The sequence below is a fragment of the Larus michahellis genome, chromosome 11 (assembly GCF_964199755.1).
Source record: "Larus michahellis chromosome 11, bLarMic1.1, whole genome shotgun sequence".
NCBI lineage: Eukaryota > Metazoa > Chordata > Aves > Charadriiformes > Laridae > Larus > Larus michahellis.
Window position 1 is genome coordinate 18,706,133 of NC_133906.1, and position 143,191 is coordinate 18,849,323.

General features: G+C 45.5%; 1 protein-coding gene and 1 long non-coding RNA gene across 3 annotated transcripts; one reads left to right on the top strand and one right to left on the bottom strand.

The window, feature by feature from the left end:
- Positions 1-11,166: 11,166 nt before the first annotated feature.
- Positions 11,167-23,632, bottom strand: GLRA1 (glycine receptor alpha 1). Of its 2 annotated transcripts, XM_074604564.1 has the most exons (7): positions 23,514-23,632; positions 22,105-22,328; positions 19,052-19,134; positions 18,255-18,392; positions 17,494-17,708; positions 16,672-16,818; positions 11,167-12,188 (listed from the first exon to the last, which is right to left on the bottom strand). In XM_074604564.1, exons 2-7 carry the CDS (start codon positions 22,230-22,232, stop codon positions 11,898-11,900), a joined length of 1,002 nt encoding a protein of 333 aa, XP_074460665.1. In that variant the 5' UTR covers positions 22,233-22,328; positions 23,514-23,632; the 3' UTR covers positions 11,167-11,897. The 2 variants fall into 2 exon arrangements, with proteins under 2 accessions (XP_074460665.1, XP_074460664.1); XM_074604563.1 differs by lacking the exon at positions 23,514-23,632 and having other exon boundaries at positions 22,105-22,461.
- A 1,674-nt stretch (positions 23,633-25,306) lies between these two features.
- LOC141750066 (uncharacterized) lies at positions 25,307-109,072 on the top strand. Its single transcript, XR_012589552.1, has 3 exons — positions 25,307-26,500; positions 91,338-91,486; positions 108,618-109,072. It is a non-coding gene; the product is annotated as an uncharacterized LOC141750066 (long non-coding RNA).
- The last annotated feature ends 34,119 nt before the right edge of the window (positions 109,073-143,191 follow it).

The window sequence follows — 143,191 nt, forward strand, 5'->3', positions numbered from 1 at the left end:
AGGCTGATACTGCTGCTGTTGCAGGAATTCCTTTGTGGGGTGGAGATGGGAGAGATTATTCTTCCGAATAAAAGGCTTAACAGTAAAACTGGTCTCTTGCCTTATTTTCATGAAATGTCACCTTAGCTGCAGCATGGAACTTCTGACGCTAAAAATCCATGGAGAGAATTTCAGAAAAATCTTTATTTTTTTTTTATTGGAATCAGCATGAATGTATGATTCAATAAATATATTTTATATACATAGAACAGCAGAAACTTTACATGCCCTCTTCAAACTGCTGAAATAGAACTTCTCTTTTAAAACTTTTTACAAGCCAGAAAAATAATCTGCCACTCTTTCCGGTGTGGTCATGCAAATTGTTGAAGTTACAGGTTTATTTCACCATGATGTAAAAATGCTGCTTTTAAGGAAGCAGTTGCTTTGCGCTCTGATCAATGTAGCAAAATATCCTTAAATGGAGTGTAAGGCCATACCAATTTTGTGTATGTATATATTTATGTATATAGTATATATAATGAATTCATATAGAAAAGACAGGGTTATCCATTTTAAGGTGGGTGGGGAGAAGATCTAAGCGCCTCATGATTAAGCTAGTTTGTTCTTGAAGAATTTTACGTCCGAAGTTTTAAGTATGGGTACCACATTTTTATATTCTGTATTTCTCTAGTCCCCCCTTTGTTCTTGAGGGGAGAGTAGCATAAAAATAAACAAGCATGGACTCTTCCCATTATATTCTTTCAGACTGTGCTGTTAACGAACCAGTAGAGGTACTCAGAGAGCACTTTGCTCTTCCTTCTTCCTTTAACTCCAGTGATTAATTCTTACCCTGGGAATACTTTTCCATTTGTCTCCTGTGAGGTCCTGATATTTTAGCACCCACCTTGCAAGGAAGAAAACTAAACCAGCTGAGTATGAACTATTTCGATGCCTGTTTTAAAGGAGCTTATTTGAAGTTAAAGGGGGATGTGTTTTTCCTTTTAACAGCGGCTGCCTGTCCTTTCCTATGCTTAAAAGAGTTCGTGGGGGAGTTTTAAAGCCACCGCTTCATTCTGAGGTCTCAATAACGATTGAAAAACGAAAAGAAAATGCTCTGGCTTTGTTGCTAGTCCTCTCCTGATTAAGAACAAGCTTGAGAAAATGTGTCCCCTGATTTTTTATTTTTTTTTTTTAACAAGGATAAGAAAAAAAAACTTGCAAAAGTAGTTCAAATCTGGATTTAGTATTTATGAAAGAGCATTGATAAACGGGCTGTGATGGATGGGTATGTCAAGAGGGTAAAATGCTGAGGGGTCTGTCCTGCCCCTTTGCGGGAGGGTCTTGGTCTGTGTTGACAAACCCCGTGGTTTCACCCCGAGCTCCCCTGGGGAGCGGAGGGTGACTGGTGTTGCCCTCTCTGGGGGGACAGTGGCTGCTGGCAGGGGGATGGGGCAGCCGGCAACATCGCTCCTCAGAGCCCTTGGGATGAACGGTATCAAGGCGCTGTTGTGTTTGGGAACAAATGAGCTTTAGTAAGTCGAGCTCTGGAAACAAAGATTTTCTTGATACAACGGGCTTACAGATGGGAGAGATACAGAAAAATAGGACAAAACAATGCCATGACTTCGTAAGCTTTTTTTTCAGAAAGTTTTTTTGGGGGTATTCTTCCTAGACACCCGATTACTTGGGGTTTGACCAGTGAGGTGGGGTAGTTCTGGGAAACTGAGACAATGTTTGTCAGGGACACAAGGAGAACATTCTCTCTAGGTGCTGAGCTGTTCCTGCTTCCATTTTTGTATGTTTTCAATTAGAAAGTCTTCCTGCTCTGTGTGTGTGTGTGTTCATATCTCCCCTCCAAAGTAAAACCAAATGTGCAATGGTTGTCCTGAAGAGAAATATCTTAAGTATTTTTATTGTTCTTCTAAAGATAAATTCATTTACAAAACAATGTAAATGGGTGTGCGTTGTTTTTTTTGTTTTGTTTTTTTTTTTTTTTTTTAGTTGCAAGGGAGAAATTCCTGGCTTCTCCCCTCTTTTCTATATCACTTAAGTGTAAGTTTTTCATTACTCCTCATCTCGGTTTTAGTAACAATAAGCATGAGATGCTGCACACTGTGGTGGAATGTGAGGAGACAACACAGTCCGTAAAACGTCACTGTCCACGACGATGTTGTGCCTGCTTATGGCTGTCGTTCGCTCTCGGGTGGGTGGTGACGAGCAGCTGCTTGGGACAGGCTTGTGCATCTTCAGGACTCAAAGGCTGCTTCCAGAATGGCGTTCACCGATGCTGCAGGGGTGGTAAACTGCGATGGAATGCGCTGTGACCTTTGCATGTCAGGCCATTTTCGGGTGAAGTCCTTAGTGCGTTGCTTCCTCTTTACACCTCTAGACATCTCCTGACTCGCAGAAGTTTTCCGGTGTCTCGAACGCAGGCGTGAATGGCTTTTAAGCACAGTTGCCTTCTGTTTCAGTTCTTTGGAAACACTCGCCTCTCTCCTGCAGCTCGGTAAGTCCATGAAAGAAGAGGTGAGCTCTGGCCATGATTCGTGCTGTCAGTATGTCGTGGCCAGGCTCGGGAACCACACAAACTTATCTTTTTTGCGTATGAATTCCATTTCACAGGAGGCTTGAGATGCTCCAGGTGGTGCATTTTTCAGGATAATTAATTCCACATGCGTGAGTTAAGTCACTTGGCCTCTGTGCCGTAATGTCTGCGTCTGTCACCCGGCGTGTCTCTGGATTTGGGCTGTCTCTCCTGACCGGCTGCACCAGTCGCAGGGAGAGCAGCGCTGGTCGCCCAGTGAGACGCTCTGATGTTGCAGGGAGCAGCAGGACGGAGCTCAAAGGCAGAGTTCAAGCACAACAGATCGCCCTTCCCAGCCAGGGGAAGGTGGACGACATACCTGCCCCTCTAATTCTCGCATAGAATCACTGTTTGGACCTTAATGTTTACTTCCCAAAAATTCCGATTTTAAGTACTCCCAAAGCTGACAGATCCCTAAATCAACCTGCTGGTTTGACCCGATTTAAGGAGTGATGTATCAGTCATGGTTTTGAAAGGCTTGTGTCTTCCAAGTGCGCTGCTGAGTTCAGTAACCCTGCTCAGCGCTGGAGGGCTGTGAACGGGGCATCAGCCTGGGGGTGGGGGGGCTCTTTTCACAGTTCTCTGCTTGGAGTAGGTTGACTTGGGGATTTGTCAGCTTGGTCCGTGCCGCTTCTGAGCTTATTTTCCCTGCTTGCTTCTCACCTAACCCTGGAATTGGAAGAATGCAAGTGTTTTGGACAGAAACATAAGCAGTTTTGGGAAGAGGGGAACAGAAAGGAAACGGTACAAGTTCAGCGTAGGCGAAGGCAGAGGAACCGAACAAGGGCTTTGAAACACTCTGGTGTTTCCCCAGCCTAGGCAAGCGCAAGGTAAAGGAACTTGTGCTCCCTTCTGCTAAGGTTTTATTGGGCCAGCTTTTAGCTGAGCATTTCTTGTAGAGCTGAGCTCTACTGCTGTGACCAGTAGCACTGGCCATGGTCACTTGAATGAAGTGATAAGGAGAGGATATGACAACAGCCCAATTCATTAGTGTGTTTTTGTTTGGTGTGGGCTTTCCTATTTTTCCTGATTAAGAAGTGGGATTGATGGCAAGTGGAGGCATCATCTGATCAAGGGCTTGCCAGGATTGATCGTTACACTCCTGCCTGTGAAGGATGTACCGGCGTCCCTCACCTCAGTGTGCAGTTGTTCAGCGAGATGCGTTTCCAGCGCTGCTCTTACATTAGAGGCTGCCCCTTCTCCTCCACTTCCTTTCTTTATTTGCTGGTTTCTTGAGCTTTATTTTCAAAGCTGACACTGCCCGTGCTGTACCATACCTTTTCCTCCATGGGACGAGTCAAACCTCATGAATTCTCTTCCCCACCCCTCAAAGCACAAGCAGCAGTTACTTAAAGGCTCAACGCTCAGGAGGACCACGTGGACTTAGTACACCGAGGAGTAAGTACTATAAGCTCCTGTGTCTTACACGAGCCCTGATCTGATCTTCCTCTCTCATCTCTGACCCCTGCCCTCGCTCTGCTCTTGGGTAAGGAGCTGAACTTAGGACTCCTCTACTTCTAACGCTGCAGCCTCAGAGGAGCAGAGCTGACTTAGAAGCTGTGGTCACAACACAGTTGTGTCCATCCGTGGTACATCACAAGCTCCGGAGCTGGCCCTGCTCCTTGAGGGCTCAAATGTTTGTTCTTTAGCCCATCACGAGCAACTGAGGAAGATACTTTTTAAAAATCTCTAAGTGCAAATCCAGGAGAGGTGGCTAAGGCACCGCCCTTGGCACAACCTGTTTAATATTGCATAGCTTTAGTTCAATAAATGCCATTGTTTGGGGAACAGGTATCAAGCGAGAAACACTGAAGCCCAAGCCCCAATTCTGCTACTGTTGGAAGTCGTGGCGTGTTGTTCTCAGCAGGGCTATCACAGGGTGATGCTGAATTAAGCAACACCGCTATCAGGCCTCCCATGTAATTGTGACTGTGAGGGTGTCTTTGCTGCAAGGTTGGTTCAAGCTCATACCCGGAGCTGTAATTTAATGCCCAGATTCTGTGGTGTGCTCAAGCCCGGCCAGCTGGCTCAGCTGGATTCATGTCTTTGTCAGACAAGTAACCCAACACTGTCCCGGTATCACCAAGTACCTAAATAAGGTGGACGTGTCCTCCCGCAGACCCCCTGGGGAAGGTGGCCTCAGCCTGCTACAGTGCTAGTGACCCTGGGACCAGCTCCCCCAAAGCTACGCGTGAGCTCTGTGTCCCTCAGACCCGGCGGCTCCAGGCCAGCGCTGCCTGTCCCTGCTTGTGCCAAGCTTGACTCACCTGCCATGGCAATGACGCACCTGCAGCTCTGAGGCAGAGCACGTAGTTAATGACGGCACCTTGTGCCCCAGCCAGGCTCAGCCAAGTTCCCCGGGTAGGTGAAGAGGGCGTCCTTGTTTGGCTTAAGCTACTTAGTAATAGATTTGCCACTTTGATTGTATAAAAGCTAATTTCAAGCCAGGCTGCCTTGTTCATCCCATGCCCAGGAAAAGATGGATGATCTTATACTGGAAGTGCCAACATACTTGAACCTCAGGCTAGGAACAGGTAGTAGGGTTTTGTATCCTCTCTCCTTGCTGAGAACTACAGCTTTTGGGAAGCTGCTGAGGTCCCTCTCCCTTGTGCTTTCTGTGGCGGCTTCTTGCTGTTGGTAGGAGTAGTGGCAGCACTAACCGCAGCCTGCAAGCCCCAGCAGTGATGCTTTGAGTGCTGATGGGATGGTTAAGCCAACATGAAGCCATCCCTGCCTTCCCCCAAAGTGGCAACATCCTCTTGTGCTGAATCTGTTCCCAATACACGTGTGCACTGGGAATAGATGGCCCTGGATGGGCTTAGGTGCTCTGTCTACTGTAGACCCAGGAGCAGGAATATCACAAAGTTGAGACTTCATTACAATTTCTATTCGGAAGCCTGGCAGTAAAGTGCGTGAGGACTGCAACTCAGGTTTGCTAGACACGATGGTCACGATTGCTTAATATAATCTTGTAATTCCTGCTGCCAGCTTTGACCCTTGCATCACGCCTGTTAGCACCGTCTGCCTTGAATGCCAGGAGAAGACACTGATGTGGCATGCAACCAAACCTCTCCTATTGCCTTTTTTTTCCCTTCCCCTTCTCTTTCAGTCTATACCAGGATCCTTATTTGATAATTTAACCAGTAATTGCCTCTGCTAGGTGCTGAAATCATCCCTCTCTTTATAGATTCCCGTATGGTTTGTGTCCTCTACCACGTTACAGTACCAGGGCCTCTGATCCTTTGCTGGCAGCGTAACGCTGGGACAGCCACGATGGGGTGAGCGAGGGCAGAGATGAACCAGAGGAACGAAAGGGTCAGCCTTCGCGTGCATGGGATGGCTGCTGCGAGGGAGATCACAGGCTGGGATTCCTCACCTGGTTTAGCCTGTGTTTCCCATCACCCAGCTGACCCCGGTATCTCCAGCGCTTCGGTGTTCCCTCAGGGTGGGATCACCTGAGAGCATCACCCAAGGGTTGCAAGTCCCAGATTTCTCAGAGCAATGACTCACCCAGCGCAAGCACCAGTGTCTCCCCGTGGGCCGCAGGCAGAGCCTGGGGTCGGTCCCAGCAGATGCCCCGTGCAAAACGTGCAACAGCTCCTTACACGTCGCCTGGTTCACAACAGCTTATTTCTTCCAGGGCCCTCTGCTGCACGCCACAGTAGGAGACTGGGAATATAAGAACCTGATTTCCAATAAACAGCCCCTATATAGCTGGGTCACTGAAAAACATGGAGCCTACAGAGATAACAGCCAAAAGGCCTGCCCGCTCTCTTTTGTGCTGCTTTGCTTTCACACAGAGCACGGTCAAAAAAGACCTCGTTGGCCACCCCCGTGTTCCCCAGGAGTCCCCTTCATGCCTGCTTTGCCATGGGGGCGCTTCCCCACTAACTGCTACCCAGCCCACTGAGGAGGCAGGGGTTTTTATTCACATATTTTGTCCTGCATTTTCCGAGGTACCTATCCGTGCCAGGCTCTTCAAAGGTTGCAGAGCTGAGGAACTTAACTTATCCCCACGGAAATGAAAGTTCAGGTGGAGAAAGAAGGGAGATGAACACAGAAAAACGCAATATACTCGAACGAGGTAACAGGCTCATGCTGTGGATTCATTTGAGCAAGAGAGATGTGCAACTGCCCTTAAGAAATAATTGTTAAAGAGAAGACGATGAGGGGATGGGAAGACTTAAAGGACCTGAAGTAATTTTGAAGATGCGAAAATTAATGAGTATTAACTTCTGCTTTGGTGCTCACCCTAGCACCCTGAAGAACAATCAAGTATCTCAATTTTCTACTTAAATGGCATACTGTCTGCATACAAATGATACAAATCCATTGAAGCAGGAGCAGCACAAGATACCCCTTACGTGTCCCTTGGAGGAGAAGACAGGAGAGCGTCAGGTGCTTTCTAGAAGGGGAGGGATGGGGTACTTCTTTCACTGAACTGAGCTCTGTGGGACGCTCCGGCAGGGCAGGACCTGCTGCTCGCAGCTCCCCAGACAGGAGACGCGTGGTGGCCAGCTGGCAGGCGGTGGCCCCGGACCTGCACCCGCCCTGGGAGGACTGGGCTTTGAGGGAGAACGGGTCCTTATTGCGCTATCTGCTCCTGCTGGTGGCAAGGTTTTGGAGTAAGGAACGGGGGTATCGAAAGAGATTGTCTGTCTTCGGCACAGGGATAAGAGCTACGTTTTATTAAGGAATGGTAGTACAGTACAAAAATATGATTGTATAAAATCTGCGGAAAAAATATGGCACCACTTAAAATAGCCTTTTTTGCCTTTGGTATGTTCCTTTCTTTTTTAAAAAAATACATATTGTAAATACTTCTCATCTTTTTTTCCACCAACATTAGGAAACTAAGCGAGGTCTTCAAATTACAGTTGAGAGAAAGGACAACCAGTAGTGGAATTTAAATTGTCTTGGATTTGCCTTAAAATTAAAGATCTTCAGAAGAGGCAGAAGGAAAAAAAAAAAAAAAAAAACACAACAAACCCAAACCTTCCAGAAAAGTCTGGGGAAAACAAAAAAAAAAAAAAAAAAGTTTCCGCCCAGTGGAAGTGAGAATATTCAGCATTTGAAACTGTTTGATGCTTTTAGGGAGGATCTCCCTCAGCCCCGACCAGCGAAGGCTTCCAGCACAGGAGGCAGGAGGCCACCACCAGACCCCCGAGGGGAATGGCCCTGCCCCTGTGTTTAAAGGACGAGCTGCTGTTTGCCCGGGCCGAGGCTGAGCCTTCCAGTCCGTGGCACCGCACGTGCTCGCTGCTCTGTCCTGGACCCTCTTCAGCACCTCGCCGTTTCCCGTGGTACTGCTATCCCAGATGGGAAGCTGCTTTAATCAGGATTCAAAGTGGGGAAAAACTCATCTACCTGACCAAGAAGTAGTAAGTTCACCTTATTTTTTTTTTTTTCTTTTCCACAGTTATATTTATACTTAAGGAAAGATAATTCTTGCTCATGAAGCGATACGTTTCCAGCAACATCTGGAAATAATATTGTTTGGGATAAAGCTATGATTTTTCCAAAGAGTCCAAGTGAATTAGGACCCTGTTGTCTCTCTTTGCTGCTAGGCTGGCTGCTCTCTATTTTATTCAGAGCTTTGGCTTCTGAGCCTTGTTCTGAACAAGAGCTAACAATTACTGAGTTAAATTCCATCAATACGCCCGGAAGCTACCCTGCAATATCAAATCCTGTACATTCTTATAAATGTAATTGCTGGCGCTATTAAAGCAGCCTACGTTGAAGATGTGGTAGGTTATCAAAGCAAGTTCTGTTGCAATACAGAGGCTAAACACAGCCTAGTACAGATGGAGAAAAATGTTTGATTTTGAAAGGGCACAGGCTTGCCAGGGGCATTTGGGACATTCTAAGGTCTTGTCTACGTGGTGAAACTGTCTGGCAGGACGTCTGTGGGACAGGTATCTCAGCACCCTCAGACCTTTGCCAAGCCCCCAGCACGTTTCACGTCGGGGTGTGAGCGCTGCTCGCCGTCATGGTGCAGGCAGCCCTGGGGCTGGAAAGCAGCCCAAATGGAAACTGGCTGCTCAATGGAGAGAAAATAACACTGCTTATGGTGAGCATCCAACGCGCCTAACGGTTGGCAGAGTCAAACTGGATGCAAAGGCGGGCTGGTAAGCGTGTAATTCTTATTTCGCTCCCTAAACTCCCGTGGGCTCCACTAGCAGCTGAAGTGCTTCTGTAGGAGCAGGAATCACAAGCATCTTTCTGATGATTTCCAGTCCCTAATTTGCCTTCCTCGGTGCCAAGAAGTGGCACTGGAGCTCTAGTGAAGCAGTAACTGCGAGTTTATCTGTGTCTCCAAGCAGCAGGTCTAGGATGATCGTGGGATTCCTCTTTGGTCTCGAGGTCCTTCTCTAAGCTGGAGCAGAATGAAGCCAGGTGGGAACGTATTCCTTCTCCTTGCTCTGGTCTTGTCCTTGGGGTGCAGGATCAAAACTCACTTGGGTGGGAGGATGGTGTGTGGGGTTTGTTAACAACCAACAGGCAACTCCTTAGAGCAGCTCCAGTTAGGAAGGAAACCCGCAGCCCTGCAGCTGGCCATGCCCTGGTGAGCCATCCCAGGTAGCCCGGGGGGACCAAGAAGTTGTGTGAACCACGACCAAATTGCCCGACCCCTAAGTGCAAGGTCTGGGCATCCAGGCGGGAGACCTTTTTTTGCCCAAATAACAGCGATTTGTGGTTGTTCCCCTGGGCGAGCAAGGAGCCGCGGTGCGTGGGCTGCCAAGCCTCTGCCTTGCTGCCGGGCAGGGAGGGGAATTCCCTGGATTTGCTCTTTCATCTCAGACAAGGACGCGCCGTTTAAAGCAATCGCACAACCCGCAGTTGGCACGGCCGGCCGGCGCGCACGCAGGGAGAGTTCAATAATTCAGCAAGCAAAACCAGAGCCAGCAGCGGATTTGGGCTCCAGCCAAGGCTCGGAAAGTTGTCCCCGCATCAAATAACGGCTCTGCTCGACAGCTTGAGCTCTCCCTCCTCGGGAAAGCGCTGTCTGCCAGGGGAAGGAGAAATCCTCAGCTCAAGTTTGCTGCTGCTGCTCTAACAGGGGGAAGGGGCCGATGTACTCGTTCATGTGGTATCGGGTGACCTTTCCCTGTCTCAGCAGTGCAAAGGGAGTCAGAAAGCTAGGTGGCTTTGCCAAAACATTAGGAAATATTGCCATTTGCCCTAGTCCACACAGTGACCATCATGCTTTTTAATTTTTTCTCCTTTCTTTTTCCTTGTTGTTCGTATCCTTTGTTTCTTTTCTTTTCTTTTCTTTTCCTTTTTTCTTTTTTTCTTTTTTTTTTTTCTTTTTTTTTTTTGAATAAAGTGTATTTAGTGCTGGTGAAAGGTGCTGAATTGGCAGCCTTGGAAAGGGGTGTCTCTCTGCCCAGCCCAGGAGAGCTCTGGTGCTTTCTCTGGGCTTCCTCCTCGTGGCACCGACCCTGTGCTAGGACGGCTGGCGGGTCCCTGTGCCCCCCCTGCCCTCTCCCGTAGCTGCCCCTGGCTGCACTGGTTGGGACACCCGTGGCTGAGCACAGGTTCCCACCTCCCATCCCAGGCTTGGATGCTGCTGTCCTGGGCTGGACCTGGCAGGGCTGGAGGGTGCTTTGCTGCGAGCTGCTCCGGCTGCCGTGGGGGATGCAGCTTCTGCGAGCGGGAAGCTGTCTGTTCCCATCCTGTGGTCCAGCCCGGAGCAGGAGACGGGGGTGAGGGAGAGTGGAAGCACCCCTTGGGTGCCACCTGTCCCTCTGCTTTCGTTTAGTGCCTAATCCAGACCTGACGCCAAGTGCTTCAGTGCAGACTGATTGTCTCTTCCTTCACGCTCTCCTTTACCCGCCTCGCTAAAGTGCAAACGAACGCCACTGAATGGCCCCGGGTCCCAGCGAGGCAAGTGGGGCATCAAGCCCTCCCCTCGCCCGTGCCGGCCCCGAGCTGGGGGCTTTCAAAGGACACCCTGGAGGCGCTTGGTGTGTGTCCCCAACCGCCAACCTGTGCTACCACTTGGCCAAAGGGAGACCCCTTTGCTCACCCATTCCCACCTCCCTCCCCCCCTCCCCGCTTCCCTATCCCCACCAAACTCTGCCAGCCTCCCCGCCCCTGCCCGGGGCGAAGCAGCCTGCTCCGTCTTCCCATCCATGTTAAAGCTAAATGCAGCACCAAAATAGATACAAAAATAGAGTTTTGGGACCATCGGCCCAGATTAGCTATTAATATTACTGCTATGAAATGTCTGAAAATAAAAGCCGCTCTCTCTGTACACACCGTCCCCCCCCGCCCGCCCCTTACTGACAATAATGCAGCTCGCCCCGTCCTGCCACAACAAGGCGTGAATATGCCTGTTTTCTCTATATTTTAAATATAATTTCTGCTTTAACTCATCCAACGCTTCCTTCCCCCCCGGCATTGTAAACAAACATGGCAGAAAGGGGTTTGGAAAAACAAAAAAATAAATATAAATCCTTCATCATTTCTAGTGATCTGAATTATTGTATATATAGTATTTCTGACTCCTGGGACTTGAATCCCGCCAGGTCATTTAAAGGGACATAAGGTACCTGCAATTTCTGCTGGAGGCCCTGATGTCCTTCTCGGGTTTCCCATTGGATGCTCTCTGATGGGGATGCAAGAGATAATGTATTTGCTTTCCTCTATCCGAAAGTCACAAAGTGTTTGATTGGCAAACCCGTGACTAAAAAAAGTAAATATATAAAATAAACAACTACCCGCAGCCTCTTTCTTAAGTTTCCCTGTCTATCCAGTTTTCAAAGTGCAAACCTAGAGAAGCATAGAATGATTTTCTTGGTTTGTTTTTTTTTTTTTTTTTCTCCTTTTGTTAGGGCGTTTTTTCTCCACGTGCTTGACTGGTATGGCCTTTCTATAGCAAAAGTCAGATAAAGCGTAATTGCAGTCGTTTCTGCACATGGAATTATGAATCATTCCAGTGACTTGAGAATCTAAGCTGTTAATAGGCTAAAAAAAGGATTTTTTTTTTTTGTTTATCTTTTTTTTTTTTGATTGTTTTCTTTTTGCATTATAATTAAGCATGAATATATATTAATATATTACACTGCTTGGATTGCAGCTGGAGCAATCCAAACCTTCCTACGCTGTAAAACTAACCCCCACCCTGCACTCCCCAGGTCAAGAGCTTTTTTTTTCTCCTCCCTCTGCCGGTTATCCTGAATTCACATGATTAAAAGTCCCTCCCAGCCCCCCTCCCCCTTTTTTTTTTTTTTTTAGTAGATATTGCCACATTCTTAAATTCATGCATTGCTGCATTGCTATTGCACATATATAAAGGATTGCTCGCCCCCTCCCAGCTGCTCCCCTTCCCTCACTGGTTGTGCACGTCCTCTCTGCGGACGATCTTGTAGATGATCCAGTAGAAAATGTTGAAGATGAGGAAGGCCATAGGGAAGCCGATGCGGGAGATCTTGTCGATCTTCTTGGCTCGCTGAATGAAGAGCTTTCGCATCTCCTCGGGGGAGCGGGACGGCGGGGGGACCGGGTTGGCTGTGTTGTTGTTGTTGGCGCCCTTGACGGAGATGCCGTCCTTGGCTTGTAGGCAAGCTGGTCCCATCCCGTAGGCAGTGAAGTTGAACCTGCCTTCACCAGCTTCGTCCTCCTGAAACAGATTCAGCATGGGACTCTACTTAAAATGAGATATAGACAGTGCACCCTCGCTATAAGGCTCTCCACTGACGGCTTCCTGCTCTGCAAGGGAAAGACACCTCCGTCATGCCCCGACCCCAGCGCCCTTGGGCAAACCCCCTGCTCTTGGGAGATCAGCCTTATAGAGGGGTGCCAGCTGCATGACGCACAGAGGCAAATCAGGGGATCCAGGCACCCCATGGAGAACAGGACGGACTTCCACCCCACCGGCTTCTTTGACATACTTGAACGGTTTGTGGTACTGCCTTCGTTTTTCCAATTGCATCCCCTGTTTTGCTTCTGTCTCTCCCCCCCGCCCCCCAGTTCCTATCAGCACCTTCTTTGCTTTGCCTGTGCTGTATCAGCTTGCCCAGAAGGAGTGGGCTCCATGTAACTCAAGTAGTCGAAGCCAAGGCTTCCTACAGAGTTACATGGACGCGCAGGCGCCGAGACCCGTCCAGGAAAAGACCTCTGCAGGCAGCGTGCAACCAGCCCTTGGAGCCCCACAGCCCCTCCCCACAAGACATCTTTTAGGTAAGGAACAGAAGTGCCCTTCTGCGGGTCAATGGTAAGTCATGGCTGCTTGTGCTAATTCCAATTATTGAGCAAGAAAAATAATTTGCTTTCCAGTCTAAAGGCAAATGCTAATGCTGCTTTTTGGTGGAGGCCTTGCAGGCTTTTCAGAGTGATTTAGCCCTATTTTGTTGAACGTGGGGACGTAATCACAGGGAAAGCCAGGTTTGGCCAAAGTAACACAACCAGCGCGTCGCAGAGGCAGGGTCAGAACCCCAAGTCTCTTGACTACAGGTCACCGAGGCTAATTGTTAGACCTATGGCGCTAATTATCTGTGATGGGGGCCGATCCACGCCGTGTCCCCCAGCGCTGACCTGTGTCCCCCATCGCTGATCTACCTACTGGCCCCCTCCCTCGCAGCCCGCCTGCCCCATGTGCCCTGCTGCCCCTTCCTCTCTTCTTTGCAGAGTGTCTTTCCTGGATGGCCCCTGTGTCGAGCGGGTGGCTGCGTGGGATGGAGGCACCGTGCCAGGGGGCTGGGGTGGAGGAGGAGGACGAAGAGCACGCTGGCATATCTGAGCAAAGCAAAACAACCCAAATAAAATCAAGCCTTCTTTGGTTTTGGGGGGTTTTTTTTGTTTTTTTTTTTTTCTGGGAGGGCGGCAAGCTGCTGAGTTGTGTGACCTACCAGCAGGTTATTTGTTTCAAAGCTGGCTGAGATGAATTTGCAGGCCTTTGGATAACTATTCCCTGCTCTGGTTGTGTCCCCTTGGTGTATCTCTGGTCCCTGGCACCTGAGACTTGAAGAGCCTTAAACCTCTTTGCCTCCCAACAGTGCCTCTGTGAAGAGGCAGTGCTCTGGTCAGGTAAACCGAGGCACCAAAAATTAGGACCCAGCTGTTCTTAGGGCTCGGTGAGCCCAGGTGCCGAACATCTAGTAAGAGATGCTTTGTGAGCGGGGAGTCCACGTTCACAGGGACTCTTCCCTTGGCTCTCTTGGAGAGAATTCTTCAGTCAAAAGGCTGATTTTCTGATGACAGGCGATGCAGGCGTTCTGCTTTTCAGGCGGCCAGAACCTGCCCTGCAGGTGAGGCACTGGCAGTGAGGGTGGATGGGGACCCGGAGGGCTACAGGCAGCGGGGGCCACTTCTGACCTTCCTGCTCCGCCTCGGGGGCGGCGAGCACTGGCACCCCTCAGCTCTGGGGTGTCAGGGAGAGTTTTGCAAAGGTGCCTCTCCTCCCTAACTTGTCCCCCTTTCTTTAACTGGAGTCCTTCGTGCAGATAATCACGCGTGCCTGGGCTGCCAAGGCCTGGCTTTCTGAGTTGCTCCAAGCTTATAGACCTTCTCATCACATCTGTGTCATGGGGCTTCAGGTAAAACTGCCTCTGCTCTTCTCTGGTTGCACAAACACACATCCACTGACACATCTGGTTTAGCCTGAATCATTTAATTCCCTAATTTACTGAATTTCTTTTCTCCCCTCGTTGCAGAAGGGCCACCGTCTGTTTTCTGTGGCTGATTTGTGTTGTGTGACTGCCGTACCCAGGACAGAGAAGCTAACGGTGCCTTTTTCAAGGTGTCATATCAAAGGAGAAGGGAAAAGGCATCACCAGCCACAAGCCATGGGCTGGCCTCCTTGGGCTGGGTCTCCAAATACACTCCAGGTGGGTCTGATGATGATGTCTTATTAACCAGACTGGTCCATGCCTCGAAGGGGACAGTGACTGTCTCTGGCCATCCCAGTCCCTACACCTTGCAATGCTTGGACCTGTCTGCCTCAGTAAATACAGAGTGATGGGTCTGGAGAGAGCTGTCTGGTCAATCTTTCTAGTCTAGTCCTCCCCCTTCTTCCAGAGGGAAGGAGGTGAGAGGTGGCTCAGAAATGGAAAGGCCCAATTGAAACATGGCAACAGATTTTTATTGATTTAATTTGCATTTTTTAGAGAGGAAGAAAAGACTCTTAATGATGACAATAGGCTAGCACCTTGCATCTAACTCTCAGGAAAGTAAGAAACAGATTTGTCTGGATTCACTTGTATTCATGCCAGAGCGTGGCACATTGTCTGGCGCGTTGAGCTGTGAAGAATGGCTAGTAGGTTTTGATTTGCGCAGACCTAATAAATGTGGGCATGGGCTGGTCCTCTCCCCAGCTGCCTCCACCAGCACAGACCACTGCAACATCTCACTTGTCTTTAGGCTGGCATGTCATACCCAAACCGGGCAGAGCTACCCGGACGAGTCAGGACATTGGGACAGAGCAACTAGGTTGGTTGGCAGCTGCACGAATCCATTTGCATATTTGCAGTCAGCTCCTAGTTTTCTGATGAGCCTGCAAACCTTGTTCATTTTGCTTTTGCAAGTGTTTTTGTTTATGCTTAGTTCCAATTAAATTGCTGTGAGATTGGGCAGGGATTGTAATAGCAGCCTTGTGTTCAATGGAACATCTCTGGCAAATATCTTTTAAACTCATCTGTGTATTAGTGGCTTTTTTCCTCCTTATTGTTTTCTCCACGGAGCAATCTGCATACAACAGCACGGATCCAGAGACAGGATGCCTGAATCTAGATGAAGAGATAAATGCACTACGAGGCACCCACGTTGGGTGGCTTTAGCTTTGGCTCTATTAAGCAGGCTGTATCTTCTGAACCAAAACTGCCCCAGTTGATTTTGGGATGATAGGGTCTTGCTCTGGCCAGACAAAATCAGTGGGTGCTGATGGTCTGATCTGTTGTATCTTTTCCCTTGCATTTTTCCAACACTTTTCATCCCTGGTCCTGATTGGGTTGGGGACAAGTGAACATCTCCTGTTTTGCAGATAGGACAACTGAAACAGAAAGGCAAATCTACGAAGAGACAGGGATTCCTGCTTCTTAGCCCCCACTGCCTCCTGGAATGGTGGAAGTTCTCCAAGCACACACTGTGAACTGCTGTAGGATGGGTTAGACCCTGGGAAAGACTTTAAATGGCTGGGACAATGAAACAAAGGAATGGGCCATCTCTGGGTAGGGTGGATCACGGGGGGGGGCTCTTTAAGATAGAGGGTCGCCAAATACCAATGAGGAATATTTTAGACAGATCTTTGTTGTCTTCTAGGGGCTCTCTTGAGATTCCCATCAGCAAAATTGTGTTGTTTTTTTTTCTTGGTAAATTTACTGTTTTTTTAATGCCAGCTTGAGGGCAGCCTCTCACACCTGGTGCTGAAACTTTCATACCACCTACCTGATTCTACCGGTTAATTAAGGACAGTTTTAAAATACCTTTGGTCTTGTGATCACAGTCCCCTTTATCTTTCTTTCTGGTGCACCCTGTGAGGTGAAATCTTTGCTGTGGTACCTCAACCTAAAAGCTAGTGGAGTCCAGGCTGCAGGAGATGCGTGTCTATGTGACGCATGCATGCTCGGGTTGGCGTCAGTCATGGCGAGTAAGCATGGAGCGAGGCTGAGAATAACACTCTTTCCTTCTGAGAGGAATTTGCAGTCAGTCTGAGAAGCAGATGCTTTTGAACACGGAGATGACAGAGACAAAAGAGGTGTTACTTACCTCTGGGCTAATGTAGGCTGTCTTGTTGGGGGATGCTGTTCTCTGATAGACATCCCTCGCGCCTCCCTGCCTGCCTCCCCCCAGCCCTCTCTCTGTCTTCTGAAGAGGAGAACTCAGACCAGAACATTGTTGTGTGAAAACTGTTCTGTCGAGAGCAAGCCTTTCGGCTTAGACCACTTGGCTAGCTAACAAAAAACAGCCTGCTGGACACCTGGGGTCAGCAGACTGTTAGAAGAGACACAGTTCATTGAGGTAGCCCTGCTTTTTCATGTGTGACCCTCCTTAACACCTGACCATATACTGAGGACTTCCCTGAGGGCTAGTGGTTCGGTTCAGTTGACCATGTAGTGATATTCTGCTGGGACAGATTCCAGCCGTGTCCTTCACGCTTTATGTATTACCTTATGGTGCCTTCTCTTCCTTCTGAACCTGAGCAGCTCTTTGTGCTGCCGAGACACAAAGTTGACGGCAGCGTACTCCAGAAGTGCGGAGAACACAAACAGCAAGCACACAGCCATCCAAATGTCTATGGCCTTCACATAGGACACCTAGGAGTCAGAGAGAGTGACTGAGATAGGGTCAAAATGCCTTTTTGCTTCCCGTTTTACATGTAACACCCAAGGCCTTTGGAAGGAGGTGATCAAGCCATGATATGGTTGACATCCGCTCTTGGATACTAAAATCTGTCTCATTTAACATGAATGTATTATCAGGCCACTGAAACTGCTCCTGGGCTCTTAAGTAGCAATAACTCTACAGTTTTTCATTTATCCATATAAATGAAATCCATATCTTGGTTGTGATGGTTTATATGCAAGGAAAACAGTAACCCAATCTGACCACACCAGAAGGCCTTCGTAACAGGGAAATTCATTACTACTACAAAAGTATGATGGTCAGGTGGGTAAAAGGTAGACCATAGAGTGCATATCCATGTGTGGATGTTGCAGGGGTTTGTAAGGTACAGAGCTCCTGGCTGCTGGGAGCTGTGGTGGATCTTGACACGAGTACTGAATCTTAGGGGAAGTTTTGCTGCTAAACTCTGCTAAAATTTTTGCAAGGGTGGACTGGAATTTGTTCTGCTTGCCCTTAAACAGGAATAGGGCGATGGGAGCAGAATGCCTCTTGTGCTGAGCAGGAGGGTCTGTGTGGTGACTTACTTATGGTGCTGTCCCCAGAGAGTGCACATTTCCTCCCCCTGTGAAGATACGCGTGTTCCCTACCTTGGGCAGTGATGCTCTGGAACCAGAACTCTGCGTGGTCATGGTGAGCACTGTGGTGATCCCCAGGCCAACACGAGCAGGTGCAGCATCCATATTGATCCAGAAGGAGATCCAGGACAGAATGACAATAAGGAGGCTGGGGATGTACATCTGGATCAAGTAATAGCCCATCTGCCGCTCCAGGTGGAAACGAGCTTCTATACAGGTGAACTTGCCTGAGAGGAATGGGAGATACATGGAAGATCACTGGTAAGGCAAGAAGAGCCTCCTGTTTTCAGCTATTGTCTGGGGACTTTCCTTGCATTGCCTAGAACTGGAGTCTTGTTAGAGGAGGAAATTAACAGCTGCTGCCCAGTTCTGAAATATGGATGTACAACATCAACAGAGCAAAGAAAGCTCTTGGCAGTATGTCCTTTGTCGCTTAAATTTCACCTGCTCCCTTGCATCAAAGGCAAAAGAAGATGCTGGGGGAGAAGTTCCAGACCAAATACCCTTGAACTGTTGCAGGTGTTACTGGGGAGGGTTCCACAAATTTGTGTATTAGCTTTTTATTGGCTATATATCTGTATATTTACTGGCAATGCATCTACATGTATTTATATATATACTGTCCCTAGCTGTGTAGGACAAGGTTTGTATCACCAGAGTGCCGTCAGACAGAGCAAGAGACTCTGGCAAATGCTGAGTCCCCAGTTCCCCTCTGAGGAACCCAGCACTGGGTAAGTACAAGGGTACAAGTTACAAGGGTAAACAGCACTGACCTGTGTTGTAGTGCTTTGTGCAGTATCTCAAATCTTTTTCTTCTTTGAGGATAAACTGAGGCAATGTCAGCCCATCAGCAACTTGCACGGCTCCTTTTTCTTGCCACTCAAATATGAGATCATTCATCGTGTAGCCAACTGTTGAGAGGAGGGGACGGACACCGTGTGAAACATTAAATACTGATCTGGAAAGGGACAGATTTGCCGACGAGAGCTATGCTTGGAGGCAGGGACTTATCCCGGCCTTCCTTGGCAATGCTGTAATGAATGGGATTTGGGTTGAGGCAGAACTGCTCGTGCATATGGTAAAAGCTAGGCTAATGATCTGCACTGGAGCTCTGATGGTGTGCAATGATGGTCTGCAGTAACACACATTTTTTTCTTCAATTTGGCTTGTTGAGCTATTTGCCGTTTTTTCAAACTTGACCTCTTTCTCTGAATGAAGTTGTTCATCGTCTTTGCTTCCTTTGGGATAAGTGACATGTACAAGGGGCAAATGTTCATTCAGAGAGAAAAAATCCCATTTGCAGCTGAGAATGCTTTCACCTTTCTCCTCCAAAGTGAAAGGCCAATGTAAATACAAGCAAGCCAGTGCTCCTCTCATGGGATCTTTTAAGATTTGGCTTCTCTAGGAAATGTCACGTGCTGAATGAATGGAAAATCCTGAGCAAGTGGTTCTTGAGCAAGCCTCCAGAGAAGGCTGAACTGGGAAGGGGTTGCAGCTGGGGAGGGAGATGGCAGGGGAGAGGGAAAACATGTTGTCTCCTCTCCAAAATGGAGATGCACGCAGGACTCACAGCTTTCCAACTGCATGATGCACGTCTGTACGTCCATGGGGAAGTTCTTCAGGTCCATGGGGCAGGCCAGAGTCAGCGTGATCCTGAAGAGAGAAGACAACACAAGCGAATGCCAAAGTTTGTGGTACTGGTGAGGGGGTGAACCCTCTCGGACATCCAATGTTGCAAACAGGCTGGTACCTTGCCCAAGACACACTGGTGTGCTGGGGGGAATGACTGATCTTTCACCTCTTCCCTGCCTGTGCTTTCAGACGTGCTGTTGGGAAGCATCAGAAACACTGAACATTTGGGTCTGTGATGTAATTCCCAACAGAGTCGCCTGCTGCAGATGGCGTTTCATTGCGATGTTGTTTTGGACTGTGCAGAACAGAGAGTTCCCACACCAAATGGTTTTGCTGCTTCGGTCTTAATTTCTTGCCTCAGGTTAACAACAGTCTGGATTAACATCAAGCGCAAACCCATTCTCTGGACCCCCCCAGATGCATGTCTAGAGACTGGGAACTGTTTGGAAGTCTTTGAACTGACATTTCTGCGTCAAAAAACCCCATGAATTTTTGTCAAGATCACACATTGCTGGGGGGGAAAAGAGAGACTTTGGTGGGGTTTTCTGCAGGGAAGATACTCTGTGGTATGTCAATATGAACCTTTGTATGTTCCTGGATTCCTGCTGTGCCTCTTGAGACCTCTACTTTTGTCTCCCAAGCTCCATTTTCCACTAGGTGCAGGCTGCATTTTCTGTGGTATATTGCAGTGCTGCCCTATTATACCATGATCTATGCTCAAGAAGTTTGTTTGGTTCAACAAGCTGATATTAAATGATTTGATTCAGATAGCTAGACTCATGTTATTTGGTTTGATAATGCTGAAAATGCTGTTCCCCGAAGTGTTTAGATTTTTCAGCTTTTTGCCTTGATGTAGAAATAGCAGAATATCCTGGGGGACAGGAATTGAATTTTTCTATCATCAAACCTGCAAGAAACTTAGCAGGAGGGAAAGATGCTTTAACTCAAATCCTTATGTTGGAAGACATTCTCTGCTTGAGTTTAGAGGCATGTTGGGACAGATGCGACAGTAGAAAGAATCGATCTGTTCAAGTTTCGTCGTTATGAAAGCAACTGCATTCTCTGTATTTAAGCAAACACCTCACTAGAAGAGAGTCACCACTAGCCTTTGCCCACCTTGTTTTTCTCATCACATCTCTGACAGGGAACTTCATCTCTTATCAATCAGAGAGATAAGCCTTCAATGAGATCTTCCAGACAAGCCCTGTGAGAAGAATTTCCTGCAAGTATCTGCCCGATGTGAAGCAGGGGTGGCTGTGGCTGCCCGTAGGTCATGAGACGCTGAGCACATGCTGGACAGGCGTGTGCTGAGAAGGGATCAGAGAGTGAAATCCTCAGGGGTGATTTTTGGTGGATGCAGTGTTGAGCATTTTGAGTCTTGGGTCCATGGGACAAATTTCACTTTCTTGTAAATGCCTTGCCTATAGTTTGACCATCGCAAATAGTAGTAGCGAAGATCCAGTTAGAAAATGGCAGAGCACTTTAGACGGAAACCTTTTTTTTAAAAAGGAAAGGCTATTTCTCTTTTTGGAAACTCTTTGCATTTACATTGTGCTCATCCATCATGCATGCCATGAATTTTCAGTACTTAAAAAGGGGCTTATAAGAAAGATGGAGACAAACTTTTCAGCAGCACCTGTTGCAGTAGGACCAGGAGTAATGGCTTTTAAGCTAAAAGAGGGTAGATTCAGACTAGATATAAGGAAGAAATTCTTCACAGTTGGGGTGGTGAGACACTGGCACAAGTTGCCCAGAGAAGCTGTGGATGCCCCATCCCTGGAAATATTTAAGGTCAGGTTGGACGGGGCTCTGAGCAACCTGATCTACTTGAAGATGTTTCAGCTCATTGTAGGGGGGGTTCGACTAGACGACCTTTAAAGGTCCCTTCCAAGCCAAACTATTCTATGATTCTATGAAAAAGAAACCTATATTTTCATTTGGAAATGAGAGAGATATAGGAAAGTTCTTTTTTTTTAAACAGTAGAAATTTTTTGCCTTGAAAACAGTGATGAGCGCAGCCACTTTGCTCCACGTCCCCTGCTGAGTCATTGCTCTGTTTTGCAGAGCAACCCCAGGGCTAGGGTGACCCAGTATTCCCACTCTGTGCTCCTGCAAACCCATCTGGAAAAGGACTCTGTGCCGCATGCACTGCCAAGTTGCTGGTGGCAGTTTTACTACCTGCCTTTTTTTAGAAATTAAGAATTGTGAGGTTTCCACACTCAGCCAGCATGCATGGCAATTCTCTTACGATTTTGGCCATCAGAGATCCAGTCTTTGGACTGGAACAACCTTGAAGTTTGATGGAGCCTGTCTATATTGCAGCATTAAGCTGTTTGTTTCCCTTTTTACAGCTCCATGCTGCTTTTTCTTCCCCATGGCTGCCACTGGGAGCTGCAGTGTGAGATGGGGTGTGCGTACCTCAAGCAAATTTACATTATACATGAGGTGAAGAAGTCCTAAAGATAGAGTTAAACTTGCCCTCTTTAAGCTCATGAAGTTTGATCTTGATTTCATTGCTTTAAATAAAGAGTGGATGGGGTTGGAAGTGACGTGAGGGCGGGGGTTTTGACTGATTTCCTGTGGGAAATTCGGTGCAATTAGTTCAGCTTCACTGATGGATTCTCAGATCTAGCTATAAAGGGATAAATGGGAAGAGTTATGCTGAGACAAACCCATGGAGCTCTACTTAGAAGTTTCCCTAGTTTTTTGTCAGGAAATGCTGCAGCTTTCAAAAGATGGTTTTCATGGGTTTCTGCTAGTTTTCGCATCGTACAGCTAGTATAATATTTCACATAGTACAGCTAGTATAATATCTCAAGTAATTTTACATCAGGGATGTTAAGGAATCTACTCCCACATTAAAAAAGCTTCGATTTCTTTTACCCAAGGGCAAGCTCAAAGGCTTCACTTTCTCATTTTAGGCTTGAACAGTGTGAGTTTAGCTCTGCCCTCCCCTGCCTCGGTGGAGCTCTTCCCATTGAGTCACCTCACCTGATGCTGTAGAGGACATTGCCGTTTCTGGAGATCCTCAGAAGCTTGTTGTCTGTGGTGATTTCATGGAAATGGGCCCCTTTCTCATTAGCGAAGAACAAGTCAGGCTTCCAGATGGAGTCCAGCATAGAGGGGTCCAGGTCCAGAGAGTCGTCAGGGTATTCGTTGTACGCCAGCCGTGGGTCGTTCCATTGCTGTCGCAGGAAGATGTTCACCCTGTAATCCTGCACAGTGTAAGCAGGGAGCAGAGAAAGGCAGTTAGTGCTCGAAGCAGGCTGAAAGCGCTGAGAACTGGGGAGCACGTTCTAAAACCATTCTCAAAACCAAACCATGTCTAGGCCTACGTTCCCAAGCTGTGACAAGCTTTTTTGGCGTTATTTCTCAAGGAACTGTTGTTATTTTTAGCTCTGTAGCTTACAGCGATCTCATAGCACGAGCAGCTGCCTGTCCTTACGTCCCTCCGTCACAGCAATTGTCAGCTGTGTGTGAAGTGTCAAGACCACTAGTCTGAGCCCCGGGGCCGGAGGAGCGATGTTCAGTTGTGGAGGTTGTAAGGGCTGGTGTCAGCGGGACGACAGTTGCAGAGGATTAAGGGGGAAAGGACATTAAAGCCAACTTCCTTCCGGTGTTGAATCATCCCCTGTTGTGACTATCTATGGTTCCTCCAGACTTGTAAAAAAGAAAAGGCACAGTGAGACAGGCAGCCCATGGAAGGGATATTCCCTGTGCGCCCGCTAATATAAGGGTGGCTCACGTGAACTGATGGGAACAGCTGCCCTTGGTAGGAGTATGTGAACAGGGGAGGGATGTGCATGAAGTCGGCTCTCCTAATCCTAAGGGAGCGTTCAGGGTTCCCCTCGCTCATGTCAAAATGCCATCAATGCTACAGAGTTTTTAGGATGGCTGTTTTCTTTAATTGAAGCTAGTCCCCCAGCACTATGCGAAATTACGTCTGCCTCATAACCATGTGTCCTACAGCTCCCCCGAGCTCCCCAGGCCAAGGCTGGCTGCTGAGGTCGAGCTCAGACGCTCTCCTGGACGATTAAAGGCAGTTTCTGTTCTCTCTCTCTGACCGAGAGCTTTCCAGGGTGATCTGCGTGCCCCTTTTCTGCTGAATTTCACACAAGAAAGTGAGCCAACAAATTGAAACGGAGAGAGGACGTGCCAGCTATCAGGAGAGGGATAAAAGCTCCATGTCCATAAATTAATTGACATTTTCTAAGTATAGAGGCAGACTGCATCTGAAGAGCAGCACATAATAAACCAATTTCACTGCCCTGGCCCAAACGAATAGTTGCTGTCATGATTAAGGGTTTCGTCGGTGCCTTTCTAATACTAATGTCCTTTGAAGACTTTTATTAAGAGACAGTTACTGGAGGGTATCTGACGTGCTTGCTGGTATCTAATACCTGCTGCAGGCACTAGGACCTTTCTTTCAGTGAGACTGCTTGGCACCTGTGAGGGGATCTCCCTGACTCTGCCATCAGGTCTGCTCTTTCCATCTGGAGAACACAAAGCTCTAGAGTTGAAGGGTGCATGCGGAGCGGAGTCTTTCTGTTGTTGCTGCCTCCAGTGCTCGCTTGACTATGAGCCTACAGCCTCTCGCCCAGGAGAACATGACTCGAGTGGAGTTCAGTCGCACAGGAGGCTTTGGAGAGGATTGTATCTCGGGTGCTTTGTGATTTTGGATGGGGCAGTTCATAGCCAAGCCCATGGTCTAGAATCTGTTTCAAGCCACTTAGCGCCATCTGCATCCTCGGAGCACAGAAGCTGCTAATGACATTAATGATTGTGACAACAGCAAATGGACCAAGAACGTGATGCTAAAAGGAGCACGCTTCTGAGCATGAAAAAGAGTTGCAACACTCGCTCCTTCTGCCGATACTCCGAATGTCACCTTCGCAAGTCCTAGCAGGTCCCTCTGACTTAATTATTCATCTCTGTTGACCGTGTATAATGTGTCTTGAGAAGATGTGAGTAGCTGTGGACAGCTGGGACCCAGGGCCTTAGCACAGGGCCAGCCGATCACGCAAACATGAAAAAGGCCAGCAACCCTGAACCTCCGCTTCCCGTGGCATGCAGCAGCTCCCCGAACAACTTGTATACTTTCAGTTCTCCCTTTTCTGCGTGTAAAGATCTGCAGCCATTGCAGTCGGGGGAAATCAATGTCACTGACCTAATAGGTAGAAAGCAAAAGGTTGTTTTGCTTATTCAGCTAGAAATAAGCTGGATGCTAGCAGGTCAGCTCCAACAGGGGGCTTATGTCATGTACAACACAAATTAAACTCATGTTTGGAAGAAACTTTAGTGTTAGCTGCCCAGAAGTGTTCTCAGCCTGATGGAGTGTTGGAAGGGGGGTGGAAATGGAGCCAATCTCCCTGCAACAGCCCGTGTTGCCACAGATAAGCTTTGTTGCTGGAATAAAATCACCGCTTTGGCTCCAAAACTTGCCAAAAGGAAAGGAAGGGTGAGAAGGGAGATGCAGCGTGGTTTACGTCACCACCCCAGCAGGCGCAAGAACCCATAGACAGAATGACTGCCGTAGTCTTCATCACCACGATGAGGGATCTTGGAAATTAACTTCTCACGGTAGATGGTGGTGAGAGGGCCCCTCCTAACGCATCTCCAGAGACCAAGTGTCCTGTACTCATGTCCTCCGTGGGAGCAGGCCAGGGACATGCCGTGGGTGTGTGGTGTGAGACTGCGCTACCTCCCTCCAGGGGGTGTCCAGCAGCGTGGTGAGCGTGCTGTTCTTTGTGCTCCTCCTTCGGAGACGAGGGTTTGCAGTGGATATTTTTTGTTTTGGAATATAGACACACGTGCATTTATGTTGTGATGGAAGAAAGGCAAGGCCAAAACAAATATAATAAATGCACTGAATGCATTTGTCTGGCTTTGCCATTTTACGGTGTTAGGTTTTTACCTGTCTGTGTGTGTGTGTTTATGAAACTCTTCCTTCTCCGTGGGTTTATTCCACAGTCCTGGCCTGGCCACTGAGAATGGTTGTTTCCTCCCAGATGCCTTTTTCTTTGCATTGCACTGTAATATTGAAGGTGCTGAGCAGCCTTTTAGATTTCTTGTGTCCAGGCTTATTTGAACATAAATGCAAAATCAAGCACTGTGACTTCAACGTGGACAATGACACTGCCTGAGGTGCCGGCAGGAGGCACAGAGAGCAAATGGGGTATGTCTGTGGCTGTGACATAGCCCAAGATAGAGGTTACAGTATTCTATACCAGATAAAGGATCCTGGGTGTCAAAAGCTTTGTGCCTAGGCATTGGAGTCAAGCTGCGAGGCGATGAGCCGAACAACGCTTGTTCGTTTGCTACCTGGAGATATACAGTGTTTCTCCTGGATGCTGCTGTGTGAGATCTTAATTAACGTCACCAAGAAGTCCACAGTTATTCCTCAATGGTGGGCAGAATGGACCAATTTCTGATGTGAACTTTCAAGGAAAAAAAAAAAAAAATGTTTTCACTGGGGCTGCAAACTCAGCAAAAAAAAATCTCTTTCTCCATACACTTCTTATCACTTGAGCTCCTCATTTGTGTTGCCAATCACATCCAGACATTGATTACCTTGTGCAGCCTGTTCTTCTGACTGGCTTGGGAGTGGAGAGCAGCAACCCTGCCTTGTGAAGGCATTCGGGAGCTTTGCAATTTGGCACAAAGGCATTTTACTCCCAAGGGGGAACTGAAACAGGGCAGGAAGAAAATAACTGAAGTGATCAAAGTAGTTCAATTTGATAATGCTGAAATGAAATTCTGCTTAGTGGCCTCTCAAGGAGACAAGGAAAGGGAAGATCATTTCAGACTGTTCCTTCCCAAGATACCACAGTCTTGGCATCTGGTGATGAGCGAGCTGATGAAAGCAGTGGCAGGCTGGAGGTAGTGCTGGGAAGAAGGGATGGAGGCTGTCAGGAAACTCAATAGGTTTCAGCCCCTGATTCAGGGGTTCTGTCAGATCAGCCTCTGCACTGGATGGTTCGGTGAGAGACTTCACTTTGATAGGTTTACATTTCACTGATGGAAAAAAGCCAGAGCAGAGACTGAACTCCCTCAGGAGGGGATTCTGTTATCCCACCTGGACGGCAGAGCACAAGGGGCTTTATTGACACGGAGTTCATTCTCTAGAAAGGGAATTAACAAATATTTTTAAGGCTACTCGCCCTGCAAAGGAGCACTACAACTGGCTGATTGCAAAAAAAAAAAAAACCACACTGTGAGCAGACCTTGAAAGGGTTAATAAGGGGCCTTGTTATGTTGCCACAGCTGTAGCCAAGTAGCCAAATTGAAGCCTGGTGTGAAAGCCACAGCTGGGCCAAGGAGGGAAGGTGCTGTGAACAGTAGTCGTGCTGGAGGTGCTGCTGAGGAGGAAGTCTACTGCTTGAGGAAGGTAGGCGTGTGGTGAGAGCAGTATCCTGGTGCTTAATATGTCTGGGATTTTTGCTCTGGAACCCAAAGAAGAAAGTTTTTCTGGGCCCCTACAAAAGGAGGGGAAAGCCCAGCCTGGATGAGGCTTTGAGCAACTTGGTCTAGTGGGAGGTGTCCCTGCCCATGGTAGGGGGGTTGGAACTAGATGATTTTTAAGGTTCCTTCTAACCCTGACCCATTCCATGGCTCTATGAAAGCATATCCTTCTGGGCTAAGGATGGGGCTGCTGGGGTTGGGGTAGGCAGTAGCCACTATCCTGGATTTTTGGGCTTAGGAATTTAGTAGTGAGGTCTTGTTCTTCAGCTTGGATTTGTGTCCTTGTATTTGAGTTGTATAGTCCAATTTCATCCCTTTTTTTTGTTTTTAATTTATTTATTCCCTCCTCTAATCAGTGCAAAGAAAAACTGTGCCCACAGAGATGGATGAAACACTGCAGGTCTAATATTAAAACTGCAGCAGACCGTGAGGTGTTGTGAAAACCTTCTCATTTTGTGTTGTGTGACTTTGTTACATGCTTATCATCTCTGTGGGACTGATGGTTGCTTTTAAGAATGACTGACTGCAGCAAATAGAGCTCAAAACCTAGCCTTTGCTACAGGCTTTGTGCTTTGATACTGAAGTCTTTTGCTGACCTTGGGGTGAGTGGGCCCAGTATTAAATGTGACCCATACGCTTCATCAGTCATATTTGCTATCTGCTGCACGGTGGCTTGTGAGGCTGGAGTGAATTGCTCAGTCTGTTTTGCAGGATGGTTTCTTATCTCGTTGAAAAGCTCATGTACAGATGTCTCTGAATGAGTATTTAACATTTGGACATTTGCAGCCCCCGGCTTCTCCTGTCCTTAGGAGATGCTGGGAAACCGATTGTGGTGTGTTGCAGCTGGCTGGAAGGTTACGTTTGGTTTGCTCTTTTCAGATGGCATAACTATGGCATGAAATCAGCAGAATTAAATTTGCATCTATATATACTGTACCTAGGGGAGCCTGTGCTGGCTGCCTTGTGGTTTTGTTTCTTTCACACACTCTCGCTTGCTGCGTGTGGGTCTTTTTTAAAACATGGGACTAGGAGTGGTCATCTTGAGTACTGAGTCCAGCTCCAAGCAACTCTAGGTGATGATATAAAAAAATAAATATTCTCCATGTGCCTTCGCTGTATACCACATGCTCCTAACTGCCTAAGTCAGTCAGAGATCCATAAATCTGCAGTTTCCATTGGAAGAAAGATCAAGGGCATTGCTTAATTCCAAGTTTACTGTTATAGCAGGAAATCTGTTAGATGAAATGCTCGGATAATCCTACCGGTTGTCTCATGCTACAGGGAAAAGCCAAAGCTGGTGCAGTTTATTCACTTAAAAGCAAGATGCTGTTCCCTAGGTGCTTGACTTCTGTTTCATTTTGAATGAAGAATATGTAGCTTTGCTATAGATTTCCCACTCTGGTATGGCTGGGGAAAGGTGCTTATGCTTTTGAAGAGCAAAAAGGGATTTATCATCTTGTGGTTGGGAGTGGGGGTTGTCTGGTGTTTTTAATAAAAATAAGTGGATAGAGTGGATGCACTTGCGTTTGTCCTGTGGAATCCCTTGCTGTTAGATGTGCTATTGCAGTAATGCTTTGGGACAGAAGGAAGCTGCCTGCATTTGTCTGGCTGTTGTAGTTGGTAACGTCTTTCTCCTTGAAGCACTTGCTGGGTTCACAGGGACGTGTTCCCAACCGCGGGTTGCCTTGTCCTCGGAGCTGATTACAAGCGAGGCTGATGGACATAATCCGTGAGCTGCAATCTAACATAAATGTCCAATCAGTTATGTGTACTACTAGAGGCTTTTATGTTGGGTTTCCAGTTCTGTGGGATGCTTAAAGGAGTTTACTTCCCTTGCTGTAAGTCAGCTCTGCTTTGGGGAATTCAATCTGGTGGATGACTACTTCCCCCCCCTTCCCTCTATCCTTGCAACAGTTCTCAGGTCTCCACTTGCCTTGTTCATTTTGAACCTTTGTGGGGCAAATATCAGCTTTCTGCCTGCTCTGGGAAGTCTGTGCCTTCTCTTGGCCCCAACTCATTATCCTCCCTTCTGAGGTTTGTAGAGCCAAGTGGCTGCATCAAATGCCTGTTTTGTTCTATTTTCCTGTACTTCTTCCTCTTCCACTACTTTCCATGACACCTCAAGCTGTGAGTGACCATTCATGTCCAGCTTCTCTAATCCTCTGCACGGCAACCTTGTGATTTATGCTGATTGGTGAGATTCAGGCAGTGTAGGTTTAAATAAACTTAATAAACTTAAATGGTAGCAGTGGCATTTTCTGTAGGAACTAACAGCCCCTCTATGGAGATATTTTATTGCCTTCTCTAATTGCATGCGTGGTATCCATAAAAACCTGTGACTCTTCTCCTGCAGGTAGTATTGCAGTAGGAACCCGAGGTAAGACGATGTAGTGCTCCGAACCTGAACCTGGCCAGGCTTAGGGTGCCTAACGATTAAGGCTTAAACGATAATGTTTCTCTTTTCGTGCAGTGAAGCAGCTTAGGGAGCGTTACCATCATCAGTCCCAGGGGTCAATGACAGACTACTACTTTCTTTATGGTAAAATGTTGAATTGCCTTTTTCCCCACGTGGGTATTTGATCACTGGTTTGAATTCAAAGTAGTCAGGTCTGTCTCAAAATCCCTTCACGACAGGACCTTCTGCCCTTCCCAGAAACTGTGGAGGGGAGTTGACGCCGTCTATTTGACCTGCTGCGTCCTCAAAAAGTAGGGAGAGACTGGCTTCTCTGCAGAGGAAATCCCAAAGACTGCTCTAACTTGATGGGCTCTCATTTTTAGGTGTTTCAGTACCTGTGTCGCTTGTGTTCTCATCAGCGTTTACAAGCAGAACGGCTGTCCCCGAAGAAGTGCATTATATGAGGTTGTGTGCAGTGCTGCGTCAGCCTGACATCTGGGCTAGCTTGTCGGAGCTGGCTCGGGTATTTCTAGACAAAGCAATGTGCCCGGAGGGTGTTCTTGGGTTCCCATGGGAATTTTTTCTATGGAAGATAGACTATGAAATGAGTGACATCTGGAGAGGATAGCAAGTCCCTGCAGCGTGTCTTGGAGGTGAACTGCATCTCTCTCATGCTAGTCTATGCTAATTTTATGGAGCATCCTTCTGACAGGGATCCTGTGGCATCTTGGCATGACTGCTCCGATGCATCTCGTCATGTAGGACAGATATATTGAAAACCATGTCATTGTAACGCGCTCTGTACACTGCACAGGGATCCCTTGTGGGCCTGCCCTCTCCCTTGCACTCCGTGGATTGTCTCCGCTGGATTGCGTAGGAGCACAGTATTTACTGCCTGCCGTGCTAACGGAAGTATCCAGTAAAATAGTACATTAGGAGCACATGTGTATTTTGGTTCTAGTTCTTTCTCTTCTCCTTTACGTACAGATGAATCAATGAATACACACTTTCTCTATGAACTCTGACAAATTCTGCAACCCGTCTATGTGTTTCTTTGTGCTTGGACATGGTAACAATTTTTTTTTTACGCTACTAGAACTGAAGTGCCCCCGACGCCAAACATTTCCAGAAGAATGGTATAAACAGTAGTGTCAGAAGAGATTTGTAAGCCCAGGTATATGTCTGCTGATCTCCTCTGACAGTGGTGTGCGTTGCGAGTAACTTGTTAAAGTCAATGGGTGTGATCTGTATGTAAAACCTATAACATCCTGCCTGAATTTACAAAACACCCGAAGCTGGAGCCTTGCATTCTTCATTCAACATCTTTCTAGAAAAAGGATTACCAGAGAGTAATTAAATGCCACATTTCTGGATTAGCTTTAATTAGCACAGAGGTGAGGCACTGTACCTCCAGAGTTTTCCTTTGCTGTTCACTGATTATGTCACAACCGATCTTTAATAGTTTTCAGATGGAGCAATTATCTCCTCTTCTAGCAATTCTATGCTCCCAGCGTCTTGCCAATTAGATACAGCCTTTAGCCATATTCACTAATTTTGTCTGAAGTGAGCCTTAACTTGCAAATATTGGGTTTGATTTTTTTTTATTAAAAATTATTGTCTAGCAGAAATACACTTCCAAGAAAATAATCGTCTAGTGTTTCTCTAAATCTTTAGAAATCTGAATTTGAGTTCAGCTTCACTTAAAGCGTGGATTCAAACTTCTGGACTTATATCCACTTAAACACAAAGTGTCTGCAACTGTCTCTGAGCTTGGAGCCTTAGGCAAGTCTTCGGAAAAGACTACTTGTTTCTTTTTGTGACCCTTATACTTTGCCTGTACAGTATTTTCATAGAGATGCACATAGAGACTGCGTGACATTCAACTACAGGTCGTACGAGTTCTTGTATGTTGACCATTAATTTACTCAAACCTAGTTAAATCTTGGGAACACAGAGACAATGTTTTCCTCTGGTCATGCTAAAGAGGAGGGTGATGCCGCGTTTGCTGGGAGCGCAATGAGGCTGAGCCAGTAGCTGAACAGCTGTGCTGTGATTTTTACTTACCATAGTCGTTTCTGCAATCGAACCAAAGCTGTTGATGAAAATGTTGCAGCTGACATTCACTGGTGGCCCTGCATGACAAATACAGATTGGAACAGCAGTTCACCGTGTGCTTATAAGACAAAGTGTTTCCGCTCCGTAGTATTAAAACCTGTGGTGGGAACAGGGTGACTGAGGGGTGAGCGTGGGAATAAGGTCTGGTCTTGGTTCTGGTGCCAGTTTGACATCAGACAATGCTCTTGCTTTGCTTCTGTTCCCGGGTTGGGCGAGTGTTTATGTATCCCTTTTGTGAACTGTTTTGATGAAAAGGAATAGATGACGGGCAGGGCAGCTTCCTAGACATCTCGGCATTGCTATATGGGTGCCAAGCTCACCTTGAACATCATAGCAACATATCCCAGAAAAGAGCTGAGAGACTATTGACAGTCCCTCTTGTTTAGAGCTCTGTACTTTTAAAACGCTCATTTAAAGCGTCTGAATGTTTCTGAAGTGGGACCACGCGCTCCCTACAGAGCCGGTGCAGCAGATCAGGGATCAGGCCGGGTAAAGGAGCAAGTACCCCAGGTGGTAATGGTGGTGTCTGCTAAGGCTCACAGCTGGACAGGAGACTTCAGGGCTCTGCCAGGGGAAATTCTCTGACTGTCCTGTCTTGGGAGAGGGTAATCCCAGACTTTAGGCCATACCTCTCCTGGGCTTTACTTGCCTTCAGACCGAAGCTTTGCTTGTCCTTAGCCATATTAGAGAAGTTAAGGGGCCATGAAAGGAGGGGAGTGAGGATTAAGTGATGAAAAGATTGTAGTTAGAGGCTATGGGGGACAGTTTGTTCGTGTGGTACTGGTGCCCAAAGGTATCAGTATGACTGGAAGCGGACCATATTATTTCTTGGCAAATCTGGGGTGGAAATGTTGCGTTTGTGCCGAGGGAGATGCCAAGAGCTGCAGTTCAGCACAACGCAAAAATCTGGAGAATGTTTGGGAACCAGAGCCACATCTGGTGCCTGGCAAACCAGTGGCGTGCCCACATATGATGAGAGGATTTCTGCTGAGCCTTAAGGGGAGGGGACAAGCAAAAGGGGGCTCCCAAAGGACCTGCTACTGGTGCTGCCCGTGTGTGGTGGGGAAAGGCAGCCCAGGCAGAAAGCAGAGGAACCTCCCCAGGAACCGAGGTGCCCCTTTAACACTGGGGAGATTAACCTCACATCCTCCCTGTGGCAGATGCTTCTGGGGACGTGAGATCTGTGGAAGAGTGGATTTTTAGATTATTTTCCCCATCCTTCATGGAGAGGAGGACGGTGTCTGCATTTCAAACACTGCCTGATGGCTCGGCCTCGCTGAGGGAATGGTGTTTGCCCGTTAAGGCCACATCTGCAGTCTGGCAGCTGCTGCAAGACGAAATACTTGGGGGGGAGGAGGGGGAAGGAATGGCTTTAACAAGAGGCTTGTGCCTCTAATCGGTGCAAACTTCCTCCTGTGTGGAAATTAATGGAATTTCCTGATTACTAAGTAACATTTGGAGCTTGGCTTGCTCCTTTTCACTTCCCTTTCCTCCTCTCGTGCTTCAGCCTCTTCTGAAACTTTCCCTGTCCTCTGCGGGAGTAGAACTGCAGCCACGTAACAGCAATGCTCTCTATGGCTGGGATCTTCTTGGTACGAGTCCCAGACAATCCAAGCAGGCTGCTCTCTCACCAGCTCCCAGGCAGCCCTTTGCCAGCGCAGCAGCAGCTCACGTACTGTTCAGTCTGTGCAGTTCTTCCTCCAGGCCATTAAACGTAGGCAGGGGCTAAAATATCAGGTACAAAATGGGGGCTGTCTTTTTTTTTCCTCCCCCTGTTTCACCAACCCCTGTTATTGAACAGGCTTGTGAAGTTTACCCAGCAGCTGAAAGCACACATTTCATCATGCTTTAGCACTTGATTTATCCCTTCTGTAGTGCTCTTGTGGAGCTCAGGTGTAATGGTTTTCTTCTCTGGATCCATCCCATGTACCATATGGAAGGTCCACGTGCATGACACTTCCCTTCCCAAAGGGCACAGTGTAAGAAAAGATGCTGAGCTGACCTCCCAGATGACTGCAGGCGGACCGTGCCTCTGACGTGGATGGAAGGTTTTGGTCCTGCTCTTTCTGATCCTGTGCTGGTGCGCTCTAGTGAAGCTGAGTGTGGGATGAGCTGGTCCCAGCACACACGAAGACGACTCTCTCCTTGGGGCAGCCCAGCTCTTGCCGAGACACTGCGCTCTTCTCATTGTGTCCAAGGGGAGTTGTGAGCAGTTTGTAGGATTTTTATTTTTTTTTTTATTTTTCTTAAGCTTGTGTGAGGCTCTAGAAACTTCCCTGCCTGCCACTGAAAAGTGCCACCTCTGCGGTGGGATGCAACTGCGAGGGAATATCGTTTTCCAGCAGCAGGGTTAAGGGTACAGCCTGGGTGACGGGTCCCTTGTCCCACACCTGCTGGGGCCAGCTCTGTCCCTGCCTGGGTTACTGACTTCAGCCTCCTTCCTAAAGCAAAGCCCAAATGTGTCTTCCTTGTTCTCAGAATGTGAATCCCCAGTTAAGTCCAGACTTTACAGCATTTATGGAAAAGCCGCAGTCTTCTTTTTGTTAATCTTCCCCTCCCCAAAAATCAATCCGATACGGATCTTTGATATTATTTTCATTTAGATCTAAGCCATTAAAATGCCCTTATGAGTTACTGCAGTTAATTTAAATGACATGCTTTGAGAGCTACAACCCCAAGCTCTGTAAAACACCTCCTATGCCTCCCATGTAAATTGGAGCCTGATTTATGTGTGGGAGGCTAAGCCAGCAAAACTGCCCTGTGGGGAAGGTGTAGTTCATTGAAACAAAACTGAAATTAAATTATCTCAAATAAAAATGCAATACCGCTGCCTTCAGCAGGAAGATAATGTATACATTTCATTAAATATTAAAGTTTAATTTCTTTTGTGTGTGTGCATAATTTAGTGGTAGGCAGGTTTACAGGGTGGGGTTTTTTTAACTCTTTGTGATTTGGATAAAAACACATTGTGTTCTGTTGCCTAGTTGATTTCTAGGACATAAGCTTCCCATGTATCTTTGGATTTAAAAGCCCAGGATTGAGCTTATTGCTTGAAGCTGGATGGCAGGTGCTGTCACCGTGATTAATGGGTCCTGGGAGCCCCATGTTAGAGTTGCCAGAGAATCCTGGGGTGAGGAGGAATTGGTGGTAGGAAACAAAAGAAGTGAATGAAGGGAGCATTGAAGAGGGGGGGACAGCGGCTGGGAGGGGGAAGGTCCCACTTCATCTCTGGGTATGAGTCAAGGGCAAATAGCTCTGGGAAAATGAGCTCAGTTAAAAAGAAAACAAACCAAAAAAACTCCACAAAACCTACCCTTGTTAAAGCGGTGTTTCAAGGAGCGAAGAGAGAGGTTCTGTTGCCCCTTTCAGGGACTGCTTCAAGGCTGGTTGGCTGCCAGTGAGTATAGGGTGAACTGGGGAAGTCAGGTGTGAAACGCAGCTGTTGGGATGGGGCTGCGCTGGGCAGCGGTGCGAGAGCCCCCCCGTGATGGGGGACAGTGATGGGTCAGAGCTGCCCCTGGCATCTCCCTGAATTCCTCTGGAGCTGATGGGAGAGACTCCTCCTGGCTTCAGTGGGTGTAAGGGGGGAGTGTTCCCTGCTATTAGAAGGTGCTGTGGGCAATGGCTTAGGGGAAAAAGTTGAAGTTTTTCCTCCTAATCTGCGAGAGGTTCAGTTCCCTGCTGGTCACCGTTTGGTTTGGCAGGATCCCTGATCCCTATGTTGAAGTGTTTCCTGCATGTAAAGTTATGAGGTTGTTTCCATTCTGAGGGGAAATCAGATGCCTTTCCAGACATCTGCAAAGCATCCATGTGCCAAAGCTCTCATTATCATACATATTTCATATGAATATAAAGGTGGTTCGTATTCCACACGCAGTGGGGGAGGCATTCATGAGGACTGCATGCATTTTTCAGTCCCCAAATGAAACAAAGCCATAAAAGCAGGGGTTTTGCTTACCTTTAAAATTTGGCCTGATCCTGGCATCGTATCCTGAAGTTCGCCCCATCAACTTATCCAAGAAATCGGAAGGAGACATGGGTTTGGGGGCAGATCGTGCTGCTGCTTCAGCTTCTTTGGAGGCTGCCAGGCTGAGTAGAAAGAAAGAAGAGATTTTAGTGTATGTCCCATAGCAGGGAGTGCTTGGGGTCCAGAAACCAAACAGTCAGCATCTCATTCCCGCTGCGAGACAGGATGGGTACCCGTGTGAATGCCTAATGAGGCTGGTCTCTGCTAATTTGTTTGCCCAGCCCAAACATCTCTGAATACAGAATCCCAGCTGCCACCAAAGTAGAAGAGAGATGAAGAGTGGAGAAAATCCTTTTGTGAGTTTAGGTATAGCTCCTTGGCATGCCACTAAATTACAAATGTGAACTCTGGCACCGAGCTCCCCAGGAAAAATACACTCTGAGATTAGCCCTGGGCAGCAATTACTGCTTAATTACATGGCAAATAGCAAGGAGCATATTGGTACTCTGACAGCCTAATTTTCCAAAAGGCAGGTAGGATCAGAGCAATCTGGAATTTGAGGCTTAAATGAGTGTCATGTGATTGTACAGCTCCTGCAGCGCCTCCGGGACTGTAGGGGATGGATGTGTTTTTGCTTCCCGCTTGCTGGTCAGTCCAGCATTCGCTATTGGTACCTGCAATGCAGGGGTCTGAGGTCAATACAGCAACACAGACTCTGGAGCGGGAGGTGTCTGGAGTGTGATCCTGAAATGATACTTGTGTTGGGCTGAGGATGAAAGGAAATGAAATCTTTTGGGGACCTGTGTGGCCTCTGGGGCAGAAAGAGTGAAATTACCAATTTATCTGTAGAAGACAAGCATCGTAGGCTGGCAATGTTCCTTCCGACTCCATGAGAGTCTGCAAGATCTGCAGGGTGATGATTTGGGCTTAGGAAGTCTCTGTTGTTGCCATCTACACAGGAACAAGCGACCCTTGATGCTAAGCGCTCATTCTCAATTTTGCAGGAAGTTTTGATCTCCAAGACAGTAATAGATACTATTCAGTTCCTTCCCTATGGTTATACGGCTTCTCCTCAAACACAGATCTGTTCCCAGGCTGAAAGTGTGGTGTAAAATTGCCTACACTAGCAGAAAAAGAAAAAAAAACAACCACCACACACACAAAGAAAAAAACCAAACCTAAACCCCATAGGTGACATGCAATGTGCTTAGGGCAAGAACAGTCTCTGCCTGTGGGTTCAGATGCCTGATGCTGATTGAAGCCTACAGGCAGTATTGCAATGCAAATATATAATGAGCCAAAGCAAGCTGCTCGGGAGGAAGTTAGGCTCATTGCTTCACCCTTTACAAACCTCCTGAATTTTTTAAAGTACAAAGACTGTGTGGGAACTGTGGGAAGGCACTGTGGCTGAGCAGCTGAGAGGCCTGAGCATGTTTGCAACAGGCACAAGATATTTAGCTACATATGTCTTCACAAATGACACCATGGATTCATAGAATGATATAATGGTTTGGGTTGCAAGGGACCTTGAAGACACAAATGTTATCTAGACAAGGTCTTGACAAGAGCATCTTGAACCACCAAGTTCCCTGGGACTTTAGCAATAGGCAGGATTCAAAAGAGCTCGGGTGCCATAATTTCAAAATCAGGAGTTTCTAGTAACCTGTATTTGCATTGACTCTCTTCTCTAGTGTTAGCAGTGGTGACTTGCCAAGCCTTGGATTTCAATCCTGCAAACTCACAACTGCAGTCTGGCTTCTTCTGCAAGCTGCAACTGAATTCGGGTTCTCTGATTGCCAGGTTTTTAAGCGTTAAAATGGTTTAATTTCTGCAGTGAAGAGAGGAGATAAATTCCTGATCGCTTCCAGTGAGAATCTAAAACTAGGCTTTCGTTCACTCTATATATTCACAATCTACTCCCACACTGGACCTTATCTGAACTGGCTGGTGCACGCTCATGCTTGGAGGTGATCTGGCAAAGTGTGGATCTAGCTTTGACTATAGCCACGTGCCACCTCTTGTCTCGTCCCCATCTCTCCTCTGAGAAACTGTGTAAAGCCAAACCAGTGTGTTTCAGGAGTAAATGGGCTTGTGGAATGGGTGAGGGGTTTTATTTATTTATTTATTAGAAGGAAAACAACAGGGTGCAATTGATTTGCAAACTCAGAGGAAGAAAGCTGGGAGTGGGAGGACAATCAATACTGGGCTCCACTACTGCATTCCAATAGAGCGTCTGCATGGCAATGAGTCTAGAGAAAAGATTTCAATTAAGCAGCAAATGACTTGGTAACCAAAGACTCCAGCCACTTCAGCAGTAAGATGCCAGATAGTGCAATACACTGATTTCTTCTCATTAACTGGACTGGAGGAAGTATATGCAAGTGGAAAAGTGTGTGTGTGGGGGGGAGGGGGACTGGAAAGGGGAAGAGGCAATACAAATCTAATCAGCTTTAAGTCCAAAAAGATAATTAGAAACTGCAATTCCCCTGGCATTCATTTTAAAAAATGATGTGAAAAAGCACAGAAATCAGTGTTCAGCTTTCCCGTAAATTCAGTGCGAAAGCCCATGCTGAATATGTTCATTCCAATGAGTGAGTCTGCTGGTATTTCTTGGGTGCCATTTTTTTTTTTTAATCTTTCTGCTTCAAAGTTGCAAGTGAATGAATTTAACGGGCTCAGTTCCTACCTGAACTATGTATCATAGTTCATACCTGTACATACCTGAAGTATGTATCTAAGACAAATGATTCCCGCAAGTATCTGGGAGAGGATCACCCTCTTACAGTCCCACTGCTTTTTGTAACTTCATGCCCATCCCTATGAGTTTTTGTGAGCACCTTTGGGCACGTGCTGAAACTATTAAATGTGTTTTCGTGCCTCCTGGTATGTTCAAGAAGCTGTGTTAGGCTGCTGTTTGTTGTTACCCAGATGACCTGGGAATGACGAGTTCCAAGTTTCTTCCGTTTTCTATTTGTTTACTGAATGTTTTCCTAAAACTAGCTGGTAGCAACTTCCCCTCTAGACTTGACAAGAAAAGGCAAGAAAGCTGGGGATGAGGGAATAGCAAAGCCTTTCCAGCAGCGGACTCGATGGGCAGCAGGATAGGAGCCTGCTCTCTAGCTCGGAAGTAATAGTAGAAAATAGCCCTGGGAGCTACAGAGACGCCGGCCCATCCCACTGTGCTTTGGAGGGATGGACTGTATCTCACACAGCCCTGAAACGTTCACTCTGGCTGTAATAATTGGGCTTTGCCATGGCAGTTCAGCTCAGACAACATCCAAAAAAGCTATCGGCTTCTGTGCTCTTCCAGGTCTGTCTCGGCCAGTGCTGTGTGCTGCCTTGGGAGCTTTCTGGGATTTTCTCCATCCCTCAGTTCTTAGAGAAGCACCCTTGAAAGTCCCGTAGGACTCTTCATTTCCTGGCCCAGCAGAGACAAGGAGAGGGAAATTGCCAAGTGGTTTGAAAATTACTGATGATAGAGGAGAACTGGAAATTTAGGGTAGGTTGCTGTGTTATTCAGAGAGAAAATTTGTTCTCCAAATAAACAAAATAAGGGAAAATGTGTACCAAAACCACAGGAGATATACTTTGCATTGGTGCAAGAGTGTTGTCTGAGCTGAGAGCATCTTGGTGCATTTTAATAGCAGCCAGACAGTGGCTTATCTTATTTACGCTGGTGTAATCCCTAGTGGATCTGGCTGAGGAAGTGCCATCAGGCAATCATCACAGCAATAACAATAGAAAAGATTTCTTCAAAGGGTCAATGAACTAGCATAACCTTTTGTGACACTAATGCTGGCAGGTAAGCGGACACCACCAAGCCCCAAGGAGGTCCAGCTCGCCAGCAGGCATGTGAAGGTAAAAGCTGGTGGAGATGAACAGCTGAGTTGCCCAGGATATCTAAGAAACGTCTTCCCTAAAATGGGGCAGTCAGGCTTTGCAGGACAGCTATTACTGGTTTCTCCCAGCCTATGCAGGCGCTGTTTGCCCTGCCCGCATTATTTTGTTTCAGCTAAACAGAAGACATATTCTTATAAAAAGTTGTGTGGTTTAGAAAGCGGCTCTTCTGCAGTCTGGACATGTCAGCGTGCTCGATTCCTAGCTCCCCAGCCGGCTGTTTTCTCTCCTCCTCCCCACATTTGTATAGCCCTTGTGCAATATTTTCATGCTTTTTTTTTGGCTGTGACCCTAGTTGTCCATCTAATTAAGTCCAACATCACAAACTGCCCTGTTCTGGATGAATGCTGATACTGAGAAATATCAAATTTATTTCTTTGTGAAGAGGAGAGACGAAGGATTTTAATTAGCACTGGGCCTCTATTCCCCTGTCAAATAATTTAATCGTTAATCATTAATTCTGAGGGTGAAAAATAACGCCTGGCAGCAGAAGCACAAACTGTTGCAAAACAAGTGTTTACAGAAGAAATATCTCTCTGCAAAGTGTGGAAGGCTCAGGTCCCTGCGAAGGGAAACAGGTGCAACGCCAGTGGCTCAAGGGAACAGCCCTGGATTTATTCCTCTGGTTGAGCTCCGTGCAGGCTGGGGAACTAGAAGATAACTGATTATTGACCCCAGTTCAGTGCTGCTCAGCAAAGGTTTCTGAAGTGGTTTGTTTATTTTTTGAAACACAATGCAAGCCAGAAAGCTTGGCAGGGAGGTGTTGGGGGTAGCGTTCAGGTGAGCTGACTCACCCGTCTGCCCTTCAGATGTGATCTCTTCTGTAAGTAGGTATCCCGGGGAGAGGAACAGCCATGAGGCCTTTGAGGCAGGCTGAGGTGACCAGTAGAACTGTTTCTCCTGTTACCTTCAAAGCAGGGCTAGAATAGTGTGGGGTCTTGGGGACGCGGGAGAATTCATCAGCTTAGTTTTAATGATTCTGGCAGGTGTGGTCACAAAGAGAACATCAGACTACGGGGCACAGGAAGGCATCGTGTTGTCCGTGATTAACTAGTGTTACGCATGGCAACTCTCCCCCTGCTCTTCCCGAACCATCTCCCTGGTCCCTGAGCCTGTCCCTTTTGGGCACGGAGGGCCCTGAGCAGAGACTGGAGCTCAGCAGAGCCCAGCCTGTATTCGGCCTCTGCTGATGCTGGGGCTGCCCGTCTCCATCTTGTCCTTGGCAGCTGGAGGGAGGAAGGACAGAGGAGAGGTTTTTCCTGGTGAAAAGGAAAAGGGGCAGCCCGAAACTCTGTACCCAGGCTGTTATTTCTGCCTGCACGTCAACATGTTATCTTGAGGGAAACGCTGCCAGATGCGGGGCTGGGAAGGCTTGGCAGAGGCTGCAAGTGGACTTTTTTTTTTTTTAATGATTAGATTTACTATCAAAATGAATAGCGCAATCAATATTGATATGCAATTCAATTAAAAAGGATGAAACTCATTGTCTGCATGTTCTTCTCTGTCACGTTGCCTGAATTCCTGGCCTACAGCAGTCGAGGTGGACAGGATGAAAGAAGAGTGGAGCTGCGTGGGGAGAAAGGACCCCCAGTGCTACGTTTTTGGCCCGGCATTGTGCGGAGTAGAAGGAGCTCAGAGTGTTACAGATGTGCGGGTTGCAATCCATGTGGTCACGCTCAACTGCTGGCGGCTACAGTCCATGCAGAGAGGATGTGGGGTGTGCTACAGGGGTGAATTTGTAAAGCTAATTTTCGTGGACGGGGAGGAAATGTGGACGTGGTTGTTTTCTTAATTCAGGTGAGAGCTTATGCAACAGAAGCATGGAGCAGACCTGGACGTTGGGCCAGGATATGAAAATAGTCGTATACAGTGAGACTGGTGAAATATGGAATTTGAGAACCTGTGAGAAAGGAGATTTCACTCTGAGATAGAAACGGGGAATAAGCTATTATTTATCCTTATTCATGGGGAAGGAAGGGAACAGGAACGCAAACGTAGGCTTGTAAAATGTTGCCGTCTCTGCCCTGGGTGGTTGTGCTCTGTTGCTGTGAGCTGTTTAAACCAGTTCTAGCTTTCGCACCAGAAGTAACTGCATTGCAGTAGTCGCAGGATGTAATCAGTTAAAGTTTTAACCCAAAGAATCCCAAAACGCTCTCAAAGGTGCTGCACAACACGTGTTACCACTGGTACCTGTGGCTTTACGGGAGAAGAGCTGGGAGGCATTTCTCCATGGGCCTCAGGGAATTAACCCTCTGTGATCATTCCCATCCAGGGAAAGCTGCAACAACTTGACTGGAGTGAGAAAAATCTCTTCTTCAGACTGCAGCATTCCCTGTCTCTGTCCACTGCCACCTTCCTGCAGCCCGTGGCTCTTACCCCATATGGCAAAACACCCTGTCTAGATCTATAAAACATCCCAATTACACTGATTAACTCTATGGAAAGACACCAGCACTTGGAACAATTGCTGACACTGCCTGGACAGACCAATAAAAAAATAACAAATGACTAGACAATCAGCTCGGGGGCAGGGAAATCTGAGTGTTGTACATAGTTGAAATGGGAAGGGCACAGGGAGACCAATAATCTGCATGGGAATAGTGCTCAGGCGCACACAAGATCCCTGCTCTTACAAGGACTGCTGTTCAAACTCTCATATGTTGCATGGTTACTCTTGCTTACTGCATATATATAAAAAAATAATACCAACAGTGCGTGTTAAATTCAGTTTGGAGCCATAGGCATTCTCTCTAGTGATGTTCTCAACTAATCCCTCTTCCAGAAGTGTCTACAGCTCTTGCAGCACAAGTAGTGACTGTCTGGAGACGTATGATCCTCAGCCACCGCGACAGGTTTGAAAACATAACTCAAACAACTGAGAAGCACAAATCAATGCTCAGGTTTTAATCACTTGTGAAACAAACCCAGCGAACACCCTCATTGTCTCTTATATATACTGAAGGTTTTTTAAAAAAGTTAAAATCGAAATTGTCATTTTTTATTGAAAAAACAAAGGGGAAAAAAAAAATCCTTGCAAAGACAAAAGCATGTGTCTAGCTTCACACGCTGAATATTCCCTTTAAAGTCAGGGGGGCTAGTCAGATATTTAAAGTTATGCGTAAACAGCCTTCCTGAATGCAGTAAATAAAGGGGGAAAATGTCTTTACAAGACGAGGCTTCATATTCTAGGTAACAATATTCTCTTCGCTGATGTGCCCTTGATTTAGTGTTTGGACGGAGAGCTGCGGTGGGAACCTCAATTGACGTCAAGAGGTTTTCAGATCACAGAGCAGACAAGTGTCAGAGAATTACGAGAAATCGTGGATGCTCTTCTATCTATAGCTCTGCAGTCGCACAATCAGTCGTGTTTTCATCAGTTCAAATAGCTGGCTACGGCAGCTTTTTAAAAATTAGTTTTAGTTTAAGGATTTATGCTGCTCGTTAAGATTGGATAAGGATATTATAACTGCTTTTTTCTTTTTTGGCAAATCAGAGGTGGCATGAATAGAATTCTTTTTGAGAGAGATACAAGGTGCAGTGCAGAGTGGTGGTGGGTTCTATCTTCTGAAACTTTTTTGCTACAGATCCTTTGAAAAGTCCTCCTGAGCTAACACGCTTAACCTGCCTACAAAATTGTGGGTCCCATAGTAAAACCGGGGCGTTCTGATGTGTGTGTCTTGGACCGTGTAAAATGAGTTGCATGATAAGAGAGCTCATTTTGATATTTTCTGATAGAATTAGTCGTTGTCGTTGCAACGCAAACACCCTGCAGGAGACGAATGTTCCCTCCATGCTGTCTGTGATTCCTGGTGTAATTTATCAGTTTATTCATGAACTATAATGAAATATAACTTCTGGAACGAACGGCTAAGCTCTGGGTCCCCTGCCTGGGACGGCTCTTCTCCTCCCCACCTCGGCCGTCCTCTGACTTTGGTCTCTTCAGCTCCCTGACAAAAAAAAAAACCAAACCCATCTTTTCAACCCTGGCAGTGCTGCAGGGCCCGTGTTGGTGGGGGAGAGAAGGTTGTGTTTGATGGGGCTTGTACTTTGTCAGCCACACCGCTGGGAGATGATTTCTAAGCCCATAGCTCTGTGTCAGGCTGTGATGGATGGGGCGGGAAGCCGGAGGATGCTTGTGATTCTCAGGCACGTGGGGTGGCAGGAGAGGTGGAAGGCACACGCTTCGGTTTGTAAACCAGATCTTGGGAGCTCTGGTGCAGGGGAAAAGATTGTGTGTGTGTGTGTGGATATGGCAGGAACTGTTGCCCTGCTCAGCAGTGCTTCCAGAGGGTAAAAGCACCGGGAGTGATCAAAGAGACAAGATTGCAAAGATACCCCATGAAAAGTCACTTCTTTTTTTTTGTCCGCAGCCTGTCTTTGCAGTTCCTACAAGATAATAAAAGGTTGCCTCACCCAGGAATTCAGAGCGTCTCACGTCCCTAGTCCCAGCTGCAGGAATACATGTGGTGCACAGATCCTACCATAGCAGGGGACTCGACCCATCTTGCGCAGGGGCTCTTGGCACCAACAAGGGTATTTAGTTAGCTAGGGACTTTTTTAAAGGATGCTATAACAGTTGACTCTGGTATGCTTTCAGGTTTTATACTTCCTCCATAAGAGAGGGGAGGAGTGGTCTGTGCTTAGGGCTTTATATAAAGCATCTTTTTTTTCCTTATTGCGTCATCTGAAATAAACGAAGGGGAAAAAAATGCAAAGAAAATCGGTAAAGGTGAGAAGTGATGAATTTTATTGGATTTTCTGCACGCCTCTTGGCTCAGCTGCACTTTGCTGCTGAACCAGACGCGTGTGATAGTGGTCCAATCCACCATGGATCCCACTTCTGTTGCTATTTCTTGATTTATGTGTTCCAGCCCTGCTGGGGCTGGGGGACAGGATCCGTGTTGGTGGCGGGTGGTCGTAGGGACAGGCATCGCTCGCACGGCAGGCGCGTGGGGGGAGCTGCTGTCGGCAGCTTTCGTCTGAAGGCAGCGTGCGGGATGATTGATTGCACTGCAAGCCCTGCTGTTCCATGCATGCGACATTCCTTGTCTTGGCAAGCTCTTGGTAGTTTTTTCCCCTCTTCACCCACCCCGCAACAAGGCACCGATTGAAAACAAGAGAGTTCCCTGCCTGTCTGCTAAGGCATTTGGTGTTTTTTTATCTCTCTTTGTTTTTTGTCTCTCTCTCTCTTTTTTCTTTTTTTTCTTTTATTTTTTTAATTGTTTTTATTTTTCTTAATGGGCTGTAAGCCACAGCGAAAAGATGAAGAGGGAGAAATCAAAAGGAAAGCAGGTGCAAAAGTGTGTTCTTTTGTTTCCCCCTCCCTCTCAAAATCCAAATTTCATGGGGCTTGGTGAATTAAGATTTCTCCTGATTTTCTCAGCTGGCACTTAGATCCAGCAGAGATGTATTTACAGGATGCCAACTGTGCCTGTGTACTAGCCAGATGTGGTGCAGTCCCCAGATCAGCAGCTTACCACGGTGCATTATATGGATGAAATAATTGTCTGCATAATGGGGAGTGCTCAGCGCGTGTAAGAGACGGGTGCATCTGTCTCTATCTATTTCTGTTCTCTGCAGGCTCTCTCTGTGCTTTGGCCTTGCTGAGGGTACAAAAGCTATATTTCTGCATCATTTTTTTTTTTTTTCTCCAGTTTCTGTGCATCAGTTTCTTGAAGTATCTGTAGAGATTTAGGAGCAGCTTGGAGGTGTGTATCTGACCTATAGCACCAGTGGGATCAAAGCACACAGATCTCCAGGACCAGATCAGCTAGAGGATATCAGCAGTTTCCCAAGAGGTTAACAGGACTCAGTCATGGCCAAGAAATACCGATGTAAACCTTCTCCCCTCGAGGGAAATGGTCTCTGTTGTCTGGCTTTGTTAAATACAACTGTAAGTTGTTTGGGTAAGTTGGGGGAAGGGTGGGAGAAATCAAGAAGAGGTGAATTTTTCTTCTTTAAAGGGAGCTGACCTGCTGAATTAGCAATATTTTATTATACTGAGTAGAACGCAAAAGTTGCTCTTTTCTGGGCTGTGCAAGTCAGCAGCCAGACAGCCTGTGGTTGAGTCGTCTGGACATGGCTGCTAACGATCCTTCTGGTGCCTTGCACTGGAGCAGCATTCCTGCTTCTCTTCCTCCTTCCTTTTTGCTCCATTTATCCCAAGAATTTTTTTGTTGTTTGTTTTTCTGTTTGTTTGTTTTTCCAAGATGAAATTATTAAAATGGCTTGGAATAATTTTTTTATTTTTTTTTTGTCAATCAGAAAATCGAATCAAACCATGATGGGGAGAGTATGCTGGAATGACATTTTTTAGCATGTGAAAGAATATGATGAGTTATTTTTCTTGAAAGGTGAGGTGTACAAGTGTAACCATACTTCGCATGAAGAGAAATCATTGTTCTCTTGTTGATAGACAAAGGTCAACAAAGTATGCAAGGTAACTATAGCAAATCAAAAGGGTAATTTACTGGAAATAGTGAAACCCTGATTTAACATGCCACAACAGCAAGAGCCGATACAGGCAAATAAAACAGATAGAAGTCAAAATGCATTATCAGCCTATCTGTCATCTTAATACAAGTCACTATGGGCTTCTCGGAAAAGCTCCAGGTTATACAAAATGAGCAAGTGAAAGTCAGGGAACAGATTTAGATTATTTGATGTATTTAAATGTTGTTGTTTTGATTTGGACGTTGTGATTTTTAAAGCGGGATTAGTTTTTTTTAAAAGCCTTTGTCTTTCATCGGTACCTAAACTGCAATTTTGTTAATTAGGTGGTCTGTTATCTTGTTCCCAATGCTGAAATTTGGAAAGCCATTTCAACCTGTGTGCTAGAACGAAATGAGAACAGACTTCTCTGGTTTTCTATCACAGATGAGTGATCACTGGTTGGTGCTAGAATAATAAAGTAATTTAATTTTGGACATTGATTAACATCTTAATTCAGATGCTGGGATCCTTTTCTATCCAGGTCAGCTCATGAGGATTTTGTGAGATAAATTTCATAAGCCAACAAGGAAAGCGTTTGCCCAAGAACGGGGGAACTGCAGTGTGCTGTTGCTTACAAGTGCTTTCCTTTTCGACTTGAATCACTTGGTCAGTAGCAGAATGAACTGTTTAGCCTTTAGTCTGTGCTATTAAATGTGAGATACTTAAAACACAGTAAAGGGCCCTTTGCTGCTCATTTGCTTTATACGTAAGGGTCACCAACACCTCTTTCATGGGAGAAAAGGAATAAGGGGAACCAAACTCCCTAAATTCTTGTTCTCAAGGGAAGTCTCTGTAGACAATTCATATGATGTAATGCTTTTATATGTAAGGTCAGGATCCTACCATTCCCTCCACATATTGACCTCTTTCCAGAAGCAGCTCCCCTCGGGTATTTGAGCAGTAAATATGTGTTCTGCTGGTGGCCTTGCTGTGGTACAAGGCAATATTCAGTGGGAGTCAAGATGGACGGTCAGTCTGTATTCTCTAAAATCTGCACAGCACCAGTGCTTCAGAGGCGGAGGATATTTCATTAGTGCATGTGAGAAACAGCAACATTTTTGTAATGGTTTTGTTAAGCAAGGCAATAATATATGGTTTTCCTGCTCCTTGCACCGAACACAAGGGGGTGGCGGGGGGATGGTTTTTGCCAGACATTTGTGGAGCCTTTCTTTTGTTCTGATCTATCCACAGAGCAGGTCTGGAGTTGTTTAAGTCAGTTGTTTAAAGAGGAAGGTTAAGTTAAATTGTGTTAGAAAATGTTTTGTGTATTTTATATTGATTTGTCTTAATTGCCTAAAATGCAAGTGAATTGTCTTGGTTGGATGAAAGTGTGTATAAAGTCCCTGCAGAAGGCCAGGGTCCCAAACATTTTGTGCTTCTACTGGGATGACACCAAATTAATCTTTCTTTGTGAAATGATTTATAAGGGTTTCTAGGTAGGATTGTCTACCTCATCACGTTTTCAAACCTTGAATATGTAACCCTTTTAGTAGGGTCTCTAATGGGGCTATTATAGGTTGCAGACCAAAGAAGTGAGTGTCCTTTGAGGCACCTAGTCCAAGCCTTTGCTAAATCACTTTTATTTTTATGGAGGAGCTGACAGACTGAACAGAGGCACAACAGGTCATAAGGCACAACTTCCAGTAGATTTTTAGCTAGTGTGAGGGAAATACTTCTTAACTACTGAGAACATCTGCTCTGCTTCTTAGCTTGTGGCTCTGGAAGTCTATGGTTAGCGCTTCATTCTCGGGTACCTCTGTGATGCTATCTAGCACTGCAGAGCTATGACAGAAGGTTTGGAGATAACTTGCACATTACTCTCCTTTTCCTTCCCCTTCCTTTTTCTTTTGTTGTATTTTCAAGGGGCTGAAATCAGCAGCTCTCTAATCACCTACTTTACTTGTCCAGTCAGTTTTAGGAAAAAGTGTCTGTCTTTCCATGAAGGTAAGAGGCGTCATATTCACAATGGCATCTTCTTATAGTTTTAAAAACTGGAATTGAAAAGCTCTGTTACTGACAGGAATACAAAAATGCCAGTTAGAGCAATCCAATAGGGTCTGAGGCTGGCAGCAACTTTTAGCCTGTGAATCACTTGGAGCAGTAGCCTTGAATCGCTCCTGCTAGCTGACAGATTGCTGTTCAGAAGGGGCCAACTCTGGTCTTGATTCAGTGAAGGTCATGCTGCTGATTCCTGATTTACAAAAGTGCAATCAGGACAAGAATCAGGCCCAAAGAATTTCAAAGCCTCACAGGACAGTGTCCAGTTGGGTAAGGTGCCAGTTCTAGTTCTAGGCTACCCCGAGGCTTATGCGGTGGTGTTTCTGGACCGTTGTAGCTATTAAAATGCTATAGTATAACAGAAAGCCCAGGCCAGATCGTCACAGGGTAGGGGGTAGCTTCTTGTTCTGCATGAAGGAATTCGTGCCTGAACCAGGGTAGGAACATGCAGTGTACGCAGTTAGCCTTTGGGAGAATGTTTGTATATGTCTCCACCGATACAAGCAGGACATCTGGAAGTCCCGGCGTAAACATTGTCCAATCTATTTTTATTTTCAAGAAATAGCATTTTGCCTTACAGAGAGATGTGTAAAGAAAGCTTGGTCGAGCAGCCTGTCTGTCTGAAGACCCTCTTCATATCTCACGCCAACTCATTTTCCATCCCTGCCTCTACCCAGGTTCCCAGTAAATGTCTTAGTCACAGCCAAGTGACTGCAGTCTGAGAAGGCAGGTAACAAATGGGAAATGCTCTTCCATAAAAAAGGCATGTCATAATACACTGCTTATCACAAATTCCTTCTAAAACACCCCAACTGTAACAGAAACAAATATCATATTGGCAATACCATAATGTTTGCATTCACACACCAGCTGTTACTCTTTCCCACAGGGTCTTGTTTTTTAAAAGGCTGGCGAAGGACGTTTTTGTTAAGCAACAGATCTAGTCTTATTTCCTATATCGGCTGTATCTAATTTTCCTTTGGGACTTGGGATTTTTTTTTATTTTTGTGTGTATGTGCTACCATATAGTAGATTCTCTTTCCAGAATATTTCTGACAGGCTGATAATAAAGTGTGGCACAGCCTGTAATTTAAAGCAATGCATACTTCTATTACAGATTATTGTATTATCAGCTTGTGGGGTTTTTTAGACATTATGGATGACTGAGTGCTGGAGTAATTGACACACTAAATTTATGAATGACTGTTAATGAATAAACTTCGTTTACTGAAACTGAAATAGCAAAGCTATTCCTGGACCAGAAAGGATGGTAAATTTTTGGCCTGTAATAAATTGAACACATAGCACAAAGCGGGAGAAAAAAGAAAAACATTGCTTAGAGTCAGTTCTGAGCAGGAATTACTGAATTTTTTTTCTTGTTTGGAAAATGATTGCAGTATGTAAAACGATTTGCTTTCAACATCTCTCTGTAATCGAATTAGACCATTTTTAAATTTTCTTAAACATTAATTTCAGGAAAATTAGACTTCCAGAGATACCTTTTATATGCAATATGAAATAATCATATATAGCACATAGAAATTATATACATATGCATATACATACCTAACAGTATAAAAATTTATATTACAACGTGAAGGGACTGCTTTACTAAGGTTTTGAATGCCCAGGACTTTAATTGATGTGCTGAGAATCTGTAAGTGCTCACATGTGTTGTGTGATGCATAAGCATGCATCACAGAACAGGATCAACAAGACAAGTATGGATCAATTTCACTTGTTCAGGCAGTTCGGAGGAGAGCCAGACGGACCATTAATGCCATAGGAAACTCAAGCCTAGAAATGCTTTTTTAAAATTATTATTTTTTTTTTATTTTCCTTTTGCCTTCTAGCTTATTTATGGACAGCACTCCAGGACAGTAATGTGTTGTTTAATCTTGTTTGTTTTTTTTTTTATCTCTGTGCTTCAACATTGTTTAACTAGAGAGTTTATTGCACATACATATGCTTCTTTTTAGTCCACTTTATCATGCCCTACTGCTATACACTTGTGACCAAATAATATGAGAAAGGATGGCTCTGAAGTATTAAGTATTGTGAATTGCTTTTCGAATATTGGTGACTTTAGTTATTTCTAGAACTTCTTTCTTGGTTTACCAAACAGATAAACATTAGATGTTTTGTGTTCATGTTACAATCTTTCTGTCTCTGATTTTCTGTGGAATTACAGAAATAGTGGAGATATATCAATTTTTGCACCTGGAAAGAATTCAGTGTTCAAAAGGAAAGAGATTGCTAGCTAGAAAAGTCTGGCCAGTACCAGTAGGTCTGCTACTGTGATTCAGAAAATAATAAATATTACACCAGTGATGTATATGTAAATAATGTCTGTTCTTTCATGTTAAACTGTAAGATAAGACTTTGTTAAAATACAGAAATGCAGAAGTAAGAGCCATGCAACCGTGAAATGAAGTCTAAGACTGATAAGCAAGTTCAGGTCATGAAAGAAGGGGTGTGTTTGGTTTTTTTTTTTTTAATTACATGTATTTGGCATCTATCAATTGCTATAGCAGGTTGCATTATTCATGCAAACACAGAAGAGCTTCTCCCTTCCAGTATTTTAGATTTTTTTTTGCCCTCATTTAATAAAAGCACTGCAAGAAGAGATGGACTAGAAACAGTTCTTTAAGACTAAAACTGTTCATTCTCCTACCTTAGCCTTAATGAGAGACTGAACACATTTAAAACAGAGTCAAAATACAGCTAGTTGATAATGGATATTATAGCAAAGAGCTCCCCGCATCCCCTTTGGCTTTCATTTAGATTCTGCAAGGAAAGGATGTTGAAAACAAGATGAAAGAAAAAAGTTGGTAACGAGGGCGATTATTTCTTTGCTTTCAGTGACTTTAGACATAGCAAGCTGAGGAGATAGGATGAGATCTCCTTGAAAAGGAGTCCTACGATTTCTCAAGATAACATAGCTAAGCAGTGAAAGCATCCCACGGAACTCACCTTAACCTGCACTCTGAGGATGGGGAGTGGGTGAGGTGGGTATTTACCCGGGCAAATTCAAGTGCAGCATTCCCAGCCGCCACTAGTTGTCACTTTGCAACCAGCCGGGGTCGGTGTTTTCAGCACTGCGGTTACCGAGATTGCGGTGCTAATTAAACGGAGTAACTCCCAAAGCCGAGGAAAGTCCCGAGCCCGGGGCTGGGCGATAGCCGGCCTCGGGGAACCGAGAGGAGGCGAAAAAGCAGTTCGAGAAAGGCAGAACGCCGCTGTCCTAAGGCTGAGGCTGTATCTAGGGACTGTGCCCTGAGCTTGGGGTGGCACGGCGGTCCAGCCCGGCAGCGCCCAGTGCTCACACACTCCTCCCGTAAAGCCGATCCTTACCTGAAGAAAACGATCGTCTCCCACACGTAGACTCCGAGCGCGTTGACGTTGCACATTTTTCCAGCTCTCGCTGTTGGGGTTTTTTTTTTTTTTTTTTTGTACTCCGTGAGGGGTAGGCCGGTGCGGTTGGCCAATAAAGTAACCCGGCAGTTGGGGAGAATGGGTAGGGGAAGCCAGCCACCCCTCCCGAGGCAGGCTGGGCAGGGGGGAAGGCCGGTGGTGGGGCGGGGGGGCGCCCCGGTCAGCACCCTGGACGGCGTCTGGCGGGCGCCCCGGTCAGCACCCTGGACAGCGGCGGTGCGCGGCGCTCCGCGGGCGCCTGCCGAGCGGCCGGCGGCTCCGCTCCGGCGCTGCCTTGGCTCGTCCCTCCTCTCCGCCTGTGCCCCCGCCACCGCCACTGCAGTGGTGCTCGGGGCCGGAGGACCAGGCTTCCCGCACCGAAATCTCCCTTCAGCGGGATCTCGCTCCGGACATCAGGCTGGCGAGAGGGGGAGACGCAGGGGGTGTGGGTTTGCCATCAGGGTGGTGGGGGTAGGATGGGAGGGGGGGGACGACCCTCAACAACCCAGGGCTTTAATCTCCGCTGCTAGCCAGGGTGTCTTCCTAATTACATCCACAGGAATTTGTCAGTGTGGAGCCGTGCTGCAGTCCCGGTTGTGTCGCTTTCCTGCCCGCTGTTTGGCTGCTGTTGATTCCTGCTTCCTGGGCTATTTTCCTCCCGAATAAGTTATTGCTGCTGTAGGGAAGGTGTCCCATTGCTCAGGGCTAGAGCGGAGGGGAGCGAAGGGGAAGTTTCTTGGGAAGCACTCCCATTGTGCTCAGAAAGAAAGTGGCTCAGTGTCCTCCTAATGCATCTCATTTCCCCTCTGCCCTCTCTCCCCTGCTAGGACTCGGCAGATCTTGGGAGTTTCTTGCTGCATTAATTTACTAAACTAAAAAAAAAAAAAAAGGGAAAAAAAAAAAAGAAAAAAAGGAGGGGGGAGGTGGAGAAGAGGGAAGGCAGAGGGGAGGGGGTAACTCAGCCCCTCCACCATCCCAAGGCCCTCCTCTTAGCTGTGCTCATTGGTCTCAGAGCTGAAAAAACTACTCTAGGACGTGGTTGGATAAACGCATGTTGTTCAGCAGAAGCTGTTAACCTCTAAAGCGCTGATACGTTTTGGTTTATTTCAGTTTTTTTAACCCGAATCCCTGTCTTTTTAAGAAGTCTCTGAAATCGTCTCCCTTGACAGGGCAAGCGTAACGTGCCTTAAGTCTCCATCTCGTGGAAGATCTGCTTGGCTAGCAGTTGCTATGTGTTGCTGTTGGCTTTTAAGGAACATCTCAGTGTTGTTGGTTGTGTGGTTTTTTTTTTTTTCCTTTTTGTTTTCCCTTTTCTCTTTGCTTTATTTGGTTTATTTTTTTTTTTTTCCTTTTGCATTTGGTTTTGCAAAGAGATTTGGCAAACACCAGACCTATCAAGGCCAGGGCAGGTAAGGAGCATTTAGCAGTTTCTTATCGCAGCTCCAGCACCCTGGGCTCCGGCTGTGCTCACAGGGTGCTGAGTGTGGTGGTCGGGGCGGGGAAGAATGGGCTTCTTAGTCACTTTCCCAGCATGTCGTTCTGCTCGGCTTCTCATCAACTTCTGAGAACTGAAATTAAAACTTAGGTCTCCTAAATAATCTAGGATTCCTTTCTTCTCTCTTGTCCTGGTGCAATGGGATTTTTCTTCTTGAAGTTTCATTTTGTTTACTTGTCCTGTGCTTTGCAAAACTCCCCATGGCAAAGAAAGAGTCGCTTTTAACCCCTTTTTAGCTGTTTTTAATCTATTCAAAGGCTCATACCATCCCACATTGGGACAGTGGATGTGAAATGGACTGATTGCTCTACCGTTATGGTAGCCCCCCAGGTTAGGAAATAACTAAGCTTTTCTTCTCACTTTGGGTTGTATCTCAAAGAACCTTACAGCCATACTGAAATTTACCTGATGTTTTTGATCTCCTGTATTTACTTGTTTTAAAGCAACATCTTTACTTAGCTAAGCAGACAGAACTATCCTTTCTGTTGTCATTCAAAAGAAAAGGGAAGAAAGACTTGCTTGGCTTCTAGCCATTGATACAGAAGGAGTTTAATTTAATTTACTCCAGCTACTTGGTATCAATGTCTAGCTAGATTAATAATGGTCTCTGATTTCAATTCATGGAGATTCCTGGGGATGCGATTCCATGCAGCGTTTCCTGCCTGCTGCTTGCTGGCTCCTCACTGTACTTTCTCTCCTGATATTTATCCCCACATGGATGAGCCTCTGTCATTGTGCTTTTCCAGCCCCCAGCATGCTGACAGACCAGAGGAGGAGCTCCAAACTGGGAGTGTTAATAAGGTCCTCTCAGCAGGAGAGAAATGGTGTTTCTCTGCATTTTTACTGGGAAGCAGGACAAAGACCAAGAGGCAGAATCATGTTTTGGCATCTGTGGGTTAAATCTAGAGGCTAAACAGCCTTCTGCTCCCTGAGAAATGGGCTCTGTAAGAGATACAACTGTCTTGTGATTTCTCCCTTGGTTGTAAGCTTGATCTTCTTTATACCAAAGGAATCTGGGCTTGTCTCCTTTTGTCCCCACTTGCTCTCCTTGCACTACTCTGGGTTAGGGGAGCAGAGTGGCTGTGCGTAAGATCAAGAAAGCAGATGAATCTCTTTGTGTATATAACATAAAGAAGCTTCACAGTTATTCCTGTCAAAGGGTCTTAAAACTGCATTTCACAGGGAAAGAACTTATCTGCTTTGCTGTCATCTGTCCTGTTGATGATGGTGACTGAGTGATTTGTGTGGACCCAGGGATTCTTCCACTGGTATTCGAACACTTCTTAGTGGAGAGAAATTGGAGTATTATTTACTTTGGCATTTGGGGAAACAGAGGCAAACCGAGGTTGCAATAGATGTTGGGAGCAGGTCTAGGCATCAAGATGATTTAGGTCAAGGAGTAAAATCAAAGGAAATGTAAATTTAAGGGATGTGAGTTTAGTTTTTCTTGTCTTATCAGGAGGACCCCAACAGTACCTGCACGTTCTGCCTCATATTCTGGCTAAAACTTTCCTTGTTGGTATCAGTGGTTTAAGTTTTGGGGTTTTTTGTTTGTTTGGCTTCTTTTTTTCATTTGTTTCATTTGTTGTTGTGGGTTTTTTTTGTTGTTGTTGTTTGTTTGTTTTTCCCTAGGGATATCTGCCTCTGAACTGTATGTTCTTGTACCTCCCCTTGGTGCCAAGGCAGTTGTTGCTTGCTTGCCTTGGTACAGTGCATGCTGCTTGTATGTATCAGACCTCGGTCAGGGTGGCTCCAGATTCTTGGAGTTCCCATCCTCTGATTTAACCAGATGATCCAAGAAACAGCCAACCAACACCCACTGAAACCTACCTATAGGGATATCCACGGTGAAGTTACCCATATTGGTTCTATACAGTGCCTGATTTTTAGTTTCCTTTTGCTATCCAAGAAGCTAAGGGCAGATAAACTGGAAATCAGGTCTGGAGATCTAATAAGGGCTGGAAGTCAATTTTATCGTGGTTATTGTAAGTAACCCTTGTCATCAGGTACTGCTTGGCAGGACTCCTTTTCCTGTATCTGTCCTGGCTTGCTCTTGGATTGGGTTTTAGCTGTCTGCTTGGTTTTGCTGCAGTGTTTTGTGATTTTGGGAAGGGTTTACTTGCCAGATCTCTAATTTTTTCAAGCAGAGTCCAAATGGTTTTGAAAGGCATTTGTCTTTCTCTGGTGGCACTGGTACAAATGACAGAGTTGAAGATAACTGATCGTGATGTCAAATAAGGCTCTTAAAATTAGAATTACCTGCCGTGTGTTCACCTTGTTGTAGTTTTTATTAGTTTGTTTCAAAGTGGATGAGTCTCGTAAAACTCACTGTAGGTGAAGTTGTCTGTGAAGCTTCTGTGTCATCTTCTTTCTGGGCTGTGAGTGATGGATTCTATTCAACATAAGACACCACAAAGACAGTTATTGCAGAGTAACTGCTGGAATAGGATAAGATGTCCTCTCGTTTAAGAGGTCAGTATTTACATCTAAACTTTCAGGAGCAGGTGAATATTTTAAAAGTTGCACCTGACAGTGAACTGTCACCAGTGCAATAACCAACAGATGGGAGTGAATTCTGTGCAGTTTGAGGCTTATCTTGTTGGAAAGGAAGTCGCTGAGGCTGCAGAATTTGGACTGAGGACACTTGTTCTATGAAAGAGGGCTAGATCTTGACTCTGTTTTATCATAAGGATCTCATTACTGTATTCACTGCAGGTGAATTTGATTTTTATCCTTCCTTATGATGATTCAAACCCTTCCATTAGTACTGATGGCTGAGGACTCTGTAATGACTTAGTCCAGCCAGTGAAGCTGGTATTTTTCTTGTTTTTTTCCACTTGTTCTTAGTGTTTTAGATATATGGGCAACTGGTTTTCATTTTTTTTCAGGCATCACTGGCTTCTGATGTTTTCTATACAATAACTTAATCCTCGGTGATGTCGTGGTTTGCTATTCTACAAATGCTGATTACCAGAAACAGGATATGGCGGTAACCAAGAATGGGCCATTAGGTGGCTGGTGGGATGAGATGCAGCTGTGGAGGGAGATAAAGGCAGGGACATGACAAAGAATTTGAGAAATCACACTTTTGCCTTCGGGTCTCTGGGCATGAGGGCTAACAAAGTTAGAAGTGAGTTTTGCCAAGACAATGAGGGTTAAAACCTCAAAGGGTATCTGCAAGCTATGACTCTTTAAGAAGAAGGAGTTGCTGTAATACATTAGTGGGTGAACATTGTACCCCCAGCGCTGAAATGTGGAATTGCTGCAAGATCCCCTGAAAGCCAAAGACACATAGACTGAACACAGGGATGAGTTGAAGTCATGGTTAATTGTATAAGGCAATTGTACAAGGTATCATCTCCTGGCCTATCTCTTCTCTCAAAAGCTTGGTCACCATGTCTGAGGCTTTCCAAATTTTATTCTTCATAGAGTGACAGGTAATAAATAACAAAGAATAGTTTAATGATATTTATTAATTACCAGATAAAGGCTGAGTCTGACCCACAGCAGAGTTACTGAAATGCACCTATAACCATAGGTTTCTGTTTCAGTACGTCTTCTCTTGACTCCTTGTACAGCAGGAGAAGATCAAGCCTTTTGGTAGGAGGGATCAAATCAGACTTCTCAGGGGAGGCAACAGGAGCCATGGGAAACACAATGCTTAAAGCAAACAAACAAAAAAAGCATGATGCTTTTAATTGCTCTTTAGCACTCAACTAAAATTTGGGGACACCTGACGAAAAGAGTGTGCATGAGGAGATATATGATGTAATATCAGGTGTTATATCCATCAGCAGGTACAAGTCTTTTGTGGCTGAAAAAAATCTACTTTCTAACTATGCCCTTTTATTTCTTCGTTCTTTTTCTAGCTATGAGAGTCAGGGGATATCTGCTCCTCCAGTTTCCTTCATGTGGTTCTTCCCTGATTCTTTCCCTTTGAAGAATGTAAGTGAATTTCTTCTCTTCTTTGAGAAGAAAATCTTTCAATGTTCCTGGTAGTCTGTGAGTTCATTTTATTTTTGATAGTTGATAGTATCACTTAAAGACAAGGGGAGCCCAGAAGGCCTTGGAAATCGCTCTGTCCTAAGAATTAACCTAAAGCCTCATTCACAACTGCAAGTTGATTTAATTCTAGATCTGTTTTTTCATCTCTTGATTTTACAGCAGGGAGAGCTGGTTTAGTTTCTTTTGCTTGCATCTTTTAAATTAAAATTCTGATAATAAATTCGTATATGGGGGGTAAACTCCTCATGCTGAACATGCACACACACTGCCTTCCTTCTCCAAATAAATTGCAGGATTTTCAGTGAAGAAGCGGCGAGCGTAGCAGTAAAGTACACTCAGCGTATCTTGGGAATACTAAATCCATTATTGTCAGTTTGTTCTTTGGAGAATGGCTAATGAGGAAACAGTGCCCCAAGAACTTGGATTATGCTTCCTAAGACAAAGATTCAAATTGCTACAGCAGCACTACTTGCCTTTTGACACTGAACAAATGAAAAACAAATTTTAAATTAAAATTAAGTTCAGGGAATTTTACAAAGGATTCCGTAAAATAAATTGTTATTTGGTTAACTTCCGTGTCTAGTAAGCCATTTCTGTGCAAGGTAGTTCAACTAAATACAATTTTCTTAGAAACCTGAGAACCTGGGACGCTTTCTTTTTTCAATAATTGCTGGTAAATAACACCATCAAGTGTTCCTACAGTGTTTTGTAAAGTGTTTAGTCAAGATTTTTTACTGAAAAGATACACAGATGAAAGAGAATTCACTGGAACCAATGTAAAGGTTCATCTTATCCTTATTTCCAAAAATATGTTTAAAATTGAACTCTGGTGAAAAGTTTAAAAAATTCTGCTTTATAAATTCCAGGGGCCAGACAGCTGTCTGTCAACTACGTTTTTTTGTATTTTTTTTTTTTAAGCTGGAGGAAAACTTAGCTTGATACTTTGATGAGCCAGGGAAGGTTTTTACAGCCATGCACATCCACCCCCACAAAGTGTGTTGTTGCTATATACAATATTTGTGTGTATTAGTCGAGTAGAAATGTCCTGTACAGAATTGCTGAGGCCTCCATATCCTCCTCCTTCCCTACAGGCTGTGCAGGTACTAATTTGAAGTGCCCACATGGTGCACCTATGTTTACTTCCCTGTTTTCAGTGGCGCTCAGCAATAGGACAAGAGGTAATGGGAACAAACTTGAGCATAGGAAGTTCCACCTAAACCTGAGGAGGAATTTCTTTCCTTTGAGGGTGGCAGAGCCCTGGCACAGGCTGCCCAGAGAGGTGGTGGAGTCTCCGACTCTGGAGACATTCCAAACCCACCTGGACATGTTCCTGTGCCAGCTGCTCTGGGCGACCCTGCTCTGGCAGGGGGTTGGACTTGATGATCTCCAGAGGTCCCTTCCAACCCTATGATTCTATGATTCCACTAGGGCACATAAGCTTTCCCTTCATGTAAGGGCATATATACACTGTATGCTGAATGTCTTAAATGTGAAGATTCCTGCCCTACATTGTTCTCTGCACAAAGAGCAGTTATATAGATTGTCCTTGACCCTCACACTCCTGGGCAATATATTTCTTGACAAGTAGATTAGGGGTTGTATTGATTTCTCATCACTGGAAACACAGCCCCCATGAGTCTAGTGATATCCAATCTGTGATCATAGACTCTTTGGAAGTGGTGTGGAGCACCGTGCTGGGATGACTTCATGACAGACTATATGTTTGCAGAAGGTCAAGTGAAGTGCTTGCTGAGTGCAGCATTTTGGTCTTCCTGACCTGGATGTGTGTTTTTACCTCCTGTGTTAGGTGCATGAATCAGGTTAAGGCAGTAATCCCTGAAGAAGAGGAAATAAAGAAGAATGGATGGTCACTTTTTTTGCCCTGGCGGTGCTGATTTATTAATAAATTTCCGTGTCTCATATGTCGTATAATGACACTTGACTTCAGCTGTGAGTAGTCTTGCTGCATATCATAGGCTTATCACTGTTATAATTTATGTAGTGTTCTGTGGTAAGAAAGCAGCATGGACCTGGTAGCCCTAAGGAAAGTACACTGCTACGTCCGTTGGACGCTTGATTTGCAGGTCAAAAGTTAATTATTTTCTGACCTGTTCAGAACAATTACCAGGCGATCCCAGAGAACCCAGAACTACTATTTCTGTCAAAGATCTTGGCCAATAAAATTTTTTTCGTTACACTACCATAGGAACGAAAAAAATAAGCCAAATTTGCTTTTACAGCTGGTCTTGCCAGAACTTTTCAGGTGCTGAACATTACGCGTTTGTTGGAAATATTATTTTAGCTTTTGGTTTTGTGAAGCCCATTGCTCCTTCCTTAGCAGCCCTCAAGTACTGTGGGAAATAAACTTTCCTACCCCATGCTTTGCCTGTAAATTAAAGAAACCATCTATTTATTTTGAGGTAAGCCGGCCTCTTCATTCCTGTTGTTGTGGATTTAAAGAAAAAAAAAAAAAACCAACAAAACAAAACCCAAAAAAATCTCAAAACAAAACGAAAAACAACCCAACAAAAAGCTATGAGAAAGAGGGAAAGAAATACTTTTGTATTGTTGCATACTTTCATTCCTTTATTTGTCTTGTGAATTCAATGGAGTGGTGTCTCCCACACATGAGAACTGGAACCCTTTAGAGGAGAACTTTGACTGCAAGCAGCAGACTCAGAAAGCAAATCAGGAGACAACAGCCAGTGATGCTGAAGTGGCCCCTCAGTGTCCATGTGTTTTAGACACTGAAACATCCTCTTACATGCCCCAATTCACTCATAGGACCAAGTAGCAAAATTTATCTTTTGGAGTGAAAGAAACAAACTGCAGCCTTTTTTTTTTTTCCTTTTTTTTTTTTTTGGCTTTTGGCGATGGTAATATTTGCATGTCAGACATCTAAAGGATAAAAAGAAGCCCTGTAGGATCCCTCTTCTTGTAATGAATAAAAAAGGTCTGATCCTCCATCCACTTCAATGAAGCTTTTTGACTCTGAAGGGAGGTACGGAACTGCTCTTGCTAATGATCTCGGTTTCCAATGCACTAGAAAGTGCTGATAATAGGGCAGGTTTTCACATTGCATTAGCAGAAGAATGGGCTTTTCACCTGTCTGAGATGCCTTCAGGTTCGATAGCACTGCTGAGATGTAATGTATCAGTAGGGACCTCTCTCTGGTAGAACGTGTTTCTTGCTTCAGCGTCACTGTCCTTTTGAATTGTCCAAGTGAGTGGATGCATTTAGAGGTTATTTTACCCGTGAGGGGTGGCAGCTCTGGCTGCTTCACTGCATCCAAAACAGTCATTCACTAGTGAAGTAAGCAGTGATTTTGAGAGGCCATTAGGCAAAAAAACTTATTACCCAGCTGTATTTTATGTTATTGTTTGAAACTGTGGCCTTGTGGATTTGCAGAAATTTATTTAAGCATTACTGACTTGAGCTAATTGTTTGGTCTTCATAAAAACATCTTGCTTTTACGCCTCTATTTCAGGCAGAGAGCTGATGTAGGGTTGGGTTACTACGGGCACTTCTGCGCTAGGTTTACTGAAATCCTACTGGAGGTGAATGGTGCCATTTGAAAATCTCAGCTGGCTCGTGTGCAGGTTGAGATGCTTACCTCACCTAAAATCCTTGCCTCAGGTGCAGTATCTCATGCCTCAGGTGAAAAAGAGAGAAGAGGGATTTTAACATATTTGCCAAGTAGCTTGTTATTGCCTTAAGCTATGTACTTCTTTGCAGGTTGCTGTGTTAAACCCTATGACAGGTACAAGCCCTCTTTCATGCCACCTCTCAGTCTACTGTTTGCCCAGGGCTTGGGCAACGTTTCCTAAACAGAGAGGTTGTGAAGCTTGTTCAGTATGCTCTGTTTTCCACATTTTGTGTGATACTATTGATTCACCAGTTGGAGAAGGGGATCAGACAGTGTGGACTACTCGCTGGATTCAGCAAAGGGAATTTGGCAGAGTCATCTTTGCTGACCTGTCCTCTGCCGAATCTGAACGGAGGGAAAGCTCGTCTTTGATGCAAGCTTGTACATGCTCTACTTGATCATAGCACTTGATGGGGCTCCTTCTCTAAATGACTGCTGCCATTAATGAATGGAATTTCTTGACTTTCCTAAGATACTACCAATTAAAGACCTTTCTCTTGCACAGGCAAGAGAAAGGATATGTTGGAGAGGAACGCTGAATCTCCTACATCACAATTCCTTTTGCCTTGACTGCAAGATTGCTTTTTCTACCAGAATCGGAATTCTCTTCCCTCCTCAAAATATTGAAATAATGGTGGGTTCTAATGATTCTCAAGGCAGACGGCTTCTGTGTCTACAGTTCAGCTAACACAAAGGCACTAAAGTGCTCCTGGTTACAAGTTTTGCAGTATTGTTCTATTGCTGCCTTTACCTGCTGCATGCCTAGCAAAGATGAAAGTTGCAAAGCCTTTGCAAATCCCAGCTAAGCATCAGTGGCCTGTATTTATTAAAAGGAATGGAAGCATAAAAACCAGGATGTAAACAGAATGGATTTTTTTGGTAAAAATATGCTAGGTCTAATTTTTTTTTCCAAGCATCAATACAATTCCTTATTGTAAAAAAATTGGAGTGTTGTCATGCATTTCCTTTGGACAAGTCAGAGAAAAGAAATTGCAGCCCATTCAAGATGTTGCACCATGCCAGCATTTTTCTTTTATATAGCTTTCCCTCCCCATGAAAATAGTTCTCTACCAAGGGGATCGAATTGGACAAAAGTGATTTATGTAGGCTGTGCAGAGAGAAAAGGCTTTGTTAGGTTTCAGGGAAGACGTGGAACACTGAGGGTGAGAAACAGCTTGGCTGAGACATGGGGAATCACAATCCTCTCATTAAATCTCCATGCCTATGACCAGACGTGGCCTCACTTTGCATTTGCTGCTTGATTACTGAATCTATGAAGCTGTCTCCTGGAAACAAAAGGCAGTAAATCAAATCAATGGGCGTCTTTCAACGGGAACCGAAGAGGCTTGTGATGTCGTATTCTCCTTTGGTTCATTGTCTGAACGTAGCAGAGCTAAAACCTGTCCATGCACATTTCTGCATGCGCAGAGAAGCATAAAAATAACTTTTTAACTCTTTACGTAATGCGTCATGGTCTAGGAAAGACTCCTCTCTATGAAATGCAATCTCCTTCTCTTATCCCACATAACCTGTCCATGGTAAAATCGACCCCTACAACTGGTGGAGAATTTTACTTCAGCATTCTTTTTTTTTTTTTTTTTTGGTTGTTTTTTTTTTAATTGCTTACACCATCTTGGACTGTGACAGGGAGAGTAAAGCGGGGAGTAGCGCTGGCTGGAAGTGGTGTAATTCAGTGTTATGGAGAAACAACTGTGGTGACCATCATCTGACTTCTGTGTAGGCAAAAACGTTGGAGATATTTCTGGTATCACAGTCTTTATATTCATATTATTTGAAGTGGAAGAATTCTGTCAAAGGGCCAGAACTTACGTACTGAATTAAATTTTGAGAGCTTTATTGCATAGACACTAACTATTCTAATGCACTTTTCTTGGTGTTTGAGAGCTGGTTGAATTTTCTGTGAAGGAATAACCAAAATATTATTGTTTATACATATATATATGCGCACACAAATAACATAATATATATTTGCGTGTGTGTGTATGTACGTGTATATATATACGTACGCAATCACACCTGCATGGGCTTTCTGGATAGAAAACATAAACTTGAAATCGTAACATCTTTTGTCTTTCTGACACGTGTTGTGGAAACTTGGCATAACATCATAGCTTGGTAGCATGGTATGTAATCCATACATATCGTCACACTGCACGCAGTATGGTATGTAACGCAGAGAGCAATTCTGTATGTAGAAACACTTCTACAGGTTTTGTAGAAACTTCTGCCTCTAACTGCCCACCAAAAATGGGTGGACGTTTCTTCCTTTCCAGAACAGTATTTTATTGTACCTCCAAGTGATCCTCGGGAGTCTCTCACAGGGGAAGTGTTTGCAAATCTGGGCTGTGTCTTGTGTCCCATCTCCAGGATATGCATACTCGTTCCTAGAGATGTTCAAGAACTTCCCAAGCTTCTTTCTCCCACGTAAAAGCACCGTCCATCTCTTCAAAAGATCTTTATTGCTTCTGGACTTTTAAATTAGAAAACAATCCTGTTCTGAAGTCTGTGGCTGCTAGATTGCAGCTGCCCTACTTGTTGAATTTCTCTGCACAACTACTGGGATCAAGAACTGACATTCAGATCTGAACCACTTTGTGGCTTCCAGAGGTGAGCTGTGACAGTACTTACTTTATCTTTACCTCACATACAGACAGCCTTTGCATCCTGGGGATGGGCTGCTTCTCATTTAACTGACATTCCTGGCAAATCCAGGGAATCCTAGAAAAGTCTCTCGCAAGTCTCAGCATTCCAGAGAGCCCCAGAAGTCTTGACTGTGACATCTTGAAGACTGTGCAGGAATGATTACATCTGGGTGTGTCTTTACTGTCCTAAGAATTTGCCCAAGCAGTTGTCTAATTACAATTGAGTAGAAATTCGTGAGAACTTCTACGAGGCTGTGGGAAGCAAGGCTTATAACTTGGCTGAAATTGGACGGATCTCCCTGGGAAGTGCAAGAGGTGCATCCCCCAGCCCTACTGAATCCAAATCTTCATCCAGAATTGCTGCGAACAAGGTTAGTGCACATATAAATTATACAGAGGGATGCTTTTTTAGCGTTGGTGAAACTACATATTATCGCCCAAAAGTCTGCGCTGTTTTGGTGGGAAGCTAAGGAAAAATCCTGTATAGAAAACGCCATAACAGCAGAAGGTGGTCTAAGTAATAAAGAGATGAAACAGGGTGTTGCAATGGACTTCAGGCAGCCTGAAGTACAGGCTCTGCTCCTGGCACTGGGTAATATGATGTATTGTCTTGCAAATTCCGGTTAACGCTACATCAGCTACCTACAGAGGGTGTGTGTGTGCTCCTGGATAAAACCTGAGACCTCTGGGACCTTGTCTGTTAAACAGTTTGTCGGCCCGAGGAAATGGCTCATGGGGCAGAGCTGTGTATTAGAAATCAATACAGCTGCTCTTTCCTTGTCCTGGCAGAAGAAGGGAAAGCTCGTGGGACGGATTTAAGTCCTCTCTGCTGAAAAAGCTGCTGCATCCCGAAAAGTTTTGAATAAATGCCGTGTGTGTGAAGGTAGTTCTGCATTTAATTCAGATTTTATAAGAGGCTTGTTGTACACTAAATAAACGCATCTTGATTATAAATAGCTTATTAACTGTTAAACATGTATCTTATTTCATAGTTTTTAAATCTCATGATAATACTGTTTAACTAGTATGATGAGCTGTCATAGTGAATTGTCATTGGCCAGATTTTCTCGGTGGTGTTGTGAGTATCTAAATTAAGTTATCCTTTTACCACCAAAGCCCCAGAAACAGCCATTTACTTATGGCGTCTTCTAATAAACCAAATAATGTAGGTGCTCCTTTTAACTTGGCTTGACAGCCGCAAAATTGTTTTGCCTTCTGTCCAAAGCCCTCAGTGACACCAGCTGCTCAGACTCTCCCCTGGGGCTGGTGCTTTTAGGAAGGAGAATCTCAACTGTCTCCCAGTGGTCTCTGAGAAAGCGCAAGTGATTTGGGTGTGGAGTATATTTGACAGATTGCCAAACTGAAAATTTGGTGGTGAATTGGGGTTTTTAATAGGGAACAGAACTTCCTGCTCTTTTGGACTTGTGGCACCTCTGGACACTACTGTTAATGAGGACTCAGAGCAAGGACTTGGAGGAGTTTGGCTGTGGTGGTGCACAGGTTTTTGCATGGTGGTATGTGCGCTGCTGATGGTAGCATGGGTACGTTCTGCCAGCCCTTGTGATGCTGAATGCAGGTGACGTGTCTGATGAGTCAGGTCTGTCCCTAAATGCCCCTTAAGAATTCAGGGCTAGAATATCACAGAGGACATGGCTGGGAAGGGAACTAGAGCTGCCTCAGGGCCAACACGTGTGTTTCTTCCAGTTTGGTTCTTGGACCAGAAAAGGATCATGCAAATGGAATGTGCGTGCATCCCCACGCTTGCATGTCTATATGCTCTAATATGTTGTGTGTGTGTATTTCTCCCTGGGAAATAACATCCCCCAACCCCACAAAAGAAATGGAAAGAAAGAAAGTCTGTTGATTTATGCTGCCCAGTAAATTACTTAGGTGAAACTTTACGCGTGTGACTTGTGCAATTCCCAATTACCATTCCCAGCAGAAGGAAGGAGAATAGCGGAACCTGCCTTGTTGGTAAGATGGGAGTTAATAATCAGTTTAATTCACAATCTCCGGCTCTTCAAAGGAGTTGCTAGTAAGTGTTTGTCTTCTCTTTCCCTCCCACTCCTTTCCCCTAGGAGCTAGTGAGAGACACAGACAGCACTGATAACCGAAGCAAAATTGTAAAGGAAAGAAGAAATCCCCAGTGGAAACTCTTTAATCTGCCTCTGGAAAGGGCAATTTGTGTTAATAGGACAAAACTGTAACGTTTAATATTAATTATAGGGATTTGGGGAGGAGCATGTGAAGGATGGAGGCAGAGAATAGACCGGAGGGGAAGGAGGGATCTGATTGCAACAGTCTCTTGCCGCAGTAGAGCAGCCAGATGAGCCCAGTCCTTTCCGTCAGCGAGGGGAAGCTTGTCCAGACCTCCTGTCAGTTGAATTCTGGCAGCAGAGGAGCTGCATGTGTTGCAGACAGACCCGCTTTCTCTGTGCGCTCCTGAGGATGATGTCAGACACTGCTGAGTTCTGTCAGTAAATAATAGGGTGCGTAAAACATGAGGAAAAGTTTGTGGGTTGGGTTTTGTGGCATGGAAGTCCCTGTTTACTTGGGCTCGAGAGTATCTCAACACACACAGCCTTAAGCACATTGGAAGCACTGTAGTGAATCCAGCTTTAGCCTGGGCTTCTGTCTCAAATGGGTGCCAACAGTGAATGCTGAGCCAGGGGAGTATGAAGAGGGCAAGAAATTCAAGGTACTGCCTGAAATCTCCCACAAGGTTTCTGAAGAAACGTGTGTGACAAGCCAAAGGGTGTAAGGCAGAAATCCCAGCGCTCGGACGGATACCCGCTGTTATCCCTTGGCCCCTTTTGTTGTGTCGCCTCCCACTGCTTACTGCTGCTTTTCGTTTGCATCGGGGCACTTTGAATTGGGAGGCATCGATTTGCAGCTACTACTGCGTCTCTCTGTGGTCATGTTTATTCCTTGTCGGACGCCTTCCTCTGTTTGAACGCTTCCAAAAACCCTAATGGCATTTAGGCCCAACTCCCATACGAACACACCAAGGTGGATTTAACAATTAATGGCTGTTCAAACCTTTGCATTACAGTTGAAGTTCTCGGGTTTTGGTCAACAGGGGACATTCAGTCATGCCCTGGGGCAAGATGAGCACACAGAACGTCACTGACTGCTAGAAGAGAAAAGGAAAGGTGGAATGAAGGGAGTCAGCTGGTTTGTCCAGATGACCCAACACCCAGGGAACCTGACTTTGCACGCTGACTGCTGCCTCTAGGTGTTCAAAACGATATAAATGGTGGGAACAAAACTAGGTTTAACAGTGCATGTGGAGTTTAGGCTACGTCACCACATCCTTCTGAGTGGAAACAGCCTTCTTCAGCACGTTACTACCTCAGGGTTTCAATGGGCTATTTGATTATGTTTAGCCAAACACCTTGGAAGTGGTTGCCTTCCAACAGTCACATCTTTCAGTTCTGATCAGAAACTGGGGCACTGAGGGGGGAAAACGCTCTGGCCCAACATATTTAATACCCTGAAGTTTTTCCTTTGAGTTTGGATCCCTTGGTGGCATCACCTCATGCCTACCATGAAAAGCTTGTTTCTGCTGCAGTGCAAACATGCTCTTCTTTGACATAGTTTATCCCATTGTGAAAAAGATATTTTTTTTTTTTTCATTTAGTAACCTAATAAAACACAGGTGTTAGAGACCTAATATTTCATTCAAAGGCCAATCTGTGGGTGGTTTGTGGGACCAATATCGAGCCAAAGGATGGTGTGGGCAGCTGAACTGGGCTGGCAAAAAGCATCACAGGCGCAGAGCAAAGGGGGAGGAATGTGCCTGAGTGTAGCAGTAACTTGTCTCATGCTCATCTCTTGCACACTTGAATTAATGCAGCCCTATCAGTTTCAGCTCTTGCTTCCGCTCCTCATGTGAACGCTGCATTTACCTGCCATTTTTTTTTTCCCCAAAGTGTGATAAAACGATGATAGGAGATTTAATTTCCAGAAAGGGACACCCAGGCAGGCAGCAGGATGCCAGCTGTTTGGTAGATTAATGTGGGAAGGTTTCCTATCAGACGTTCAGAGTCTCTGTTACAGATAAGCAATTTTTCTTTAAAAAATAAAAATACATATAAATGCCCCTTTGCCAATGAAGCATCTTGGTGATGTTCCATGATAAGCAGGATGAACACGAGCTGGATTTCATCTGACCTTTAAATTACCTCCATTTTATCAGCTCCATTTTACCAGCAGCTCTTCAGAGAACGAGCCCCTACTTGGAATTAATAGATTCCTTCATTGCAGGAATCTGACGCAGGCCCGTGCATAGCCCAGCGGGAGTGCGTTTTTCCAGAAAAGATTGTGTCTGGAGCAGAGGAGTACCCTGGTATGTAGGAAGCGTGCTTAGTAGGGTTCGTTTTGCTCTGATTTTACCTGTATTCCTTATAGAAGAAAGTTCATCACCAGCAAATGGTGACAGAGGCACAAAATCCTTATTCTTTCTTCTCTCTGCACTGTGGACCTGTGGGGGCAGGAGATGGACTATCTCCTTAGCATCCGAGAATGAATGAAAATAACTTCCCAAATTCTGGAGGTAGAAATCAAATAACTAGGTGTGTGAAGAGGCTGGATCTGGGGATTTGTAGGGAATGATGCCGGAGGCTTCTGTTTTCTGCGGTGCCTAGTGCTGACTGACCTCTGTTACACACTGCCGCGGCTGACTTCTGCAATAAAGGTGGCTGGATGTGGGAGGAACGGCAAGCAGACTGGTGTTGCCCTTGGAGTCAAGTGGTGCACAGGGTCTCTTCCTCTCAAGCTTTCATCTGCCTCTTGTTGGCACCTTTTCTGGGATGTGAGCAGCCCCTGGGAAGCATTGAGGCTCTGCCGCTGCCCTCATACAGCAGTTCAGATCCAAGCCATGGTGGTAAATACAATTTTAATTTCACAGAGAGATTGTGTCCAGGGGATGAAATGATGCAGAGGAGCTTGCAAGGACCAATCCTGCTTGCCTGGCCACAGTGGAGCTGAGGGTACGTTCTGTGCCTGTGCTGGTATTGAATTTCAGTGGTCTCTCATCAGGAACAGCCCTTGGGATCTGTATGATACAAAAAGGACATGAGGGGCTGGCATGGGTTTCCAGCCAAAAGTTGCTTCATATTTAGTTGAATGCTTTTCCTGACTGACCTTCTGTTGTGTGATTAATCACTGGTGTATGCGTGGAGAGACGGGTTTTTTTATCTAGACTGTGATTTGTCATATCAATTCCCGGCAGCCTCATCTATGTAAAAATTAAACTTTTTAAAAATTGTACTATTAGAAAACCGCAGTGCGAGTCATGGTCATAATGCCATGTGTTTTCTTTCACAGGCATTTTTAGATTGATCTATGTATTTGTATGGCAGGATGTCACCTCTCTGGTTGTCCCTCCCGCCTTGGATCACTAAGGGCTGCTTTAAACAATGCTGCCTCTGTATTTGGTGAGGAAGATGGGGTTTTATAACGGAGAAATATCCTGTTGATAGTAGTTAATCTCCTTGTTTAAAAAAGAATAGACCCATTTCATCTTCTAATTTAATGATAAATTGCAGTGATTCATCAGGGAAGGAGGGTTTATTAATAGAGAGGATAATAAATGGCCTGCAGAGAGAGATGAGAAAATAGTTTTGTCAAATAAGGGGCTTAGGGGGAAAAAATGCAGAGCGTGAAGTCAGAACTGAAATCTTCAGAATCATTGTTATCTCTCTGTACCCCACACATCACCACACGGACCTTCCCTCCTTGTCTCAGATTTGCTATTTTAGGTTAGATGTATTCTGTAAATGATCCAAGAAGAGAAATATCTAGGGATCCCCCGTATGCTCTTCAGGTCAGCGGATGTGTCTCCAGATCCAGAACAGGCATGAAAATATTCTGAGAATATTCTAAGTGAGGGGAACCGAAACCATCTATGAATTTGGGTTGAATTTGTTTCTGACAAAGCTTCCAACTATAAGTTGAAAAAGCCAAAATACTTAATTTTTCACATGGAAAATGGAATCTGGAATTCCGGGGTCTGGCATCCGCTTTGTAGAGACAGTACAGGCTAAGTCATCCATGTAGTGATTTCCCCCCAGTGGGATTCTTCTTAGATTCAGGTTCACAGTAACTTGTCAAGTTTAACATCTGTCTCTGCAAATGCCAATTAAATTTTCTGGGGACCAAAATTGGGAGTGAGCTTTTCACAAAGTCACTGAAAAGTCCTTGTTAGGAAATTTTGCTTAGGTGTGAAGATATAGTCCTTATTTCTCCATGTACAGGGGGAAAAAAAAAGGAATCTGCATTTCCTCTTATCCTGGTTTGGGGTAAAACTGAACCAACTTTCTCTTCAGTAATTTTATTTCTTAGCTAGGCCTCTTCTAACTCTCTGAAATTAACAGCATGTTGTGTCTAAAGCGGTTTGTTCAGAGCGATAAGACCGTTTGTGCCAAGGAATGGTGCGCACAGAGGCTCTTGCTCATACTTATTGCTATAACAACCAAGGGCAGCTAATTTCGTTATTTGCCCCGTTAGAGGGTCGGAAGCAGAAAAGCGTAGAAGGGTCCCAGCCGCAGGGAGGAGAGGACGGGACAGGTGACTCAAAATTGACCAACAGGGTACTCCATCCCATCTGCCCCATGCTCAGTATAAAAGCTGAGGGACCAAAGGGTCAACGCTCTTCCTTCAATGGCTGACGTCTGAGGAGGCCCCTGTCTGTTCATCTGCCTTTGATCCCGATCCATGTGTTCCCGACTCCAACTCTGAAACGCAGTTCCCACCCATCGCTGAGTCCCGCCTGGGACTCCCCCAGTGCCTGCTGATGACGTCATCCTGGGAGCTTAATATAGTTTTGTATATACTGTACCTATTTCATTATATTCCTTTTTATTCTATTATTAATATTTCATCAAAGTAGTTTAGTTTCTTCTATACTCGTAAATCTCTTTATCTCTCCTCGTCCTCTCCATGCACGAGAGGCTGGGGGGGAGCATCTGTCACTGGCCGCTGGCCAATTTGGCCAAAACCGCGACACCTCTTTTCTGTCAGGGCTTTTATTGAGTGAGGGACAGGCAGAAGCTGTTAATCTTTGGCGAACATCTACCCCTTCAAGTCTTTCGCTTCTCTCAGGGGAGGCTGAGGTGGAACGTTTTTCCTGTAAGCCGCTTGAAAGATTTCATTTGGCAGATCAACAAGATGCTTTGAAGTTTTGTTTTGGTGAACAAAATGCTAAGTTTTGATAAGACTTGTGCTGTCTTTTTCCTGTTTGGGCCAGCAGCTAAACCAGTTCCCCAGCACTGCTCTGCTTTCCAAGCCCCAGTACTGGTTCTGAACGGAGAGGCTGGCGGTAGCCCAGTATTTCTGCCTGCCACACTTGTGAGCTGATGAGTGATCCTCCTGGTGCTAGTTAACAAACAGTTATTAATCATGCTTGCTTTTCGTATCCTTTGACAGAAGGAAAAGGTTGGGAGGCGCAGTACTCTGCCTCTCCTTCCCTCAGAGGAGGGGAGAAGATGGGTCAGGCAGAGGCATCACCTGCTGCGGCATGGGAAAGCTACCCATGTGTGTGATGCTATTTAAGGAAACATAGATTAGAAGAGGGGAGGGAGAGGGAAAATCCCTCTATTAACGAACTCATTAGTGCTGGGAAAAGTCAAACCAAATTGCTCTTCAGAAAAGCACTGTCTAGCTGGATTTATTATTCTCTGTAATTAAGGCCAAACCAGGATGGAGTGTGGTACAAGCAGGGGTTGAGGGAGAAAAAGTGGTCTATTCAAAGCCTAATTACTCAAGTTGAGAAGTGGCATTTGCACCAAAGAGGGAATAACGTCACAATGCTCTTACCTCACCTAAAGAGCCTGTGCTTTGCTTGCAGGCTGTCTGTGGATCAGAAATACTGGGAGGGAAAAGGTTTCCAGGGATTTGAGCACGACAGGTGGGAGGTAGGACGCCTGGATGTGTTTGTACGCTGACACTTAGACTGCACCTGGACCTACGCTGGGGAGGTGCGTATACATCTTCGTTGAGTCATATGGACTTAGCGGCAACACTAACTTTGGGAAGCATTTACAGGCTGGCAGAGGTCAGAGTTGGACATCCTCAGCGAAAAAAAAAGAGAGCCTTGTGTGGAAGTGATCCCAAGCCTCAGCCACAGCTACTGTTGGATATCGTATACTTTTCAAGGGAGGTTCTTCCCTGTTGGACTTCAGCTGAACGCTTAGTGCCCTGCGGTCACTGCCTTGGTACTGAGCAGCAAGGAGGGGAGCAGAACCTCCCGTAGCAGGGAACACGCATTTGGGCTTCGTTTGCCCGAGCTGAGGAGCCTGGGCTGAGCTGCCACTAAAGTCATCCTTTGCAGAAACTGATGCAGCAGGGAGAAAAAATGGGTTCCCCAAGGAAAACAGCCGTTTAGTTGAGTGCCCAGGAGAGCCTCTGAAGACTACACTAGTTGCAAAAGCTTTTGTCCCTGCTTCTTCAAACACAGCCGCTTGGAGCTTTTCTTTGAGAGAGGCTTTTTGGTGTGTTTCTTTCAAGTGGCAGGAGTTGTGTGTTTGAGCCGCAGGTGGCCTGCTTGGAGTCGGAGCAGAGCTGTGTTTGTAGAGGCCGGGCAATTCGAAACTCCCTGAGTAGAGAGGAAACATCAGAGACGTTTTAGGCTTATCTCTGCCAGGATGTGGCCCCGACTTCGAAACCACAGTGCAAATTTAAACTGCTTTCATCAAAGAAGAATAAGCCTCTCTGTGAAGAGCTGCAGCTGGCTTTAAAAATGACGTGGGTTTTGGGTTTTTTTTTAATGTAAGTTATTGATCACAGTATAATCGGCTTAGTTTAGTATAAGTATTCTGGAGTTTAGCAGTCTCTGTTTAAAATGCATTTAAAGCAAATAAGGTAATAAAACTTAAGCTGGTATCACTATTCTTCTCCTACCCTCCCATCAGTATGCAGTCGTACTCCTCATCTTGCAAATCTAACTCACACTGTCCTGTGGAAATTTCTAACCATCCCTTACACGTTCACTTCTAGCGTGTTTACTTCTCCATGGGGCCTCAGCCCAATGGCCAGCCATGGGTACCGCAGCCTGAAGGCCCTGCAAGCTCTCCTGGCCTGATTGAACATCAGCAGCTGTCCTGAGACCGGTTTGAAATCCCCTGCAGAGCTCTGGTGCTTGCTGTTCCTTGGCTGATCCTCCAGCTGTTGTTCTGAGCTAGAGAAAGGTCCAGCTACGAAATGCTGGTCTCCAGCAGTATCAGAAATGGGTGCTTGTGGGAGAGTTGGAAGAACAGGGTAAGGGTTTCTAGGACCTTGCAGCTCAGCAGCTGCTTAAACAAGATATAATATTTTTGTTTTGATGGGGCTTTTTTCCCCCTGAACTTTTGTCCAGCTGCTTTCTGAATCGTGGTAAGCATTTGGCTCCTGTGAACCTCCTGTGGCGAGCATCATAGCTTAACAAAGTGCTATGCGAAGCTTCTCCTCTGGTCTGTTTTGAACCTGCCGCTTACTAGTCCATTCGATGCCCCTTTGTGTGCTGGGAGAGGTGGTGAGCAGCTTCCCTCCGTGCATTGCCCCATATTACAGATCTCGTACTCCTGCTCAGCTGACTCTCTCCTGCTCTCAAGTGCTAGGCTGCTTGGGTATTTCTTGTGCGGAGGCTCAGGAGACCTGGTAAGATTGCAGAAAGTGGGTTGGACAACAGGGCTTGACTAAAGCCAGCATACACAATGCCAGATAGGCTGGCTGGGAGCTTTGTCCTCTCATGTTTCCTTCTCTTCTTGGGCCCCCTCACCAGGAGGCAGCTGCTGTCTGAGCTGCAGAGAGCCTGTGTGGTAGTAACTGGCCGTGATGGAGTAGTTGGAAGGAATAGGGATAACTTCTCTCCAGGTGTCACGTTGATCTGCATGGAGGGAAGGGAATGTCTCTGTTCAGCAAGATGAACGGAGTTGTCTCCCAACTCATTAAAGCTTGGTTTCCCATGAAGTGCCAGACACACGTACGCACTTGTTCAATCACTCACTTGTGTTAGACACCTAGAAAGGAGCAAAGTCCTCATGCTGCTGTCCCTGGCACTGTGACCTGATTTGGCACCGTCACTAAGGCTTGTGGGCCTTTACGGATACTGTAAGTATCCACAAGGCTACTCAATTAGCTCTGTGTCTTCCACTTGTACAGCTGCCATTGCTGTCACAGCTGAGTGCCTTCCACAGTGTCCCACAGCAGCATCTGACACAGCCCCTTACATTACTCACATCGTTCAGAGGAGCCGCAGAAGGTCCCGGAGCCTGTGGCTAAGAGAGTGGCTGGTATGACTAGAGGTGGGGCAGAAGTTATCTTTTCCACACAACATTATTCCAGCGTGGGGAATATGCTTGTGGCATAGAAGACATACTGTCTTCTACCTTGCTTCTTCAGGAGCATCAAGCCTCCCAAAGCCCAGCCTTTGACAGTTCCACATGAAGGAGGTAAAAAAAAACAGTATGGTGGCAGGTATGAACTTCAACAGAGAGGTTGATATGCAACCGGGCTCCCTCAGTGCTACTGAAATACCAGATTTCCTTAGCTGATAAATGCCAGCGTTTGTAGCAAAGTTTTGCTAAGGAGTGACAGAGCTTCAAACTGATTGACAAAAACCCCACTTAACCAAGCTATATATGTAACAGGGGAATAAAAGAGTTCATAAACCGTATTGCCCTTCCTAGTGAAGTTGGCTTCCTGGTCTCACATCCACTGAACCTGACTGTACAACACAGTACGTATGGCTCAGTGCTTCTTCTGTTGCATATTGTGCTTGAAGACACCGGCCTGCCTCCATGGAATGGAATTTGGAGGAGGTTGTTCTGTCCGTTCAACCTCAAGTGTGGATTGAAACTGCTGTAGATACGGCCTCCTGGCAGGACTGGTAAGAAGCAAGTGGTTTACAGAAATTTTTCTTGTGTACCTCATTGCAGTCTTGTCCTGAACTTACGGCTCCGAGATATTTCAGAGAGGAACAGGAGTGTGCGTATGGAAGAGAGGTTTATTGAAATTTCCCATGGTAACCTTACTCAACTCCCATGTTTGAAGGCATGCTTTTTCCACCATGATTGAGAGCACATTTGTGGCATCTGAGTACCCAAACACCTTTATAGTGGATTTGGGACACTGTCCGTTCTATGTTTTGTTCTTCATCATCCTAGATCTACAGTGTTTGATTTCACAAGCAAACAGAGCCTTAGTGAGTGAACTGAGAGAGCCCTTGTTCACTTCTGTTACCCTGTTGGATACCTGTTCTTGGTATAGCTCGGGGGGCCACAATATCCCTCATAACTTTAAAACAGGGACGTTGGGTGTTGACCTGACAGCTTTTCACTGGCATGTTCCCTTTTTGTCCACTGCAAAAGAATTTCCACCAAAGATTTGATGCTGCCTCTGACACACTGCCAGCACTGGTTGCTTTTATTGGCTTTATTTCCCTGTCTTAGTTGCGTATGTAAAAACCTGGCTTGGCCACAGATGGTTCCTTTTGCTCCTCCCTCCTCCTCTGTTTGGAGGAAAGGGGAAGTTACGTTTGAGCCAGAACCATCTTGTAGGACAAAAGGTCCCCGGAGAGGGTGCTGTTAATGTGCAGGCTGCAGATAAATCAGCGCCATGCAGTCCCATGCTTTGCCCTCTTCTCAGTTGTTTGCTGAGCGTGTGAATTCTGTGTTTGAGGCTCAGTCCTGTGCAGAAATGGGACAGCTGCTTCACCCTTCGGTGCCCTCCTAGATGGTGTCAATGCTGCACACATTTCCCTGTGGTGCTGTTTCTCCTGATATATCCGTGCGGCAGCGTAGACAGCTTTAAATTAACTTGGATCTTTGCAGCTGTCAGACATCTTGCAGCAGTTTGGCGCTGGTCTCCATGCTGCTGCTTTAGCAGGACTGCTGCGTGCCAGCTTGGGTGTTTAGGTGCCTTTCGAAGTGTCTCTGCCCTGTGGCAGATGATGGGACTGTGGCACAGATTCACTGGCTGACAGAGCACAAGATCTGGGACGGCATAACAACGCTGCACAGACATTACCTGGGTTCTTGTGGGTCTACATAGCCAGTAGAGGTAACGGTAGCAACGAAGACCTCTCAGACAGCGTGAATAGCTATATCAGGGTCCTTTCAGAATTGCTCTGCGCATGATTGAAACTGTTCCTTCACTGCCTTCAGGTGGGTTTAGCCCTCTTGTGTGTAGGACAGAAAAGGTTGTACCTGCAGCCTGGCGGTTGCCAATGATGTCACACTCAAGGGTGCTTCTGTGGAACAGTTTCCATGGTGACCAGGTGGTGCTGGGGTGGAGAAAGGGTCTCGCTGCATGTCCCTGGTACTTCCAGGCTTGAGAGGTGGGAACCCTTGCCTACGGCGTTGGTTACTCTAGTGTTAGTCCAGCACCTTAAGCTTGCAGTTCAGCCCTCCTCTTTCTCAGGCTGTTTTGTAGCTCAGTGAATGTATAAGCAAGGAAAAGCTTTCTGTCTCTACCTCTCAGCCATTTAACGTTCAGAGGGTTTGGTGAGATCTAGTTTGCACGGTGGTGGATGCATCTTTCTGTTTGGAGACGTGTCTGTGCTGCAGGGAGCTGCTGGGCAGGAGGCTTGGCAAGGCGGATTGCTGCATTGTGGAACTCGCCTGGGGCTTTGCAGAGGCACCGCTGCAGGGGCTGGGTGCAGCACTAGCACAGATGTCCCCCTGTGTGGTCCCAGGAGAACCCTGCAGTTCTGTCCCTGTCCTTCCTCATCCTTGACTTAACACAAAACTCCTAATTAATTTTGCTTTCCAAAGTCATGTCTCTCTGCAGCACTGAGCTCTTTCCAGAGGTGCTCTGAGAGTACGGTGAGGGGGAAGGGAGGCAAGTTTTTTATTGATAATAGCTATCTTTAACTCTACAAACATCCCAACCTCTGAGGATGCGCCTGAGCTGATGGAAGGATGGCTTATGTTGGTCCGGTTCCTGTGCAACGCTTGAAAACTGAGAGGAGAGTAACGGAGAAAATGTCTTTCTTCTCTAGGAAAGCAGAGCATGACTCTGTGCTTTCTTATATTTCCTTCAGGGATAACAGGATTAAGACCTGATTTATAGAAAAAAGAAGGAAAGAAGGGAAGAAAAAAAGACCAGTGCAGTGTGAACAAGGCTGAAGTTCTCAAGTTATGAGATGGTCGCACAAACTAGCGGTGCAGAGGACAAAATAAATTGGGTGCTGAACTTCTGTAGAGCTGAATGGCAATTGGGCAACTGTAATTTTTGCTCTTGCGACTACTGGGCCAAGAATCCAGAGAGGACAGTAGTCAAGGGGTTCGTTCGCCCTCTGGAAAGCACAGGTTTTGTAGCTCAAAGCATCAAGCGAGAAATGAGAGAGGGTGAACCAACACCTGGAGCTTGGCAGTGGTACAAGCCACGTGGCCATGTAGTCACCGTGGAAAGGCATCGTAAGGGACAGAGGGGGACAGTGGGAAGTTTATAGTAATGATGTGATACTGTAGAGGGGGAGAAGGCGGTTGAGTTTTGAAAGTTTTGGTTTTCTGTAGGATCAGATCACCTTCTTTGGCTGCCGGAGGCAAGACCCCGAGTTACAAACTTCTGCCAGATACTGTGTGACACTTGTTATTTTCTAGTCGAGTTCCTACTGCAGCCCATCTGAGACTAATAAACACCGATTCTCTTCAGTCTCCGTTCACACATGAGCCATTACCTTGTAATTCTGGGAATTCAACAGCTAAGTAAGTGCTTTTTGAGGGAGGGGGACACATGTGTACATAATAAAAGTAGAGATAAAACGGGTGTGTCGAGTTAAATCACGACAACCTAAAGAATGAATTTAGTTCTTAAAGTTTGCAGAGGTTAGCATTCCTTCTGTGTGGTTTTGTTGTGTTGGTTTTTTTTTTTAAACTGTACTGAATGTACAAAATTGTTACAATATGCCCTTAAATTTGACACAGATCCCCAGATTGTTTGCAAAGTGTTCCCTTTGACCAGGTGTTGTGATATCCGTTATTCTTGGTGTTTGAGGGGCCATTTAAAGTCCACAGTATCATTAGTGAATCTGGGCTGGAAGAAATCCAGACTAAATTATGTCCGGACTATTATGAAAATGGTGGAAGAAATCAGGCATTTCAGATGGCTTCATGCTAGCAACGCTTCCGAAATTATCTTTCTGTTTGCGCGTTTGTGAGCTCTTTGTTGTTTGTGACTGGGTCTGTGGGAACCTCTCCCCACACACACAGAAAAACCCTCTCAAAATATTTCTGTGCATGTGTGTGGATGCTGCTCAACAGCACAATATATTTAGACAAGTCTCTGCTCTTATTATTGTTTGTGAATGTTTCTTTTTTCCTCTTTTTTTGCTTTTTTTTCTTGAACCTTTCATTCCAAGTGTTACCTGCAACACATATGCTAAAAGCTCCTTCCCTGCTCCTTTGCAGTGGAAACAGACTCATTAATGGACTCATTAATAATCTCCGGCCGGACACAACCCAGGGAGATCTATGTGCTCTGAGTTAACATGTCTGTGGCTACCTCTGCCAAGTGGACATCTATTATTTTCTCACCTCAGCCACAGAAATGGCTCCCCTGACAGAGGCACTTTGCTATACCACAATACCCAGAGATTGCTGAATATTCATTATATCTGACTACCGAAAGTGCTTTGCCAGCATATGGTATTCGAGCCAAGATGTTTTATTACCTCTTGGCTTTTGCTTTCTTCAGAGAAAGCGGTGTGGCTTCTATCGTCAGTTCATTTAACTTTCTCATCTGAGCTCCTTCACTTGTGCTTTGCTTTGAGAAGGAGAACAGAGGGAAAAACTCAAATTTAGCCCTAGTGCTTTGGTTCCATGAAAGTAAAATTTACAGCCCTGTTAGTCTGCTGGAAGATTGATTAAAGAAGACAGGCCTTTGAACTTTGTTTCAAACAAGAGGTGGTTGTAATAACTGTAATCTTCTGCTTTATTTTTCCCCATGTGAGGGAGGGAGGAACTCCATTTCCCTTTCTGTCCCAGGGAAAATCAGGGACGTAAGTGGCCTGCATTCAAACAGCTGCAGCCACAGAATCCTCTTTGTACCTCCTAAAATTGTGTATGGCTATTTTGTGTTGCTTACTGAGACTTAAAACTAGCCCACTTTGCTTCGTGGGCTTCTAGCCCGATTAAGGGTGAGCAGCAGAAATGACCCTACAGGAATGTTGCAGGATCATCATCTATGAACTCCATCTTCCAGGGGAAGTGAATATTAATCCCCTGGTGTTTCCCACTCCATAATATTTGCTACTGATGTAAGAACATGAAAGTGGCTACAGAGAGACAGTCTGCAGGTCCGTCCATGCAGGGTGTTGTCTGTGGTCAACAGCCAACAATAAATAAATATACATGTACGAAACTGGATAGAGTGAGCTTTCTTCTGGTCTGTAGAAGCAAATGCCAAATCCTTGTGGCCAAACAGCTGCGTACTCTTACAGGTTTATGCAAATTTACAAAATTCCACTTTTGACAAAATGTTCTTTTATTCATTGTCATTGGAAGAAAACAAACAACCAAACAACTTAAATGCGTCTTTGATCATTGTGTAATTAATTGAGAATTTATCTTCACAGTTGTGGAAGATTGCTTTAAAGAGCAGTCTTTCCTTACAGTACCCCTGCCTATGGTTTGAGAGATTCAGGTTCAGTCCGTTCCTCTGGCTGAAAGTGTTCAAACCCGCTTTAAGTGCTTCACAGAAGGCTTCCCTGCCAGTGAGGTTGTAGGCAGGGGTTTTGTGTGTGTGACTGAAGGTGAGAACTCCTGCTTCAGCAGCTGTGCTTCGCGTACAATACTTAAATATTGAGCAAGGGAAAGAGCCTGTCTCTACGCCGTGTGGGGCAGTTCTGCATGTTCTGGGCAGCCCAGATACCACATCGGGTGAGCAAGAGCCCTGGGGAATTTGTGGCTTGCTTGGTGGTTTGACACGTTCTTGAGAAACGTGAATTCAAATGCCATTAGGTAGAAAAGGGAACTGAATCCCAGTCCTTTGCCTGCAGTCTAGGACACGAAAGACAATGTTGTTATCTTATTGTCAGATGTACGCGGTCTTTAATGGCTATCTAAAGCATATGGCTTGAATCACTGATAACCTGATAGGCTGTGTCCACTCTTGTGTTAGTTCTTTTCACAAATTCTTTTTGAATTCAAGGGCACTGCACCCAATGCGTTTAGGATTTGCGCTTGCTGAGATGACAAGAAGTATTTAACTCTGCAATTGTTAAGGCTCCGTTGCATTGATCAAGGCATTTTTCACTGATTGCATAATGAGGTTTGACTTTCTACTTTTTCTTGTTCTGCAATTGATATTTTCTGTCCTCGAAAGGAATTTAGATTAACAATAAGCATGGGAACGGAATGACAAATGTGTCTTATTTCTTGGATGCTCTGCAGAGATCTCTTCATGCAAGATCTTATGTGCGAGCAATATAGGCAGAAAGATGGGCACAGAAAATAGTAGTGGTGGTACTTACGTGGAGCTATTCTGCTTTATACTAGTTTAGATTGTGAGTCTCTAGTCAAACTCTCTTGACATTACTGTTGTAAGATGATAATTCAGAACAATTATGCCATATTTTACTCTCTGTAGATCCTGGAGTCAAACCTCTTCCATTGATAAAACCACCATGTCCCCTAGTTCTCAGCTCAGTAGATACGCCTTCGTAGTTGGAAATGAAATTATCTAGGTTTTTAAAGTACATTTTCCCCATGCTTAAAAACTGCCTAACAGGTTGTTTATGGAAAATCTGTTCCAGCTATAGATGCAGAACAGAATAAACTTAGCTGTGCATCTGGCTACAGGCATTAGAAAATCCAGCTAAAGAACTGGATTTTCTAGTTATTCAATGTTTGCCTTCACTACGTTTAGCCACACTTTGCAAAATAATAGGTTCATGTACTCTCTCTGCCAACAATATTAATATTTCAACATTGCATAGCTAAAATAGACTTCTTTATTTGTTTCTGTATTAATTCTTTGTATGCAGGTAAATACTGTCCTTAGCTTTGTGGCGCTCTGTGGAGTGCCTGTATTTTGCCTTGGTTCAGATTTCATCTCAGCTGAGCTGGTCAGCGGAGGGGATTTATGGTTTTGCTTTTCAATCGTAGGTACATGACAATCACAGCTTGGTTTACAAGCAAACTAGAGACTTGTTAAGTGGGCAATGTGATAGTTCTCCGAAACTCGGCTGGAGGAAGTACAACTTGAATAGACAATGACCAAGTCTGTGTGTAACTTACTCTTCAGAGCAAATTTGCATGGTGTTTATGCGCCAATGATGATGAAAAAAATGTATTAAGATTTCTTTCCTTGCCTGTAGTTCAGCTGGGCATTTTGCTGTGTTAATCCTGTGATGCGTGGATGGGCTGAGGAGTTCTTTTAATGACTTTTGGTGGCATGAAAATTTCCCAGGAGAATCCAAAGCTCTTCTTAAAACAGTTAAATGTATGTGCTAAATCCCATAGATATGCATAAAGCAAGGCTGTGAAAGGGCATGATCTGCAAGATAATAGCACTTTCCTTGACTCCTGTGAAACATCAGTTATATCATTCTACTTGCTTTACCCTTACTTACTGTGGTGCCAACCACTGAGCTTCTGCGCCTAAATTTTCTCAACTTAGTGGTTCCCCCTTTCCCTTCCAATTAAATCAGCTTGATCTGACGGTTTTGAAGCCTTTTCATGCCGGCTTTCTGTGTGTCATTCAGATATGTCAAGTCCATCCCCTACAATGCAGGCTCATGAAACTGAAGGCTCAAAGTGGTGCAGCAGCCCTGAATAGCAGCAGAGCTCAGGAAATTAAGGAGTCCTGCCTTATTCAAATGGGGGACAGAGATTAAGTTAAAGTAAGACATAGCGTTTTCAAAAGAAACTCTCCCCATCAGTAATTAGTGGTGGCACGGAACGTAGAGCTTATATAGCAGCCAGAGGCATTTGCAAACTCAGAAGGTAGTTGGTTTCACTTGTACATCAGGAGATAGATGCTGGAGATCTGCATTTATTGCCTCCTTCCACAATGGATTTGGGTTTACCTTGTCAATTTTTTTTTTCGTGAAAAAATTCTCCATTTCCTTTGATGCAAGAAGCTACCAGCGAAGAGTTCTCTCTGTTTTAAAAGGTTATTTCTAGTTCCTTGAGACTCCTGCCCATATTCAGTGCGCATCAGTAAAGGCCAGGGCGCAGATTTGACATAACGAGAGTAGAAGCAGCTGCAGCCCCACGTTTAGGCAGGCTCGGCTACCGGCATCACTGCGTGGGTCTCCCGCAGGAAGCAAGGTGCAGGAAAACAGAGCAACACTGTGGGAAGGCAGAAATGTCATCTTCATTACTGGCCCAGATTGAACCTGGAAAGGGGCACGACTGATACAAGTGGATGAGCCATGCTGTCAAAAAGAAAGACTGTCTCTGGACCGCCTGCAGTCAGGCGACGGGAAATTTAATCGTATTTCCAGTTTCCATTTTAGACACTTCCCAGCATTGGAAATTTACTGCCATTATGTGACTCTTAAATTCCAAAATAATTTAGAACTACCTTTGGGATCAAGATGTTCTTAAGACTTTTTTTGTTGTTGTTGTTCCTGGGTCAAAAATATTTAACTTTTGAAGGAGCAACGCCAGGTTTGTACCTTTTATGAGTCAGTATATTTTTAGCTAAATCACAACAGCTGTGTTATCCTTTTTTTTTTTCCTTTTTCTTTTTCTCATGCCAAATACAGGATTTTTCCTTCAAAAAGAATTTTTGAATAAAAGCCATTATCCTGTATCAGTAAGAAATTAAGCCACCGTAGGGATCCTTTGATTTCTTCAGTGTACTAAAGGTAGGGCATAGGGGATTTTTAATTTTATGGTTTGTTTGGTATTTCAGAGGCAGTGAACACTAGTGGTTAGATCAGCTGACAGTGAATCATAAATCACGACACGTTGTGTAGCTTTTGTCAAATCCTGTAAGTATTCTTTTGCCTTATTAACCCCTTCTGAAAGGATGTTATTTATACCCTACCTGAAAACAGGGATAAATCCTCACAAATGGCAAACTCACTAAAACTCAGCACAACATTATACATAATTTAAAGTACAAAAATGGAAGGGGAGGGACAGGATTTCTTCAGGGGCTGGGGCTACTAAACCATCGCTCCAACTCCACCTTGTTGAAATCCCCCCCCCAAGGATGGAGTGCTCTCTCTGGAGGTAACTGGGGACACTCAGAACGGACAAGCACCTCCTCTCATGAGGAAAAGCGTCCTCTACAAACCGGGACACACGGATAAAGGGGTGTTCTGGGACTGCGTTGTACTGGCATTTCAAATGTTGCACTTCCTTGCAGGTAGCTAGAAGAGGTCAGTTCCAGGCTGGTAATTCCCTCCCATCCTAAAAATCACCTAAAAAGCCAACAGGTTTATGATTGTTTGTTGGTTTGGCATTTTTTTTTTCCCCTTTCCCCTAAACGCCCCCTGCATGGGTAGTAGAATTGGAAAGGAAACAATTGGTGAATAAATATCAGTCATTAAAATCCCTTTCTTTCTATGCCTCTGCAGCCCCCGTTCTGGAGGCTCTTGCTGTCCGCGACTCTGAAACTCCATCCTGACCGTGGTCTAGAGAAAGCGCATTGTTAGGTGCCTTAAAACGTATAAGAAGCACTAGTCAAAAGAGGGGCAACAATTTTATGAAGAACTCTAATCTTATTCTGAATTTGCAGAACCAGATTCTGGTGGTGAAAATTTCAGCAAAACTTGGAGCAAAACAAATGTTACTTTAAAGGTTTTTATTTTCAGAAATAAGATGTGCCAAACACAATATAATAATACTAATTCAAAACCACGACTCTGAAAACGGTTTTGGCAAAAGGGTGTAGAAATCCTGATGAAAAGAAAAAACAAAAACATAAAGTAGGGGCGGTTTCCCAGAAGAAAATTGCCACCTTTTAACAGAAAATACTTTACCCATTCTGATGCATACGCTTATGTTTATAATTCAGAAATTATTTAGGCTTTTATTGCAGTCTATATTTTAATGACCAATTGACATTTAACTACCTTGTGATTACTAATGCATTTAATTGAGCTTTCAATTCCTTCCTTCCTTGAACAAAGGCATCCTGGATCCAGTAACAAAGACATTTCATCTCCTTGCAACAGGTCTGAGTCTTTCTGCTGCATATTGAAAACCGAGTTTGTTTAGTGTTCTTATGTGAAATGAAATACAGAATAAATATTTATTAGTTTTTAAAAAAGTAATTTTGAAACCGCTGCCACTTTCACCAGCACTCAGGGGGTCTGATTAGTGTCTCTTACTGACTTCATGCTGCTGACTTCAGAGGAGTTGCTCCTCTTTCTGTTTACATGTGAGGAAAATGAGGTGGTTCTTGCTTGTGCTGGAGGAGACGCCTTTAGGCCTAACCAGTCTGAAAAAAGTCACTGACGTGATAAAAGACTTCCTTCTAACCCATGGGGGCAGTGTCCTGTGCCGTGTGTCCAGGGTGCTTTGGGTGCACTTTGCTCTGGAGCGATTCAGTGCAGCTGGCTGGGGATGGACAATCACCCAGTGCTCTGAGAGCTAGTGGAGAGGTTTGGTTACCTCCTTACCAGCCTTCTTAGCGCTGGCACAATAGCAGTGATACCAATATTGGTCCCGGGCTTCAAACCAACGTGTTTCCACCAACCAAGACCTTCAAGCTTGCACATCCCCATGCATATGGAGCCTCAAACCTGGGCTCTTGCTCTGCAGAGTCTAACCTCCAGGCCATTCTAGCAGCGTGACTGACACCTAGCTAATAGAGGATTATAACTTCCAAATGAGACTATGCAGTGGGAGCAGATGAGTGTTTAAATAACAAAGAGTCTCTTTTTATGCAAATGTCCCAAGCAATAAAGAACAAAGAGAGGATCTCATCCCTCTCCTACCCTCTGAGAGTCTGGGAAGTGTAAGCAAATTGCTCCTACAGAGAAGGAAAGGTTTTTGTTCTCTTTCTTAGCAGCCGTTATGTGTTCTGCAAGAAAAGCAGAGGAGAGATGGTGAACACAAGCCTTCCCTGGGGTCTGGCTTGGAGGGAGGAGAAGCAAAGTAGGAGACAAGGCTGAGGTGTGTAATCTAGTTCCTTTCAGCCTTCTCCCCCTTCTTTTGTGAAAGCAGCACTTGATTTATTTGTTCACTTGCTGGCCTAGAGAAGGCTTGCTTGCCTCCAGCATTGGATGACTGTGTAACTGCAGCAAGAAGCTTCCAAAATCCATAGCAATAACAGAAGAACAGGAAACAGAAAAATTGGATTAAAAGGTATCTTCCACTGTATGAAAGCCCTCTCCATTAAATTGAAATAGCCACAGTGCAAAAGGAGGGTGAAAGCATAAGAGCGTTAGAACAGAGCACGAAGCTCCATCAGCGGTCATGTCTTTGACAAAGACTTCCGTGAACTCCATGACTTGTTTGTGACCACGCTCAGGGCACAGGGTTAATTACACCTGATGTAGCATCCAGGTCACCTTGAGTGGGACGGTCTGTGATGGAAGAGCAGTGAAAACTGTCTGCGGACAAATTGGTTTATAAACCTGGAGCCTTCTCATTCTAAAGGGCACTGGCTCCCTTATTTCTTTTAGGACTGGTAGGAAATAAGTCTTTGAAGTAGCTAAAGCGTGGGCTATTGCTGAAGATTTGAGCCAGGATCCATGCATATGAAAAATGAAAAAGTCTCTGTCTCGGCTGGGAATGTGCTGCGGGTTCCCTTCTCCCTCTCAGCATCCCTCCCTTCACCTATGGCAGGAGGAATTTTCTTCTAGACTGTAGCCACTGGGTTTGGGGAAGGAGGGCTGAAGGGTCAGAATAAAAACACAAGGCAACAGCAAAACTTTTTCCACCTGACCTCTGGGCATCACCAGTTCAACACTCTTATTCCTCAAGGAAGCTTTTATTCTAGCAAAGGACAGTGCTGTGAGTCACTGTCCCTCCCAAACTGCTGCTCTTCATTGGAAAACTCTCCTACCTCCACCTGATAGAAAATCTTATCTGGCTTGACAATAGCTGATTTATTTACCAGCTACAAAACCAACACCAACAATTTTGTTGATGGGGGAGGAGAAGATCCTGCACTAGGAAGGCGATAATCTTGAAAGGTGTTTTTCTGCGTAGAGAATTTTGGTTGAGATTTGATTTTTGGAAAGAAGCCGGAAGGGGTTACTTTCATAGTTGCAGAGGAAGGTCCTGTGAGCAGGCTGTTGGAATTCGTGTGACTCTTCAAGTGCTTCCAAATTGCAAATTTTCTACATAGCGGTGGTGGGGAATGGTCCCTGCTCAAAAGGTGTGTACCAGAACTGCAATAACGTGGGGTGGTTTTTTTTTTTTGGAGTGGACATTCTTATTTACTGTCTGCCTGTAAAGTCTCCAGCACAATGGGATTCTCTCCCTAGACGACACAGAGACGTTATCTCTGCAGATATTCTTGCTGTTCTGCATGCATGCACTTGAAATGTTGCTGGGGTGGGGGAGAAATCAATCACAGAGCTTCAGTAAAATCCATAGGCGGAGAGCTTCGATGCTGCCGGTTCCCTTGGGCACCCAAATCCCCCAGGCATCGTTGATAATCTCAGTTTGTAATTATTATCAGTAAACATTTTGCTGCTGGGAGCAGGTGAGTGCGGCTAGAAGGAACTGGCATATATCCAAGGAATTTATATGCCACCTTATTATCATAATAACTGTATCAGGGAATAGACGGTGTGTTTCCTTACTGCGTTTCACAACTTCAGTGACTGAGACACAGAAAAATCCATAGTCTAACCAGAAATCTCTGTCCATTCGTGAATTTGCATTGAAGTGTCCCATATTCCAGACCAGTATCCTAACCTACATCTTTCCTCTCTGTTGTCATGCATCAAGGGAGAGATGGATGATTTCAGTATGTCCTTTTCATGGGGAGAGTTGACATTTTGTTATTTTTCTCAAATTCCTATGAAAAAATGTCTTAAATTTTTCCTTGTAGAAAATTAGTCATTTTGGAGTTTCTTTTTTTTTTTTTTACAATCAAGTTTTTATTTCCAAGTGTGAATTTGTTTCATTGTAACTTTGATTTACAACAAACCAATAATTTAATCCAACTTCATGGTCATCTTCAACAAAAGTTTTATTTGTAATTGATCTCATGATACGTCCACGTGAAAATAGAAAAGTGGAAGTAATATAAATGAGTGAAATGTCAATGTTCCAAAATAAAATTAAAAAAAAAAAAAAATCCCAAAGCACAAATTCCAAAAAGATCCAGTGGTTTTTTTTTCATTGAAACTGATATATTACTGAAACCTAGAAATCAGTTTTGTGCATATGGCTTTCCCAAAGTGAATCTGTTGAGATGAAAAAGTTGCATTAACGTTTTCTGAGACGAGCTAAAACCAAATTCTCACAAAGGAGATATAAAAGAGTAGCAGTAATCTTTGTATAGCAATAACCAGAAATTCTCGTACAAAGCTGTTGGTATGCAAAAGTTTTGAAACGGAGCAAAGATGAATATAAACAAGAAAACTGTTATTAGTAGTTTTCTTTACCTTGTTCTGCCATCCTCTCGCCTTGTAAACCACTTCCGTGAAACCTCCCCCCTTCTGTCTTTGGGCAATGAACCTGGTAGGAAAACAGAATGGAAATGAATTAATGTAACGTGGGTAACTGTGTCCCACCTCGATTCCTCCGCTGTTCTCAGCGTCGCAGTATCCGAGTGCCTTCCAGGAGTGCAGCGAACAGTGTGACTCGCATCTGGCACGTGTTTGTTCTGTCATTCCCTCCTCTGGGGAAATCCTTTTCAGTCGAGCAGTCCGTTAGGAATTCTTTTTGAATATCCGCATGCGGGATGCTAAATATTTGCTAGAAAAAGGCCAGGCCAAATAAATTCCTCCTAGAATGGAAGAAAACAAAGTTTGTGAGGATTATTATGTCTCATAAGAGCTAATATCATAGTGATGAGGCAGAGCAGAGGAAAGTTGTTACCTGCATGCACGAGATGTAGAGTTGCTGACCACACGTCATTGTGTGTCATTGAACTTGAAGATAAGGACTAAGACCCAGAGCCTGACCTGTGCTGTCAGAGAGAGGAGAACTTGGATGTACTTGTGATGGCCCAGCACTACCCGCAGGAGCTGCTGCAGGGGGTTGTGATGCTTCAGTCATGATGGCAACTGAGAACAATCCACCCGGTCCTCTGCTGTCCTTGGAGCCCTTTAAGCTTCCTGCTGCCCATCTGAGCAGCCTGGTCTGGTGGGAGATGTCCCTGCCCATGGCAGGGGGGTTGGAACTAGATGATCTTTAAGGTCCCTTCCAACCCAAACCATTCTATGATTCTATCTCAAGTCCTGGTGTCCCCTGTCCTCTGCCTTGCTGCATCGTTACTTCCCAGTGGCATCGGGCCATTATATCAGATGGCTGGCAATTTTTGTGATAAATCTTTTGACCGTGCTTTGAGCTCTGCTGTTGCTTCAGGTCTTCCATGGACCATTTCCACGCTGGGCCACGGCAATGCACTGCCCGCAGATACAGGTGGCTTTTTTGTAGAGGAATCCAAATGCTGGAATGAATGAGGTGCAGACATTAGGATCTATTAATCTGATTTAAGCTCCTGTTACCTCTGTCAGCCTAGTGGTCCCTAGAACGGCATTGAATGGCCTTATTTACTATAGCTATGTTTGGCTAGTAGGAAACACTGGGCTTGAGGACCTGAGGGGAATTTAGGTTGGTTTCAGATCCCCTTAGTATGATTCGTATTGTTTAAAAAAAAAAAGCAACACCCCAAAAGCCACTCAGCTCGCCCCAGCCCTTTAATTGGAATTACAGGTGAATTGCAATTATCTTGTAATTCCTCAATATTCCTTTCAGGCATTGAACTGAGGCCTCATTCCCCTTTCACTGAATTAAATTCATATCTACACAAAGAATTTTATTCCTAATAAAAGGAGAGCCTGTTCCACTCAGAGATTTTGATGGTACAGTTTTTTTTTTTAAAAAAAAAAAAAGGTGGAAAAAAATTGAAACAGCTTATTATTATTTAAAAAAAATACACAATATATTTAAATGAAAATACTTGTGCGTTATTTGGTGTGTGTAGAGGGGCTCTGAAGTGGTGCCCTGGCTGGGAGACTGATGTCACACATGGAGTGTCACAGAGGAGTCAGGTTCCAGATAATTATATTCTCGAACCATTCCCGAGTTATCCAATATGCAAAGTAGAAACAGGACTTGTTCCTCCTGAAATGCTGTGTCTCGAGGGTGTTCCAGGGTAACGAACATGACGTGTTTATTGCCCTGTGCAGTTTTTTTTTTTGTGATACCATATGTAGAGTCTTGTCCCTGACGGCTCTTGGCAACTGTCTCCCTTTCAGGGGCCGGGAGGAGTCCTCCGCTCTGCTGCGGGACTTCTGGTTGTGCTCAGTGCATGGTCTCTCTGCCTCACTGATTCTGCACCTATCCAGAGGCACAGCCTGCCTGGGAAGAGTTTTCCTGTCTCCTTTCCATGGTCTGCTAGAGAGGAAGAAAGGGGGCACACCGACGCCAGGTGTGATGATGAGCGTTTTGCTCTTCTTCTGTGCCTAGCATCCCTAGCCGTAAAACAGTGAAAACAGCCCCACCGCTGAGGAATATCCCGCATTCCTATTGCAACTTGGTTTCCTCGTCAGCAAAATGTTTACAGGCATTTTAAACACTGATTCCTCACACTAGTGTTTTTTAAGGGTAGAAATTGAGGAAATTGCTTCTGACAAAATAAGTACTTTAATCTGTTATAAGAATTATGGGTCCGGTTGGTTAAATATTCGTATGCAGCAGAGGTTTTGTGGCTTGGGTAGTGGTGTGGTCGTTGTTTATTTAGGCTACAAAACTGATTGGGATGATAATTTTTACTGGCTTCTAAATAAACTCATATACATTTGACCCTCTTAGCAGTACAAGTTCTTCTCCAGGAATCTTGTACCTGGGCAGTGTGTCCTTCTGTAACAGGAAAAATAACTAAATTCAGCAAGTTTAGGTGTAAAAAAATAATCAAAATGAAGAAGCTGAGCTCTTTCTTACGTAGCCCTCTTGCCTTATTCCCCATCTGCTAGCCGCTGTTGTACCAAGCATCTCTCTGGCTCTTTGTACCATTCTGCCTCTGGTCCAGAGAGCTGCTCTCCATTCCCAGGAGGGCTCTAGGCTCTGAAGCACTACTTGAAACTGCTGTGCTGGTTGAGTTGTTGTTCATGGCATTGCTAAAATGAAGCCTCTGATGCCTCCTTCTAGGGGACTTAAAGGTCACAGGGGACTCTTGGGAAGGGCATGAAGGGATGGTACCGCTGCCTTTGGTGGGTGCTGTGAAACATCAGACACCCAACTTTAAAGTGATGTTGACTTCTGGGGGCTTTACCCCAAAACAGGCTCTGTTCCCATCAGATACGAAGTGGACAAGTCATGGCTGTATGTAGGATTCTGGCTGAGGCCGTTTCTTGTAAGGCCGAGTGGTTTCCAGGCACAGGAGAAAGTGCTACTCCCTTTCTTTTGCTCCGCCACTTTCATGCATTCACACGGACACCTCTGTTCTTTATCCAGCTTTCCCAGCAATTGGAAATAGGCTAGAGGGGAAACTAATATCAGGAGCTTAACCTCAAATGCCCTGTCAATATGATACTTTTTGATAAAAGCTCTTATAGATGTTATTAACAATAATCTATCTTTCTTCAGGCTGTTGACTTTCCTACAAAGAGCAATGCAGAGCAGTGTCCTTCCTTCAGAAACCTCAGAGGCAGTTTAAACACCACCCCCTGGGAGGACCTTGTTCTCATCTAAACATAAATTTAAATTTATCCTTATTCAGCTTCATTGCTGTCAGGGCCGCTACTCAAAATAGGACTTTTCCATAGGTGAAAGTCTCTAAACGCTGAACTGGCAAGCGGCAGACTTTTGCCAGATTTTTTTAAAAATTATCACTCTACTTAAACTTCCACATTAAAAATTAATATGGGTTAATGTCAAGATGATGTTTCTATATGAAGCGCCTTTTAGGGAAGGAGTTTGTTTTCTGCTTATGCTCTTCCCCCTCTCTCTGTACGATCCTGTGCAGGCAACCCTCCGAAATTCGGTGTGGCTGGATAATACGCAGTCATTAACTCTGCTCTCGGGCTCATGGACGTATTCAGTGCTGAGGTCATGGTAGCCTCTCTGTAAGGGATCTAGAAGTAATTTATGACAGTTTAATGTGATTAATTTTCTTTTGTTCAATTTTTTTTTTTTTTTAAAGGCTGCTTTTACAGTTTTCTGGTATTTTCTTTATAGGGATCTTTTCCTTTGTTTTGTCCTCTGTGAAGTCTGTGATTTGCTGTATTCGAAAACGTGACGTTTTGCAGAGAGGCTGGTTTGGTTAGATTCTAAACGTTTCTCTGCTTCTTTTGACACTGAAGCTGTCAAAAAAAGACTCAGGGGGTTAGGAGAAGAGAGGTTATCTTCCTTGCACAACAAATGTGACATCTTGACTGAATTCTGGGGTCCCCTGTGAGCCCTCCTGGAGCCCAGGGCACGGTGGCTTTCCTATTCCTGTTACTCTCCTTATGGTTTGCTACCGCTTTCCAGTTGTTGCTCAGCTTGCCTCACTGGTGACATCACGTCCCGTTGCTGACGAGCTGAGTGTAAAGCCAAGGGAAAAGAATACAACTTCAGTAAGTTGTATGATCTCGTTAAGCTGTCCCCAGACAGCAAAGCTCTCATTTTCCTCCCTGGTAAAAGGGAGGAGGATGGAAGACAGAGGAAGCAGTGATAGCTGCAAAGCTGAGTGGTTTTCCAAAGGATTCTGTGAGAGATCAGCTGCTTTGGGTAAAGAAAGCAGAGGCTGAGAACAATTTTGCCGTAAAACTGACTTAGTGCTGAGCGCTACCATGAAAAATTGTGATGTACTGTGATAAAAATTGTCATGTTTATTTGTCAGCATGCTTGGCTGGTAACGCACTGCTGTCTGTCCAGTCTGTGTTGGCTTTGGGTTTTTTGCATCATCTTTCCCTTATAAGTAAATGACCTGCAACACCCATGGAACTTTTCTGAAATGAATCGGGGATTAGCCTGGCTCAGAGAGCACCTGGATCAGTAGTGATGCACACTGTGCAGTGCAAAGGTGCTAGGAGCTGTATTTCTCATGCATTGGGTGCCCAGACAGGCGGTTGAGTCACCATCCCTGGAGGTATTTAGAAGACGTATAGACGTGGCACTTAGGGACATGGTTTAGTGGTAGACGCAGCAGTGTTAGGTTAGCGGTTGGACTCAATGATCTTAAAGGTGTTTTCCATCCTAAATGTTTTTATGATTTGTGTCCTGGGCTTGGTTTAAAACTCTGACTAAGCTTGATGAATGGGTTCACCCCCCTTTTTTTTTGCAGATTCTTGTGTGTCTAATCAGGACTGAACCTGCACTCTATCTTCTTTTCAATGCGAGTATTAATAAAGTCTTTCTTCTCCCTGGCCTCCAGTTCTAGTGGGACAAGTCAGATTTGGGTGTCTTTGAGATTCTTCTCCCCTTTTCAAATGTGGTTTAAATTATCCAGAAGAATTTAAGAGGGATTACTAATCTGCATGTGCCCAGCCACTGGCTTCACCAGGAAGCTGGGCTAAAAATACATGAAGGTGCCAGTTTACTTGCTCACCTGAGACCTTGGCTTGTACCTATGAATCTGCTGTGTGGTTATTTAAATGAAAATGTCCTCCTCTTGCTTTCTAGGCCCTCCAGCCTTCTACTCTTACTGATGCTGTTGACCTGAGTTCCTTGTGTGCTCTTCTCATCTCTACCAAGGTGCAAAATTCGACTTCTCTACTGTCACCGATCACAGCCTCCTCCCATCCATGGCATGCTCCCTCCAGTCCTCTCTGGTAAGTTCTCCTTCTTTTCAGATTCAAATCCTTCTTAAAAAGTCATAATACCTATGAAAGTATATACGTGGATCTCAGGGAAATCCGCTCTGGAAATGGTAAAACAAAATGTTTTTTGCTCGTTCAACATTATCTTCACTGAATTGAAGGGAAAAAACAAAGAAGAAAAGAATTTCTAGCTTCTTGTCTGTCGAGCTTGAAACAAGCTGAGATGCCTAACTGCAGTGCATTAAAAATGTGGACTAAAATCCAGTGACATTACTCAGTTTGCGTGAAAGATCAAAGAGAACACGTGAATTACTTGCAAATCCCCTCGTTCCTCTGATGTCCTGGCAAAGCAGCAGTGAGCACTGCCCTGGCGCGATATCTGGAGGAGTCCTGGATAGTCAGGAGTCATCCTGAAGTGACGGCTCCTTCCCTCCCTTGTGTTTTTTCATAAGGCCCACCTCAGATGAACACCCGGCAAAGAGCACATGCTGACTTGCTAAGTAAGAATGTTACGTGCTTGTCCGGGGTCATTTTTTGGTTTCCGCACATTTTCTGTATGTGTGATACTCAAAGCTGTAGACTTCTACTAATACGAACTGTCTGGGCAGATGCTATTGAGATCATATAGCTATCATAGCTTTACATAAAATTCCATCAAATATGCCAAACTGTCAGCATTAAATTACACTCTGGGCCACCTCTCAGAAGGTTCAGCAATTTCTTTTGGTTTAGAGGGTATCTGAGAGGCTGCTGGTTTTGCCCTGCTAATTTCTGAAGATGAGAGTTTTGTTTAAAAATTCTCAGCAACGCCTGGAACTCTCTTACGTTCAGATGAAGTGGGAAAGTTATTAACCTTGAACGAGCAGAGTTTGCTTTTTAAAAAATGAATCAAAAGAACATGTTTTGATACATTAAAAAATGCATGTCATAAAACTGCTGTTTCTGTGCCTGCCAAAGCCAAGAACTGTTCAGGCGTGGGAAAGAGCAAAGAGGAAAAAAAAAAAAACAAACCAACAATAAAAACTATCCAAGCCTAAAGGAAATATTAGGAAAGGAGATGAAAAACAACTACCTGGGATGCCTGTGAAACAACGGGTTTTAATCCCCTGCTGGTGCTACATGTTTCCTTAGAAAGGGAATTTATAGATAAAGGAAAGATTGCATGGATAATGTGCTTGGTCACTGTTTGTAACCCTCAGCTTGGGGCCAAAGGCTCTTCTCAGAGGCAAGAAACAGCACTTCCTTGCAGATAGCAGGAATTCCCCTGTTTTATGCATCTCCTCTGCAGATCTGCTAGTGCTTTAGCGAAGGAGTATTTGCCTCCAATTTTACAGAAAGGAGGCAGCAACGATCACGTACAAACACGCGATGGACTTGGGAACCGCTTAGTCTTTGGAAAAATGTCATAGCAGAGAGAAATTTGTAGCTGGCGGGAAAGAATAGAAAGAGTTTGGAAATGGAAGCACCGGCTTTGGAGTGCTAAGATAAAGTTTGCAATATAGCGAGTTTACGAAAATCTTCAGGATTACAGCATTTGTCCGTACACAGCAGTATGCGAGTTTGGATGCTGGCCAGGATGCCATCTGCAAGTGTCCAACAGAAGTCCCAAATGCTTTGTAGAACAGATATTGCTCTCCCCGCACTCCTCAACGACAGTTCCAGCCAAGTGGGAATGAAGGAATTTTATCAGATTAGCAGGCTATGGGCTACAAGCAGAGAGCTAACCTTGTCTGCCTTCAAAGCCAGGGGTGTAATCCCTAAATTAAATTTACATGATTTATCACATCTAGGAAGGTTGGTGAAACAACCAGAAAAACTAGAGAAGGGAGGCAAAAGGACAGCCATGGGACTGGAGGGGTTTTCTCTTATCAGTGGTGAAATGCACAACTTAAACCACTGAAATGGGATTAGTACTGGGTCCCCAAACCAAATTGTTCTGAAACACAGAGGTGTTTAATATAGTGCTATCAAAATGCAATATCTCAGGACAGCGACCCATCTGTTATCGCAGAGGAATCAGATGGAAAGTGCATTAGAAGTTGGAATTTGTCCCCACTGGGAGAACTGCACTGAGTCATGGTGATGTATGGGATCTGTGCAAAGGGAAGAGAGAAAATATTCTCCCCATGATTTATCTATTGTATAATCACCACCACTTTCCACAGCCTTTCCATTCTGTTGGCTGCACACAACAGCAAAGAGAGGTTCCTCCTGGCTCCTTTGCAGTCTGATTATACTGGGCTACAGTGTGGAGAAGCTCTGTTAGGACGGTGGAAATATGTTTGAAAAGAAAGGAGAAACTAATATGAAAGACAAAGGCCAACAGAAGCTGGCCTAGGAGAAGAAATAGCAGATTTTTGATGCATTTTATTCACTTCATGCCTATGTATCTAAAGTTGGTACATAGAGGGAGGGTTTGGTTAAGCACCTTATGTATGTTGCTTCTTCACCGCCAGCTTTGAGGGCACCTGATAAAAGGCATTGTGCAAACACAAGTCTATGGAGATCTAACAGGGAATTCGGGCTGTGCAGGACCCAGGCTGCTTTCGGAACAGCGTGGGTCTAGGACCAGGCTCAGTCCGTGGGTCACGGAGAGCTAATGCCACATTTATGTCTGTATAGCTAAGATAAGAACTAGAACCAGGACAGGTCAGTAAAACTACTTTCCAGCAACGACAAATTCGTAGGGTAAGTCAGAGCCTGAAAATACTTTACCCTTTGCTCCCGGCGTGGTGCTTTTGAGCGGCAAAGTAGAGAGAGGATTTCTTCTCGGTGACTCTGGACCATGATGGTGATATGCTTTTCCTTTCTGCAACCGCTGAGTGCTTGGTGCTCACAATAAAACTCATCCTGTCTTTCCTTCTGCAATCCCCTACACCATCGCTTTCTACTGCTGCTTAGCTCTAGAGGCAGCTTGCCTTCATCCAGCTACAGGCCTCTGATTTAATTAGCTGTTGCTTAAGTAACATCTACAGCTAAGAGAGGAATAAAGCCACATCCTCAAAACTTACCCCACACGCTTTGCAAAGGGAATGATTAAAACTTTCTTGTTATCTCTAGGAAGCCTAGGTACTTCCTAAGAAAGAGCTATGAAATGGTTTCCCCTGTTAACTGCCGGGACCTTAGGAATCCGATCATATTTCATTTTTATTATCTGTTACTAGAACTACCCAGGTGGCATATTGAAGAACACTTGTCAAAAAATGTAGCAATGTTCTTTTATCAGGAATAAATGAAATTTATCTCATAACCAGATCGCTCCGTCTGAAATTACTATAGATCCAGGCAAAGAGGAATCGAAGATAATGTATTTTCTTCATTTATTGCATTAGCATTCATAATATTTCCTTGTATTTTTCCATCTTTTTTCAATAAAACCCCCAGGTATTTAAAGGCTAAGAAGGACCATCTTGGGGTGTTGGGTTTATTTGGTTTTGCTGAGTTTTGCTGGTTAGCTGCTGTTGGCCTGTGGCCAGTCTCACACCCCCTTAGTCTCTCTTGCAGCCTGTTGGTGGGGTGCTGCTCCAAGGAGACACCTCGTTAAAGTCAGGTTGGCAAATGTATGTCACCTCCTCAAGAGCTCCACGGTGATTAAGGTTGGGATTTTCCTCACCTAACTTCAGCTTTCTGAGCACGTTCGAGCCAGTTCCTGGACCCATGCTAACAGGCGCTTTCACAGGTAGCCAGGATTACTTGCCCTCTAATGTGTCTTTCTCTCTTTCTACTGTTGAGGGAGCCTGGATGACAAACCTAGGTCACATACTTCATTTTTTGATGCTTAAAATGAGATGGATTCTACCCTCCAATTCCTTCAAAGCTATTTACTTGATTTTTCTTCCCTGGCTTCCTCTGGCAAGAGGCTATTCGAGATCAGTTCTCCCTTGCGTGAGGAGATTCTCGCTCGATTCCTCCAAGGCTTGACCTTTCCAGAGCTTTTTCATTTATGCCACCTGCTTCCCACATTTGCCACGGCCTTAAATAGTTTCGTACCATCTCATGAATTATCTTTTGAGTTACGTGACTCAGTCACCTCTGAGTCTCCTCTCTCCCAACAAATACAGGTCATGTTTGCCCAGTGCTTCTGTGTGAGGTGCCAAGCTGCTGAATCAGTCTCTTATTGTCTAAACTCCTTCCTCACAGCAGCACCTTCAGGGCCAAACTACTGCTTGTGCAGTGTCTGAGGGTGAGGGAGAGGAGGGACACAGGGAAACTCTTTTTCCTTGGCCGAGGCACGTGTACTGGGAGAGCCTTGGTGCAGCTGAATGCCTCCAGAGACACAAGGAGGTTGCTGGTCGCTGAAGGCAGTACAGTAGCTCTATGAAGGGTGTTTGTGCCAAGATTTATACATTGGGAAGTTCCGATAAAGTGGAATGGATTTCTTGTTCTCTGGGTTTATTTCCTTAGATAAATTTTTGGGAACCTCAGGCACACTGGAAAGGAGCTTGGAGGGTTGGAGAGCAGCTTTCAGGCCACATACACCTGTTTCCCTCTTATTTACTTTTCCTACTCACACTGAAATTCACTTTCCTATTGTCAAGGTTGTTTCTTTAGCTTGGAAATCAGAACCCTGTGGAGGGAGCAGCCATAAATGTTGAGCATGGCTCAACATTACCTGAATGGCACTGTGATAATATGAGCTATAGTTTGTCCGGTTTGGGGCTGGTTTTGCATAATCACTTGTCCAGCACTGTACCTTTACATAAAGTGGAGCAGCGTGATGACAATGTCGGGTGCTTAAATGCTTAAATGTAATCCAGTGGCTTTACATGCTCTCAGGAACTTTTAGCTTAGGTACACACTGAGCACTGGGACAACAGTGTAAGGAAAGCTGGTACGAAAGAAGTAAACAGATTTTTTTGAAGAAAGGAACTAATGAAGAAATTGGGGAGAGGAGAAGCTGATTAGCATCCTGGGCTTGCTCAGACGCATGGAGAGAAGGCAGTCTTTCCTCTGGTATGAGGGATGGGGTGGGCCCGTCGTGCCCCACATCAGCTTGTCCTTTCACTGTCCTAGCCAGTTCCTGATGCCACCAGGCTGAGGTCTGCAACGCAGCCACCTCATTAGCTCTGTCTCTGCTGCTCGAGGGACCATAGGATGTGTCTGCCAGAGCTAGGTGATCTTGCACCGAGAGGGGAAAAATACCCACTGTAAACCTCACCCAGATCATCACTGGTCTGGAAGAACAACTTTCAGGAAGCAGGTGAACGAATGATTTATCACAAGGCGGTTTTGACCCTTGCCAGGGTCTTATTAAACACCTTCTTTCTTTATGGCTGACTGGGCGTAGCATTGAGAGACTGGTCACAGGCACTGATATACGTTTTTCCCATCTTACTCTCCATTACCTGAGGCATAGTGGGAGAGTTTCGGTCTTTGAAAACATATTAGGGAAGCCTGAGAGGGAAGGAAGTACTCAATCAGAAAGACGGTGTGCTCTGCTGTGCAGTGTGGGCTAGGCGACTTGTGCCAGTTAATGGCAATTATTTATTTGGACTCTGTTTTATTTACTTATGGGGCTGATGCAGCTGTGGGCAGTCTGCTGGTCCCTCACCAGAAATGGATGTGTGTGTAGACAAATTCTGTTTAGTTCCCACAGACGGAGGTAAAATAGTATAGGTTTTAGTTGGAGGAGTCATTAGCTGCTGCTCCCTACAGACAGCAGAGATTCCCCACTACTTGGGAACTTCGCGTCGAAAGCCGATGTCTCAAACCCCAGGTTCAGCCCACCAGACTTTGTCCTGAAGCATCTACGTTAGCTTCCAAACAACCTCCCCTTTCAGTGTGAAAGGCGCCTGCGCAGGGTTGAGACCTCAGTGGAGTGAATCATCCTTTGGAGACACCTCTCTGCCCTAGAGACGGCCCAGGGTCACTAGTTACTATTTCTAACTTCAGCATCCCAGTTAAATGCCTCCAGCCCTGTGGGGTGAAGCTGTGTCCTGTCTCCCAGTTAAACTGCCGGTGTTTAATGAAGCATGTGGGCTTTCCAGCCTTTTACTGCCACGGGCGGGAAGAAGGAACCTTATAATTTCCACCTTGAGACAGAGATGTCCCTTGTCCTGTGTTATCAGGGTGACAGCACCCTTTGTACCCTAAGGGTTTTAACTTCATGGTGGGAAAGTAAGAAAACACTAGATTTTGTCCAAAGGAAAGCTTTGAATTTGCCAAATACTTGTGAGGCAACAAAACTTGGGATGGGCCTGATTTACACCTGCTTTGTGGGTGTAATTTTCTCTGCTTACCGGTCCTAGGCTTTGTTTGCTCTGGGAGAATACCACTGTGTGTGTTTCGGTGTGACATTTACAGTTTTCCTCATGCAAATTGGCCCAGCGGCAGCCCAGGGACAGCAGACCATGAACTCATAAGGGTTGGCAGGGAGAGTGTGCAGCGAGGTCCGGACGGGGGTGCGATTTCTCCTCCCGGCAAGGAGGGGACTGGACCAGTCGCTGTGAAAGGATGCTCTGGAGAGCTGATGCAGAATTATTTTCCTTTTGCTCCAGTTGCCCTTTTTCTCAGCAAAATCAAATTAGTATTTTAGGGCCATGCTGCCCATTTTCAAGCCTCGAGGCTTTTTTTTCACTGAATGATGCTATTTAGTTTATTATTTTTTTGTCTGGGTATATTTAAGAAAAGTTGTGAGAATACATATTGTTCCTCCCTCCTCCTTCCCCAGACCCTTTCACAAATTTGAAAATCATCTGATATAATTTTGTTTAAAAGAAGAAAGGAAGAGAAAAGTAATTTTGGAGGAAAATTTGAATGTCTACCTAAAAATAAAATATTTTTGGAAGGAGTGAAAATTAGGTTCTGTAGTTGGAATTGATTTTTAAGGTTCACCATGGAGTTTGCTTTCAAGTCCCCGTGGCAGCGGAGGGAAAGAAGATGTGAAATAGGAATGATGATACAATGATATTGGGGACTGTAGAAGCTGGTGGGTGGCTTTGGTGGCATTATAAGCAACAAACCCATGGTGCGGCTGCATGGCGCACCGTAAGGTGAGATACCGCAATTGTCTGGAGAGATGGAGACGCTACTTCTGCTAGTGTCTTGGAGTAAGGTAAACTATGCAGCAGGAGCTGGCACAGCTTTTGTATTTGGCTCGATATGGCACTGATTTATATCAGGAAGGAATTCCATGCAGCAGGGCACTGTAGGGAGACAGTTGCTCGTGATTTACTCATCATGCCAACCTCGCTTTGAGTTTGAGTTTTATTTTTAAAAATCCTGTGTAGTCTCTTTTTTCCTGCCTCCCTCCCCTGCACCGAGCGGCACTAAATGCCGTTTGCCACGGAGGACGTTTAAACTAATTTTTCAAAAGTGCTGATGAAGCAGGACACACTTTTATGGCTGCCGTAATATCTCCCAAGCTTGCTTCCTTGATTGCGTTTGTAAAACGCCGACCTTAATAAGTCCAAACCCCAAGGAACGGACGGTGCAGGCGGTAGCCCCTGAATGACAGCCCATCTGCCTGCGTGTCTTGCAGGCCAAAACGACTTCATTACAAGGCAGCATTAAGCTGAGTGCAGAGCCTGGCAGGAAAGCTCAGCTTTGCTGTAGCTACCGCTATGCTCTTGCCCCGTTTGATCCCATGGTGCGTGCCAAGGTAATTGGCACGCAAGTTCTGTTCCTCCTGCTGGGAGGCTCTTTCATTACGCAGCATGTTTCCCGCAAGCGGGGAAACGTGCGCTTTGCATGTCAGCATATTTACACGCTGGTGTAGTACAGAGCCGGACGGCCGCCTCCCGATGGAGGGTGCACAGAGATGGACAAAAATTTCAGACAGCAAGAGGAGGAGGGAGGGGGGACAGGGCATGGTGAATGCTGTAATGCAAGGAGACTGCTATTTCTGAAGCCCCTCTTTACCTGCCTAGGAAGCTTTAAAAAGACACTTCAGCCAGACGCCTTCAGTGCTTCCAAAAGCTGGAAGTTCGGTGACTCCACTCGGGATCATACGTCATAGATCTGGAAGACTCCTGATACACATAGATCAACATCCACGTGTTATCCAACAGTGAATGCACCCACATCCTGGTATCCAGCCAGGTATCCATCCGGGAACAGACAGCTGATGCCCATCCAAAGCAGTACAAATCAGAAGGACTGCCAGGTCTGTCTCTTCTGAAGAGGAGACAACTCCGTAGTCAGGCTCAAAACTATAGCGTTTGGTCTGCTGTCACAGGCAAGAGAGATCTCTCTTCCCTCAGCTGAAAAGGGCTGGAGCCGAGTTCTCGGCGTCCTTTGATGTCCTGTTCAAGTCTGTGAACGTGCCTCAGCTCCAGCCTATGGCACCTGCGGGTCTAAGCCAGTCGGCAGCTCTGTTACTGTCCTCTGGGTCTGACCTGCAGGTACGGTGCTTCTGACCTCTTTGGCTCTCCTGAAATTACACAGTCTGTCTATCCCTAAATTCCTCTTTTTCTCCCTCTTCCACCCTGGATGCCTCTTGCCCTCGCAGCCCTGCCCTTGCACCTATCTCCCAGTCAAAAACTTTCTCTGGAAGCAGGGATCCCTCTGACCAGGCTGCTGGAGTGGTTCGTCTCAGTTCTCGGCTGCAGCAGCCTCCCTGTGCACACTTACGATGGCAGCACACTCTCCGCGGCCAGAGGCCCTACTATTTCGGTCCTGGCCTTGGTCTGGGAAGACTGCGGTGGCAGATTATGTTGCGATTCTGTAATAATGCTAAAAGTTCGGGTGTGCACAGAGCTTTGTATACTTGTAGCTGACTTAACAGTAGCTAATTAATTTTCCCAGCATTGTGATTCGTTGGGGCAGCATTTTCTCCATCTGTGGCTAAAACCCTCTCCAAAGCTTCGTCCTGTCGAAGTCACCGACATGGGATGATATCAGACACACGTGTTCTCACCCCGTGCCTACTCCCTCTAATTGCTGCTTCCTGTCCCTTGGTATACTTTTTGGGTCCAAATGAATATGGAAATTACCTCTGAATGAAAATAATTGACTCTACTAACTTTTGCTGAGGTTTTCGTGTGACATATTTCCTGGCTCATGTGCTGCCTCTCCCTCTCACTGCGTCCTGGTTAGGTTGTTGTGCCTAGAAAGCATGCCTCGGTGAGAATCAGACTGGGTACTGGGTCCTGTTGGGGAACCAGTAGCTGGGGAAAGTGATTGAAGGTCTTTGGCAATTTGCTTTCAAAAGTCTTGGCAACAGGAGTAATTTAGATCTAATGAAATAGATGTAGGGGAGAGAGGAGGTCATCTCTCAGGCCAGAAAAGGCAGCTTATGTCATTTTTCTCAGCAGAAAATCCTGTGGGGTTTCTTCTCCCTTCTCTCACTTGGGAGACATGGGCTGCTAGAGGTGCTGAGGTGTATCTGAGTCTCAGGCTGAGGGGGGCTCTGCTGGGGCAAAATAAGTGAGGATAAAAAAACCCTAGTGGCACAGATCCTCTTTCTTGGCCATTTAAAAACCAGCCAGCCAGTAACACCCATGTATTTGTTTGCAGGGTCATTGTGCTTTCTGCGTGTGACTCGCTGCGTGAAGTACTCTAAGGTGCCTCTAGATGTTAAAAACCTGGTTCTTCCGCGGTGTGACTCACTTTCTCCTCTTTTCTGCTACATGCAGCAAGGTGTCAAACATCTACCCCTTGCAGCAATAGCTGTCAACGTAACACCACGTGTGTGGGCAATCCCCGGCCTTTGTCTGGAGCAGGGGGGGCGGCAGTGCATGGTCTGCCTGAACTTTCTCCATCCTCCCCAGAGCCCAGCTGGTGCACTGTTTCCAATCTTATTGGCTAAAGAAGCACAGGATCAGTGTTTTTGACTTGTCAATATTCTTGTCCACCTTCTTTTTTATCCTGCTCACTCTTACTGCTCTTTCTGTTGCGCTTGTTTTATTTTTGCCTCTCTTGATTTCCACCTCTGCTCTTTTGCGGCACAACCTTTCCACATGTTTAAGTTCATGGCCCTCGTTCTGTGTATTTGATACAGTTTTAAGTAGCTTTGTAGGTTCTTTTCCCCCCTCAGTCCCTGCAGAATTGATATCACTCAGTCAGGTCATAATTTCTTTCCTCCTACGGATTCCCTATCCTGCTGTTGTAACTGAAGTCTCTCAGCGCCAGCCTAACTCACTGCACCCCTGTCACAGCCTCTGCATGTCTTTGTAACCATCCTTTGTTAGACTGCTGTCAGCAGCTAAATGGGTTTTCAAATATTCTCCCTCTCTGCTGTTGCTGAAGCTTTGCTGGTGAATTCAACCTCATGCCCTGGACCTCTGAGCAAGGAGAAGAGGGACTTTCTCATCCCTATCTCTGACCCCAGAGAAACGGCTCGGTGAGAAACGGAGGTGGGAATCAGGCACTGATTTTTCCAGTGTCAGTGCCATGACCAAGAGAGAGACTCTGCTGCTGCGTGGGATATTGCTTTGGAAGGAGGCAAGAGCCACAGCAGGTGCTTATTTATTGTATTTTCGTTTGTGACCTTTGCCTCTTGTCCTGACTCTGGGCACCACTGAGAAGAGTTTGTCCCTATCGTCTTTACTTCCTCCATCAGGTGTTGATACACATGGATAAGGTCCCCCTGGGCGTTCCCTACTCCAGGCGAAAAAATCCCAGTTCTCTCAGCCTTTCCTTGTACATCCAACGCTCCAATCCCTTACTCATCTTTATGGGCCTTTGCCGGACTCTCTACAAATCGTCCATGTCTCCCTTGCTCTGGGGAGCCCCACACTGGACTGAGGACTCACCAGAGTGTCGCACCAGTGACGAGTAGAAGGGAGCAACCACATCTCCCCTGACCTGCTGGCATCCCTCTGCTCAGCACGGCTTACGTTACTGTGGGCTTTGCCATGGGGGCACATTGCTGCCTCACGTTCAACTTGTCCACCAGGACAAGTGCTTGATGTGCACTGCCTGCTTTAGTGTCTTTCCACTTAATTTGTGTCATTAGCGTCTCTTCCGGCTGCTGGAGTCATTTCTGTTTGTATTAGAGTGTTCCAGTTTGGACTGAGTATTATCAGATTGCAATCTGATGCGAAATGGGCAAAAGCTGATTGAAGGGCCAAGGCAATTCTCTCCCTCATCATCTTCTAGAATAAACACTGCTGTTGTAAGCTCCAAAAACACCTGTGAATGAAAGAATGTTCTTAAATTCTTGGATGACTTCCAGCATCTGTCCGTGGGGAGGATAATCTTTCTGTGAAGAAAGGATGGAAGTCTGTGTATATATAAGGGTGACATTAAACTGAGCTACCCTTCCACTCACATTTGTTAATAATCCATTGCATACCTTTCAGAGGCTTAAAGGCCCATTGTGAATTTCTTCTTGGGAAAAGGAGCCTTGTACAGTACGGTTTTCTGGGCCCTAGAGGTGAGCAAATCTTCCTCAAATATTTTGAATCATTGATGGATATTTGTTCCCAGCTTTAATCATTCCTGTCACACCGGCCTCATTTTTACCCAGGTGACTGTTTTTTGTGGCAGGAGGGTGAGACAGTGGCACATTCACATCAGACCGGAGATGTCTCGGCACAGCTGGGAGTCCCAAGGGCTTGCCTGGGAGCAACTTGGATGCTCTACACAGCGATAGGATCACAAGAGAGTCTCTTTCTAAAGTAGCAAAAAGGGCTTCCCAAGCTCCTTCAGAGCTTCTGTTTGTCCAGATGATTTCCACACTGAACGTGGCCACCGTTTCCCTGCGTAAAATTTCAGACAGTTGCAGCCACCTCAGTAATCCCTGCTCTCTCCTGTTGTCATTGATAACCGGCTGTGCGGCAGGTTGGAAAAAACCGCCCAACCTTTTTCCTCTGCCTGTGGCAAATTCCTTGGGTGCTCTCATACCCCCGTCCCCCAGCACCGCCAGGAAAAGCCTGTGTTGTTCTCAAACGAAAAAATCCCACCCAGCAACATAAAAGTTTCTTTGCTGTGGAGGGTCAGCAGTAGGTGGATTACACCCCGAAAATCCCCTGGCAGTTCTTAGAAAATAGGATTTAGATCTTTGTATAAAGGCAACTTTTATTAAGCAAACTGCTATCCAGTTGGCTCCCTGGAGTGCTGAGCTAGGTGAATTTAGGAAGCTTTTAGCCAGGAAATTGGAGGGACACGGTTATCTGTCACAGACTTAAAAACCCTGCCGGTGCCCCCAGGGATGATGCTTCGATATAGATGCAGGAAAAAATCCATATATAGTCAAAGCAGTGAGGACAGGAGAGTGGCTACCGGGTGATAATATTTCCATTTAAAATCAAAAGGAAAGTCCGCAATTTATCGTGAGTTTGTTGGGTGATCAACAAAGAGAACCTGCGGTCTTTAAACACTACCAGCTCCAGATATTCCATTAACTTTCTGTATTATGGGGTGGTTTGTTTTTGTGGTGATTGCATTCCAAAACGTTGATAGTAATGCTGTTAGGTTTAAGAACAAAAAGGGCAACAGCCTTGTTTCTGAGCGCAAAAGTGAAGAAGGCATGGCCAATGCTTTGAGAAAAACTATACGCGTGTATGCGTGTTTTAGCACAGAACAAATGCCTGTGGCTGAGTTGCACACTGCAGCTCGGGAAGACCTTGTGAACGTGGCCTTTGGGCTTAGTCTGAACTGATTGTGTTCCTCAGGGTAATGTAAAGAACCTGAAGGTTCTGGTCTTCTGCCAGCTGCCAATAGCTTCAGTGGCCTAGCTGGAGACCTGACAGCCCTGGGCAATGGCACACTTCACCCTTTTTGTGTGACCATACCCATTTGTGTGACATTTGCCTGTGTTAGCTCCATAGGTTATGGCATTAAGAGCTGCTGCATTGGCATAAATCTAATGAGACGCTCTTTTAGGGTTGTGTTTCTCTAATGGAGCTGGGAGCTGCTTGCAAAGTTGAGTAGTAGTGATCTGGCCCTGGAAAGCCTGAATGTCGTGGACAAAGTCAGCAGAGAGCTGAGACTTCTCCAGAGTTGGAGCCTGAGTTCAGCCAAAGATCACCTGAGACTGGGGAGATGAGTTCTAGTTGGAGGAATAATATGGGCCCTTGCTCCTGACTAAACTCAATTTATTTATTATTTTCCCCACCGCGTGGTATCTGGGCCTCTCTGTCCTTGTCCGGAGGGAAGGGCACTGTGGAGAGACAAGAGACCACTGATGTTCCTGCTTCCCTGCACAGCATGTGGGGCTGCTGAGGGCCAGTGGGCAACACCGAGGCCACAGCAGCCTTGCAGTCACCTCCCTTCTGTGTAATGGGAGCAGACAGGGACCAAATGGGTCATAAAGCCTTAGGTGCCCCTAAGCTGCAGGAGAGATGCACCCTGTGCTGCGCCTCGAGGGGCTTGTCCTCAGATCGCCTGGGCAGGGAGGACCTGTTGGACATCTGACATGGCGCCAGGGAATGGCTTAGGCAGACAAACTTGTTTCTGGCTGCCGAGACATGCCCTTGGGTCTCACAGCTCAGATGCGGCCAGTGACACGCCGTCTCCTCTCCTCCCGGTGGAGAGGAGGCTCGGCAGGGCCGCGCAGGGCACAGCCTGGGTCGCTTTCTCTGCTTGCCGCGCTGGCCCCTGCCCCACGGCCCCGCTGGCCATTACCGCTTGCAAACAACAATTGCACGTTAACACCCCCCTGCAGAGGTACGGCGGGGCTGGATGCTGCCCTTAGTGTACCGAGAAGATGGGTAGCAGGTGATTTTTGAGTTAATGAGACCTTCCAGAAACAAACCTCCCTTAGCAAAGATAATATACCCCCCTCCTTCCTTCCCCCTCCCTTTCCCCCAGTGCTCCCTTATTCCTATTCCAGGTGCTTCTGCTTCTGGAAAGACATTTATCATTTCTCCATCTTTGGCGGTAGATTTTTTTTTTTTCCTTCTCGTGCTCTCTCATTTTATCTTGCCCAAGGGGTCTGTGCTACCTTTTATTAGCTGACACTTCACTTCTGCAGATGGAAATGACACTAATGGAATGTGGCTGAGGCTTTATTACAGAAATGCTGTTTGCCCTGCACAAGCAAACCTCCAAATAATCCCGCAGGAAAGGAATAAACCTTGAAGGCAGGTGCAGGAGCTGCAGATGAAAAAGAAAGACAGGAGGGAGGGAGTGATGGATTAAGGAAGGAGAAAGAAATAGAGAAGAGGAAGAAACAGGCTAGGGCATATCCCTCTGTGTGCGAAAAGGGAGCAAAGATAGTTTAACTGAGAACCAGCTGCATTTTATGCCCAGGTTACTGGCAGAGGTTTCTAGGTGAGAAGATGGGGCAGTGGCAGGCCTCTGCCTGGCTGGGACCCCTGTCATTGCCCCAGCTACGCGCCTAAAACCTGTGCCATTAAAATAACTGTTAAGGACGGTGGATGCTGTTCTGGAAGCTTTAATGTTGCTCAGTCTGTGAGTGAGCGTGGGGCTTTCAAGCCAAAGGAACGTCTCGCCAAACGTGGCTGTGCTAAACCAAGCTGACAGGCGTGGCTCTTTTTGCTTTTCCTGAGCACGAAAAGCCACCCGTGTCATGCTGAGAGGTAAACATGACTGTGCCCTCGTGCTCTGGCCGCTTCTCTTCCTAACTTTAGCGAGGCCGAAGCACCCCTCTGCACTGCGAGGAGGAGATGCTAGCCCTTGCAAAGGACCCTGAGGAGCCACTCTTGAATCTCGCCCCTTGGCTGCCGTCAGCTCTAAACCCCGGGACATAATGATAACCAACTGACTGCAGAGACAGAGCGCTAGGAGAGAGCGCCAGAGAACAAGCATCTGGGAAGGGAGGAGGGCAGCTGGCTGGGAGACTCAGAGGATGCGAGGGAAGTGACATTCGCTTAACAGCAGCCTCTGTGGCTGTTTTTCTGTGTTATTGATGCTTGCTTTTCCCTCCCTCTTTTATTTTCATGGTGTGTCTGTTACGTCTATGGCTCATTAGGCAACAAGATGCTAATACTGTCTGTAAAGCTGCAGGATTGATACCCTCCCCCTCCTCTATTCTTCTCTGCGCCTTTTTTTTTTTTTTTTTTAATTTTAGCTTTGTTTTGTTTTGTTTCCTCTCTGTGTCATCATCTTCCCCTGGCTCCCTTCATTCATAGTCTAGCTCAAAGGAAAATCACTTCAAGAGTTGGAAACTTTCTTTGCTCTCTCTCCCCTGCTGTCCCCTACCTCTTAAACCAATCAACCCTTATTTTAAAAAACAGCTGGTGATGTGCCGAGCGACGTTACATTGGGGATTGATTCTAGCAGGAGTAGCCTGTGTATTGACCAGTTTGAATGGGCAGAGGCTCCAGATGAGGGACAAGAGTTAGTTAATGTAGTGAACTAAAGAGTCAAAGATGCCGTGGAAACAGAAACATTTATGCCAATCTGCAGCATGTCGACAGCGCGTTTGTAGCTGGTGCTCCCTGTTCACCTCTTGGCTCTCAGTCTCGTTGGCTTTTGGACTGACGGGAGAGAAGTTTTGTGGGAAGAAGAGTTTTTGGAAGGGAGCCACCAGATTAAACGGCCATGTCTGAGATCATCAAAGGTCCTTCTTGCTGGCTGAGAGGCCAGTTCTGTACGGGAGCACCACTCAAATGACTCCCTTGCTTTGAAAAAGAAAATGAGTGGGGAGGTATGACAGCAGTCTTCAAACACATGAACAGGAGCTGCAGAGGGGAAGGTGGTCACCATCCCTCGTTTCTACTAGGTACAGGACAATCAGAAATGGGTTCAAATGTCTGCAAGAAATGTAGTAGTAGGAAAACTGATATTGCGAGACCAGTGCTGGGAACAGAGCATCCAAGACGGCTGTGTCGCCATCCCTGCGAATCTTTAAGGTCAATGTAAAAAAGCATCTGCCACAGTATTGAGTCTTGCCTTGCAACAGTGCTGTGGGTGTTCCTTTGCCTTGAGTGGTCTTTCTGGCTCTAGTCCAGAGGATGCTATGTAGGTTTTTATGAGGGAATCCCCTAATAAGTAACTTGCTGTGGAAGTTTGCCACTGGCAAATACCCTCATCTTTACAACGACCCTGGTCGATTCCAGCGCAGCTGCCACCCAATGGGGGAATTGCCTGTAGGTACATGTGTGCAGTCACCCCCACACATCTATCATTTATGTGCCTTTGATTGTAGATGAGAATTTTATTTATAGCACAACCTTTCTTTCTTCCTTCACCAAAGCACTTAAGGATGTTGTACATCATCATAATAAAACCCATTACAATAAAATACTACTTCCAGAGTCTTTGAAAATGAAAGCCAGGCAGAGGAAGTCCAGAGAAGGTGGGAAAACAAAGGGCAGAAGGAGTGAAAGGGCAGTTTGCACATCTGAGGCACCAGAATGGTCATGTTGCAGCTAGAGTCTGGGCAGCGTATAAAGGTCTTGAGAGCTGATGCAGAAATGGGGTGAGACAGAAGCAGACAATGCTTTGACAAAATGTAGGGGATGGCAGGGATTGTCTAGCTGTGTTAATCCACCCCATATCCAGGAACAGTATGGAGGAACGGCTTGTACTCAGAGACTGTACCTCTTCCCCAACCTCCTTCGCACCTTTGTCCAGTAAATTCTTCCTTGTGGGAGGCGCTGGGGTGGGCTTGAGGAGGGAGCTCGCATCTTTTTCTTGCTCAAGAGCCCACCACGATAGAACTGGCTGCAAATCTGGGTTACGATGGTGGGACGTGGGAACAGATGGGTACTAGACCTGACCCAAACCATTTTTTTCTTTTCCCCCACTGTTCTTTTTTCCTAATTTCCCCTTCTCCATATTTCTTGAAATCTTTTGTGGATGAAAGAAATCTTATGTTTTCTGTTCTTAGAGCCATTCTTTGGTGTAGTTAAGGCTCTTTTGTGCATTTCCCTAGAGCAACGTGTCTTTGAGCTTCTTGTTTAAGCTCAAAGACACGCAGGCAGATTGGTCTCCCTTGTCCTCTTCTCCCTTTCTATCCAGATATGTTTATTCCCAAAGCCTAGCACTGCTCTCTTGTTTATTTTGGGTAGCCAAAATTTGGCTGTCCTATGAAAGGGCTGTACATCTTTGACTGGACTCTACCCACAGTAGAGGCAGTGCTTGTTCATTGTGCAGTCATGAAGAGACATCAGGGAATATGCTGACCTTGTTCTAATTAATGGATGGGGGGATAATGGTTCTGTGTGATGCATTAGATACAGAAATGGGATCCAACACTTCTACATTTAGGGTAATTGAAATTCTGAGACATTTATTATTTTGGGCACACTACAGTAACTTGGGTCTTTAAATCTTAAATTAATTATTTCAGACATTTACAGGAAGAAAACAAGAGGCTGGAGAATAAGGGAGACTCGAGCAGTCTGTTGACTGGTCATCGCAAGGAAGGGATTTATTATGTGCTATTCCCTATCTGAAGGTGAGAGAAAGACCTGGGGAGCCAGTGCTGGATCAGCGAACCATGGACCTTTCTTAAGCATTGGGATGTGCTGGCCAAAGACTCCTCAGGCAGTAAAATGCTTCACAGGACAACATCTGAGGAGAAGGTGCATCAAAAAAATACATGGACTGAGGGACCAGCCACCACTCTTTGCCAGATCCCAGAGCCACGACCCAGACAACTGCTTGAAAGTCTTTCTTGAGCATGCACAGCTAGGGGAGAGCAGACCTCACGGGACATGTAGTGGCAGAGGTGCTGGACCACAGCTGAGAGTGGTCAAACCTGATACTGTGAACTGAGGTGGGTCACTTCCCTCTCGGTTCCCCTTTGCCAGAGATGAGGGCCTCTGTGAGGACAGGACTGTCCCTCAATGACGGTGACGTTTGGGCTGTATCTGTTGCAATGCCAAGAGCAACCCCTGATGTGGCTGCTGCATCCCGCGCACAGAGCACTCAGCCCGGCTGATGCTTCTCCCCGAGCGCCTCGGAGGCCTCGCAGGGTTTACTCAGGTGAGCAGAGACAATTTTCTGTGAGAACAGCTTTGCCAGTCGAGTGCTCTGGACCGCAACAACCTGTCATTATGGACCTCACCTGTTATTTGTCTATATAGCAGCTTGCACAATTAAGGGGATAGATATGTAATAACCAGCCAGCTAAGTAAAGGGATTGGGAACCAGGCTAATAAAACCCATTTCCCTTAGCTGCTCTGTTATAGCAGTGCCCCAGCCAGAGCTTTTTCTTCACAAACAAGGAAACACATTAATTTTCACTCTATTATTTTAAAACAAGCAGACAAACAACTGCTTGCTTCAGCCTCCTCCTCCCACTTATGTGTGAGGACGGGAGGGGGTGTCACAGAGTGGTACAAAATAAAACAAATGGGCGCCGAGAAAAAAAAGACAAATCCAGAGGAAACACAGAAAAGAGCTAGAAAGCTTGAAATCCCTATGAAACTTATTTTTCAATGCTCTGCCTCATTCCCTGCCCTAGGAGCCTTCCAGTAAAAGGTATCAGCTTTCCATAGCGTATGGCTGCTGCTTGTTTTTGATGTGATGACTTTTATGTCCCCACTTGGAAGAGATCCACAGGATTGAATGGAGAGTAAGCGCTTTTGCTGTTCAATTGTGGAACCCAGTTGTAGATGATAATGAGAAACATGCTCTTTCCTGGTGCCGTTTAGGTTGGTTTGGAGGAGAAGGTGTTGGCTGAAGTTCTGGAGGCGCCCTTATGCAGTGTCACCTTATTTTGGGTCCAGCAGGTCATAGGGCTGTGCTGGTTGTGCCTCTGTTACATTCATGGAGATGGCCTGTAAGAGGTCAGGGAAATGGGGATACAGGAAAGGCGAGAAAATAAGTTAAAGAGCTATAGAAGAAAGGGTATAGTGATATTTTTCTCGTGACCTTCCCATAGTTTTCTAGGTACAATGGACTCCTGACGAGAGTAAGCACGAGTTTTCTTGGGTTGGAGGGAAGTTGACTAATTGCCAACAGGGGAGAAAAGTTAATGGTGGGAGCAGTGAGAATTCAAATATAAATATAAATAGCAGCATTGTGGTGTCCTTGACTGGCCATGCACAGGAAAGAGACTTGGCCAGAGCCATTGGCACAGTGGGGTGACAAGAACAAGGTTTGCTCCTTCAGTTCCTTCCTACTTCATTCATGTTTCATTCACAATTCCCAAAAGAGACTCTCATGCTTCCAAAAACCAAGATGTTCTGGTATTTCATGGTCAGTTTTGCCTCAAAACAAGACTGACAGTCATTTTCACTCCTCTTCTGCAATGCTAGTTTCTATTAAATCGGTGGTATCACTCCTAAGGGTCACTCTTGCTTTTTCTGCTCTGATAAAATCCTCATTAAAGTCGGTGCATGCATCTAAAATTTCCTAGGCACTTATTAAGCGATTTCTCTCAATAATATTTACAGATTTATAAAATGCAGCAAAAAGTACTATTTCCTTTTAGCCATAATCTGCCTCTCCCGAAGCAGGCGATAAGAAGTCAAGGACAAACAGACAGATAGTCTGAAGACTGGCTCAATCAGTGCATCTGTACTAAGTGTTCTCGCGCCTGCCTGGGAATGACAGCCCAATTTCATGAATCCAAAGTCTGACACCTCCCACTGGTGCCGCATCGCTTGTTGTTTCTTTCCTTTTGATTTCTCTTTGAAAATCCCAGTTCATTTCATGGTCAGATAACCCTCTCCTCAGTCCCCTCTCTTCATCAGAGCCCTTCATAACCTGGCATAGGATGAAAGGACTGTATAGATAATTTATGGGAAATCAGTAATTGAATCTTGGCTGTTCTCATAAATCATATCGCCTGGCTATCAAACAGCTGTGGGTAGTGTAACATATTCCAAAACCTGCATAATTGATGACTCCCTTGGAATAGTCCAGCACACATGACTGGTGGTTTTACTCAGGCTTTTTCCTTCCTCCCAACAATGTTTTGAAGTTTCCAGTGAGGAAAGCTCAGCTCTCTGGTACCCGAGCAGACCTGCAAACTGAACGTCCAAAGTCATTAAGGAAAAGATGCTGATAAAAGGAGAATGTAATCCAAACTGATGGGTAAAATGAATCCTTCATGCTTTTTCTTAAAGGGATTGGGAATGATAAAAGCACCTGAGGAGGGAAGCTTTATCTCTGAGACTGGTTTATGGGCTGTGTTTATGCAATAGAGAAGCGCTTATCCAAACGGGACTGTTGTAAGCAAAGCTAGTTACACGCGGGCTCCTGCCAACAGCAAACAACCACAGTGTGCATCGGTTGCCTCAAGGCTCTTGCTGAAACGGTCCCCTTAGCAAACCCTGAAAGCAGATCCTCACCAGCTGTGGGCTGAGGTCAAGTGCCAGTGAAGTGCTTTAAATTTGTTTCATCCAGGTCCTGACGGGGGTTTGAATGCTGGTGTCTGTAGAGGCAGCTCGTGTGTGTTCGCCACATGCTGTTTCCCTCTCCATCCCAGCCACCGCAGGAGCTCTGGTGAGCTAATGAGGCCAGGAAGGTTGAGAAAACCATGCCTGAAAGTTCTGTGCTGGGCAGACGTAAACTTGGGCTTTTTGATAGCGTGCCCCTGGATGTGATCCTGCTACGAAAGAAACTACTGACTTCACCTGCTTTGGGTCTTGGGGCTCACCCTGCAGCCCAGACGGCCACACACTGACAGGCAAAACAAGCTGTTGCAGCGAGAGCTTCTCTGCTGTTTGCTAGCAAGGGAGAAAAGAGGTTTTGTACCCTCGCTAACCCTGACTGTACAGCCCAGGGCTGTGTGCTTTACAGCTCAGCCTGTAACAGCGTCTGCAGCTGTCATAAAAACCTGCAGGCTGTCTTGTGCACTAGAGCTGCTGTAGAAAATGATGCTCTGTTTTGGCAGAAAAGGGGTCCTGCAAGCCAGGACCAAAGCGCATCATCAGCGATGTGTGACTTTCCCCATCCATTTAACAAAGGTGTTTGCTGAGGCCTGTTCGAAATGTATGGCAGATTTACAAGATCCACAGAGACATGGTAATACAGTGTTTGGTGTACGCTGCTGCTGCTGCTGCTAACTGGATGTTTGCTTAACTCCACAGTACTGCTGCTTAAACACAGCGAAACCTGCATAAATTACCACATTTTTCCTGAGGGGAAAAATGATGTTGCTTTTTGTTCATCCCAGTTTGGAGTCCACAGGCTTTTCGGTATAGAAGACCAAGAGACCTGAGGCCAATTTATTTTGAAAAAGTCCTCTCAGGGTGCGCCTCTGTTACTGGTTTAGCTTGGCCTAAGGGGAGTGCTTTGACGGGACCTCTTTTGATCGTCCCCTCCCGTGTGCGTTGGTTTGCACTGGGGAGTGGTGCGAGGGGAGCAATGGCGTTCCAGAAAAAGGATGAAGATTTAGTCCAGTTTATCAAGGCTCCGTCCAGCTGGTTGGACTGCAACACACCTTGGAACTGAACTGCAGCGCAGAGGTGCTCTGCTGAGCGAGATGCAAATGTTTTCAAAGATCACCTTAAAAAACAATTGGCTACTGTTTTTTACAAAGTACTAACCAAAGTAGCTCCCAACCCAGAGGCTGACCGCTGCCCCTACTTAGCCATAATTCAGCCTGAGAGATATGAGGTTCCAGCACGCCGTAGGCTTGTATCATAGAATCACAGAATCTTCATGGTTGGAAAGGACCTTTGAGATCATCGAGTCCAACCAAACACCCTACAATCTCTGCCACTAGAGCATGCCCTGAAGTGCCACATCTAGACGTTTCTTAAACACCTCTAGGGCTGGTGACTCAGCCACCTCCCTGGGCAGGCTGGTCCAGTGCCTGACCACTCTTTCAGTAAAGTAATTCTTCCTAATATCTAACCTAAACCTCCCCTGCCGCAACTTCACACCATTTCCTCTGGTCCTGTCATTATTCGCCTGGGAGAAGAGGCCAACACTGACCTCTCTCCAACCTCCTTCCAGGTAGTTGTAGAGGGCAATGAGGTCTCCCCTCAGCCTCCTCTTCTCCAAGCTAAACATGCCCAGCTCCCTCAGCCTCTCCTCACATGCCCTGGTCTCCAGATCCCTCACCAGCCTGGTAGCTCTCCTCTGGACATGCTCCAGCACTTCAATAGTGCGTATCACGACGCGGCTGGAGCATCTCTGTCCCGCACCTCTGCCATAGTCTGGGACACTTGCTCAAAAAGTGTGTCCTTTTACCTGGCACTTGCCCATTCTTCATGTGGGTGTTCTGTTCACTGGCAATTTTGTCAAAGGGAAAATCAGAAAGGCACTCTGAGGTTTGGGGCTCTGTCCCAAGATCTAGTTGGAATGATTTTGCTAAATTTGTTTGCCTATGGCTAAAATGGGACAAGTCCCCCGAAGGGAATAAGACTTTTAAATTCTACCACTTCTGAAGAATTTACATGCTCTGAATTTCAAGTTCTGGGTTTAGTTTCTTGCTTTAGTTGCAGCGGAGCCATACATAGATTTTCTGTTTCTCATGGCCATCAGAAAGCAGTGGCTTCATCGTCCCCCACAAGTACTGCCGCAGAGCTGTCTCATCATGACTCTGTATTTCCAGAGAAGTTTTCATAAATTCAGTCGTATCTTCTGTGCTTGATGTGGCTTTCTCCAGGGAGGAACCCTGTGACCTGTCCTAACCTCTCCTCTCAGCAGTGCACAAATCTCTTAAAAGAGAGATCACAAAACTTTGTTAAACAAGGTGACTCAACAGAAACAAATGAAGTGGAAAACACCAAGTGACATGCCATGGGCCACTTGCACATGTCAGTGGGAATGTCAGTAGTTTTAATATCGCCCTATAATGCCTTCCTCAGGAGAGGTGGGGAGGGTTTGAACTGCAGTTGCTAAAAATCATGAGAGGGAACACCATGTTTCCAGGGAAAGGGGAATCCAGAGGTCTTCGCACACTGCTGCTGGGTGAGGAGCAGTGCCGTGAGATGCTCCCCGTGGCCACAGCTCAGATGACCCACAAGTGAAGGCTGCAGCCTGCTCTCTGCAGAGCTCACAGGAGGCTGCGATAGAGGGAAAGCGGCAACGAGCTGGACTACCTTTCATGTCTCAGGCTTTCCCAGAAAAGTTAGCTCGAGTCTCATTCTAGCTTATCTAATTATTATAATTAGATATAAAAACATTAATAACCTGTCTTAATTACAACTGATTTTCTTCGATTGCAGTCTAATGTAAAAGTTTCCAATTAAGGTTCATTACATGGAAAATCTGTGGAGTCTGTTATTTCACTCTTAAGATCATCCAGAACAAAGAGAAGGCGCACAGATGCTAAGTTTCTTTTAAGGGCTGTATTTTAATTAATTTCAGCTTCTGAAGCAATTAATGGATTTACTTGTAGTATCTCAGGAAATTCATGCTCATCTCTGGAGAGCCAGTGCCGTGAGCTCAGGGAAGACAGGCTGCACTTCTTATGTATGACTGGGAACCAAAAATCTTCTCTTGAGTACAGTGTGGGGCTCGGCTCGAACCGAGGAATTTTGGCCTGGTGGTGTTGCCTGAAAAGACTGAAACATCCCCCAGGGTGAAGCAGGTGAATCCCTGGTACTACCACAAGCAAACATCTCTTAGAAATGCTGGGAGCTTCCCAGCCCACTGGATCCAGCAGGAGGGAAGGTGCTTGGTGTGGTGGCAGAGTGACAGGGACCGTGTGCCACCGCGTTGCCGTAGGGACAAATCCAGCACTCAAGATGGAGAAGCCATTTGCTTCCTTCAGCCTACCCCAGCCTCCAGCAGCAAAAGCATGATACTGGTTGGCTAGCCCTCCTGAAAGGACACTTCCCCTCCCCTGGAGGAGAGCCTTGGCACCTTTTCTCACCCTCTTTGTTTGTTGAGTAGCCGGTTGCTCACAGCTCGGCCACGGTGAAGTGTGCGGGGTCCCTCTCCAGCAGGGGGGCAGGGGGTTGTCTCCTGGTCCCCCCGCTGCGATGCTGAGGAGACTGGAGTTCTCTGCTGCACTGCAGGCTTCCCGTAATGCCTCGGGCAGATTCCTAAATCTCCCTTTGTGTCTTCTCCCCGTCAATGAAAACTGCTTTTTCTCTCAGCAAAATGTGGAGAGCGCTTCAGACAGGGAAGCCTTACAGGTTGCTCTCCTTGCTGAGGCTGCGATGCCAAGTGCCGTACGGATACAGGTACAAAGGGAGGAGGCAGATTCGTTTGCCTCGTATAATGAGGACAGACAGATGCTCCTATCACTTTTAAGGGAAAGCTTTTCTTTTACATTGTTTTCAGCATCGTTGACGGCAGTCTCTACTGAGAAACTGAATCTATGATATGGCAGTTTTGCCTTTTTGAAGTTGTTGAGTAAATTAAGCACAGACTAAGGCTCGAGACTGGTGGTTTCTCAACCTGCTGTTGATAATACCCTGAATAGATAACATCTGGGGGTTGAAGGATGAGGTGGAAGGGTTTCATTACTTGCTAAAAACATTTTAATATTTCATATGAGTTTTGTCATGGCTTGCTGGACACTGTGGGAATGCCTGTACTTTGCTACTTGGAAAGTAATGCTTTGCACTACTGTTCCTCCATATTTGGAGTTTTGTAAAAGCTTGGGCTCTCGTGTTTTCTGTTGTGTGCTGTGGAGCAAAATGCATTAGTACATGGCTGTTTGCTTGACATTGTGTCAAATTAGGGGAGAAGATAAAGGGTTGATGCAACTCCTCCAAAGCCTGATGTTCCCGTTTCGAGGACCAGATCAGCATTCTCAATAGAGCCCTGTACTATTTGCCTGTGTGTGGGATTGGCTATTCTGGACCCAGACTGGGTTCAGTGAACAGTCCCAGGACAAGATCTGAGGCTGGATTTAGGGCTTTAATAGGAATCTTGAAAGTGCCGCTCTGGTGTGACTCAGTTTGAAAGTCAGACGATGCTTTGTGGTAGCAATTAGGATCCGTTTACAGCCTAGGAAATCATTGTGCTCCAAAGAGCCACCCTAAAGGATGTAAATCCTGCATGACTAGAAAACCAAGTGACTGGGGAAAAACTCTAGCACCCTTACAAACAGGGTTTGCTGCATTTTCCTTAGCAGCAGCTGCCCTTGAGCTTGTATTGGGTTGTATTAACAGGGGGCTGCAGGAGAAGCAGTGCAGAGGAGGGCTGCCTGCTGGATGTGCCTTAGGAGAGTGTCCTGCGCTGTAAGAGCAGTGTGCTGAGTAACTCCACGACATTTTCTGTTCTGCTACAGTGCAGCAAGCGTGTGCCGGGGAACTGGCAGGAGAGGGAATGGTTGGGATGGAAGCCGGGCAGATTGGCCGTAGCGCTTTGCAGCACGTTGCAGGGTACAGAGCAAGCGTCCGCAGTGCAACAGCATGTCCTTTGGCAGCTGTGCTGGAGCCGGATTTTTTTTTTTTTCCTGCGAGCAAATGCGAGCACCCCGTTCCGCCTAAAGCTGGAAAGAAGCCCTGAGTGAAGCTTCAGCTGTCTGGGGAAAAATGAGCTAAGCCTTCCCCAAGCAGCAGTGCAGTCAGGTGCTGAAGTACTATAAAGCCTGACAAAGAATAGATTATTTCCCTTTTTAGCCTGCTTCTCTCTCCTCAAATTTATCCTGTGCAGTGATCCTTCCCCAAGACTGCAGGAAGCCTTATCCATTGGCAGCCGCCTGCTTGGCTCTCCTGGTATGTGGCACGGCATCTGTATGGCACGTAGCTTAACCTCCAGCCTCAACTCACCTAATTTTCCACAACACTTAAACACAGGTTTGAACTCTAGTTTTAGTCCAAACCAAGCCTGTCTGCTTTTCAGTCTGGCAGGGGCTGTCTTGCACTCAGTTTCTGCTCTACTGGTCTTGATGATTCAAGCCACTCATTTTAAGCCCAAGTACCAAAACTATAACAAATGCAGATCTCTGGTCTCTGAGCTGTTTTCTAGCCCTCTGCTCTTCTCCTCTTTTACAGCCCCATTTGCTCCTTTCCTGGCACTGTTAGGTTTCCAGCCTCTCTCTCCAGGTCTTCTACTTCTGTCTCTTGCAGGGATTCCCTATTTTGTCTTGTCATACACCCCCAAAAGTCCCCCTCTCAAAGCCCTTCCAGCTTCTGTTTCCATCCTTCTGCTCTCCCCTGCGTGTTGTTCTCAAAAACAAAAGAGAAAGAAATTAAAACCATTAAGAAAGTCTTTGGGTGTAGGCTGGCATTTTCGAAAGCAACTTCAGCAACGATACAGTTGCGTCTCACAGGTTCAATAAAAGATTTGCCCACCTAGTTCTCTCTGTTACTTGTGAAAAAGCACTACCTGTTCAGATGGGCAGTAGCTGCTCCCAAGCAGAAATGCTTCAGGCAGTGCCTGTGCGGGGAACACAACAGTGCTTGAGCAGAGTAAGCTGGCACCCAACAAAAACAAGGAGCCTGGGTATAGCCTTAATAGCATGTCAGGGTTATTTTGTCACTGGTCTTTACCCATCCCATGACAATGCAGTGCTCCATAGCTGCACCACAGTGCAAGCAGCAGCCCGTGTTCACCTCCACCTGTTTTCATTTCTCTCCTCTCCTTCTAAATGACGCAGGATTTAACCGTAATTTTGAGGGTAGATCTGCCGCGAAGACAGTTGGAGGAAATGCTGGAGAGGGTGACTATGGCTGGCATCCTCCCGACTCAGGACAATTTGTCTATGAAAGCCCTGGGGAAAGCTGCAGGTGATGGACGAGGCATGAGTTGGCAGGGGTTGAGCTCTCCCGTGTCCCTTCTCTCAGCTCTCCTAGTTCATTAATTTGCTAAATTCATCAATCTATGCCCGGGCTTGGTGGTAGAGTAAGAGCAGAGCCTTGCCTCACCATGTCCAGCCATGCCCTATGTGATGTTATCTTGATTTTCTTCCTTATAGACATCCTACCATCAGGTAAACTGGGAGCATTTCTGACTCAAATCAGAGGGCAGCATACCTCTTGGAGGTCTGTCACAAGAAGATAGTTGTGGTTCGTGGGCTCTGCTGTCCATGAAGCATTGTGACGGACTGGGAGGTGTGGTGACTCCCCAGGAGAAGGGCAGAATAATAGGAAATAGACCCTCTCTGATACGAATTTGGGAGATGGCAAATGCCGGACATGAGATCCAAGGGGAATTTTTGTGCAGTCTGGAGTCAGAGAAGAGTCCACCATTTGAGAGGTCCTAGTGTAATTGTGTGCAGACAAAGTTAGTGTTATGTCCTTAAGTTAGTTGCTGTGGTTATTATGCCCACTCTGAGTATTATGGTATCTCTTAGAGAAGACCGATGCAGATTGTCTGTTATCACTGTCTTGTATTTGCCCTGTCTTAATAGCAACTCTTTGTACCGGACTCCTGAATATGCCTGATTTTGGCCTCTTTTGTACCAGTTTCACGTTATTGCAGCCACAATGACATCAAGTAATATTCCTCCATACTTATCACAACACACTGTAAGAATGGGGCCTCAGCTTTATATCTAGTGATACATATTTATGTTCAAAAACGTCTTGCCGTAGGATACCCAATCCGAGATGAATTGTGAGTCTCTTCTTCCCTACTCAGGAAATTATCATCTACAAGGGCACCCTGTCAAAAGGAAGGAGAGAGTTTACAGTGATATGCAAGCTACATTTAAGAAGAACTGAAAGTCTCAGCCAGCATAAGGCAAACTCTAGAATAAGCTGTCAGAACAGGGCAACCTTTAATATTCATATATCTATTCAAGATGCATCGCTGCATAATGTGTATCGCAGTCATCAGATACACATGTTTAGCACCTAGAAACAGTAAAATAACTTGTTAAAGCTAAAATGGAAATTAGGGGATTGATTTACCTGTGCACTTCTAGTTGCTTTATGCCAGACTGGTGATATGAAAGAGGCACAAACCTCATATAAGTGGCTGAGTAAATTAGATTAATGTCCTGTTCTCCTTTATGGAAAGGTCTAAAGCAGACAAAATGTACCCTGAGCCTGTACAAATTCCTTTTCTTGGATGTCTATTGCAGCCTTCCTCTGCGGCAGTTTTTATGATCTTTCTCATTTTAAAAAAATAACTTTTAGTGCTAGTTTGTCCCCCTTTGCTGAAGAAGCACTGCTAGGAGTTGTCTGCCATGAGGAGCCCGCGCTCATACACGGTGCGCGCATTCCAGGCTCTGCTGGGCCCAGCTTTTACACTCTTGTGGGCAAGTCTAAACCCCCTGTGAACACAATGTTATATGGATTTCCCATTTGCTCCTGCTCTCCATCTGCTGTCGCACAGCGGCCCTAGGAGCACACGTCTCTCAGGAGCAGCAGTCTGTGCTGCTCTACCAACACCGTTCCCTCCTTCCTCCTCTGCAAAGGCAACAGAGCACGTAAAACAATTTTGGCAGCTAAATATAGCCCATGGGCTTGCAGTTGGGCAATGGTGTTACACGCTCAGGTAGGGTTTCCATGATATGTTTGTTTTATGTGGCTCTCTGCATAGAACTGTGTTTTGCTCCATGTATAAAAATACATGTATATTTTCATCTGTAAATACTCTTTCTGAGAAGGAAAAGATGGAGTTTGTGCAATTTACTGTGATTGCACTTAGCCACTCTTCATTATAGTCCATTGAATGGTTTCTTTGATTTTTCTTTTTCTAACACTACTGAAGTTCTCACTCTGGGAAAAAAAATCCTCAATTTTAAGAGACTTTGCTGAGGGAAAATTCTTCAGGTGACATCTTGGTCTCCCCAGCATGGTGTTGTCTTTATAAAGCCTCAGTGTATGTTTGATGAGTGTTACTGGTTCAGATAGACAGTTACCTGAAACTCACATTGGCAGGACCGTAGGCAGGAATTTTACCCAGTCCCTGGTGCTATACGTGCCTGTGGGCATAGGGAAGGGACTGGGACACTGAGGGCTGAAGGCGAATCTATATGAAGGAGAGTCTGCTCTGGACTGGGCTGCGTTGAATGCACATGGTAGATTGTGCTGTTGTCAGGAAAGGAAACGAAGCTGGGAGAGGAGCATGTCCAGCTGTGAGTGGTCCTGACCCTGGTTCCAGTCAGCCCAGTCCATCCCCCCATCTCCCTGATTTCCATTGTGTTCATTCCCTCATACAACCAGCAATTGCTGGTACCGAAACAGGCAGATTTTTCTTTTACCCCTGTATCTTTTGAAGCTATGGACCATGCATCCAAAATTTAGTTGAAAAAGCATCAGGCATCTGCTTTACCAGCTCTCTGAGTTGTGGTGGAAACATCTCTGGGTTGGATCCAGCTGTGCAATTAGTGAGTAGGCAGGAGTGTGAATTCCCAAGAACATTTATAGCTGATGGGCCTCTTTTCCTGGCACCAGTCGTGCCCTGAAGCATTTGTTAAATTTAGTTGGACCAGAGGATCTGAGCAAGTGCATTGTGGGAGGGAGAAAAGCAATGCCACGGGCGTGTTCCTACTCCAACGCAATACTTCTTGATGGAGATATGGGGGCTTTTTTGGCTGGCAGGTTGGGCAGAAAGGGATGAGCTGAAATTGGATGATTATATTAAGAGATGAGATGATCATGCCTTTTAGGGCTCAGTGTAAGTCTGAGATGATTCTGGCCGTCATCATTATGTCAATTCACATGGTGTTTACTGAAGTAAAGCCACTCAAGTGGCTCCTCGATGGCAGAAGATGTCAGTTGCTACCATACAAAGAAGCTGGACTGTTAGAGCTCATGATCCAGGAATGCAGCCTTTGATTGCACGCTGCAGTTACAGGGAGCATAAAGGATGTCATTTCCCGGGAGACAGAGTTGTTTGAGAAATCTGACCTTACCTCTATTCCTTCTGCAGCATCCTGAGAAAATTAACAAGGCATAACAGCCCATAACACCCTCATTTTAGCTGCAATCACAAATCTAGAATGTCCTCAACTTCATAGTATTGCTGTCTTCTTTATTATATTTGCATCAAGGTCTTATTTCTGGTCAGACGTTTACTGATCAGACCAAGAGGTTGCTGAAGGCGGTCATTTCCCACTGCTGGTTAATAGCCACGTCCCAGGAGGAGTCTGCCCTTGGCAGGGAAGCTGGCAGGAGTCATTTCAGAGGGGCTGCAGCCCCACCACTGCCCTCAAGCCGGTGTTTTAAGTAGCATAATTTAATTAAAACTTAATAATCAACCAGAACTTGTGCACAGCATTGCACTGCCATTTTTTAACAATGTAATAATATCTTTATTCTAGAATTTCCTCTTCCCAAGCAGTTTACTTCAAGGTTATACACTTTTGAGTCAAATCCTGCACATTCGTATCAGCCAGTTTGGGCCCAGGAGGGTCAGGAGGATTACTGGAGCACTCAGATGTGAGCCTGTCTGTTGCAACCAATCATTTAATCTTTTAGTGGCTTGTCCATGTTTAGATATAGAAGAAGAAAGACATGCTGACATATCTGGCTCATATTTGAAGCCAATAGGCAAAATCCTGGCCCCAATTAATTTAATTACAAAATTCCCAGCAACTGCAATAGGGCCAGGCTTTCACTGAAAAAAATTAACTTCATTTTGTGTGTCTCTCTCTACACCTTTCCATCCACTGCGCCTGAGCGAAAGCCAATATGGAAAAGCCAATATTGACAAAAAGATCCAAGCGTGTCTTTCTTAGGTCATTTCGCCTTTTGGCCTCTTCAGGCCCTGAGGCCCTGAGGATAAATGGAAGTTCACTCGTTGCTCGAAACAACATCAATGCGCTTCAGCTGGTTGTGGCTACTGGCCAGTAAGGTTGGCTTTTCAAACAACACTCTTTCACTTTCAAGTACGTGTGAATGACACGCTCGGTTGATTTGCAGCGTTCCTGCCAGCAGCTGGGTACGTTAGGTGCTCTGTCTTCACTATAAATCGAACGGAGCAGGATGCTCAGAGTGGAGTGACAGGCTTTCAGACAGAGGATCTTTAGAGAAATCAGTTGTTATTACACAAACAGCCTCAAGAAGGCACCTATTTAGGGCAGCGTCGAGGGACGGGGGCAAAGAAGCTTGAAAGGGGCAATGGAAAGAGAAAAGGTTAAGCAGAGCAGTTGTGCACAAAGTCTGTGCATTATTTATAAACATTCCAGATGTGCAGGACCTTTCTTTGGTTAACGCATTCGCAATTTCCCAAACCTTTGGCCAAAAACTCCAGCAGCTGCAGAACTGCCTGCCACTTGCCTAAACAAAATATGCCATCGAACATAAAAAGTTGGGCAGGTTTGCCCCTGTACTTGCTAGAAAGCTTTGCCGTTACTTTGCCAGAGTGATGCAAACAGATGCTAAATACCCCGTCGAGGCTCAGGGAGGGAATTCCAAGGTTTACAGTAGCTCAGTGGCCAGGAGAGTCCTGCAGAACCCGTGGGGTTTGCAGTGGATTTGGCAGAAGAGGGTCTGCCGTTTGGTGTAAAATGTTTCCAAAATTCTTCCCGATACTATGAGAATTAGTAAAGAGTGCGTGAAGCTTGTTCTGCTGTAAATTGCATGCCTAAAGTAGGCTTTGTTTTCCTCAGTTGTCTTCAACAATTTTCCCCTCTTTTTCTGTTTCTGCATCTCTTTCTTTTTTCTGGTTGTTGTCCCTCAGGGGAAATGTCCTTCTGCGCCAGAACAGAAGACTGGGTGGATTATGAATTTTTGCTATTAGGATCATAAAGGCTTTTTCTCTTATATTTTCCCTCTCTTTCCTCATAGTTTCATGTCCTTCGTTTCCCTCCGTGGGCCTTCATCGGAGAGAGCCATCAGGGTTTTACATCTTTTTCTCCTTTCATTCCATGCAAAATCCTGTTCAGAGTTACTCAGTGCCTGCCTGGAGGTGAAGGAACACGGGGTGCGTTTGAGGAAACCCTTTCATCTCCCAGTGAAAATCCTTGAATTGGATTTTTACTCATGGTTGGCATCCCAGGGGATTACAGTACAATAATGTGGTGGTAGTGATCTTGTTTGAGAAGGCAGCACTTTAGATTTGTCAGGAAGTTTTGATGTCTGAATAAGCCAAGCAAAAGCCAATATCAGAGCTGCTGGTGTATTTCCAGCTCCATCCACCAGGACCAGAATGGGACTCAAAGCAAAAATTCAGTGGAAGTCTCAGTCTCTGAGGGTTCTGCAGGGTTCTGGCACTCTGGTCCTGAAGCAGTAAAGCACACTTAAGTGGGTAGTACCCCGTGATTACTCAAAAAGGCTAAAAAAAGGGGTGTGTTGATGTGAACTGATGGATGGGGAGACAGAGAACTCTATTCCTCACAGGCTTTGGCACTTCAGTTTAAATAATACTGTGGCAGGGAACTTGCTTTGGTTGGCAGGACAAGGATGCTTGGGAGAGGAAGCAATAGTTTCCGTGATTTCAGTGAGACTTTCTCGCTAATATTTTGCCAAAGCCTAGATCTCTGTCTTCCTGTAGGTGAAAGCTTTCACTCATGATTTATCCATGAACAACCACGTTGCCTTTATGATTATTTGTGCTTGGTGTGGTTTGTAAAGTGTTTACTGTTTCTGTACCAGGGTCTGCCTCGTTGGGTAATTAGTACTGAAAATATTAGGCTGCCCTCCTGGCGGCTCAGCTCACAGAGCACGGCTGCTCTTCTCTGATTGAATGCATACGGCCCTTGAAAGAGAATTTCCGCTGCAAATGTTTCTGCTGACAAGTTCAGAAAAGCGCGGTCTGGAAGCTTGCTTTGCTCCCTGTCTGCAAGGTGTCTGGCCTAAAAGACATGCCCACTTCTAAGTTTCTTGACTTAGAGTACCTTTAAATATGACAGGACATGAAGAGGACTTTAACGAATTCATGAAAAAAAAAAGGGGGGGGGGGGGAGAAAAAAACAAAGAAAAAACATTTCCTGCCATGTTTTAGGTGGTTTTATTAACAGAAACTGCAGGCAGTTTGATGCTGCTGTTTCTCTTCACGTTATACAGATACTTTTCACCTTTATCAGTGCTGGATTTTGGCCTCCAGCATGTTCTTTCAACATTCTTAACTCACAGAAAGAAAGAAAGAAAGAAAGAAAGAGAAAAAGAAAGAAAGGAAGAAAGAAAGAAAGAAGATAAGGGGTGTCATTGTGCGTGTTCCTAATATAGACCACTTACTTGTCCTTAATGCCTAAGTGCTCAGGATTTTTTCACTGTTATTTGTGTGATTTCTGAAAGAATGCGTTTGTTACTTCACACAGCTAGGGAAAATAAAATCTGATGATTGGTGCTTTGATTCCTCCAGCAGGTTTATATTCCCTGCCTATGACAGGCAATCCTTAACTGGGTGCTTATTTTATGTTACATATATGAGTTAATCCCCCCCTGGTGCCCAAAGAAATCAAATGGTCTCCTTTTCTTTCTGTTATGTTTTTCTAATTCGGAACAATTTACTCCTGAGGATTTACAGTGGGTCACTATACCTAGGTGAGCAGTAGCTCAGTAAAGGCAAGAGAGGTCAAAGTACAAGAGCTTTATGTCTCTATTTCAAAGCTGAAGGAAGAGACAAGGCGCATGGGTTGGGCTGCACATCGCAGAGAGAAATCAGTTTGTGATGTTTCAGACTCGGTGACGAGAGGAGGGAAAGGAAGAATCTATAGGAGCCCTCTGCTTGTGTTTATCAACATTTAAAACACATCTCTAACTGTAATTTCCAGCATGCCAAATGAAACTCCTACCAATCACTCACTTTGTTGCTATTAGTGCTGTTAATAATGTAATTTATTCAGCTTGAGGGCTCCAACAGAAATATATAATAGGGTAGATATAAAAACTGTTCCCTGGAAAGATACATAGGGTAAAAATTGGCTAATTATACAGGAGCCGATTCATAAAATCGCAGACACCCAAGGGCAGCCTTCCTGAACTGTCTGCCTCAGCTGGGCCTTGCAGGATTTCTACACGCAAACTTGTCGTGCTCGCAAGCGAGATACTGGTTCAGAGACACCGTTAACTTGAATGGCTCAGACGGTCGCCTCTGAGAGGGACCCACAGCACACACTGATGGGTTGCAGCTCTCCAGTTCTCTCCTCCAGGTACCCTTCGTTGCCACCTTTCCTGCAGTTGTGTGATTTTGCCCAGTTCAGTCCCACTGGCTGAAATCGTGCGTGATCTGCAGATCGAACATCGCGGCGGCACTGATGAGTTTTGTCTGTAAAATCCTGTCTGATCCAAGAACTCAGGAAAAGACATTGGATTATTCGTACATGATAGGAAGGACCTCAGAAGGTTTAGAGCCATATGATTCTTTACACTTCTTGAGGCAAAACTAGGCATTGACTCTTCCCATGTCTTAGTTTTCAGTTGCTAAGCATAAGGCTCATTACAGTGACAGGCTCATTTTGTACTTGTGGACCCTTGAACTTTTGGCCCTCGACATATTTCCCAATTAAATATCACTGCGGCTAACAGCTGCTCTTCTACCCTTTGTGTTTATTTAAAATGCGTTCTTCGGCCACTGAAATAGCTCTGTTTGGACCTCCTATAGGGAGGCATACGAGCTGTGTTGCAGCCCATAGAGTTTATCTGAGCTCTGAAGCAGTCAGCACTGGGAGAGTTGAAGGACAGTGAAATTTTGCAGCTTTAAGGATCGCTATAGATGGACACTCGCTGGAAGAAAATCTATGTGTTCTGTCGTTCATCTATCGCTAGTAATTTATTCTACAATGCATTAACTGGCCTAAGTTTATTCCTGTTGTGTAAGAGACAATCCTTCTTTCTTGTATTCGCTTCCCTATAGTGTGTCAAGGACCTTAACTTCTTCTTATTGGATTTTTATTTTCTCTGGTTTAGAAACTGAGTGTTTAAGGGCTAGTTTTCACAGCAGCAGAGCATATGCAGCAATAAACATCTTCTCCAGTTGATTAAGCACCATAGCTGAGTCGTTCAGCTTCCACAGAAGCTGTTTATTGGAAGTATCCTCCAACTCTGAGGACATCATTTTAATTATATTGCATGAGAAGGAGCAAAAACAATAAACCAGAACATTAGAAAAAAATGAAAAGATATAATTTTCCTTCCCTGAGAGGAAGTCTTCAGTGAAGGTCAGAGTAGGTTGTAGGAGGTTGTGTAGCTGGGTAGTGTTCTTGAAAGCCCATTTCCCAGTATGTATTTCTTTCCAGAGGCTGCAGAAGACGTTAAGGATAGGATAGGCCATTTCAAGTGATTTTCTGAGGCCAGATTGTGAAGCTATTGTGAATCATGCTGGTGATTTCAGAGAAACATATTGCGCAAGCTCACTATTTGTCAGCGCAAATGACGTGTTTCCAGCTTGACCAGCGGAGACTCTAGCCTTGACAGGGTGACGGCAATGTGGGTAGCTTGTTTAGATTTACTTGCTCTCCGCTCTGAAAGATGTGAAAACATTCATTTCTATTACTGCCATTCTGAACCTTTTCACCAGCTCCAGATATCAGTCTGGATATTTGTCTTTCCTACCATTTGTTTGAGAGAGGCAGTGAATAACTGTAAAAAAAAAAAAAAGCAAGCTGTAGCAGGACAGGCATGGGAGGACAATGTCAAAGTGAGACTTCTCAAGCACATCAGCCTCTTATTTCCGACACACGCCTTGCATTGCCAAACTGCCAGGTAACCCTCCGCACTGCTAACATCTGTGGCGTTCTTGATTGAATTGTTGATGTTTGGCCCAGTATCTTCACTTGACTGGCTCTGAGGGGACCATCTGTGCCACCCGAGAGGTTAACTCTTTTCTTTTCCTGATTCTTATGATTATCTTCTCTTTTGTTAAACAGTTAGTTTAACTGCCAATTAAATACTGCCCTAAGTCAAACACCGGCAGTTAAACACTAGCTATTCTTCTAATAAACTACAGCAGGGAGGGCAATGGCAGTTTTTGCAGTGGAAGTCTGACCTAAGGGCAGGCTTGTCAGGTTATTCGTGCAAGGCTTGTTGAAAGGTTTGTGAACTTTACAACAAACCTAGTTTTGAACAAATCTGGGCCGTGTTATCCACATAAAACATTGGCTTCACACACCACTATTCCTGCCTCCCTCCCCTTCCTGCCCCGGGTGCTCTGAAACAAGTAAACCCTGACAATTTTCATGGGGGTTTCAATGGTGACGGACGCTGTGGCCCTGCAGGGGTGGCGAAAGGGCTGGTGCGCATGAGGTGAGACAACAGATCCAGTTTGGCATCACCTTCTTTTGCAGAGGGATTTTTACGCAGCTCTAGTAAGAATGACTGGGAAGACGACTAGACAGGCAGTAGGGCAGGATGTGTCAACACGGCGCAGTGTCAGCCCGCGGTGCCTGCTCCCAGGACCAGACTATGAGAACCACCTTCCTTGTCCTCCCCCCACCTCCCCCTTGCATTTTAGTTGATACCTTCCTTACCTGCTTTTATACAAAAGCACTCCCTGCAAACACACACAAGTATACACCGCTACTATCTTTTCGGTCCCCTTTAGAGATCCCCTTTATTGCAAAGGTAGTTCAGTACAAAGCTGGTGGAGACCTGTGAATTTGCTCCTACAGAGACGGAGCGTTCCTAAAGTGAGAATCCAACATTTTGAGGGGGCTGTGATCGTCTCTTCTCACGTGCTGGTATGGGCCCCACAGAGAAAAAGCCTGCTCTGTGATCATACACCAATACAAATAAAAACCAGCGTGCAGTCACGTTACTTAATGCTAGCAATTATTGCTACTTCTATAAATCTCTCTTCTTCTATCAGCAGCTAAATGACACCGATGTTAACAACTTTATTTACTCCTTGATGTTTGAAGAGTTGCTCTTTCTCTAGCCGCTGGTGCAAGCATTTTGAGAACTGAGTGCTAGCTTAAAGACAAGTAGAAAAGGAAACTTTGCCTCTCCAAGAAATGCACAGTCCAGTTGCGGCTTATTGCACAGGTTTGAAGACCCTGCAGGGTACAGCTTGCTGTTCAGATTCCCACCCCACATACTGCGGACTTGTTTGTAGGTCCTGGTGGACAACAGGATGACCATGAGCCAGCAATGTGCCCTCGTGGCCAAAAAGGCCAATGGCATCCTGGGGTGCATCAAGAAGAGTGTGGCCAGCAGGTCGAGGGAGGTCATCCTCCCCCTCTACTCTGCCTCGGTGAGGCCACACGTGGAGTGCGGTGTCCAGTTCTGGGCTTCCCGGTTCAAGAGGGACAGGGAACTGCTGGAGAGGGTGCAGCAAAGGGCTACCAAGATGATGAGGGGACTGGAACACCTCTCTTATGAAGAAAGGCTGAGGGATTTGGGTCTCTTCAGTCTGGAAAAAAGATGGCTGAGGGGGGATCTTATCAACACTTATAAATACTTGAAGGGCGGGTGTCAGGAGCATGGGGCCAGGCTCTTTTCAGTGGTGCCCGGGGACAGGACAAGAGGTAACGGGCACAAACTTGAGCATAGGAAGTTCCACCTAAACATGAGGGGGAACTTCTTTCCTTTGAGGGTGGCAGAGCCCTGGCACAGGCTGCCCAGAGAGGTGGTGGAGTCTCCATCTCTGGAGACATTCCAAACCCGCCTGGACGCGTTCCTGTGCCGCTTGCTCTGGGTGACCCTGCTCTGGCAGGGGGTTGGACTAGATGATCTCCAGAGGTCCCTTCCAACCCTATGATTCTATGAACTGCAGGAAGAACTGGAAGGACTTCTAAACTGATCGCCAAATGCATTGAATAAGATGATGTTAAACAAAACTGGCCCTAGCCCTGATGCTTGTGGATCTACTGCTCGCCATCCTCCACTAGAAGTGCCCGCCATCCCAAAGTGCTCCTTTTTACACCTTTGGCAGCTAGCCGTCCCTCTGATTTGCTAGACCTCATTCTCTGGCTTTGATATGTTTTGATATGTCTGAAGAAGATCAGGTATGCTGAGGTGTTTCTATATGTAAAATTATTATGGGAAAACACCTTGTAGTGAAAGCAAGAGAAGGTTTGTGGTCATTGAGGATTCCTCATTATTTTTTCTCCAATGCGGAGAAAAGCAGCAAAGCAGCAGCTGGTCTATGCAGAGAAATCCAAAGCAAAAAGCAATAACGAGGAGGAAACTGCAGTGCAGTGACTTTGAGACGCCGCTGTCTTCTCAGTGATGGTTTGTGGCTCAGATGACCCTAATCCATCTAGAAAACAGGAAGAGAGCAAAACCTATAATGCAGAGAGTCTGGGAATCACATATTTTAAGGCTAGAAGGTGATAATGAGACATTCAGTCTTAACTCTTTCATGTTGCCAGATTACAGAGTGCAAACTTGCACTCCATTGCATCTGCACAAGGCCTACAACCTTTGTCTGGTTTAAGGACTTGGAGTGAAAGACATCTCCACAAAGCTATAGGCAAATTGTTTTCGTGGGTAATTATTCCTGTAAAAAGGAAATCTGACGTTTGTTGTATGTACTACTTTAGCTTTGTCTTCTGTCTTTGAATGTATTTATAGCCCTGGACAGTGACTCCCTTTCAAATTATTGTTGGATTCTTGTGGGGTTTTTTCCTGCCTCGTTTGGAATATGTAAAGTCTTGGTATAGAGATGGTTATTTGAAACTTTTTAGAATGAAGTTAGTGTTTTCTAGTTAAAAAAACCCTTGCTGTAATTATTTTTTTCTAGTAAGCTCTTCCTTGTCTTAATTTAAATAAGCCCATGCGTATGTGCCCATAGAGAGCTAGGACGGCTGTACGCTTCTCCAGTATTTCCTGTTGAAAACTGCTGGCCCCAAACCACATGACTGAACTGGTTTTGGCTTGACCCACTATGGCCATTCTTCTTTCTATGACAAAAACATTAGTTTATAGTTTCTCCCGTCCTTGGTAATTTTCTCTCTTGTTCTAAAAAAATTCTTTCCGTCTTTCATTAGAGCCAGTGGTGCTCTGAAGACATGTAGGAACCATGAAATCCTCATCCTCAAGCATTTGGATGCCTTTTCAGGCGGAATGAATTTTTCTGATGGTCTCCCGACAGTCATATTACTGTCAAATTTTAATGCAGGGGTTTTCATTTTTACCACTCACACAATGAAACACATTTTTACTACCTTTTATCACAATTTCATTATGTTATCCAAAGTCTCATTTAAATGTTGTAAAGAATTGCCAAAATTATGGTATTATTGTCTATGTTGCTCTGTTGTTCCTGTTTGCAGCAAGTTTAGTGAAAATTTAGTCATGCTCCTCATCTTATCACAGCCACATTCATTGTTTTCAGTGTATGCCACTGCCAAGAACAATGCTAAGGCACTTAATAACAGAATTTTGTCATAATCTTTATCTCTGGAAACTATTGCAGTTTATCATTTTAATAGCAAATGGTGTGTTTTACACAGTTGCCTGATAAAAATTCTCGTAAGCCTCTTTTTTTCTTTTTTTTTTCTTTTTTTCTTCTCTCTCTCTCTCTCTCTCTCTCTTACTTTTCAGCTATAGCTTTCAGGATCACTTACTTTCCCCTCAACTTTTTAAGGCCAAGGTCACACAAGTGAAAGATGCTGTGGGACACTCGTGTCAGACATATGACACAGTGCTTTCAGACAAAACAATAAAGCCGTGTACAAAGGGACCACAACAAACTAACAGCGTCACAGTGATGAAGAAAAAATGATGATGGACTTCCATGAAAAAGTCCATCGCAAGTGCGCATTGCAGTTCAGGCTCTAGCCAGCTGGCAGGGAAATGGAGAAGAGATGATGGTTGTTTCTATCTTATTTTACTATCCTTTTTTCCCTTTCGTAGCATGGAGAACTTAATCAGGTGTGATTTGTGTTTGTTCTTCAGCCAGACAAGTTTCAAAACCCGAGGAAATATTCCCATAAGTGAATGTGTAGAGAAGCAGCCCAGCAGTTACTGGTAAATATATGACCAGTGGTTCACGTCCAGAGCGCCCGCCTGTCCTGTGTTGTGGAGGATGTCCTTTATTTGGTACTTCATGTCCCTTATACAGAATTTATGGCTAAATAGCCTTCTGATAAGGTGTAAAATATCATTTAAATCTGTAATAGGAGAACGGCAATGTCAGGGTTTCAAGAGAGCACGAGATATTCTGAAGTGAAACCTGGCAAGTGAGTTTTGGGCTTGCATTCCTCAGAAGGAAATTGTCCATATTGTTTCTGAAACAGGGAAGATGGCTGAGCATTAACCTGCCACGGGGGAGGTGAAATAAGAGATGATTGATGGGCTAAAGGCAAATGCAATATTGTCTAAGAAAAGGTCTGCAGTGCATATAGGAATTTATGTGTAGTCTGGTACCTGGCTTGGAAAATTGTCTTGTCCATAGTTAATAAGGTGTGGATTTTTTGAGCTGGTTTTGCTTTGGTTTAGGACCTTCCTTCATTTCAAATGCAAGGTGTGGAAATTCATGCTAAGCAGGAAGAGGAATAGATCCTTGAACTATGCAAACTTGGACAACGTTAACCTCCATGATGACTTTGTGAGGGTCTAAGGCCATCTACTGTGCACAACCCACAGCGTAAAGTTGCTGTCATTGACTTGCAGAGTGCAACATGCTGAAGGTCGTGTCCTGGAAGTACGGGTCCAACCTTGCCTTGTGAACCTGAGCTCCCAAACATGGGGCACAGCTGAGTGTCACAAGCATTTCCTACAGTCTGGTACAGAATGAAAAAGTGAGGAAGAACCTACTACCTTAGGATACAGAAAATGCATTGAATATTAGTAATGAATGGATGGATTAAGTGTTTCCAGCAACAAAATCTACCCAGATGAAAACACCGGCACTTATTTTTCAGGTTTTGTGAACAGGGTATGTGTTCAGATGAGTCTGAAATGCTTCTAATTAATGTTATCAAAACTGTGACATTTAATTAACTCAATAACACGTTGAGCCTCATGATAACACATTTTGATTCACCACAGGCAGCGATGAGCTCTCCTGAGCAACTCCAAAGGTGGGAAGGACTGGGGGAAGGAGGAGAACCGTAGTGCACACGAACATATGTTTTGCTGAAGAACGACAGAGTGGCGAGAGCACTGATTATGTTGTCAATCCCCAGCTCACATCAGAGAGACATTTATGACTTCAGATATTATCTGATATTTATAACAATGATCTGTTTTTCCAGTTTTAATTTTTATAATGCTCATTTGCCAGTGAAAAGAATAACAACAGAATGCATTAGTTTCATATTCTTGAGTCAGAACTGGTCAATGAAATAATGCCTTTTTGACATTGAAACCTATTACAAACATTTTCTAAAACTGAATCAGCAAATGAATTCTTTTTTAATTTGAAATGGAAATTTCTGCTGTGTCATTCAGCTGATCAATAAGAATTTATCCAGGAGGAGTAATACAAATGGGAGGGGGAGAGAATCACACCTTGGCTGTGCTGTTATTGCTGGTTTTGCTAGCGTGTAACTGATTAGTCAGGTAGCGGCATGAAATTTTCTTCTCCACAATATTTATGCGAATTTAAATGCTTTTCAGAGACATCTTATTTAGTTAAAATAGATAAATAAAAAGAACTAAGAGGAACGGGGACTATGCTTAAGTATCCTGAAGATAGTTGATCATGAAGGATGCTTCTGCATCTCAGAAATACAATGAAAATAGGCCATTGGACCTTTAACCCCTGTAGGACTGACTCTCAGTGATCTTCCCATCCTGCATATAGGACATGAGCTCCTAAGAAATCTCAGAAATAAGAAAGGTAATTTGTTCTGTGTGCTACCTGCCCAGCCGGATGAGGTAAAGAAGCTCACCAGTGTAAGGGGAGTTTTATGAAGGTTTTTTTTTGATGACTCACCCTACAGGCAGGAACGAAGCTTGTGGCTTAAGTATATTCCAGACAGGAGAGGGAGAGAAGAAGTGGTCCAAGAGACCCAAGGACAGAGTGGAGAGAGGCGGCAGCTGGGAGAAAAAGTTCAGTAGAAGGAGTAGGGCAAGCAACATGTTCATAGATCTTGTGCCTTTCAGGTGTGTTTTGTGGCAATCAATTATTCCCTGCCCTTCAAGACTCAAGCCTGACAATATTTCCCTGACTGAAACTCAACCTCCACGGGTTTCTGTCAGCATCAGTCAGGAGTGGCTTCGGATTTAAGGTGGGATTTTAGGCTGTCAATCAGGACAGTGTTGTTCCCACCCAATGAATAGGTAATGAGGGTCAAGAGTTTGAGGGTGAGGAGGATAAGGCTGGGTCCCACTGCAGGATCCGACCCTAGCAGCTGGTCCAAGCCATGGGCTCTGTCACGTAGGGTAGATGATGACTTATTGCTCTCTCCAGGAATTTTATTTGCATAGTAACGGGCAGAGGAGGGCTGCAGTGTCCCTGCAGCACAACCATCATTACAATGTACTGCCGGGGTTACATTTCTGTAGCAAAAGCATGCATATTAAAAAGGGTGTGTGTGCACAGGGACGGGACCGACGGACACATTCTGGCATTCGTGAAATGAGCTGAAGGATCGGAAACAATGGAGCCAAGGTCCTGTCTCTGAAGATGTATGAGGGGGCGTTGGGCGCCTGGAATCTTGTTGTTATGGGGGGGGTTTGTTCTTCCTTCTTTTTCCTTTTTTCCTTGCATGCGAGCGAGAAAGGGGGCGGGGAGGGAAGGGAGGTAGCCGCTCTGCTGCCGTGCTGGGTGCCAGGCTCGCTACTGCAGTATCGTACTCAATATTCTGATCACCTTGCAAGTCAAGGAGCCTTGTGGAGCCTGCAGTGGTGTCAGAGTGAAAAACGAGCAATGCCATCACGCTTGGCCAGGCGGTGGCTGCCTGCCCGCAGTGAGTGCTGGTCTGCAGTGTCTTCCTTTGATAGAAACCCACTTTGAGCAGGTTGGTGGGCTGGTGGCTTGCTTTTTTGTTTTGATATGTGTACATACGACAATTTCCCTTTACGTTTAAATAAGAGGTTTCACTGCAGTGGTTCACAACACCAGGGGCTTGAACTCCTTGTCTCAGGGTCTTGGATTCCTCCCACGATTTGTCAGTCATTTCTGAGGATGCAGAAAGGAGTGGGCTCAGTTGAATGTGGTTTTGGATGTGTTTTCTTCTCCCTCTCTTGCTCTTTTACATGGCGAGTGGGCTGGAGGAGGCAGTTTCCCACAGAGAAAGGCAGGAGCAATGCACCGGCACTTGTGTGTGTGTGTGTGTGTGTACACATGTCAAGGGAGGAGCAGGCTTTTCAGTAGGGAGTTATTGCAGTGGCAAGTGCAATACAGACCCCTGGATGCTGCTAACTCAAACACGTTGTCTTTTATTTTATTTATTGTTTGTGGCAAAGGCATTGCCTAGGCAACCATGATGCTTTTCCACTCTTGACTGGCGCATTCTGCGTCATCTGGGTGGGACACAGCAAAGCAGCAGAAGGAGCAAGACGAGTGCTGTTTGGTTCAAGACGCTCAGAGTCTGACAGTGCTAGTTAGAGGCAACTAGACATCTGGGAAATGCTGCACAGGGATTTTCCTACGCTGCTCTGTCAAGTCACTCAGAAGAGGTCTGCAGCACCCCCGTGTTATTGCAGGGCTGGTCTTCCATTCATGGCTCAGCTGAGGCACTTTGGTTGCAGCCTGCTGTTTGCCCGTGGCATTTTGGTCGTGACATCTAGTCTCTGCAGCGTTAATACGCATCATTCTTCACTTCCAGCAGCCTCCACTCTGCCAAGATGACTTTGTGCCATCTCCAGGGAGAGGGACAGAGGGAGTGAGTGGTTGCCTGTTAGGTTACGTGTGCCGTTACTAACGCCTTTGCTCTCAGTGCAGATGCAGCCCAGATTTGTTAGAGTAAAAATCGTTCCTTCCCTCATGGCTGGAGAACTGCCTAGTTATGAAAGCTTGTGGTGGTAACTTCAGAGCTGATCCACAAATAGAACAATCACTCAACCAGCCCTGGAGAACAAGCAAATAACACCCTCCTGGAGCTGCATTAACACCAGCATGACCGCCCTGCAGGGAGGCTCTCCTTTATGTCTGTACACTGAGGTTAGGAAAAGGTACCCAGTATGTCCACTGGGAGGGAAGAAGCCCTCAACAAAACTAATTTCCAGTGTGAATAGATTGGTGCAAGTGTCTGTTTCCACGAGGCACAGACACAATTATATCCCAAATACAGTAGCCGTTTACCGGCTTCAGATGAGACCTGCTGTGAACTGCCATGTTGCACGAAAAAACAGGAAGGAATATCCCCGTCACCGCAGTGGATATCTGGCTGTCATTTAGAGAGAAAAAGAAAGAGAAGGAAGGAGGAGAAACTTATTATTTTCTCTTTAGCTGCAGGTGCCTGGAAATCATTCCGCAGATTAGTTTATTACAACTGGCTCAGACTAATGTGACTGTGATGACGTATAGTCATGAGGACAGGAATTATTTTATTAAAAGTGTTGGCATATATAGCTAACAATTTAAGCTTGCTAGCCATTCCCATCTTGAGATAAAGCACATAATGAAAGGTGGTGTAAAAGTTTTACTGCTCTGTGTACAGGTCGCATACAAATCAGCATTCTGGCAAAAGAATGTAAAATGTTCCACAATGCAGAATTGCTCTCATGGGGCAGTTCTGAATGTCCCATTCAGATGCATTTCTTCTTAGAAAATCCCCTTGGGTCCAAGCATATAGCCGAAATGTTTTGAATTTTTAAAGGTTTTGCACAGCTTTTTCCTGTGATTTTTTTTCCTGCCCTTTTTTTTTCTTTCTTTCTTTGCCTTTATATTATGGGGTTTTTTTCATTGCACGCTCACTGTTTTTCTACCAGCCTGTAGCAGTATCAGCCCAGAAAGTCTTCTGGCAGGCTTGTTTCTCCATCAGTGTTCCAAAGCTTTTCCTGTTCTCTAGACTGCTGTGCTACCAACAAATTCATGCCTCTTCTAATCATTGCATTCTATGGAAGTAGAGAAAACGATATCTAACAAGAACTGGTTAAAAAGGACAGATTTTTTGGGTTTGAGTGAAAAGAATCAAGGAGAATCTTATGCTGATAAGTTAACAGAATCTTTTTGGAGGTGACAGCGAAACTGTCATAAATACTCACTTTGGTCTATCTGAAACATTTGATTTCACCCAAAATGAAAGGCTGTTTTATTTTAGGTTCTTTAGTCCAAATTTAAGTTTTAATGACACTCCCATACTCTGGTTCCAAAACAAAAACAAGTCTATGTATAACATTGAATTGAAAAGTACCACAGATGCCTAAACAATATTTTTTTAGGGGGTAAATAGTGAATTGAAGTATTTCAGCGGAGAAATAAATCACCTTTTTTCCATTCATTGAAAATCATTCCCTGAGATTGATAGGGAACATCAGAAATTATGCAGTTCCATCTTCAGAGAAGCTAGTTTTAGGAACAGGTTTTGTAGTGGTTCTCGCTTTCTTTTTTTTTTTTTTTTTGCGCCCCATCTGCTTTCAGGAAAGCAGAGTTTGTATTGTCACTTCCATGGTTAGATGAAATGTTGATGCGGCCTGGGAGGATGGGAGCAAGGCAGGAGCAGGATCTCCTGCATCCGAGCCAGAGTCAGCGGCAGGTTAGCCCTGACCTGGAGCATCGTCGGGGCAGGCTGGCGCTGGGCACGCAGCGCTTGAAATGATCTTGTCACAACAGGCTGCTTAAAAATTGTCGTGATGAGAATTTTACGGAGGAGACAGTAGGCCCTCAGGGGGGAAAGGGGCACGACTGGAAAGGCGCCAGGTAGGCGCTGCATTCTCAGGTGGATAGAAGCATGTCCTCCACAGACGGCTACCAATACCGGCCTTTTTTGTGATCCTAATTGGAGCCCTGATTCTGGGCTTAAGCCAAAGGAATACTCTTAGCTATTAGACAGTGTGGTCCCCCTCTCCCCACCCATGTTTCTACATGGGAAGAGAATAAGCGATTCTTTTTGTTCCAGAAAAATATATGTTCAGAGGACATCCTGTTCTCCCCCCTTCCCCCCGCCCCGGCCTGAGCTCTGTCCAGCAACAAGTTAAAAAATATTCCTTTCGAGGTTTGTTTTTCTGCTGCTTTTTAATCTCCCCCCACAGCAAATGAGTGAAGTGAACTGAAGAGACAAGTCCAAGTTAGTAACAGGCTGCAAGCCAGCCCCTGGGCAGCAAACACCCGAGGGGATGGGGAGAGAATGTCAGTCAGTGGGTGCAGGCGCCCAGCTCCCAGCGTGAAGCTGCCCTCCTGAGGGCAGGCAGGTTGTGTGTGAGATAACACCCCCTCCCTGATGGCAGTCTGGGGTTTCACTCTTGCTCTGGCCCTGCTTTTCACCCCTGGGTTGTAGGGCTGATGAGAGGGGAAGTAAAGCTAATGAGGAATGTAACCGTCAGATACGTTGTGAAGAAGACTACTCCAACACCTCCAAATATATCCAGTTTCCTCTGTTTCTGTAGCTCTCTGGACACTTGCTCATTTAATTGCTCTTCTCTGGCAGGTACAGGGCCCCCCCGTAGAGACAAATGGTTTACTGACTCATGTGATTTGTATTTAATGTGTAAGGTCAGACTGTAGCCTCAGCTCCGTCCCCTTGGCACTGCGCCAGTGATGCAAGGAGGAGACACAGCTGATCTAAAGAGTTAAATAGATGTCTTCTTGCATAAATGAGCAGAGAGCTGGAAGGGAACGTCCAGGCCAGTCTGCAATCCAATAAATATGAATGTCGAAATCACAAAAAGTGGTTTGAAGCGGCCACAAATCACAGCAGCCTGATAGCTGCTCTCTCCAGCAGGCCCAGGACGATGGGCAGGGGGAAGGCGAGGGTGTAAAGATGACTCGGGTATGCCTGTAGAACACCTTTCCCATTCAAGATGTCTTAAAAAGCGTGTTGCATTCTGTTGTATCAGGAACTTCACTTCCAGTTGCTCCCTGCTTCAGCCCTGACTCCTCAGAAGTAGGGAGAATTGGTAGCTCTGGTTTGCAAGCCCTATAGACTTGCAAAGGAAGAGTGTCCTGTTCACTGCTGAACCATCTCACGGCAGGACATAGTTCAGTAGATGAGAAAGGTGGTACCAGGGGACTTTTGGAAAGGTTACACATATGCTCTCTTGACAAAAACTAGCAGAGATGCACTCCAGAAACCAGTCTAGATGGGAAAAACAACACGGGCATTCGGTCATGTCACTTTTAAGAGGTGGCAATGGGATACGAGCACCATTCATGTGATTTTATTGTGAAACCTGCATCTGAGTTGTGGTATTGGTTTATGCTGCTTTTTTCTTGAAAGACCAGGCAAACACCAGGCTGCTGTCAGCCTGCCATGGGCTGGTGTGATACATCTCCAGCATGTCCACGCAGCTGGCTGCAGGGAACTGGGCTTCCAAATCTACCCATAAAACTGCCGTGGCTGCTCCTGTCGTGACCGACAGCAGCCGTGCACACTGGCTCGGAGCTGAGGAGGCTTCTGGGACAGGCGCTGCCCCGATTCGAGTGATTCATGCCTGAATAATGTCCTTTCACTTCCAGAGAGAGCCAGCGTGACAGGCGCATGCTCTATCTGTTCTGACAGGGAACCTCTACATCAGCTGTGCAAGGGAATTTGAGCAGATCGGGGGCTCCAGTTTCATTCCAAATGTGACAGGGCTACGTAAATAAATAATCCCAATCTACATAATTATCTCTTTTTTTCACGAAGTCATCACATAAATCAGGCTGATATCAAGGGATGCTGCACGTGGAATTCACACAGCCAAAGCTGGGTTTTTCCTGGCCTCGCTGCCTGGGCGCTGTGAGAAGGGGCACGATTTTGTGCATTCTTGAACATCACACATTTTCGTCTGAGGAAGAGAAAGTGGTTGTATCACTTTCACCAGAAAAGGCCATCAACGGCAGACTTCCAGTGGTGACTGAAAGTGTGAATTCTCATGCAAACTGATTCTTTTGCACACAGTCATCTGGGAACCGGGCCTTTGATTTTCATTTATTATTCTCCCTGGCAGCATGTTCAGTCAGTATGCAGATTTCCTTCTTCATTCAATTTTCAGTGGGCAGGAAGACTACAATTAGTTGTATTATCATCAGTGCGAATAAAAGGGAAACACTGAACCGGATTTTATGAGTCTGCAGTTGCAGTGGGAAGATGCAGATTCATTACACACTAGTAGGGTATGATAAAAAGCTTCAGACCAACCGAACTCAGCTCCTTGTCACCTTCCTCCTTTGAAGAACTTTTTGCCTTTTGCTGTTATTCCGTTCTCCCCAAGTCAGCCTAGACAGGGAAATCACTGGATGGGACAGAGTTGCATCTTGAAGAACTGACAAGGACAAATAAACTACCACAGAGGAAAGCTGGCTGGAGGAGCAGCCAAAAGCCATGCTGAGGAGAGATCATTGCCAGCCAGGTTTAAGTGTGTTTTCAAAGATGTCTCCCATCTCAGCATGGCTGATGCGGGACCTACGTGCTGGGCTACGCAGCAAAGCAGCTGGTTGCACTGCAAGGCAGGAGATAAGCACAACAGGCAAGGGGATACTCCTCTGTTTCAGCAGGAGGACAAAGATATTCATTTAACTGGTAGGATTTTTAGGCGTGGGGTAAGTAATTACATTTTCCTTTCTCAGGAACTTGGTTTGCAGGTTTTGGGTTGAATTAGCTGTGTTGAGAGGAGGATTCAAATTGAGGGAGTCTGTCTACGTGCTCCCTTGCATGCTATCAAAGGTAATTTAAGTGTTAAGTGTACTGGCTTTGCTCTGAAGGTGTTGGGATCTCCAGGCCACACATTCACATGCTGGAACTGATTCTGATGCCTCCCTGGCTTGGAAAGAAATGTAATTTCCCTGATTTATAAGAAGAACGGGGATTTGGGAGTTGACCCTTGTGTTGTGCCATGCTTGTGTTTCCATGCTGTTAATAAATCAGTGAGAAAAAGAAATTAAAGACAGACATTTTCTGTTGCCCTTATGCTGGAACATTATTAATTCACCAGTAAAAACTCATTTGGGAGAACCTGGTAATTTTTTCAGCTTCACACGTTGACACTTCCATGGCTTAGTAAGTCCCCTGGCTGCAGCATGCTATGACTCCTCATATTGTTGAGGATTCCCAGGTGCAGATTAGCTGAGTCTCTTATCCCCTGCATGAGGCCCCAGGGATGCAGCATAACTTCAGAGAAATCATAGTAAAGAAAAGCCATTGTTCCACAAGGCAAGGAGTCACACAAACCAAACGCAGGAGTCAAACATCTTGTGTGGCTTCTCTGAAGACTAATAAGCAATATCTTGAGGGCTGCACGGTCAGTAACCCCACTGCAACCCAGCTGCCCCCAGAACATCCCTGTCTTCCTGTTTTTGCAAAACACATGGGATGTCTGCACCTTCGAGACCATGCCACTGGGTAGAACTGGGTTGGAACAGGTAGGGCAGGCAGACACACAGGCGGCGCATGACTGCGCAACAGCCATTTCCTTAGGAAACCAGGCAAGATGCGAAATCTTACTTCCAGGAGGAAAACGCTGCAGTGGGCCCTGTGTGTTTTGACTTCCAGCTGTCCTCGTTATATGGACTCCTCTCTTTCTCCTCATCAGGATGCTCTCCCAAGCTGCCTTTGTTTTTCCTCTTCTCCTTCTACATTTTGGCATCTATTGCAATTTCCTGGTGTGATGCTTATTATGCTAATGAATTCAGGGAGTCACGTGGCTGGTGGCAGTTATTGACCCTCTTGTCATCACACTGCTGCTGTCCCCTACCCGACAACCCAGATGTTCTGGCTGACAGTCTGCATGCCTGACACTGATGGTTCACCTCATTTTGGCTCTGTAGCGTGTTTTTTGCTGCTCTAATTTGGATGTTCTTCACCACCATCCCTGATGAATTCTGTAAAATTTGGATTGCTATCTCATTAAAGTATTGCTTTTAATCACTAACTTCTTCATCCCTCCCTTTTGCCTTAGCTGGTAATACCGTAAGCTATTTAAGCAGTATAATCACAGATATATGTTTTGAAACTCTAGGTGTTCCAATTAATTAATGTGAATAGAAATTTTACTAACTAATTACACCCAGTCCAGTGCTAGGGCATTTGAATGTATCAGGAGACCATTCGTGGTATATTTATTATTTTAATTTCACGTTTGGCTATATAAGAGGCCCTGGATCAAGTCTATGGAGACAGGTCCTAGAGAAGCCTGCATGTCTGGGTGCACGTTTAACCTGTTCTTCTGGCCCATGGAAGAATTGAATCTCAACCTCTCAGCTGATGGAGGGGAACCTGTTTTCACTCCTGGTGCTTCCCAAACTTGATCGCTTGCACCTTCTGTTACTCTGACTCTGAGGTACCAAATAATTTCCTGAGAGTAAGTTTTGTGGATGTTCAGTTGAAAGCAAATAAGATGGGGCATTTTTTTACATGAGATTCCTTTGATGAGGCCATGCCAAATATCATGATGAAGTGCAAGCGATCCCTCCCTTTTGTTACTGAGTTTGTCCAAGATAGAGCATGTCATCAGCACTGATCCATGGCATCTGCACTGTCACATCTACGCTTGCCATTTTCCATTTGTCCTGAGCTAAGGCACTCAGGAGGCTTTTGTGGGTGGGGACTATTTTGCTGGGAGAAGCTTTTTTGTCTCACAGTGATATGTGAACACTGGCCAATGATCAGATGTCTCATGCAGATAAGCAATAATACCTTCTATTTTCAGAGGGAAACAAAGGGAACAGCAGCCAGCCATTGACTAAGCCAGTGACTGAACGAAACAACTTCAGGATCCTCTGGCATTGAACAGTTTAGACCCGTACCCACGCACGTGTACACCTTTTAATCTCATGCTCCCAGTCCTGGGTCTGCCTGCTCCCCCGTCCCCATCCCATCTTCCACATCTCTATCTTCAATCTCTTCCCTGCTGCCAGTCAACTGTCCCGAAGTTCATCAGAGCTGTTGCAGCAGCAGGGTGCCGCGTGCCAGGAAAGATTATTCTTGAGTGGTTGCCAAGTCTCCTGCTCTTGCTCTGGCACGCAGATAAAATGTTAATAGGGCCAAATGCATTTGACACAATGGGTGAAACTGCATGTTCCAGGCACAGAGCCTCTGCCATCCATTTAGCAGAGGCACAGGCTGGATCCTTCCTGTTCATTTTTGCTTGCTAAAGAGGAGCTGATCAGGGACTTTCAGGTTTGACAGAGCCCAAACAGGGATGACACCTGCCTTGTGGCAAGCAGCTTAAGCAATGCCACTTTCTTGATGATGGGTGCACAAAGAGAAAATTTTCTTTCCTAAGGACAAATCCGGAATTCTTCTTTTTGCTGGGGAGTGGGAAGATCCCAGTGAGAGCATCACAGTAGGTTAAAGCGTGGTCTGCATTCAACTGATCATTGGCACAAATGATGAGGCTTCCCAGCAGGATGAGTGTTGGCTGAGGTCAGCCCAAGTGCAGGAGGAGATGTCAGTATTCACCGTTCCTCACAGTGCCATTTGGGGCAGGAAGAAGCTACTGCTCAATTCAGCCAGCCAAGTGTCTCCAGGTCTTGCCAAAGAAGGAGGTCAGAACTTTTACTACATTTTATGTGACCAGCACAGCAGGAGGAGAATGTTCTTAGTTAAGCCCTTGTGAGGCAATATCTCTGTGCACCTCTACTGACAGGATTGCTTTGCTTTATTTTTTTCTCTTAAGGGGAATTCCAGCCTGAAACACTCCTGAGTGAAAATTGTTTCCTTTTAAAGTCCGTAGTGGAGAACTTCCTCTGCAAACTGCAGATGTAGATTATATATTGCCTCAGGCAACTACCTGTGTTTAGTCAGGAATGGTCTCACCCAACCCGCAGAGGCAGATACCAATGGAAAGGGCATATAAACAAGATGCTGCCCTTTGAGCAAGGGAAGTCAAGGAGGGCTGAACTGACCTGATTATCTACCTTCACAGCTTCTAGTAGAAGCTAGATTATCCAGCTTCACAGAGCTATCATAGCGTCACCATCCATGCAGAATATTGACTTCCACCAGTGTAAAGCGGGGAGGAATCAAACCCCCAAGATGTGGGGCTGACTGCAACCAGACAGAGGTACGCGATGACTTGTCTACCTGGAGCCATGTCCTACAGGCAGGGTGATACCAGGTGACCAAAGTTGTGATCGGATGCAGAAATACAAGCCCAGTAGCAGGTTTTTTCTGCAGAGCCGGAAATAATTTTGCTCCTCTGAAGCACACACTTGACCAGTTTTCATTGATAATTATTATGCTCTTGAGGGAAGGGTATTTTTAATGGGGAAGCACACTTTTTTTGGACAGTATGCAGTTTCCCTCTTCCT

Coding starts and splice junctions, on each gene's coding strand:
- GLRA1 (XM_074604564.1), bottom strand. CDS start 22,232: ATGCTGGACTCCATCTGGAAGCCTGACTTGTTCTTCGCTAATGAGAAA. Junction 19,135..22,104: donor AATGTCCTCTACAGCATCAG/GTGAGGTGACTC, acceptor TTCTCTCTTCAG/GATCACGCTGACTCTGGCCT. Junction 16,819..17,493: donor CCAGAGCATCACTGCCCAAG/GTAGGGAACACG, acceptor TCTGACTCCTAG/GTGTCCTATGTGAAGGCCAT.